At 38.8% G+C, this 144179-nt stretch overlaps 5 protein-coding genes and 1 long non-coding RNA gene across 8 annotated transcripts; 4 read left to right on the forward strand and 2 right to left on the reverse strand.

The window, feature by feature from the left end:
• The first annotated feature begins 11666 nt into the window (after positions 1-11666).
• Positions 11667-15828, forward strand: LOC121740990 (protein ESKIMO 1-like). Of its 2 annotated transcripts, XM_042133668.1 has the most exons (6): positions 11667-11898; positions 11977-12533; positions 13206-13377; positions 14308-14507; positions 14857-15015; positions 15213-15828. In XM_042133668.1, the coding sequence occupies exons 2-6, from the start codon at positions 12019-12021 to the stop codon at positions 15559-15561; spliced, it is 1395 nt and encodes a 464-aa protein (XP_041989602.1). In that variant the 5' UTR covers positions 11667-11898; positions 11977-12018; the 3' UTR covers positions 15562-15828. The 2 variants fall into 2 exon arrangements, with proteins under 2 accessions (XP_041989602.1, XP_041989601.1); XM_042133667.1 differs by lacking the exon at positions 11667-11898 and having other exon boundaries at positions 11905-12533.
• Positions 15829-18506: 2678 nt separating this feature from the next.
• Positions 18507-20982, forward strand: LOC121741817 (endoglucanase 13-like). The gene is made up of 5 exons (XM_042134742.1): positions 18507-18728; positions 18909-19322; positions 19871-19957; positions 20050-20199; positions 20280-20982. The coding sequence occupies exons 1-5, from the start codon at positions 18531-18533 to the stop codon at positions 20877-20879; spliced, it is 1449 nt and encodes a 482-aa protein (XP_041990676.1). The 5' UTR covers positions 18507-18530; the 3' UTR covers positions 20880-20982.
• Positions 20983-22613: 1631 nt separating this feature from the next.
• Positions 22614-33120, forward strand: LOC121810468 (endoglucanase 13-like). The gene is made up of 5 exons (XM_042211233.1): positions 22614-22811; positions 22952-23365; positions 23465-23551; positions 32322-32471; positions 32530-33120. Exons 1-5 carry the CDS (start codon positions 22614-22616, stop codon positions 33118-33120), a joined length of 1440 nt encoding a protein of 479 aa, XP_042067167.1.
• Positions 33121-36729: 3609 nt separating this feature from the next.
• Positions 36730-38404, forward strand: LOC121741818. Its single transcript, XR_006037938.1, has 2 exons — positions 36730-37801; positions 38190-38404. It is a non-coding gene; the product is annotated as an uncharacterized LOC121741818 (long non-coding RNA).
• Positions 38405-56319: 17915 nt separating this feature from the next.
• LOC121741074 (anaphase-promoting complex subunit 1-like) lies at positions 56320-79217 on the reverse strand. The gene is made up of 38 exons (XM_042133766.1): positions 79031-79217; positions 78428-78653; positions 78121-78184; positions 76571-76655; positions 76063-76328; positions 75851-75956; positions 75609-75766; positions 75292-75479; positions 75153-75222; positions 74097-74267; positions 73169-73644; positions 71683-72142; positions 70649-70984; positions 69772-69855; positions 68643-68735; positions 68431-68490; positions 68253-68351; positions 67879-68019; positions 67262-67342; positions 65831-65902; positions 65383-65454; positions 63190-63283; positions 63032-63114; positions 62869-62919; positions 62327-62404; positions 62085-62206; positions 61841-62001; positions 61232-61308; positions 61048-61161; positions 60873-60974; positions 60452-60592; positions 58771-58944; positions 58412-58475; positions 58199-58338; positions 57972-58111; positions 57624-57702; positions 57390-57488; positions 56320-57020 (listed from the first exon to the last, which is right to left on the reverse strand). Exons 2-38 carry the CDS (start codon positions 78643-78645, stop codon positions 56625-56627), a joined length of 5415 nt encoding a protein of 1804 aa, XP_041989700.1. The 5' UTR covers positions 78646-78653; positions 79031-79217; the 3' UTR covers positions 56320-56624.
• A 47616-nt stretch (positions 79218-126833) lies between these two features.
• On the reverse strand, positions 126834-129337 carry LOC121742191. 2 transcript variants are annotated; one of them, XM_042135259.1, is made up of 3 exons: positions 129168-129337; positions 127227-127891; positions 126834-127079 (listed from the first exon to the last, which is right to left on the reverse strand). In XM_042135259.1, exons 1-2 carry the CDS (start codon positions 129330-129332, stop codon positions 127241-127243), a joined length of 816 nt encoding a protein of 271 aa, XP_041991193.1. In that variant the 5' UTR covers positions 129333-129337; the 3' UTR covers positions 126834-127079; positions 127227-127240. The 2 variants fall into 2 exon arrangements, with proteins under 2 accessions (XP_041991193.1, XP_041991192.1); XM_042135258.1 differs by lacking the exon at positions 126834-127079 and having other exon boundaries at positions 127081-127891.
• Between the last annotated feature and the right edge of the window lie 14842 nt (positions 129338-144179).

A 144179-nucleotide genomic window follows, 5' to 3' on the forward strand; every position in this document is an offset into this window, starting at 1 on the left:
TTTTACTAACCCTTAGGACTAGATCCTAGTTTTTTTTTATTTCTTATTGTAGGTACCATTGTGAATGCCACCTCGTACTAGATCCACCACGATGGGGGATCCGCAACCGGGTGCGAGCACGAGTCTTAGTGTGGCGGGGGATGAGTTGAAAAACTTGATGGAAAAAATTATGACGGATTTGAGGGATCTAAAAGAAGGCCAAACCACAATGCATGTCACTCAAGATGCTATGTTCGGGGATTTGAAGGAACTCAAGGTGAACCAAGCATCCATCCATGAAAACCAAACTTTTCTCCACGACGAGCTCAACGCTTTGAAGGCCGTGCGACTATCAAGGTCAAACACCCCTAGGAGCAATCACACACATCATGATGCCTCCGAGGGGAGTAATGGAGAGGAAGAGCCATATGGTTGGTACGATCATGGGGGGCGCGGGGGACAAGGAGGAGGACGGAATGGGAATAGGAATGGTAGGTTCGGGAACATGATGGGCGGAAGAGGAAATGGAAACATGGGGCACCATGGGTGGAATGGTAGGCATGGAAGATATAGAAACTATGAGGAGGAGATGGAGCCGCGGTATGATGATCCCACCAAGTCTATCAAGCACACATTTCCCGAGTTCCACGGCAAGTTTGATCCCGAGGCCTACTTGGAATGGGAGTCACAAATGAGCAAAATTTTCTCACTCCATAACTTTTTGGAAGGTGATAAGGTGAAGGTGGCAATAGCCGAGTTTCGTGGCAATGCGGATACATGGTGGAATGATACGATGAGGAGGAGAAGGATGGTTAGGGGAGGGGAAGTGGGTTCGTGGGCGGAGTTGTGTGAGCTCATGAGGACTACCTTTGTACCAAAGTCCTATTTCCTCCGACTTCGAGGGGAGTTTCAAGATTTGAAGCAAGGGACGAAGAGCGTAATGGAGTACTACTATGAACTCCTATCATTGATGAGCAAGGTAGGGGTGGAGGAGCGAGAAGAGGCGACTCAAGATCGATTTATCCATGGCCTTAACATCAACTTGAAGCACAAGGTGCAAGTGGAGGCATTGAGGGGAATTTCCTTGGACGAGGTGATTGGGTTTGCCGACACTTTTGAGAGGCAAAGTAAGGAGTTGGTTTCTAGCCGGGCTAAATGGGCGTCTAGCCAAACCGGAGGGACGGGGACTAGCAAGTGGAGTGCTCCCGGCAAGAAGGTGGAAAGCATGGCCAATCCAAACACCCAAGGGAGGCCGATCGCGAAGGCTCTACCGGGTACTCAACCTATTAAAGCTATAGCCCCTATGGAAGACAAGAAGGTTCAATGTTTCAAGTGCAAGGGGTATGGCCATTATGCACGCGAGTGCCCAAACCAACGGGTAATGGTTATCGGGTAAGATGGTAGCGTGTATAGTGAGGAAGATGAAGAAGATGGGGAGGGTGTGGGCACTAAAGAAGTGAGCCCGGACACCGACATAGCTTTTTCTAGTGGCGAAGAAGAAGATACACCCTTAAGGGCTATGGTTGTACTCCGAATGCTCAATGTACAACCCAACCTTGAGGAGCATAAGGAGCAAAGGTGCAACATCTTTCATATGAAGTGTAAGGTGAAGTCCAAGACGTGCTTGGTCATCATAGATGGAGGGAGTTGTACAAATGTGGTGTGTGACCGGTTGGTGGCCAAGTTGGGATTGAAGGTACTTAAACACCCAAACCCCTACAAATTGCAATGGTTAGGGGACTCCGGAGAGTTGAGGGTGAAGGCTCAATGCAAAGTTCCATTGAAGATTGGAGAAGTTGAGGAAGACATCCTATGTGATATCATTCCTATGACGGCATGTCATGTTTTGCTAGGGAGGCCATGGGAGTTTGATAGAAGGGCCTACAAAAATGGCTTCACGAATGAGTATTTCTACATGCTCAACGGGTTGAAGGTTCGTTTGAAGCCATTGCTACCTAGTGCCGTGTTTGAGGCTAGCCAACATCTACAAAAGGAAAGAGAGAGAGATAGGGAAAAAAGGCTAGTAGAAGAATGTGAGCAAAAAAAGCCAAGTGAGAGTGGGGGTGGTGAGAGAAAAATAAAAGCGCCCAAAGGAGAGCACCCACAAACAAGAGGGGGAAAGGAATGTTTGATAGCTAGTAAAACCGACCTTGGGTGGGCACTAAACAATCACCCCTCCGTTCTCCTCGTGGTCCGTAAGGATTTGTGCTTAGCTACTAACCTTGACCCGTATCCTTTGATTGTCCAAAGTGTGTTGCAGGAATTTGAAGATGTATTCCCGGAAGAACTCCCGAGTGAACTCCCTCCCATGAGGGGGATCGAGCATCAAATTGACCTTTTGCCGGGATCATCACTCCCAAACCGGGCCGCATACAAGGCGAACCCCAAGGAGACACAAGAGCTACAAAGGCAAGTCGAGGAACTCCTTGCCAAAGGTCTAATTCGTGAATCTCTATCTCCTTGTGCCGTACCCGTCATTCTTGTACCTAAGAAGGACGGAAGTTGGAGGATGTGTGTAGATTGTAGGGCAATTAACAAAATCACCATCAAATATAGACACCCTATACCTAGGTTAGACGACATGTTAGAGGATCTTTGTGGCTCTATATGTTTTTCTAAAATTGATTTGGCTAGTGGATATCACCAAATTCGCATGAAAGAGGGAGATGAATGGAAAACCGCTTTCAAAACCAAATTTGGCTTATATGAAAGGCTTGTGATGCCTTTTGGTTTGACTAATGCCCCTTCTACATTCATGCGTTTGATGAATCATGTACTTCGTCCTTTTATTGGGAAATTTGTGGTGGTATATTTTGATGATATCTTGATTTATAGTCGTAGTGTTGAAGAGCATGCTAGTCATCTTAGGAATGTGCTTGAAGTGTTGAGAATGCATACTTTATATGCCAAGTTGCCTAAATGCACTTTTTGTGTTGAGGAAGTTGTGTTTCTTGGTTTTGTTGTGGGAAAGGAAGGAGTGCGGGTAGATGAGGAAAAGGTGAAAGCCATTAGGGAATGGCCAACACCTAGGAATGTGAGTGAGGTTAGGTCCTTTCATGGCCTTGCTAGCTTCTATAGGAGGTTTGTTAGGGATTTTTCCACAAAAGCTTCACCCTTGAACCACCTTGTCAAAAAAAATGTTGAGTTTAAGTGGGGGGAGGAGCAAGAGAGAGCGTTTAGTACTTTGAAAAATGACCTCACGCATGCTCCCTTACTAGCACTCCCCAATTTTGATAAAACTTTTGAACTTGAGTGTGATGCAAGTGGTGTGGGGATCGGGGGAGTTCTCATGCAAGAGGGTAAGCCCATAGCTTACTTCTCGGAAAAACTAAATCAAGCCCAATTGAACTACCCCACATACGACAAGGAGTTGTATGCTATAGTCCGTTGCCTTGAGAATTGGCAACACTACTTGATGCACAAGGAGTTTGTGATACACACGGATCATGAGTCTATTAAGTTCTTAGGAGGTCAACATAAACTTGATAAAAGGCATGCTAAATGGAGTGTTTTCCTAGAGACTTTTCCCTATGTCATTAGGTACAAGAAGGGAAAGGACAATGTGGTTGCCGATGCTCTTTCTAGGAAGCCTTTTGAGACCTTGCATGATGGCACTTTACTTGTGAGTGATACCGTGTGTTTGAGAAAGCGTGTGCTTACTATGTGTGCCTCCAAATATGTTGGATTTGAGTTTATTAAAGACCTTTATGAGCATGATCATGACTTTTCTTCTATTTACGGAGCTTGTGAAAAAGGTGCTTTTGATAAATACTATAAGTTGGATGGCTATCTTTTTAGAGAGAATAGGTTGTGCATACCTTCATGCTCTTTGAGAAACTTGTTGATTAAGGAGGCTCACCTAGGGGGCCTAATGGGTCATTTTGGGTTGCTTAAAACTTTTGACATACTAAGTGAGCATTTCTTTTGGCCTTGCATGAAGAAGCATGTTGAAAAGTTTTGTAGTAGTTGCTTAGAGTGTAGGCAAGCCAAGTCTAAATCTAACAATTATGGTCTTTACACCCCTTTGCCTACTCCTACACATCCTTGGGTAGACTTGTCCATGGACTTTGTTCTAGGTCTCCCAATGTCTCCTCGGAAAAATGATAGCATCTTTGTGGTGGTGGATAGGTTTTCCAAAATGGCTCACTTCATTCCATGTCGGAAGACAAGTGATGCCAAATTCATTGCTAGTTTATTTTTCAAGGAGGTTGTAAGAATCCATGGGGTCCCGAGAACTATTGTAAGTGATAGAGACGTCAAATTTTTGAGTTTCTTTTGGAAAACGCTTTGGGGTAGGATGGGTACCAAACTTCTTTTCTCTACCACCGCACATCCCCAAACGGATGGTCAAACGGAAGTCGTAAACCGCTCATTGGGAACTCTTCTCCGTGCCTTGGTTTTTGAAAATAAAACTTCTTGGGAAGAATGTTTGCCTATAGCCGAATTTGCTTATAATAGGACCATACATTCCACCACCCAACAATCTCCTTTTGAGGTTGTCTATGGTTTCAATCCACTCACCCCGTTGGACTTGTCCACGGCCGATTTGCCTTTGTCTTATATGGTTGATGTAGGTGGGATGAAGAAGGCCAAGTTTGTACAAGACTTGCACACTCGAGTGCAAGAACGAATCCGCAAGATGGGGGAACAAGTAGCTCAAAGGGTGAACAAAGGGCGAAAGAAAATGTTGTTCAACCCCGGAGATTGGGTTTGGGTACACTTTCGGAAAATACGTTTTCCCGACAAAGCAAAATCCAAGCTTGCCCCGCGAGGGGATGGCCCATTTATGGTCCTAGAGCGTGTGAACGACAATGCCTACATCATTGATCTTCCCGGTGAGTATAACGTGAGTTGTACTTTTAATGTGGCTGACTTGAGCCCGTTTGATTTTGTAGGGGACGACCCAGATTTGAGGACAAATCCTTCTCAAGAGGGAGAGGATGATATAAACGGGAAGTCCAAGGCCCGGGCTGACCCGACCACGACTCCCCTTAAGCTGCCCGGAAGGCCCGTCACGAGATCAATGAGACAAAGGCTTCGGGAAGGCGTTTCAAACTTCATTAGGAGGGGAATGGAGGAGGCAGATGGAATGCCCGGTCGGGCGAATCCACACCTCCAAAACGCCCGACCGGGCGTTTGTGCGCTGAGCATCGTCCACAGTCCAGAAAGTTCGCCCGACCGGGCGATTTCACCATCCCAGAACGCCCGACCGGGCGTTTGTGCGCTGAGCATCGTCCACAGTCCAGAAAGTTTGCCCGACCGGGCGATTTCACCATCCCAGAACGCCCGACCGGGCGTTTGAAGAAGCAGCGCCGAATCCAGAAAGTTCGCCCGACCGGGCGATTTCACTTTCCCAAAACGCCCGGCCGGGCGATTCAACTTTTACATCCGATTTTCCTTGTGTTTTTAGCCCTTTTCTTGGGTTTCCAACCCTAACTATAAATATCCTTTTTGTAAGACTTTAAGGGCAGACTTTGATGAATGTTATTATGAAGACTCCTTTGAGAGCATCTCCCATGTGAGATTTCTATCCAAATTCCTACATTGTAGGTTGCTTGTTTTATGTTCATTTGGCTAAATCAAGTATAGGTATGCATTTATGGTTGTGTAGTCATGAATGTGGAGCCAATGGAGTGTTTGCTTTGGGTGAAAGTAGCCTAGGGTTGCCCACATCTCTTTGTGGGAGGTCATAGGTCCTCAAAGAGGATTCCTCCTTCTTTACACTTTCTTCTCACCTTCTTTCTCTCCATCCAAAACCATTTTGAGTTTAGTTTTTGTGGCTAGCTCAACTTATCTTTACTTTATCTTTGAAAACACAAAAAAATTGAAATCAAACACCGCTTGGGGTATTTCTTGGGCACATGGAAGGTTTCCCTCACAAGGAACCTTTATCAGATGCCCTCTGGATACACAACAGATCTGTCTTCCATCTGTAGTGTGGCTGAGGTGGGCTTCAAAGTACCAATGTTCATTTGCTTGAACACCGATATTGGCATTAGATTAATGCTCGCGCCTAGATCGCAGAGAGCATTCTCCACCTTATAGCCCCCCAATGAGGCAGTCGACAGTGAAACTTCCAGGATCCTTCAGCTTGGCAGGCAGTTTCCTTTGCAGCAGAGCACTGCAATTTTCAGTTAGATTAATAGTGTCAACCTACCCCCAACTGGTCTTCTGGGCTATCACCTCCTTCAGAAACTTAGCGTACTTAGGCATCTGTTGCAGTGCCTCGATCAAAGGAATGTTCACATACACCTTTCTGAAGATGTCCAGAAATCGAGTGAACTACTCATCTTTCTTCTTCTTCTGATTCAGTACCTGCGGGAATGGCACCTTTACTCCAGAAGTGGTGCCGGTATTCTCCTTTTCAGCCTCCTTTTCCTTCTCTGCCACGGCAGCCTTGGGCTCTAGAACAGTATCAGATGTGGTCGCAGGCAGTGAGGGAGCTTCATAAACAGTGTCATTCCTTAGATGCACAGCTTTGCATTCTTTGGGATTTATGATGGTGTTCGAAGGGAATTTTCCCGATTGAGTAATAGTACTCACAGTCTGGGAAATCTGGCTGATCTGTGTGTCGATGTTCTTCAGATGAGTGGCCATACTTTGCACATCTGTCTCAACCTTCTCCATCCTTTGATTGTTCTGCTCCATGAGCTTGTTGGACTGTAGCATGAAAGACTTGAGTATGTCTTCCGTGGTCATCTTCTTCGGATCATTAACCACTCCATCAGTAACTGTGAACCCCGGGGGTGGTTGCAGAGCATTATTTGGGTTTCCATAAGAGAGATTGGGATGCCATTTGTTCCCAAACTGATTATATCCTCCACCTTGAAAGTTGGGGCGGTGATTATTGAAGTACTTGTTGTTGTCCCCTTGATTCACATAGTTCACGTCCCCCATTTTTCCTTGGGGTTCTTGAGACGGCTGTCCCATTGCAATGCAGTCAAATTTCATAGTCAGCGCATCCAACTTGTCAGATAGGGCACTCATAGGATCATGATCTGTAGTAGACGCTACCCTATGCACCTTACTCCTTTCGTTGCTCCATCCTTCGTCATTAGATGCAAGCTCCTCTATTACTTCCATGGCTTCATTCACTCCTTTCTTGAGAAAATTACCGCCTGAGCTCAAGTTCAATTCCCTTTGTGCTTCAGGCACACATCCCTTGAAAAATGTAATAACTTGGACTGTCGGGGTTAACCCATGGTTGGGACACCGTTTCATCAAAGATTTAAACCTCCCACATGCGTCTCTGATATTCTCTGTAGGAGTCATCTGAAAGGCAATGATGTCGTGTTGTCTCTTTATAGCTTCACTAGGGGGTAGAATTTCTCCAAAAATTTTTCCACCATAACATCCCATGTTCTAATTGATCCTGGCTCCAAACTCTCCAACCAATCATTTGCTGAATCCTCTAAAGAGAAAGGAAACAGCCTTAGTCGAACCTGCTCATCTGTCACTCCATTCATCTTTGTTATGTTGCAAATCTGAATGAACTTGGTGAATGCTTGTTAGGGTCATCTGTGGATTTGCCCCTAAAAGCAATGTTCTCCGCCATCTGAATCAGTCCTCTTTTCAGCTCAAAAGTATTGGCCGCGATGTTGCTATGGACGGTTGGATTCGTCTGGCCTTGGTATACATATTGATTCTGCACAGGCACAGGTGGTCCACGGTTGACCTGTTGACGCAACTCCTCCAGCTGTCGTAGAAGCTCAGCATAATTAGGAGGAGAAGGAGGTGGTGGACCGTTGTTACCCTCTTCGTTCTCTATCAGACTAGGAGAAACGGGATCAAACTGAATATGATCCTGAACTGGTGATCGGATGGGTGAAAGATCCCTCTGATCTGAAGATGCTCCTGCACGGGTAGGCGAAGAGGTGTGAATTTTCTGCGTGAGCCTCCTATATGCGTTCCTCTTCCGGTCTTCGATCTCAGAGTCGAAAGGTTCTAAAGGCAAGCCTTTAGAACGTGTGTGCATACACCTAAACAAGAAACACAAATGTGAGAACTAAAAAAAATAGAAATTAAACGAAAAATAAAGCAGTAAAATCTGAAGTAGTAATCTTGATTATTATCACGATATCAAGCTATATAACACAAAATTGTCCCCGGCAACGGCGCCAAAAACTTGACTCGACTTTATTTTACCCAATTAATACCCGCAAGTGTACGGGGTTATCGTAGCAAATAGAAAGCAAGAGTATATCGTATCCCACAGAGACAATTAAGTGTAAACCTAAGTACCACGAACAAATTTCAACTACTATCCAGACAATCAGGAAATTTGGTTTTGAAACCAACAACTACTAAAAGCATGTAAATTCAGAGAATAAAATAGAACAATTAACAAGAAAGCGATAAAGCAAGTTGTGTAAGGTGATGAAGCAATATGCAGAATTCAAGGATCCGATACACAACTCATAGCCTAACCCAATTAAAACCAATTTACCATTTAAAGTCTCTAGAATTGTTGAATCAATCACAAAGGTAGATTAACCCCCCCCCCCCCCCCCCCCCCCCCGATGTGAGATATCTGTAGATTAGGTGTAATAAGTGAAGTCCCCTTCTAAATCTTAGACCTAACTCCCAAAGGTTTGATTAGATTAAAGATCTCACTCATAATCTCAACTCTCCCGAGTTTTATTGAATTGAGGCGTGAATTATTCCTCTTTCAAGATTAATTATTTCATCTCCCGATTACTCTAAGAAACCCTACACTCCCAATTGGTGATCAAGCAATTGATAGGAAAAAGCACAAGAATAATTCAAACATTTACAAGAGCAAGATAAAAACGAAATTAATTGGATTAAAACTATGAATCAATGCATCTTCACCAAGAATTCTACATGAAAGGTGCTTAGCTACTCATGTTCATGGTAGAAAACAAATCAAAACTAAGAAAAACAATAGAATTCATGATACGAATTACAGTTGGCGGAGGAATTGAAGCTTGAATCTTCAATCTTCTTCCAAGAGTTCTTCAGAGAGAGGGAATGTGTGTTTGGCAGAAAGTTGAGAATCCCCCTTTCGTTGCCCTAGCTTTTCTCTTTTTATTTTCCTTCAAAAAAATCACGTCTGGGCTAAAAATCGTCAGTCAGACGGACTTGGCCGGGTGGAATTATTTCACATAAAATCCACCCGGTCGGGCAGAAGTCTCTGGACTCTTTATGAACAAAATTGGCCACCCGGCCGGGTGGAATTATTGCACATAAAATTCACCCGACCGGATAGCTCCCGGCAGTCCGCGCGGCTTTCGTATATCGGCCATATCTCTCTCATCCGAACTCCGATTTGGGGTGTGTGAAGTACCCACGCGAAGATCTTTCGATGATGAACACAATGATACTCTCAAAATAGGATTTGGACCCCATATTTATAGGCAGATTAACGTTTGAAGCAGACCCCAGTCACGGCTTGATTCATTTTGACCCTTTTTTACCTATTTTAACTTCAAACACTGGATAAACTCATCAAAGCACATTTATAGTGAAATATGGACGTAAACTCAAGTAATATGCATTTAAACACCAATTATTATCACGTTTAACGCCCAATAAAACAGTTAAAATACGAGTTTATCACTCCCTCAATCCATAAAAAATAGTCTTATATGTGGACGACACGAGTTTAATGAGAAAATGGTAAAGTAAGATAGATGATGAGAAAAAATGGGTAAAGTAAGAGAGATAGACAGAAAAAATTGGGTAAAATAAATGGGTAAAGTAAGAGAGATAGACATAAAAAAGTGGGTAAAATAAATGGGTAAAGTAAGGGAGATAGACAGAAAAAAGTGGGTAAAATATGAGAGAGATGAGAAAAGTATGAGAGAAAAACTTTCCATTTTTAGAAATGAGACTATTTTTTGTGGACGAAGTCTCATTTGCGGACGATAAAAGGTTTTAGTGAGAAATTAATAAAGTAGGAGAGAAAAAGTATGAGAGACAAGAAGAAAAAATGGATAAAGTATGAGAAAATATTTTCGTTTATGAGTGAAAATGAAACTATTTTTCGTGGACAAAAGGAGTATATAATTCTATAACTGGGACGAAGTCTTAAAGCAGGACACCCCAAAATGGTTAACCGGGACTCCTAAAGTGGGACGAAGGGAATATTTTTATAATAAAATATGAGTGAAAATGAGATAATGAAATGTGAGGTCCATTACTAAAAATGATAAGAATTGAAATGTGACAAATTTTGTGGGATGGAGATATGAGATTATCTGATAAATTTTGAAGGACAAGAAATAATTTTAAGTGAAAGACTAAAATAGAAATAGTTTATATTTTTAAGGGAACGAGGGAATATTATGCATACTAAGATTAAAAAATTTGAACAATAGTGATGTTTCACTTAATCTAACTTTTAATATTATTATTCCATAATCGAATGAACGTACCAGGCATACAGTTCAGGGTCAATGATCACTATTATGGAATTAATATTAAAATAATTTAAAATATATTATTGAACTATATTTTTTAAAACCAATTTCCTTTCCGTAATTTATAAAATTTAATTTTGATATTTTTTTATCATTTATATTTTGTTAATTTTCTTTTGATTGATTCAATATCCTCCGTCAATTTTCTAAAATATAAATTTAAGATGTGTATAAATAAGTGAATTATAATAATTTATGATTACAAAATATTTTTTATTCAGGAAAGATTGTGTATTTTTGAAATCGGAATTAGAACATTAAAGAAAATGTTTGTTTTACTTAAAATAAACTAATCCCTGATTTTAGAAACTCTGAAAACGACTAAATTGTCCCAATTATATGTACTCCACTTCTTATGTAAATTTATCGCCTACTCTTATTTATATTGGAGATCTGCTCAATTATATCACCCAATCAAAATAAATTAATGTTTCCCTACCTAATGTAAGTTTAATCTTTATACCAACTCTAAGTTAGAGTTATAAATATGGGTCAACTTCTATTTAGGTGCGTACATTGATATTGATGAGGAAGCAAAAGTTTTAGTTTCAAATGTTCACCAAACAAACTAGTGAACTTTCCTGCGAGTGATTTTCAATTTAGATCAAATGTACCGCATAAGCTTAATTCGAAGATTCCCCCCCCCCCCCCCCCCCCCCAATATTTGGTAGCTAGCTAGCTAACTTAAAATGATGAAATTACCCCTTCCTAAACATAGTTGTTACTCCATGAGTCCCGCAATATATATTAGTTTTATAAAAAAATGTGAGTGGAATAAGTTGGTGGAATGTGGGTCTACTTACCGTTTATGATAAAAGTGAAATATGACTCTTATTGTGGAACGGACTGAAATGACAAAACATGACTCTTTTTTTGGGATAGAGGGAGTATTTTCTCGGTTCCATCAAAATAGAAATATTTACCTTTTCCGTCTATCCCATAAAAATAGCTCATTTCCATTTATGGAAAGTTTTCACAACTCATTCAATTTATTTACAACTTATATTACTTGGGCTCACCATTAAACACTAATAATATTTTGGATTCATGTATCCACTCATACTATTTTAACTATGATTCTCCTCCTCTTTCTTATTTTATCATTTATGAATTAATTCGAGTGCAGGGTGCGGTCCTTAATTAATTTGGGTGTGATTCCAAATATCCTTATTTTTATGGGATGGATGAAATACTTAGATACCAATTTCTAAATGCGACTGAAAACGATCATCCTCAACAAAAACATTTCTTTCGCTTAACTCTTCATCTCTCTCTCTTTCTCTCTCACACATACATATACTGACACACAAATACAGAAAGCAAAGAGTAGTTAGAAGCTGATGATAAGAAGTAAGCAGCTGAGAAAGACCTCCCTCCCTCCCCGCCACCACCGACAGCACCATCTCACCAAATCCATCTCAAAATAGTCCTAAATTTCCACAACAAACGGATTCGCCTCCGTTTATTAAAAAGAAAAGTAAGATCAATCGATCATGTCACTCCCATCTCTCTTCTCCTTCTTCTCCTCTTCTCACATCCCTTCTCCACCATGCAGCCCTCTCTCCGCCGCAAGTTCTCCGCCGCCGCCTCCTTCTCCATGAAGCCCGCCGCCTCCGCCGCCCGCCGCAGCGGCAACCTCTCCGCCTTCGTCGTCATCCTCTCCATCTTCCTCTTCGGCTGCTTCATGTACAACGAGGACGTCAAGTCCCTCGCTGAGTTCCCCTTCTCCCGCCCGAGGGCAGGCGCCACCCTCGACACCCAGACCACCACTGTCTCCGTCGTCATGAACGCCAGGACGGTGGTGGAGACGGAAGTGGAGGGTGGCGTGGTTTCCGACGATGGAAAAAGGGAAGTGAAGGGAGAGAGCGAGATGATTCAGTTGCCGGTGGAGGAGGAGGAAGAGGAAGAAGAGGAAGAAGATGGGGTTGAAATCCCGCCGGAGGAGTGCGATTTGTTTGATGGGAATTGGGTTTTTGACAACACTTCGTACCCCATTTATAAAGAAGATCGGTGTGAGTTCTTGACGGCGCAGGTCACTTGTTTGAGGAATGGAAGAAGAGATTCTTTGTATCAGAATTGGAGATGGCAGCCTAGAGAATGTTCTTTGCCCATGTAACTTCATTTTATTTCCTTTCACTTTTTTCTTATTTAACCGAACTCCACATTTGCATAAATATAGTCCGCTTTGGGCTAAGTCCTCGAGGTTGACTGATATGACCTTCGTCGTATCGAGGGGCTCATCGGCGGCGGTCGTATCATCTGGTGATTTCATTATATACTTGGTATCTTGATAGTAATATGTGAGAGAGACGGAAGATAGGTCTCGTATCGTTGACGCTTCCCAAAAGACCTCTTGTTAATAGATTAAGGGTTGCACTTATATATTGCTAGTACATTTTCTAAGTTTGGGATGATTTGAACTTCTAACACATGTGTATGGTTCATTTGCTTTCATTTCTTGCAAGTAGTAATGTTGTTAGAGTGTCATTTATTTTCTTGGACATTTATTTCTAAAAGTGCTCATCATTTTTGTGGGTCTCGAGTCATTATAATGTTTTTTAATAATTGCTAGCGAAATAGGAAACATGATTGTAATTTATGTGACTTTTTCTTTGATTATGTGGAGGACTACTTGCTCAAAAGATTTGTGTTTTTGCTTTTCACATTTGAGTATGATCATGATCTACTTAGGTTGTTTTCTTTCACCTTATAATACGGCTTCAATTTGTTGTTCAATTAATGAGTTGATAAATTAATCTGCATAAATGTTGACAAATTTGCTAGATTTAAGGCAAGATTATTGCTTGAGAAGATGAGAAACAAGAGATTGATGTTTGTCGGGGACTCGTTGAATCGGAATCAATGGGAATCGATGATTTGCTTGGTTCAATCGGTAGTCCCACCGGGAAGGAAGAGCCTGAACAAGAATGGATCTTTATCAGTTTTCAGAATTGAGGTAATTATTTTTCTACCTCAAACCAATTATTGCTAATTACAACTCTCTATCTATGTCTCAATCAAATGATATGGTCGATTTCATTACATTATTCTGTGGTGTTAATCTGTGATTATTATTAGTAGTAGTATAATTTAATTATTGGATCAATACAGAAAACGAAAAAAGGTCCACCGAAGTAAACCTTGATATCTATAATATGTGTCAATGAATAGGACAACAACTAAGTGTTATTATTAGTCAAACGTATATGCAATAACTAAGGGTTATTATTAATTAGTCAAAAGTCTTATGTTATACAATACTTCACAATAATAAAGTTGGGGCGTAAATCTCTTTAGTCTTTACTTTGAATCTTTTTTTTCTTTAGGATTAAAAATAAGATTATGTATCTTTTATATTGGAACATATTCGAGGCTTTGTCAATCAATTTAGTTGGTGCGCATGTTGCTGAAATTACAAGTATCTAATACGTGCAGTATATTACACAATACACACACAAATATATTATGTCCAATATTCCTAACTAGCTAACCACCTACGATATTGTACAACGTGGTAGGTGGGGTTCCAAACTTGCAATACGTGATCACAAATAAAACATTCTTTATTACTACAACTTTAATTTTAATAGGGTAAATGAAAGAAAAAACTAGTTAAGACTATCTCATTATAAAATAATTTTTCAACTATCTCATTATAAAATAATTTTAAGACTACGTTTCTAAATTTTTTAACGTGGCATGTAAATATGTAAAAATTAAAGATATATTGGCTACTTATATTAGACGACATCATTTAAGTAGTCGAATCTTTTGTTCGCATAATACATAATTTCTCCCGGATCATAAACTATGGACAATGGAAAAAAATACTAAAATTATGATGTAATTAGCTATATTTTTAATACTTGAAAAATTTTATTGGCAGGATTACAATGCCACAGTGGAGTTCTATTGGGCACCATTCTTGGTGGAGTCAAATTCAGATGATCCAAACATGCACAGCATCTTGAACAGAATAATCATGCCTGGTTCAATCAAGAAACATGGCAAGAATTGGAAGAACGTGGATTACCTCATTTTCAACACATATATTTGGTGGATGAATACTTTCTCCATGAAAGTTCTGTAAGTCACACTAACCCCAAAAATATTTATCTCATGCCTTAAAGAAATTATAGATATTTGTACGTTAATTCCTAAACTTCGCTACCTAAAACATGACATTGTTTCTATTAACATTTGATAATGTCACGTAAGTAAGTCATCAAACTATGTTAGTGCCGAAATCTTAATTAGTTGCTCAATCGGAAGAAATCATTAGTTTGGTTGCAAAATCAGAAATGGATAGTTTTGTAATTTATAGGCGGATTTCAAAGATGATATGCAAAATCATAATTTTGCGAAAGCATAGGAATTTACATGCAAATAACCCAAAAAATTATGATAATTAACGTTGGTTGTGGGTCACAAACAGACGAGGATCGTTTGACAAAGGCGCAATGGAGTACGATGAAGTGGAAAGGCCTGTAGCTTATGGGAGAGTGTTGAGGACTTGGGCAAAGTGGGTTGACAAAAATATTAATCCCAATCGCACCAAAGTCTTTTTCATGAGCATGTCTCCTCTTCACATCAAGTAAGCTTCATGCCCCATTTATTCTTCCTTAGCTTCCACCCCAACATTTACTTTTTATTCTTTAAGTTTGTGCTACACCTAAAAAAATTAGTTTTAGTATATAGATGTAGTTGCATCAATCATTTTAGGTTGGGAAACCATCTTCATAAAAAAATGAATCTATCATTTGATATTGAATCTTGATCCTTCTTATGAAGGAGCTTGGATTGGAACAATCCAGATGGCATCAAATGTGCTAAGGAAACAAGTCCGATTCTAAACACAACGATGCCACTGAATGTGGGGACCGATCGCAGATTGCTAAGGATAGCAGCGAACGTGACAAAGTCAATGAAAGTGGGAGTTAATTTTGTAAACATAACGAAATTGTCAGAGTATAGGAAAGATGCACATACTTCGGTCCACACGATACGACAGGGGAAGATGCTAACGGAAGAGCAGCAGGCCGACCCGGCCACCTATGCCGATTGCATTCATTGGTGCCTACCGGGGCTGCCCGATACATGGAATGAGTTCATTTATGCTCGAATCATATCCTCCTCTTGATCTAACACGATAATCATCACCTAAGGTGTTACAACAGATTTTGGTCCCCTCCTTTTTTTTCTTTTTCTTATTCGGTTTTTTATATATATCAATCATCTAATTTTTTTTCTTCATGCTAATGCGATAGATCATGGGCCTTTTTCCCACCTATTTTTAGCTTATTCATTTTGCGTCGCCCACACTCAATTGTAAAAGCAGACCTATTCAAAATACTATAAACTGAAAGCGAATAACAATTTTATGGCTTTTGACATTTAATTAATTAAATTTTACTATTAACCTTCCGATTGAATTTATTTTCATACATTAGCATTAATATAAATACTCGTAAAGGTAACCCATTAAGCCCAAAGACAAAAAATTTAACATTCTTGTGGCCCAACTAAACTATTTTACCAATTTATTTAGCCCATAATCAAACATTGGAGTGTACACATATATTCTCTTTCTGAAAAAAAAGTACTAGCATTTCTTAAATTGCTGATTGAATTAGTCAACTTGAATTGGTTTTAAAAGATTATTATGAAACATATTGACGGACCTTTACTAAAAACATTGTTGATATCAAGAAAACTAAAAAAACTATCATAGGCTTTTGATATGAAATTATAAAATTATTAAGCATATCCAATTGTATTAATTCAACTAAACGCTGAAATAGAATATTTACAATTTCCTCAATATTTTCAAAATAGTGTATTTGTCATTGTAATTAATACTACTCCGGAGAATGTTGCGTGTAATACGCTTACGATTTATCAAACTTTATAGGATGAACCATAAATGGTAGCCAATATACATATTTTAATACACTAAACGTTTGAACTTTTTCAAAATTATACCTAAAATGTATAGAAAAATACAAATTAATACCCTACAATATGTACCGTGTTAGGATGAAAATGTTGAAGTAATAATTGTAGATGTATTAATTTTTAATTTTAATAGTATATACAATGGTAAGCAAATCAATAAAGTCGTTAAGCAATCAAATTTCTGCAAAGTCTTTGATCTTACATATGGTAAATTGAAATTAGGAATGTTGCTTTTCGTCGTAAGCAATCTGAATTATTTGAATTAGGCAGGACTTACTACACGTTTTTTGCACCAATATTTTTGTAATATTTTCCATTTGTCCCACTATAGTACAGGCGTTTTGTTTTTAGCACTCATATTGAAAAAATGATAATAAATAGATAAAGTCAAGAGAGGATAAAGTAACAGAGATAATAATGTACGTAAGAGTCTTCCCTATAATATTATCTGTCTTATTTACTTTTTCTCTACTTTAACTATTTATTATCAATTTTTTAAAACGAGTGCTTAAAACGAAATGCATCTATTACATTGGGACAAAGGGAGTACTCCATATATATTATACCATATCTTGTACTTGTAACTTTTAATTTGATTCGATACACTGTTTTGTTTAAGAAAGTCTCAAGTAATTGCGAATTAAATAAGGACGAGGCACGTGTGTGGAGAAAAATGTGATTTCTTCTTGCCTAATTTCCTAGTTGATTTTCATATTCGGTTTTCTGTTAAAACCTAACTAATTGATTTGTGATAAGCCTATGAAAAGGTACACTACAAAATAAAAATCGTTAAGGACATTTTTTAGTGCAATTAAGGTCGCTAATTTGAATTTCTAAATATACCACCAACGCTTCAAAAACTGTTCTTATTGTTAGTGTCCCGACTAAAATTAGATGACGCAAATGGAAGTGTCCTTAAAAAGCAAAAAAACTAAGTTAATTTGTCTCTAATTTAGCAACGGTTTGTATTGCGTCCTAAATTATTGTTATTTTTTAAAGTTTTCCAACGCTAATAGTTGTGCGTCTCAATTTTTGCGTCCTTAAAAAAATAAGTTTTTTATAGTGCTATGTAGAACTTCGATTAGATTCAGCGTCCAATAACGTTAATTATCTGATGCTGCAAACTAAGCTAATAATAGGATTACATATATATAATTTACATTTTAACTAAAAACTTCCTGTAAATTGATCTCCACTTTGTTTTTAGTCCAACAGAAATAACAAAAAATTTATCCTTCTTGCCCCATCCTCTAAATTTTCTTTTATAAGTATGTTTGATGCTTTTTCACTTCATGTTTCCTTTTTGTGGAGAATGAGGAGTGGAAATTTGTTCTATTCTTTGCGATCATTGTATGTAACTCATTCATACTAAACATATTTAGTTAACTTTACGTTAAAATGTTTCATTTTAGCCTAAATTCGAATGCTATATTTCTGGGTTTTTTTTTACGTACTTTTACACTACACATGCATGTTATCATGTGGCTCCTATCAAGGGTTTGCTTGTGTTAACCAAGGCTATTTGTTTTTAGCAGATATTCCTTCCCATTTTTTTTGTAATCGTCTCCATAATTAATAGGAGTAGCTAAGGTCTAAACAACATCAATCTCAGTACAACTAATACCAATATTATTGTTTAATAAATACTAGCTAGTAGTATATCAATGATTCATGACATGCATGTTAAAACATTAACTTACAGTGTAAAATGTACGTAAAAAATAGCTAATTGCTATCGAGTTGATACTAATCCATACATTTCCAGTTAATTATACATAAAAAAAATATTAATCATTTTTAGCTATTTTAGCCATTGATTATAGATATTTTTTCTTAGTTTAAACAATATAAGTTATTATTAAATGTTCTTGTCTATAAATGGTCAGGTCAATTCGCCAAACTATTCGGTGAAAAATATGTAGTGAATCACTTCATAATAAACTTAATATACGATTTCAACATGTTTTACCTAATTAAAAGTTCGATACCAGAAAATTAAGGGGAGATGCACCTACTTAATCTCTGGGAAATGACACTCAATCTCAATTATTAATTTCAGCCTTGCTAGCTACTAGTATAAAAAGGGGTAACATCCCCTCCAATCTTCCATACTTTGATTCGCCAATTTAATTAATCTAGTCTAAATTATCAACTATGTCTAAGTTGTGCTTATTTTTAGCCTTTGGGTTTTCGTTTGTAGTTCAAATTCAAAACTCGGTTTCATTGGATTATGGAGCTGCCCTAACTAAATCATTGCTCTTCTTTGAAGCACAAAGGTCAGGGAAGTTGCCTTTTAACCAGAGAGTCAAGTGGAGAGGAGATTCCGGCCTCAACGACGGCAAGGCCGATGGGGTAATCCATTCAATTTAATTAAATTATTTATACTCATATTCAAATTTACATGTAAATTTTGTTTTGTCTAAAATTTAAATTTGACCATGCAAATTAGATGGATATTTATGATGGACTATATATATTCCAAAATCATAAATAAAAAATATTATGGTATGAGTACATCTTTGTCTAGTGCAGGTGGATCTTGTGGGAGGATACTACGATGCTGGAGACAACGTGAAATTCGGGTTGCCGATGGCATACACCGTGACAATGTTGGCATGGAGCGTAGTGGAATTTGGGCCGCAATTTGAGGCCCGGCATGAGCTGTCGAATGCTCTGCAGGCTATCAAATGGGGCACCGATTATCTGATCAAGGCCCATCCGAAGCCCAATATTCTATATGGAGAGGTCGGAGATGGTGGCTCCGACCACTCCTGTTGGATGAGGCCCGAAGGCATGACCACGCCCAGAACTGTTTACAAGATTGATGACCAGCATCCCGGATCCGACCTGGCAGGCGAGACCGCCGCTGCATTGGCGGCTGCAGCTGTCGCTTTCCGCAGTTCCAATCCCAGTTATTCTTCTGAGCTCATCAACCATGCAAAACAAGTATGACTATTTTCTTATTTTTTCACTCCCCCTATCCTCAATTATGTGTCCCAGTTTTTCCACTTTGGGATATTCATTGTTTCATTTCACTTTTTACTACTTTTGATAATGTATCTCACATTCCAACAACTCAATTTACTCACATTTTATTACTCCATCCGTCTCATATTAGGACTCCCCGTTCAATCATTCCATAAATAGTAATATGCACCACATTCCACAAACCTCATTTTACTTACATTTTATTTTAAAGTAATATATAAAAATGTAATCCACATTCCATTATCATTTTCACCAACTTTTATTTATAATTTTTAAAACCCCTTTCAGACTCAATTTGGACTCCTCCCGTGGAACGAACAGAGGGAGTATAAAATTAACATATAATAGTAGGACTCACATTCCATTAACTTTTTTCATCCACTTTTCTCTGCATTTCTTAAAACTTGTGTCCAGTCAATGTGAGACACCTGATGAGGGACGTAGAGAGTAAATGTTTTTTGTTTGTTTATATGATGCATGTTGATTCATATATTTATGATGAACAGTTATTTGAGTTTGCGACGAAACGCACTGGCGTATACCAAAACAGCATTCCTGTAGCTGGACAATTTTATTCAAGCAGTGGCTACGAGGTATTTGTATATATATATAGTATAACAAAAAGTTGCTAGAAATGCGAATTAAACAAGAAGTTAGTTAATTGGCAAATGACATGTGATGACAGGACGAGCTTGTGTGGGCTGCTGCGTGGCTGAGACAAGCAACCAATGACAATAGATATCTTGAGTTCATCAAATCCGCAAATTCAGGTGGCACCAGAAGAATGTTTTCCTGGGACGACAAGTATGTCGGAGCTCAAGTCCTCATTGCAAAGGTACTACAAAATACAAATCTAACAACCACCACATTAAATGTGTTATGTAAATTACTTCATATTTGAATTTATCTTTCCAGGAGATATTACAAGGAAAACTGCCAAGAGGCGGAAATTTGGAACAATACAAGAAGGGAGCAGAAGAATTCATGTGCAACTGCATCCAGAAAGGGAATAGCAATGTGCAGAAGAGCAATGCAGGTCTTTTGTGGTTCCTACCATGGAGCAATCTACAGTATGTCACTAGCGCCACATTCCTAATGACAACCTACGCCGACGTCCTTGCCAAAACCAAGACCACCGTCCAATGCCCCGGGGGCAATGTCTGGCCTAACGATCTGTTGGGCTTTGCCAGGTCTCAAGTGGACTACATTTTAGGATCCAACCCGAAGAAAATGAGCTACATGGTCGGGTACGGGTCAAACTACCCGAGACGGGTCCACCATAGAGGAGCATCCATTGTGTCGATTCAGAAAAACCCACAAGTCGTCGGGTGCCAAGAAGGTTTCGAGTGGTTCCACAAGAATGGTGATAACCCTAATGTGCTTGAGGGGGCCATTGTCGGTGGGCCCGATCAGAGTGACCAGTATACCGATTCCAGAGACAATTATCAGCAAGCTGAGCCTGCAACCGCAAACAATGCCCCTCTTGTTGGTGTCTTGGCAAAGCTGGCGTCTTAGATTCTAGTCACCTACTCTAAAATAGCTCCAACCGCTTTTGGGTCTTACCTTATATGTCATCGTTTCTTACACAACTACCTATAATTTCACAAACTATTAATTAGTTCTACTTGTTTACTTCTATTATAAAGTTGGCCAACAAGGGTTTATATCATAAATGGATACATTTGTTTCAAAATGAGTTCCAAAGAGATTTAATTTGGATAACTATCCCAAAGCAAATTATTAAATCTAAGAAATAATTATTTCTCTCCAATAAATGGGGGTCAAAATTACTAAGGAAAATAGGCTAAAAGAATAATGCATGGACTAACTTATTTAAACACACTCATTTTTGGTTTTCAACAAAATTTAACTACCTCACATAATTGCACACTTTTAAGATAAATCACATAAAAGCAATTTCTCAATCAAATATTCACGTCACAAAAATCATAAAATCACGCAACTAAAGACATGGAAATTTGTTGCGCTACATTTGAGGTACTTGTTCATATTTTCTTTTTCATTTTACCCTTTTAAGCCTCAAGGACACTATTCTATCTATTTTGTCTCGATTTTTATATCTTTCTTATTTATTTAATTTAAATATATTAAGTTATTAGTTATACTTCACATATAATTAATATTTTAAAATACTAATAAAAAATAAGTGGAGTAATATACAACCGACCAAAAATTAATTTCAATTTGCATTATTACTTATATTCAAATTCAATTACTTGTATATGTTTTCTATCAAAATTCATGATTAATACATTATTATTTTTATTATCAATTAGATATTCTTAAAATTATATTTGGAAGACCTTTTTTTGCTGTTTTCATTTGCTTTTACTCAATAATGGTAATTTATTCAAATTATTATTTCTAGTTTAAAAAAATATGATATAATATTAAAATTAATTTTTCATTTATACTACTTTTCATTCAATGTTTTAAAATATTAAATATTTTAAAGTATAGTTAATACTCCATCTGTACAGGAAAAATAGTCTCACTTTACCATTTTTGGATGTCCACAAAAAATAGTCCTATTTCTAAAAATAGAAAGTTTCTTTCTCATACTTTTCTCACTTTATCTCCATATCTCTCTACTTTATCGACTATTTCTCCCCCTCTCTCTTGTTTTGCCAATTCTCATTAAAACATGTACGTACCGTCCACGAATGAGACTATTTTTTGTGGACGGTTAAAAGAGATTAATGAAATAAATGAGAAAGAAAAAAATAGAGAAAAGATAAAGAGGCTAATAGAAATCAGAAATAAATTGGAAAACTAAATTAGAAAAGGGAGAAAATAATTTAGATGTACTAAAATATCTGTTAATGTAAAAAGGTAAAGAAAATGCGAAATTAATATATTTGTACAAAGTACCATAAATATATATCCTATATTTTCTAGAAATATTTTTGCAGTTCACTCTTTATAAATGCCTTTAAATGTTCCGGTCTAAAAATGGTCAGCTAAAGCCGGCTAACTATTGGAAGAAAAATAAATTAATGTGAATCGCTTCATAAGTAACTTATCTCTCATGTTTTACCCAATTAAAATGGTACATACTAGACCAGAACATTAACGGGAGATGCACCTGCTTCATCACTAGGAAATAACATTCAATCTCAACTATTAATGTATGTCAATCTGGCTACTAGTATAAAAGGTGGTAACATCCCCTCCAATCTTACACATTTTGACTTGCATATTTAATTAATCTGGTCTAAAATTGCAACTATGTCTAAGTTGTACTTATTTTTAGCCTTTGGGTTTTCATTTGTAGTTCAAATTCAAAACTCGGTTTCATTGGATTATGGAGCTGCCCTAACTAAATCATTGCTCTTCTTTGAAGCACAAAGGTCAGGCAACCTGCCTTCTAACCAGAGAATCAAGTGGAGAGGAGATTCCGCCCTTAATGATGGCAACGACGCTGGTGTAATATGTCCAAATTAATTAAATTATTTATACTCATATTTAAACTTAAATTATTAATTAAAATTTTATGTATGGACTGTATATATTCCAAAATCATAAATAAAAAAGATTACTATGGAGTACATATTTGTCCAATGCAGATGAATCTTGTGGGAGGATACTACGACGCTGGAGACAACGTGAAATTCGGGTTGCCAATGGCATACACGGTGACAATGCTGGCATGGAGCGTAGTGGAATTTGGGCCGTATTTTGAGGCCCGCCAGGAGCTTTCGAATGCTCTGGAGGCTATCAAATGGGGCACTGATTATCTGCTCAAGGCCCATCCAAAGCCCAATATTCTATATGGAGAGGTCGGAGATGGCGACTCCGACCACTCCTGTTGGATGAGGCCCGAAGATATGACCACGCCCAGAACTGCTTACAAGATTGATGACCAGCACCCCGGATCCGACCTCGCTGGTGAGACCGCTGCCGCTTTCGCTGCTGCGGGTATCGCTTTCCGCAGTTCCGATAGACGTTATTCGTCTCGGCTCATCAACCATGCAAAGCAGGTATGATTAATTCATAATATCCTCATTTTTTTTTCCATTTTTTGTTTATTGATTGAATTAGCGATGCATGCTGATTTGTATACTATATATGATGAACAGTTATTTGATTTTGCGACGAAACGCACTAGCGTATACCAAAATAGCATTCCTGTAGCTGGACAATTTTATTCAAGCAGTGGCTACGAGGTATGTGGATACATATATATATATATATAGAGTTGTGATCATATGATAACCTCTAAATCACGTAATAACCCTATAACCAAATCTGAACCACGCATATTTTCTAATCTTGTGGTTGAGATTCAAACTTAGATTTACTTCATAAAAAAAAGCGCGGGGTAAATATGTCATTTCCCTAATTTAATTTCTAAATTTCGCCAAATATTAGGTTTACTGCATACAATGATAGTTTGCCGGATAGAATGATAATCTGAGTTGATAAAATGATACTTTTGGCTTATATATGTTAGGTTTACTGCATACAATGATAGTTTTGCCGGATAGAATGATACTCTGAGTTGATAAAATGATACTTTTGACTGATAAAATGATATATGTTAGGTTTATTGTATAGAACGATAGTTTTGTCAGATAGAATGATACTCTGAGTTGATAAAATGATAAAATGATATATGTTAGGTTTATTGCATAGAATGATAGTTTGTCGGATAGAATGATACTCTGAGTTGATAAAATGATACTTTTGACTAATAAAATGATAAAATGATATATGTTAGGTTTATTGCATAGAATGATAGTTTTGCCGGAATCTATCATTTTATTGCATAGAATGATATATGTTAGGTTTATTGCATAGAATGATACTCTGAGTTGATAAAATGATACTTTTGACTGATAAAATGATAAAATGATATACTTTTGACTGATAAAATGATAAAATGATATATGTTAGGTTTATTGCATAGAATGATAGTTTTGTCGGATAGAATGATACTCTGAGTTGATAAAATGATACTTTTGACTGATAAAATGATAAAATGATATATGTTAGGTTTATTGCATAGAATGATAGTTTTGCCGGAATCTATCATTTTATCGCATAGAATGATATATGTTAGGTTTATTGCATAGAATGATACTCTGAGTTGATAAAATGATACTTTTGACTGATAAAATGATATATGTTAGGTTTATTGCATAGAATGATAGTTTTGCCGGATAGAATGATACTCTGAGTTGATAAAATGATACTTTTGACTGATAAAATGATAAAATGATATATGTTAGGTTTATCGCATAGAATGATATATGTTAGGTTTATTGCATAGAATGATACTCTGAGTTGATAAAATGATACTTTTGACTGAGTTGCTAAAATGATACTTTTGACTGATAAAATGATAAAATGATATATGTTAGGTTTATTGCATAGAATGATAGTTTTGCATGATAGAATGATACTCTGAGTTGATTAAATGATACCTTTGACTGATAAAATGATAAAATGATAATGTTGACCTATAAAATGATAAAATGATAACTGACAAGAATTTATTATGCATCCACGCGATTATGCAGACTGTCAAAACACAATTCAATTTACTCTATCCATGTTGAATCGAGTCCACAACCAATCCGCATCAATATAAAAGACTCGGACGCCATATACATACATACATACATACGTGTAACTGAACCTCATACATATGTTTTCATGAATAATCATCAGAAATTAAAACACGAGTAGTCGCAGCTCAACACCTTACAAACCAGATACTAAAACATAAATCAATTAAATCCGAATCAAAGTAGGTGTTCATTTTATCATGTTATCATTTTATCATGAGCGAAATTCAGAAATTAAATGAGCGAAATGACATATTTACCCTCTGTGCCTTTTTTATGAAGGAAAGCTAAGTTTGAATCTGAACCACGTGATTAGAAAATGTGTGGTCCAGATTTAGTTATAGGGTTATCACACAAATTGGGGTTATCATTATAATGCACCCATATATATATATAGATGAGAGTTATTCTCCTATTCATCCCTTAGATCCTTTATTCTTCTTAATATGGTCCGTTAGATCTCATTCATCAACGGTCCAGATGATCTGCATTATTACACTATAATGGTGCATTATTAGTCGGTGTGCATTATTCAACTGAAAATCTGCATTATTACACTATAATGGTGCATTATTAGTTGGTGTGCATTATTCAACTGAAAATCTGCATTATTAAATGACATGTGGCACCAATCTCACCGTCGGATGACAAAATCGTGGGACTGAGATTAAAAAGAACAAAGAACACAAAATACAAAAAGGAAATGTATACATCCCTATATATATATATATATATATATATATGGATGTATTCATTTCCTTTTCCTATATTTCCTCCTTTTTCCTTCTTAATATCAGCCATTAGATTAGAGAAATGGACGGTCAAGATCAACATTGGGTAATTAATCCCGTGTTGCATTATTTGTCCTATTTTGTGCATTATGAGGGTACAATAGTAATCTAATAATGGCTGGAAACCGCTACGAATAATGCACCACATGGTCACGAGTAATGCATATAATTGCCTATATAATGCACAATATGTGAACTGCAATGCATACGAACAAGATGTGTTGTGTTATGATGTTTGACACACGTTTCTTGTTTCCCCTAAGGGTTTAATAAGATTAGGGGCTAGGGTATAGTACGTAGACATGTATGTAATCTTCACATGGTAACGAGTAATGGATATATTTGACTATATAATGCACAATTTGTGAACTGCAATGCATACGAACAAGATGTGCTGTGTTATGATGTTTGACACACGTTTCTTGTTTCCCCTAAGGGTTTAATAAGCTTACGGGCTAGGGTATAGTACGTACGCATTAATAACAAATTATAAAACGATACGAATAATTCACCAAATTGTCACGAGTAATGGATGTTATTAACTATATAATGCACAATATGTGAACTGCAATGCATACGAATAAGATGTACCATGTTATGATGTTTGACACACGTTTTTTGTTTCCCCTAAGGGTTTAATAAGCTTAGGGGCTAGGGTATAGTACGTAGACATTACTAAATGCACGTATGTAATCTTCAATCCGTTGATTAACCCATATACACAATACCTCTAATAATGCATAATATACTGAGATAATGACAATTAACAGCTACATAATGCACTACCTAAACCAAATAATGCACATACGTATATTCCAATAACAACAATTTGTTAGTAATGTCTACGTACTATACCCTAGCCCCTAAGCTTATTAAACCCTTAGGGGAAACAAGAAACGTGTGTCAAACATCATAACATGGTACATCTTATTCGTATGCATTGCAGTTCACATATTGTGCATTATATAGTTAATAACATCCATTACTCGTGACAATTTGGTGAATTATTCGTATCGTTTTATAATTTGTTATTAATGCGTACGTACTATACCCTAGCCCCTAAGCTTATTAAACCCTTAGGGGAAACAAGAAACGTGTGTCAAACATCATAACATGGTACATCTTATTCGTATGCATTGCAGTTCACATATTGTGCATTATATAGTTAATAACATCCATTACTCGTGACAATTTGGTGAATTATTCGTATCGTTTTATAATTTGTTATTAATGCGTACGTACTATACCCTAGCCCCTAAGCTTATTAAACCCTTAGGGGAAACAAGAAACGTGTGTCAAACATCATAACACAGCACATCTTGTTCGTATGCATTGCAGTTCACAAATTGTGCATTATATAGTCAATTATATCCATTACTCGTTACCATGTGAAGATTACATACCTGTCTACGTACTATACCCTAGCCCCTAAGCTTATTAAACCCTTAGGGGAAACAAGAAACGTGTGTCCAAACATCATAACATGGTACATCTTATTCGTATGCATTGCAGTTCACATATTGTGCATTATATAGTCAATTATATGCATTACTCGTGACCATGTGGTGCATTATTCGCAGATACCAAAATGTGGCAGTTACTTTTCCGTCAAATGTCAATAATAAATAGAGATGCCCACGGTTCGAAAACCGGCGGTTCCGGTTCGGAACCGCCGGTTCCGGTTTTGGCAGAAGCGGAACCGGAACCGGACCGTGAGGCTATTTCACGGTTCCGGTTCCGGTTCCGGTTCGAAAACCGGGCGGTTCCGGTTCCGGTTCGGAACCGCCGGTTTTCCGGCGGTTTTGGCGGTTCCGGTTTTTGAACCGGCGGTTTCGCCGGTTCAATTATTTTTTTTTTTTTTTTTAAACTTGAAATTTGGCTTTATACAACAAATCGGAACAAGACAATGCATAATTCAAGCACAAATAAGACGAATAAGGAGAAAATGAAATAAATTTTATTGATTTTGAGTTGTAACGGACAACGATACATTACAATTTACAATACATAAGTATACAATACAACAACATACAACAATGTAATATAATTTACAAGTGTCGTCGGGCGTCGGCTCGTCGCCTCGTCGGACTCGGAAGGTAAATTTAAAAAAAAATGAAATGGGGGGGGAAAAAGGAAAAATTGAAAAGGGCTTGAGATCAACTTAAACTTTCAAAGTTAAACTTTTCAAATTTAAGTTGAGTTGCCTACGTATCCACAATTTTATTGAGGAATCAAAGCCCACGTAGTTCTCTTACCTTGGGATCAACCCTTTTTTCTTGCAAAATGTTGCCCATTTTCTAAGCAAACACATATCAACACGCTATATACACATTGCTGCATTTCTAATAGGGGCAATTTGATCTTCCAAAGCAATCAATGCATCTCGAACACACATAGTCAGAATATTATTCAAGCATCTAGCATGGAAAAAATTAGTACTAATAGATAGTTTGTTCTGATTTTTTCCATGCTAGATGCTTGAATAATGTTCTGACTATGTGTGTTCGAGATGCATTGATTGCTTTGGAAGATCAAATTGCCCCTATTAGAAATGCAGCAATGTGTATATAGCGTGCTGATATGTGTTTGCTTAGAAAATGGGCAACATTTTGCAAGAAAAAAAGGTTGATTCCAAGGTAAGATTTCATAGATCATTCAGGATGCGGCTAAGTTGTACTTGAAGATCATTAAAATATATTCCGCATTTGATATTTATCAAATGGGGAATATATTTTAATGATCTTCAAGTACAACATAGCCGCATCCTGAATGATCTATGAAATAGGGGGGAAAAAAAAAATTGAAAAGGGCTTGAGCTCAACTTAAACTTTCGAAGTTAAACTTTTCAAATTTAAGTTGAGGTGCCTACGTATCCACAATTTTATTGAGGAATCAAAGCCCACGTAGTTCTCTTACCTTGCTTACCTTTTTGGTCGGCAGTGCTCGCCGTTCACCGCCCCCGTCGACTCATTGCTAATGTTGAGTGCTATCGCTTCTGACCTCGTCATCGCCATCGGAAGAAAATTCTTCACCATCACTCTCTACACGGAAGTCGAAATCCGGCTCTTGTGCTCTCATGTCCGCCTTTGCCCAATCGTCAAGTAACATAGTGGCTTCCATGTTCTTGGCGGAGAGATTGCTCCTTTTGTCGTCTAGGACACAACCGCCGACACTAAAAGCTTGTTCAACGGCGACGGTGGAAGCGGGAACGGCGAATATCTCCTTAGCCATGATGGAGAGTATCGGAAACTCTTTGTCATGTGTTCCCCACCAATTAAGGACGTCAATTTGTTGAGTAGGAGGACCTGCATCTTGAAAAATAGAGCGCGATTCCAAATATATATCTAATTCACTAGTCGCTCTAGTCCTATTGGTTGTAGTACCGTATAGATCTTGCAATTGTGATACTACGTCGGGATCGATCATGACATTGGAAAAATCCCCTCCACCAAAATCAAATGTAGAAGGACTAGGAGGAGCACGTACCTGGTGAGCGGTGTTATACCGCATTTCATATTCCGCGTAGAGAGAACGAAGTGCACTATCTAACCTATGTTTGATTTCATCAGCATCCGGAATACTTAGTTCGAAGCATTCTCCTCTTGTCAAGCCCATTTCGCGGAGTTGAGAAAAATCCAAAGCGTGCAAACAACCATAGTACATGTCTAAAATTTTATAAACACCATGCAACTTCCACTTTGGATCCAAGCATTTTGCAATCAAAAACACATTTGGAATACGTGAAAAATATTTTAACCATTTTTCAACCATGTAAAACAAAATAGCCTTCAACTCAACGAATTGAGTATTTTTCACACAAGTTTTAAAACCAATTGCCACATACATGCAATGCTCCAAAACGCGCACAGAAGTAGGATAATAAACACCGGATAACTCAACAGTGGCATTTTTGAAAGCGCGGAATAATCGAAATAAATCCATGCTGTGGTCCCAACAAGCGGGTGTCAAAATCAAATCAGAAGGAACATGAGGACAACTTCTAAAAAAATCACATAAATACTCAATGTGGTTCAAAGTCGACTCCAACATATCATATGTCGAGTTCCACCGAGTTGAAACATCCAAACGAAAGTTGGTGTACCTGCATTGCTTACCATGACAATATCTCTTCCAAGCTCTACCAATAGGAGCTTTGTTATGAATCAACTTCACAGCAGTTCTAATAGGATCAACATACTTTTGCACAAATCGATGGCATCTTGAACACACAAATTCAAAATATGGGCAATACATCGCACATGGAAATATTTACCATCAATAACAGGAGAACATGCACTGATTAAATCATCTATGCTAGCAGTGTTAGCGCTAGCATTGTCAAAACCAATAGAAAAAATTTTATTGATAAATTGAAATTCATTCAAAACTTGAATGATCAATTGAGCAATTGCTTGTGCAGTGTGTGGTGCGGGAAATTCCCGAAATGCAATCAAACGTTTGTTTAAAGTCCAACTGTGATCAACGAAATGCACCGTGATGCCCATATACGAATTTTTACAAAAACAATCAGTCCACACATCAGAACAAATAGAAACTTTATGCCCTAAGTTAATAATAAACGTACCTAATTGCGCCTTCTTTTCCATGCATTGTCGAACAACGGCTCGCGTCATTGAAGTTCGACTCAATTTTCTTGCAGCGGCATTATATACTTGCCGCATACTCGACTCAAAAGCATCGTTATCAAAAGCATTGAATGGAAAATGTTTCATAACGGCAAATCTAGACATCACATTAAGAGCATTTTTGTGATCATATTTCAAAAGAGTATTGCTACACATACCTGATGTTTGGGATGAACCCGTCGTCCCACTTCCGACTCCATGTTGAAAGTTGAGTTGAGTTTGGGTTGGAGCGATACCAAACTCGACCGGATGCGCTTTCTCCAGGTGACGGGTAAATGTACCGTACCCTCCACCCTTTCGGAATGTGTATACGTTTTCGCAATAGTTGCAATACACATTATAAGTGTTTGGATCGTTACTATCTTGTACCTTCTTGAAATGTTTCACGAAGATGTTTGAGGTTAAAGACCTTTCAGCTGGTCTAGGAGGTTGAGGAGGTTGTCCACGTCCACGACCACGACCACGCCGACTCCTTGGTGGTGGTGGGGGTGGCATTTCTTGAACCTCTTCTACCTCCTCCCCCTCCTCGTCGTCGTCATCATCATCATCGTCTTCATCAACATTCACGGGGGTTGGACTTTGTTGGGAATAGGCACCGCGACCGGGAGCACCACTACCGGTACCAACATAAGCATCGCCTTGGTATTGAGAGCGAGAGAGAGCAATAGCATGTGCCACATCTTGCTCTTCTCGAGCCTACAAAATAATATTTGTATTGTAAATACAAAATAAAATTATGAACAATAATGAAATGTAATTCAAAATTAATGAAATTAGTAGATAATAAATATTAACCTGCCACTCATCCATGTTCATTTGAGAAATTTCATCAATAACGGATCTCCGAGATGGCCTCTTGGCCTTTCCCTTTCCCTTATCAACACGACCTTCTCGGGATGAAGACATATTGGAATGGTATGTAGAAATGTAGAAATATGGAATAATATATTTTTTTTTGTTTTAGTAATTGAGAAAGAAAGACAACTTATAGAACTACGGGAACAAGTATAACTGTATAAGTGTATAACAATGCGTAATAAGAGTAGCAATTGCGTAATTAAATGGAAGCACAATAGCACAAATGAGAAATTGGAGACAAAGAGAGAGAATTGAGAGATTGAAGAGAGAAACTCTTATTAACACAAGAGTGGGGTAAATGTAAATGAGGATAGAGGGGGGTATTTATAGAAAAAAATGAGGGGGAAAATGGAAGAATTCGAATTTGAAATTTAAAAAAAAAAAAAAAAATTTGAATTTTCACAAAACCGGCGGTTTTGGCGGAAAACCGCCGGAACCGGCGGAACCGCCGGTTTCCGGGCCAAAACCGCCGGTTTCCGTAATACAACCGCCGGTTCGGTCAACGAACCGTCTGCAAAAGCTGCTCCATTGTCGCCTCGTGCTCCGCGCCGCCTCGAAAGCCACTAAACCGGCGGTTTCGACCGGTTTTGAAGATCACCACCGGCCCCCATCCCCCTGCCTCGATTTAAGCGCCGGAACCGGCGGTTCCACGGTTAACCGCCGGTTCCGAACCGTCCCGAACCGCCGGTTCGGTGACGGTTCCGGTTCGAAATATCTTGAACCTGAACCGGACCGCGAACCGAATTGCGACGGTTCCGGTTCGGGAATATTGCGCCGGTTCCGGTTCCGGTTCCGGAACCGCCGGTTCCGGTTCGGCGGTTAACCGCCGGAACCGGAACCGGTGGGCATGTCTAATAATAACCCTGTAATGCATACAACCACCTTCTATAATGCAACACGGAACCAGTTTTATAGAATCAATCTGATCCGTTGATACCTTAGATCTAATGCGTAATATTAAGAAGGAAAAAGGATCTAAGATGTGAAAAGGAGAATAACGCTCCTCTATATATATATATATGCAAGAATGTTGGTAGCAATTAATTACTGGAAAATGATATGTGATGACAGGACGAACTTTTGTGGGCTGCTGTGTGGTTGAGACAAGCGACCAATGACAACAAATACCTTGAGTTCATCAAATCCGCGAATTCAGGTGGCACCAGAGGAATGTTTTCATGGGACGACAAGTATGCTGGAGCTCAAGTGCTCGTTGCAAAGGTACTACAAATCCATCCATTGAATTAAATGTGTCCTAAAATTGAATTTATGTTTTCAGGAGATATTACTAGGAAAACTGTCAAAAAGCGAAAAATTGGAACAATACAAGAAGGGTGCAGAAGAATTCATGTGCAATTGCATCCAGAAAGGGAATAGCAATGTGAAGAGAAGCAATGGAGGGCTATTGTGGTTCCTACCATGGAGCAATCTACAGTATGTCAATAGTGCCGCATTCCTAATGTCAACCTACGCCGACGTCCTTGAAAAAACCAAGACCACCATCCAATGCCCTGGGGGCCGTGTCGGGTCTAACGATCTATTGGGCTTTGCTAGGTCTCAGGTGGACTACATATTGGGATCCAACCCCAAGAAAATGAGCTACATGGTCGGGTACGGGTCAAACTACCCGAGACGGGTCCACCACAGAGGAGCATCCATTGCACCAATCAAGCAAACCCCAGGGTGCCAAGAAGGTTTCGAGTGGATGCGCAAGAATAGTGATGACCCTAATGTGCTTGAGGGGGCCATTGTCGGCGGGCCCGATCAGGGTGACCAGTACACCGATTCTAGAGATAACTATCAGCAAGCTGAGCCTTCAACCGTCAACAATGCCCCTCTTGTTGGTGTCTTGGCAAGGCTTGCGTCTTAGATTCTAGCCGAATATGTCATCGTTTCTTACTCAACTGCCAATAATTTTACAAACTACATCTATTATAAAGTTGGTGAATAAGTCTTAATATATCAAACTTGTGTCAAATTAATTACTAAAGTTTGATTATTTTTTCTTAATTATTTGATTCAACATGACAATTAAAAACTAGTATTACACAAAAAACTTTTCTATGTAAGTTAATTTTATAAACTATTCATACATAATCCTTAACTAGTACTCCACTACCTAGACACCACATGTTCTTCCAAACGAGGAACTTTTTTTACATAATCTACTACTACTTCTACAAAGCCACCACATGTTATTCCAAATAAGGAACTTTTTAATGGCTTTGACCAAGAAATAATCACAATTTGTTCTTTCACAGGTTTAATAAAAAGATAAACAAACACAACTAACAAACACCCTTCTCATTCTCTATAGAAGAAGATTATCGGTATTTAAGTTACAAAAGAAATATATCAGATTTTTAGTACGATGAGAAGTAATCTTGTCAACAACAACTTACAACAATATCGTTGCAATTTCACTACAATGTGCAACCAATAAATTTTCAGAGGATGAGAAAATAGATCTGGTGGTGGCAACTGGCAAGCCATCTGTCAACTTTGTCGAAAGCCCGGACATGTTGCTGATAAGTGTTGGCATTTTGAACAAAACTGTGCCATAACTTCTCACCATACTCCCGTGCTGATACTTCGTCAACATCGTCCTGATATCTGATGCACTATTTTTTAGCACTTAAATTAACTGCAAATTCTACCTAAAGTCAGTCGTTTATTTTTTTGGCGAAATACAACACAATTACTCTTTTACTTTAATTTTTCACCTACTTTATTCTTTGTTCACTCATCTAATTTATTTTCTTTCATACATTATTATCTCTCCACTTAACTTTCTAAACATCATTTTCTTAAATCTCATGTAAAAAACAAACGTCTCGCTTATGGCTAGACGGGGAGATATAAATTTAGATAATGATAATTTAAGGAAATAAAGTCTTATCTTGTCTAACTTTTCCATTCTAAAATTATGGAATATAAGATATGGTAAATTGAATATTAGCCTTATATGGTGGATTTAGATTAATTTATTTTTATGTAGATAAAAATCTAAGTTAATTAAGGATAATGATAATCAATAGAAATAAAAACTTATCTTATCTAGGGTTTCTATATTTTAATTATTAAAAAGGAAATGATTATGGATTTAATTTTTTTTTTTGGATTTGTCACGACCGCATTTTCTAAGGATAGAACACACGGTTGATCGCAACTAGGGGAGGATTAAAGAAGCGGGGAAGAAAGGGGAAAAACAACACAACTCGACCATAGCTCCAAACAAATGGGAATAGCTTGAAATAAAATCAGAGTTTTGAACAAAATAGACTTGAGTCTTTTAAGATGCACAATGGAAGCAAATGAATGCGGTTCAATGTATGAAGACATGAACCTCCGACAGTCAACATCTGACTGAATTAAATGTCTTGTCTCAATAGCACTTCCTCCACCACTTCGCTGCTCAACCTGCACATTTAGAAATATATGCAGGGCTGAGTACAAAAAGTACTCAGTGAACACATTGCCGAAAATTACACATATACATTTGAAAATATTGTCAAGCCATCATCACAGTAACACTCGGGGGTGTTATTGAAAAGGCCCGAGCTTACTAAAAATATCACATTGGGTTGCAACCCCTTTTCCTGTACTTTAGCCATATCTGATCACATTGTGCCGCTGAGATGGTGTTCTCATACGGTCACCTTCCCTGCCCAACACGTCAGAGGTATCCTTGTGCCTGGAAGGTGGCCACCTTCCACGGTCACCTTCTCTGCCGTTCACTGCCAGAGGTTCCAAGTAGGGACACCACCCTACCCGGACTAAAAATCGAATCGATTCACATATTTCATCATTCATAATTCACTTGGCCGTAGCCAACAGATAGGCATCATAACAAAACATTTGTGGCAAGACAACATCATTAAAATCACGAACATGTGTTCGTGTTTTCATAAAATACGATTTGTATTTTAGTATAAGAAAGCTCACCTCGTTCGCTTAAAACTCCTTAACTTGAATTTTCCTGACTTCACCCTTAACTCACGGAGATAGCCTTTTTGAAAACAAACAACGTACTAATAAGACTCGAGAAATTCACATACGCCTATGCATGCCCCTACTTTATTTCTTTTATCATTTGTTCACCGATCGAAATTTTAGAAACTTGCATATTAATTAAATTGGGAAATTTAATTAATAGCACTTCTTTATTAAACTTAATTATTTATGTGACTTGAGAACGTCGTCTCCCTCTTTCTTTCCATTTCCTTAGCGGCCGCCCGAGGCGTTGCGGGGCGATGCCGGTCGGCCACTAACGCCCATATTTCCACCTTTGACTCCTCGTATTTTCCTCCACGATATCGAATTAAAATCCCAAAAATTATAAAAGTGCACAATTAAATTATCGCAACCATTTCCCCTCGAAAATATATTTATTTCGGACTTAGGATAAAATTATTCATCCTCCGAAATATTTCGGGATTAATTTTAATATTCCTCACCATAAAATTTATTCATCGGCCCAAGGATTTAAATTAATCTGGCCCAAGTGAATTTTATTCCCAGCCCAACTAATAATTTAGTAGTTGGCCCAACCTTTTTCCTCCTATTTAAATTTAGGGTCCAAAACCAAAATTAAATGGAACCCAAACTACCAGATCATCACTCTAATATAATAGGCCAAATTCAAAAAAATATAAGTGAGCCCAAATTATACTCCACCCTTCCACCACACGTATCATCTACTCTCTCTCACCTAATCACTATTCATCTTCTCACTCATTTCACAAAATGCACAGCCTCTTACTCTCCCCCCTCTCTCTCGTCGCCGATCCGCCGTCGCCATCCTTAGCACCACCGTCCGCCGACGTCTCCTCCCTCTTCTCTCTCTCTCCTTCTCTCTCCCTCTCTCTTCCTCTTCTCTCTTTCTCTCTTCTTCCCCCTCTCTCTCTCAGCTATGCTCACGCCGCTGCCGCCGCTGTTGTACACGCGGCGGCTCGCCGTCGCGGCCCTCCACCTCCTTCTCTCGATTTCCACCGCCATCACATCATCGCTGCTCCACCGCCTCAGCCGAGACCCCTCCCCCGCCGTGCGTAGCTTTCCGACAGGTAACGTGAGTTTTGCTTTCTTTATTTTCCTAAGTGTCAAATATCCTACCAGCTTTGTGTTTTAACTTTGTAGATTTGTCAAGATTTTGAATTTATTGAAAGGCATAAGCGTGGGGCTGCCCTCGTCGTCTCCGGGCTGCCGAAAGGCAGTCGCTGGAATCCGGCAGATTCGTACACATAAGATAAGTTTCTTTAACTATCTAGTTCTAGCTGTTGGGTATCGGTGGTGCACACCCGAACTCCACATTAGTATGATATTGTCCGCTTTGGGCAAAAGCCCTCACGGTTTTGCTCTTGGGGTACTCCCCAAAAGGTCTCATACTAATGGAGTTGGGGTTGCCCATTTATATGCTTGCAACTCTTGTTCATTCTCCGATGTGGGATATGGTTTGCTTCACCACAATCCTCCCCTCAAACCAAGACCACCAGACCAAGACCACATGTCTGTGCCCCCATGTTACAGGTCACCAGGTCACCACAAGTCTTGGTCGAGCTCACGCAGAGACATCGGAGAACTTGCAAGCGCAACCCACCGAACCTCGAGCCACACAGGCTCAGCCCCTGAACCAGGGCTCTGATACCACTGTAGGGATCAGACATAGATCGGATTCACTATTTACCAAGACCTCTTTGTTCTTCATTAGGGAGCTCAGTCAAACTCCAACAAAGCGACTGATATTACAAGCAAGTTTACAAGAAAGCTTGATTACAGAACAAGAGACGATCTAGCTATTACAGACTAGAGAGTTAATCACCTACCACTTGGAGTCTTCTATACCCTGCACACTCACAAACCTGATTAGTAAAAACTATAATAATCCTTTCGGATCTAAGTCAGAAACCACAGGTAAGAGAGAAACAACACATAAAGAACACTTCAAGAATGAGTCTACGGCTCAGACACCCGCCATAGGCTCAAGCCTATTCTCCAGAACTTAGATCCAATATTGTGGTGAAGCAAACCATATCCCACATCGGAGAATGAACAAGAGTTGCAAGCATATAAATGGGCTACCCCAACTCCATTAGTATGAGGCCTTTTGGGGAGTACCCCAAGAGCAAAACCGTGAGGGCTTTTGCCCAAAGCGGACAATATCATACTAATGTGGAGTTCGGATGTGCACCACCGATACCCAACACTAGCCATTGTAGGATTTTAGTCTCTCTATTCGATGGGTATGTGTTTGGTGAATTGCGAGTATTTTTCCTAGCTACTTAGAAGAAGACATGATGGTGAATCATGGTGTTACTTGCTGTGTATTGTTGATTACTGATTTGAGCAGATCCTACTTCCTCTTTAGATATGCATATGCGTGTTCTTATGTGCAAGAAAGGAAAGGTTTGTTGTTTACCTTGATGATGGTGAGGAAAGTAAAGTGTTGGGTTGTAGTGTTTGCGTCTACAATCGTGTGAAATCTCCCTCCTCGGACTGCTCTATCCACGTTGGGTTGGTGTGTGCAGAGAATTTAGGATTTGATGGTGATTTGGGTAAGTGGCAAAAATAATTTATATATATTTATGTATACTTAAGAGATACACTTAAGAGATGGCAAGTGGGGATGTATCTCCTGGGAGATATACTTTAAGAGATGGCAAGTGAAAGTGACGGTATAGTTATATGATTTGATTTGCCTTCGTCAGGAAGGAAGGAATATGATTTGTTATTCTCCTTAGTAAGGAAGGAATATAATTTGTCTGCACTAATTAAATGTCGTGTCTAAAAAAATCGATCCACTTGATCTGCTCTCTCTCTTTCTTTTATATTTTATTTGTTTTATTAAATTTTATTATTTGTATCTTTATTTACTTATTTATTTAAGTTGGTATAGGAAAAACCCAGTTTAATGTTTCTGAAAGTGGCGTGGCTTTGGTGTAGGAAAACAAATAACATCCATAGTCTTCCATGATGATGTACCGGACATTCTTGGAGTGCAAGCACGACCGTTGAGCGATTGCGTGAACTTTTCTCTAATTGTAATAGATAATGATTTGATAAATTTGTATAATAGTAATTTAGCGGACTTCGGAGATATGCCGGACATTATAAATTTTTATTTGGTGTTACTTTTTTTTTACTTGAAATATTCGTTCGAGAACGAAGAAATGATTTTTTTTTTAATAATTCCAAGATCAATTATTATACATGAAAATGGCAAATTTTGAATACTACAACGATCACTTATTATTTATCTTTAGGCTAATAATAATAATAAGGTACGAAAGTTCAGGTTGTTACAGGATTTGATTAAGATTTTTCTAAGTAAATACTCTGTTTGTTGAGTTCCTCTATTTTTTCAGTGTTTTTTCAGCGTTTCGCTGACTTCTTTGGTGCGAATCCTACAGTCTGCCTACAAGCCTACAGTACTAAAATGCTACTCCATTCGTCTACCATTAAATATTTTATTTTCTCTTTTTCGTTCCTCTGCTAATAAATATTCCTTTCACTTTTACTATTTTTGGCAAGTAGAACTCAAATTCAACTAACTTATTTTATTAATAGTGTACTCTCTTCGTCCCCAAAGAGTACGGACGTTGTTCGGCACATATTTTAATGTGTAATTAGAAAAGTAAGAGAGATAGAAAGAAAAAGTTTTTAGGTCATGTTTGGTTGTCAGGATTTTATCTGGGAAAGTAATATGATTCCTTAAATTTTAAATTCCTCTGTTTGTTTCAGTTTTTAATCAAACTGGGAAAGTAATCAGAATCCGAGAACAAGGAAAGTTAGTACAACTTTCCAGGATTTTGAATCCTAACTTTTCTTAGGTTTTCTTTTTACCAGTTTTTGGATTCTTACATGTTTAATGCAATATAGTATAGTTTTAATAATAATAATAATAATAATAATAATTAAAATGTTTAAAAAATAATTAAAATTATCATAATTATAAGTATATTTTATAATATTTCATAATAGTAATTAATAATTTATTAAATTTTAATATAACTATATAATATAAATCATATAATAAATAATAATTATATTTTATAAATTAACAATTAATCAATAAAGGTGCAGTGAAATTTTAAATTATAAAATTTATTCAATTATAATATCCGTAAATATTATAATAAAATAATAATAATAATAATTATTATTATTATATTTTCTGTTATAATAAATGAGTATAATACTCCATGTAACTATAATTACAATTATATTATTACGTATTATAATTGTTAATCTAAATTTAAAATATCCATTCGTAATAATAAATATAATAATATATTATTATTATTATTCCTAAGTAATAATTTATTAAAAATTTATAATATTATTCTTTTTTATAATGAATACTAATGTTTGGTCATGTTTGCTTGATGGGAAAGTAAAGTTGGTGAGGAAAATGATTCCTGGAAAAATAATAATAATTTTATTTATAGTTTGCTGTTTAAATTAAATATAAATTTAAAATCTTGATATTTACCAAACATAGGAAAGTAAAGTTACTAGGAATCATATTCCCGGGATTCATTTTCCCAGAAATAATTTTTCTTGCCAACTTTACTTTCCCGTCAACCAAAATGGGTCTCACTTCATTAGAGAAAAATGAGTTTCCAAAATTAAAAAGTTCATACTTTTTAGGGATGGAGTGAGTATTATAAAACTAATACAGTATATAAAAATATGATTCATATTCCATTAATTTTTTTTACTCACTTTCTTTAATAAAGTCAATTAATTTTTAAAAACTAGAGTAGATAAAAAATGAGACATTTATTGTTGAACGGGGGAGTTTCAACATAAGTCCAACCTTCTTTTACAAAATGCATATTATTATTATAAAATATGACTACAATTACATTTACGTCAATATAACTTTTTTTTATTGTAATACAGCTAAATTGCTACGTCTTTTACTTCTGTGAGTTGACTCTAATCAATAATGTAAAAACTATAATAAATTATGCTTTGTTATTTTTGCAATCGAATACCCTTTCTTCTTAATTCGATGAACTATTTTTTTCTTAGTTTAAGCAATATATGTTTTTATTAAATGTTTCTTGTCTAAAAATAGTCAGCTCGAGTCGCCTATTGTGTGAAAAATACAATTAACTCAATGGTAGATACCATAACATAAATGGGAAACGCACCTGCTTTGAATTTGGAAATAACATTTAATCTCAATTATTAATTTTAATCTTGCTAGAGGTATAAAAAGGGTTAACATCCCTCCAATCCTTCACACTGAGTCGTAAATATAATTAATCTGATGTAAATTTGCAACTATATGTTAAGTTGAAATGTTCGATGCTGTCATGTTTTTAGAATAGATGAGTTTTTCACCGGTAGTCGGTGTCCTTTGTTTTAGAAAGCTTAGAGTCATTTGTAGCATTCGAGTAATACACAAATATTGTAAAGAAAAAGGAAAAATTCAAACAATTGCTATGCCAAATATGCTATTGAGTGAATTATTTTTTATGTATTTTCATTTCCAAGTATAAAGGACTTTAGGATTTGTTTAAATCATATTGTAGTCTTACTGTGAGTTTCTCTTTTTGAATTGAGTTTATCTATGAAGTTCCATTTTTACGGTTGCTTGTGTAATTTTAAATAGTATTGGAGATCAATACAATAGCCTTCTAATGGTTAAATTAAATATCAACAATATATTAATGGTTCATGACATGCGTGTTAAAACATTAATAGGTTACGATTTAAGATGTAATCTAACATTTTTAAAAAAACAATTAGACCAATGGTGTCCACCATTGAACCCGTGATTATTTTTCATATTGATTTGTAGGTACATCAAAAAAGAGAACATCCGGTCCAAAGATATAAAGTTGTTTCATTCTCAAAGACAAGAATCGCATCCCTATCCATTTGGTTATAGATAGACAAGCCATATCACAATCGCATCCCTATCCATTTGGTTATAGATAGACAAGCCATATGTGATATGACACTCCTAACACCCCTTTATATTCTTTTTTTCTGTTTTAATTGTTAATTGCAACATTTTTTAGTTCTGCGAATTGATACTAATCAATATTTTTACCTCGTAAAAAATCATTAATCTTGTTTAGATATATTTGCAATTGAATACATTCTTTTTATATAGGAGTATATACTGTTAAATGTTCTTGTCTAAAAATGGTCAGTCCTAAATACTGGGTCAAAAATTTAAAAGAATGTGAATCACCTCATAAGTACTTAATGATCTGTAATGCTTTATAGAGATGTCCACGGTTCCGGAACCGGCGGTTACGGTTCGGAACCGCCGATTCCGGTTTTAGAAATTGTTGAACCGGAACCGAACCGCTAGGGTGTTTCGCGGTTGCGGTTACGGTTCCGGTTCCAAAACCTGCAGTTAAGGTTCGGAATCGCCGGTTTTCCGGCAGTTTTTTACGGTTTTTCATGGTTCCGAACCGCCGGTTTCCGACGGTTTTTGGCGGTTTCGGCACTGTTTCACCGTTTTCCGGCGGTTTTTCACGGTTCCGGTCTTCAACCGCCCGAAACCGGCGGTTCCGGCACGGTTTCGGTTCCGAAAGTTTGGAATCTGAACCGAACCACGGTTCCAAAAGTGACGGTTTTGGTTCGATTTAAATCTCACTGTTCCGATTCGGAACCGGAACCGCCGGTTACGGTTCCGCGGTTAACCACCCGAACCGAAAACCTTGGGCATCTCTAATGCTTTACCCAATTAAAATAGAATGTACCAGACCAGAACATTAAAGGGAAATGCACCTCCTTAATCCCTGGTAAATTACATTCAATCTCTATTTTTAATTTCTTTTTCAATCTTGCTAGCTACAAGTATAATAAGGTGTAACATTCCCTCCGATCTTCCACATTGCAACTATGTCTAAGTTGAGCTTATTTTTAGCCTTTGGGTTTTCGTTTGTAGTTCAAATTCAAAACTCGGTTTCATTGGATTATGGAGCTGCCCTAACAAATCATTGCTCTTCTTTGAAGCACAAAGGTCAGGCAACCTGCCTACTAACCAGAGAATCAAGTGGAGAGGAAATTCCGGCCTCAACGACGGCAAGGCCGATGGGGTAATCCATTCAATTTAATTTCCAAATTTCATTTGTTTCTATTAGTACTAAATAATAATATGTGCTTCGTCTTTCCCAAAAAAGTTAAGTAACTTCTTTTTTCAATTCGTTTTGAAAAAATCCTAATAAATACTCCCTCTGTCCCTATAAATATGAAATATTTGTTTTTCGGCACAGAATTTTATGTAATATTGTTTTGTGGGTTAAAGAAGAGAGAGTAAAGTAAAATAGAAGGAAAAGTAGAGATAAAGTTATTTCTATTTTAGGAAAAGTTTCATTTTTAATGGGACAACTAAAAAAGGAAAACATTTCATTTTTAATAGGACAGATGGAGTAGTTAAAATGAATATATAGTAAAGTAAAAGCGAGAATAAGTATAAATGTATTTGATGTAGTTGAATCTTGTGGGAGGATACTACGACGCCGGAGACAACGTAAAATTCGGGTTGCCGATGGCATACACGGTGACAATGTTGGCAGGGAGCGTAGTTGAATTTAGGCCGCATTTAAGGGCCTGTCATGAGCTGTCACCTTCTATGCATGCCATTAAATGGGGCACCGATTATTTAATCGAGACCCATCCACAAGCCCGATGTCCTATATGGAGAGGTCGGAGATGGTGGCTCCGACCACTCCTATTGGATGAGGCCCGAGGACATGGCCACGCCCAGAACTGCTTACAAGATTGATTACCCGCACCCCGGATCCGACCTCGCTGGCGAGACAGCGGCCAAGCGGCCGCGGCTTTCGTTTTCCGCCACTCCAATTCCGGTTATTCGTCTCAGCTCATCAAACATGCAAAACAAGTATGATTAATTTATAATTCTCTCCTTTTTTTCAAATTTTTCTTTACTAATGCCGTTAGCGATGCATGTTGATTCGTGTATATATATGATGAACAGTTATTTGAGTTTGCGAAGAACCACACTGGCGCATACCAAAATAGCATTCTTGTAGCTTTGAAGTTTTATACAAGCAGCGGCTACGAGGTATATGAATATATGGATGTAATCAAATGCAAACTGTATGTTTTGTACAAACTGAAGGGGTTGGCAGCGGAAGCGTGCAGGAATTGACCGATCACATAAATTTGATCTATTTAGCAGATTATTTAGACAAATTCTATTCGCGTAATTATCACATGTATCATGCTCATAACTTGAATTCAAACATGCTTTAGCATATAAAATTCCTAAAACATGCTTACTACGGAATTAGCCAATTTACCTTGTTGATTCAATTAAGAATCGATGATGGCTTGCGTCTTCTCCACGTGAAGATCTTCAGTACTCGACCTCGGACCTTCTGACTGGTGTCCCGGACTATACGCTGATATTTGTGTGGGAAAATCTCACCAACGTACTAGGACTTGAAAAACGAAGACAGAACTCAGCTCACAGAGGAGGCAAAATTTCGAACTCTCTCTTTCTCTGAGGGAGACGAAAATTCTCAACAATACTAATTGTGTTTTCTGTCTCCTTTATTCTCCTATTTATATTAAGTCACATATTGGGCTCAGTCAGGGATCTAAGGAAGAATTTGGAACAGACCTCACCCAATTAGTTTTTTACTAATTAAATTGAACCCATAATTTAATATAAGCTTATATTGAAATATTACAAGCAGTCACTACAGAAGTAATATTGCACTGCCTTCCAAATCCGAAATTACAAGTATTCCGGGTTTCCTTTAATTGCATTTAATTTATTTCTCGCGCTTAAGATAGAAACATCCATTAATTAATTATTGTCTGCTATGGACTTAATTAATTAACATATTTTAATCTCCAAGAGTGGACTTAGCAAGAAACTCTTATTTATTATTCATAGAGTAATTAAACTCCAACTAGCTAGGTTCCGAATAATAAAACCTTGTTTCGAGCTCCTCTTGTGGATGTTATCAAACGAGACTCTCCTCGCGCACGATTCAACGCAATAGCAATCCTAGCACCGCTAGATAATGATCGCCACTACCCAATATACCTGGATCGTTGGGTGACGAAAAACCAGCACATTTGGTAAGTCAAAGTAGTAGATACTCAATATCATATGCTCAATGCTAACGTACATTGATTAAAAAATCAATTATCAAGACATCGTCTTTCAGTAGATAGCATAAAGACTCGTCTTGCTGTTAGATTCATTCAGTGATATACCACACCAACGTCATCTTATTTCAATAAGGCTTAGAAATAATCGGACTGACATTGCAACCTTTCGCGATAGGTAGTCTATGCCTATCTAGGTTGTGAAATTCTTATTTTTCTTTGTTTAGAACTGACCGTGTTACCTTAAATTGGACGACGCCCACAACCGGTCTACTAAAATAAAGACTTAGACTTTGTTACGTTTGCTTATATATTTAAATATGCAATAAACAACCATTAAATGTAAACCATAACAACATTATGACAAAAAAAAATCTGTTGCATTTATTGGAAAATAACAATTAGAGTTTTACAGTATCCAATCACTCGAAAGGTGATTTCTAGTATACAAAACCCTAACACAAACTCCAAACTTTAATTTGAACTGTTAGATTTCAAGATTTGATGTCAACAGAAAATGTCAAACCAATATCAACCAACATCAACTAGTTGACAATGTGTTCATATTTTATATTGACGTTAAATCATATACATGCAAGAAAGTTGCTAGAAAGGAGAATTAAATAAGCAGTTAATTTACTGAGAAATGGAGTGTGATGACAGGACGAACTTTTGTGGGCTGCTGCGTGGCTGAGACAAGCGACCAAAGACAACAAATACCAGAAATTCATCAAATCCGCAAATTCAGGTGACAAGTATGCTGGAGCTCAAGTCCTTATTGCAAAGGTACTACAAATCCAGCCACCTACTTAAATGTGCCGTACAATTTATATATTATTTTAATTATCTTTTCAGGAAATATTGTTGAGTTTATTAAACTCAATTACTTCAAGATTAAGAAAAAGTGATGAAGTAGGTGCATCACCTAGTTATTATACGTGGATGATTTTTGTTTCCTCATGGCTACATGAAAGCCACGTACCATATTGATAATTAGGTGGTGTAGGTAGTGGATTACATTTGTTTTCTTCCTAATTAAGCTATGATGATGTGTATTGTAGCTAGCTAGTTTTGAATCTCTATAAATAGGGATAGTAGTAGTTTAATGTAATCAATAAAGAGAAAAGGAAGTGGTGAATTGAGAGAAAGAGCTGTAGCTCATAGATAAACAGTGAGAGTTTGTAGTGCTGAAGCACATCCTTTTGTTTTTGTATTTTGTAATCCTTTTGTGAGAAGCTTATTAATACTTATCCTCCATATTTCATCCTTGTTGAGTGCTCCTATATTTTGTGTGTCAAATATCCAACAAATCTGGTATCTAGAGCCACTCGATCCTACCTATGGCGGCAACGTTGAATATGGTTCAACCCCAGATTCCCAAATTAGAGAAACACAATTATGGGAATTGGAGTATTCAGATGCGAGTCTTGTTGCAATCACAAGAGTTGTGGGATATTGTTCAAGACGGCTACACCGAACCTGTCTCCCAAGAAGCCGAAGATGCCTTGACAAACAACCAGAAGAACGCCCTCAAAGATGCAAGGAAACGAGACAAGAAGGCATTGTTCAATATCTATCAAGGTATTGATGAAACCACGTTCGAGAAAGTAAGTGCAGCCACCACGTCAAAACAAGCCTGGGAGATTTTGAAGAATTCTTTCACTGGTATTGATAAGGCGATACGAGTTCGACTGCAGATCCTACGTGGCGAGTTCGAAAGTTTGACCATGTCTGAAACGGAGAGCATTTCAGACTATTTCGCAAGAACATTAGTTATTGTGAATCAAATGAAACTGCAAGGAGAGATAATTGAAGATGTTCGTGTCATTGAGAAAATTCTTCGTTCCTTGACGTCGAAATTTGAGCACGTCGTTGCGGCTATCGAAGAATCAAAAGATCTCAGCATTATGTCTATCGACCAGCTGCAGAGCAGTTTGGAAGTCCATGAGCAACGCATGAAGAAAAAGACAACTCCGTCACTTGAGCATATGCTACAAGCAAAGATGTCGATACAAGAAGACAAGAAGTTTGAGCCTGGGACATCACTCGGTGGATACAACCGAGGTCGAGGTCGAGGTCGAGGCCGAGGCTATCGTGGCCGAGGAAGACGCAGCCAGAATTACCATGAAGGAGGACGCAGCCAGAATTACCAAAATCAAGGAGGACGAGGCCAGAATTATCAAAACGATGGAGGACGTCAAAATTCCACCTATCGAGGCAGAGGTCGAAATTCTTATGGACAACGAGGACGAGGAAGGGGACAATACAGAGGCGGTTATTCTCAAACCTATAATCAACCAGGGTTTGATAAAGCAAATGTTGAGTGCTATACTTGTCACGAATTTGGGCATTACAGCTATGAATGTCCAACAGCCGGAAATACCAGGTCCAACCAACAAGTCCATTATGCCGATGGAGGAGACAATAATGAGCAGGTAATTTCAACCTCTCTTTTTTCTCGTAAAGGACTTGAGGGTGATCAGTGCAGCACGTGGTACTTGGATACTGGAGCTAGTAACCACATGTGTGGGAACAAGGAACTCTTCGTGGAGCTAAAGGAGATATCTTATGGGGAAGTTACTTTTGGAGATTCCTCCAAAGTAGCGGTGCAAGGAAAAGGTAATATCTTGATTAAGTTGAAGAATGGAAATCATGGTTTTATATATGACGTCTAATATGTGCCTGCTATGAAGAGTAATATTTTGAGCCTTGGTCAATTGCTGGAGAAAGGATTTGATGTTAATATCAAGAATTCTTATTTGTCTATCAATGATGCTCGAGGTAGTTTGGTTGCCTGTGTGAAGATGTCCAAAAATAGATTATTTGCATTGAACATGAAACATGATATGTTGAAGTGCATGAATACTATTGTTAAAGATGAATCGTGGTTATGGCATTTGCGTCTTGGACATCTGAATTTTGGTGGTTTGAAGCTTTTGTCTTCAAAGAATATGGTGAAAGGCTTGCCGCATATTGATCATCCTGAAGAAGTTTGTGAAGGATGCGTACTGGGAAAACATCACAGGCCAAGTTTCTCAAAAGAAATGAGATGGAGAGCATCACGCCCATTGGAGATAATTCATACAGATGTTTGTGGTCCTCTGAAGCCTATTTCTACTGGAGGTAATCAATACTTTCTAACTTTCATTGATGATTATTCCAGAAAGACTTGGGTGTATTTCTTGAAAAGGAAATCTGAGGTGTTTGATATTTTCAAAGAATTCAAAATTCTTGTTGAAAGGCAGAGTGGGAACTATATTAAAGTTCTTAGATCCGACCAAGGAGGCGAGTTCACATCCGATCTGTTCGAAAAGTTTTGCAAGGATCATGGAATCGTTCACCAACTTACACCTTCATATACTCCTCAATTGAATGGCGTTGCTGAAAGGAAGAACCGAACAATTCTTGATATGGCGAGGAGTATGATCAAAGGGAAGGACTTACCTCGAGAATTCTGGGCTGAAGCTGTCGCAACAGCAGTATATCTCCTGAACCGATGTCCCACCAAAAGTGTTCGCAACATGACGCCCGAAGAAGCATGGAGCTCGTTCAAGCCCAGTGTTGCGCACCTGAGAGTTTTTGGCTGCATTGCCTATGCCAAAATCCCCGAAGCTCGAAGAATCAAGCTTGATGATAAAGGCGAAAAGTGTATCTTCGTGGGATATGGAGATCGAGTAATGGGTTACAATTTGTATAACCCACTCACAAAGAAGGTGATCATAAGCCGCGATGTGGTGTTTGAAGAAGCTCAAACATGGAGCTGGGAGGATAAAAAAGTTGCAAGCTCGTCAGAAATTGTACCTGATCAGCAAGAAGATGCACGTGAAGTTGAAGAACCTGATTCACCAACATCATCTCAAGGTCCAGTCGGAAGGCCAAGAAGGATGCGCAATCTGAACGATATAAATGAAGCTACCGAAGAAGTTGATGAAGCCGTGGAGGAAAATGTGAATCTTATTTGTTTTTATATGGATGCTGATCCTGTTACTTATACAGATGCTGCACAAGAAATGAAATGGAAGATTGCAATGGATGAAGAAATCAATGCGATTGAGAAAAATGATACTTGGTCGTTGACAACTCTGCCAGAAGGCCGAAAAGCAATTGGTGTGAAATGGGTGTTCAAAACAAAGAAAAATGCCAATGGTGAAGTGCAAAGGTACAAAGCGAGGTTAGTGGCGAAAGGATACAAGCAGAAGGCTGGAATTGATTATAGTGAAGTCTTCGCTCCTGTTGCTCGTCTTGAGACGATCAGATTATTTATCTCGCTGGCAGCCCAACACAATTGGAAGATTTATCAGCTCGATGTGAAGTCGGCTTTTCTAAATGGTTTTCTTGAAGAAGAAATTTATGTGGAGCAACCTGAAGGTTATGTGAAACGAGGAGCTGAGAATAAAGTTTACAGATTGAAGAAAGCTTTGTACGGGCTCAAGCAAGCACCTCGTGCATGGAATTCCAGAATTAATGAGTATTTTCTGAAGAATGGTTTCGTGAAGTGTCCCTATGAACATGCTCTATACTTGAAGAAAGATGCTAAAGGTAACATGTTATTCGTTTGCCTATATGTCGATGATCTTATTTTTACTGGAAATTGTGAAACAATGTTTCATACCTTCAAGAAGAGCATGATCAAGGAGTTCGAGATGACGGACATTGGTTTGATGGCACATTTTCTGGGAATTGAGGTAGTACAAAATGAAGATGGGATATTTATCTCTCAAAGCTCTTTTGCAAAACAAATCTTGGAGAAATTCAAAATGGAGTCCTGCAATCCTGTTAACACTCCCGTGGCGATCAGTCAAGAATTAAGGAAGCATGATGGTGAAGCTGAGGTGGATCCAACTTACTTCAAAAGCCTCGTTGGAAGTTTACGATATCTAACGTGCACTAGGCCCGATATTCTCTATGGAGTTGGATTAATCAGCAGATACATGGAAACGCCGTCACAATCTCATTTGAATGCATCTAAGAGGATTTTGCGCTATATTAAAGGTACGCTGAATGAAGGTATATTTTATCCCTTTAATCAAGAAGTTAAGCTCATTGGTTATTCGGATAGCGATTGGGGAAGAGACTTGGATGAAAGAAAGAGCACTACCGGCTACTGTTTTTATATTGGAGATGCTGTCTTTACTTGGTCGTCAAAGAAGCAAGCTATAGTGACACTCTCAACTTGTGAAGCTGAGTATGTTGCAACAAGTTCAACGGTGTGCCATTGCATTTGGTTGAGAAATTTATTAACTTTTCTGGGATTCGTGCAACAAGGCCCGACAGAGATACGTGTTGATAATAAGTCTGCAATAGCACTTGCAAAAAATCCAGTGTTCCACGAAAGAAGTAAACATATTGATACTCGTTATCATTTTATTCGGGAACACGTGAACCAAAATGATGTGGAGCTAGTGTACTGCAAGTCACAAGATCAAATTGCTGACATTTTTACGAAGCCACTAAAACAGGATGTCTTTAGAAGATTGAAATTTATGCTTGGCATGAAAACTTTGAAGAATTGAGTTTAAGGGAGGATGTTGAGTTTATTAAACTCAATTACTTCAAGATTAAGAAAAAGTGATGAAGTAGGTGCATCACCTAGTTATTATACGTGGATGATTTTTGTTTCCTCATGGCTACATGAAAGCCACGTACCATATTGATAATTAGGTGGTGTAGGTAGTGGATTACATTTGTTTTCTTCCTAATTAAGCTATGATGATGTGTATTGTAGCTAGCTAGTTTTGAATCTCTATAAATAGGGATAGTAGTAGTTTAATGTAATCAATAAAGAGAAAAGGAAGTGGTGAATTGAGAGAAAGAGCTGTAGCTCATAGATAAACAGTGAGAGTTTGTAGTGCTGAAGCACATCCTTTTGTTTTTGTATTTTGTAATCCTTTTGTGAGAAGCTTATTAATACTTATCCTCCATATTTCATCCTTGTTGAGTGCTCCTATATTTTGTGTGTCAAATATCCAACAAATATTACGAGGAAAATTGAAAAAAAACGAAGATTTGGAAAAGTAGAAGAAGGGAGCAGAAGAATTCATGTGCAAGTGCATGCTGAAAGGCAATATCAACGTGCAGAGGAGCGATGAAGTGCAGGGCTTATGTGGTTCATCCCATGGAGCAATCTACAGTACGTTGACAATCTACGCCGACGCCCTCGCCAAAACCAACACCACCATCCAATGCCACGGAGGCAGTGTCGGGTCTAACGATCTGCTGGGCTTGGCCAGATATCAGGTGGACTACATATTGGGATCCAATCTGAATAATATGAGCTACATGGTCGGGTAAGCGGGTCATCCACAGAGGAGCATCTATAGTGTCGATCAAGCAAGACCCACAGGCCATCGGGTGTAAAGAAGGTTTCAGTGAGTGGTTCGTCAAGGATGCAGATAACCCTAACGTGATTGACAAGTACACTGATTCCAGAGACAATTATCCACAAGCGGAGCCTTCCACCTCCCCTAATGCCCCTATTGTTGGTGTCTTGGCAAGGCTTGCATCTTAGATTCTATCCATCTACTTTTATGCCCTTCTTCGTATAATGGAATATGGGGTGGTATTCCTTATTTTCATTCAATTCCTTTGTTCGGATTTTTTTTCTTTTTTCAAATTATCACTTTATTCCCTATGAGAACATTTTACCCAAAGAATGACCATTCCATTATATTTCATTCTCATTTCTTCTTATTTTAGATTTTAACCAAGTTATAATCTGTCCACCATTTAAATAACCATTTTGACATTCATGGGTGTCCATGATTTAAAGAACCATTTACTTTTGTCAACTTTAGGTTTACATGTCATTAATTTTTTTACACTCACAATTATAAAACTAATATCAAAAATGCGTTTCACATTCCACTTACATTTTCCCTTCACTTTTCTTCACAAAGTCAAACAATTTCTTAAAACTCATGACGAGTCAAAATGACTCTTTAAATGGTGGACGAAGGGTATTATTGTATTATATTACTCCATTTGTTTCCTAAAAATAGAAATTCTTTCCTTTTTGATCCGTTTCATAAAAATAGAAACTTTTCATTTTAGGAAATAGGCTCCACAATCCACTAACACTAATTCCATTACTATTTCTCCTATTTCTTACTTTGCCCATTTTTTCTCTGCATCTCTCTTACTTTACCAATTTTGTATTGAACTCGTGCCGTTTCCAAAGTTCCTATTTTTAGAAAACGGAGGGTGTATATTGAAATTTTAATAAACTTTATGAGATTTTGTTGCTTTTGTCTCAATTTCGACCCTAACTTTGACACTTTGCATTTTATACCTAAACCCTAAACATAAATAAAGCTTAATTCAACTTATATGTAGTCAAAATCAAGCAAGCCTAACCCCTAAATATGCATAAAATATGTGCAGATCACATAGCCACATCAATCACCAAGGCAGTATCCACAACTTCCTCCAACTTAGCTCACTTAGAGCATCTGCAACGATGGACGGACGTCGTCCGTCCGTCCGTGCCAGCGGCACGGAGGAGGTCGTCCGCTGCTGTGCTCTCGCCGCTGGCACGGCGCTGCTCGATGCATCGAGCACGTTCGTGCCAGCGAGCAGGTGACGTGGCGGCACGCGATTGGGCAACGGTTGCCGTTGCCTTTGAATATTTTTATTTTTTTTAAAAAAATCGGTATTTAATTTTAAAAATCAATAAAATAATAAAAAAATTCCAAATCCCAAAAATATGGCCGTTTTTTTACCCGTTTTTCTGAAATTTTTTTATTTTTTTTTATTTTTTTTCCCCAAAATCATCTATAAATACACACATTCATTATCCATTTATCACATCAAATCATCTTTCATTCATAATTCTCATACATACTATCTACACCTTCATCTCTCACTCAAAACCTCAAATGGATTTCACCCATCTTATGGCGGAAGCGGAGCGCGAAGAACAAGAATACTACGAACAACATCGTGCCGCTTACGAAGCATATGTCGCAGCGAATACCCCCGCTCCTCCTCCTCAACGAACTAGATCAACTCGCCGCTACATCTATCGTGACCGGGAGGGAGCCCACGAAAGGCTCGTTGCCAACTACTTTGCCGACCAGCCGCGGTTTCCGGCAGATTACTTCAGGCGCCGTTTTCGCATGTCAAAGCGCTTGTTTACACGTGCATTATCTTACACAACATGATCGTAGCCGACGAAGGACCAAGGGCGGCTAGCTTCTACGACGAGGATGAAGCCGGAAGCTCAACCGCGAGGTCTCCCCCACGCCGAGGTGTGCATACGACGGTGGGCCAGAGGATCGAGACAAGGCACACAATGCGCGATACCTGAACCCACATTGAGCTACAAGAAGACCTAATCAAACACATGTGGGCGAAATTCGGTAACGAGTCGTGGTTTTTTTTTAGTATTTTAATTATGTAATTTTTAATTTTTAGGATTTTAATTATGTCGTTTTTATTTTATTTGTCATTTGTAATATTATTTAGGTTTTTTTGATGAATTTTAATATTATGGAAATGTTTTTATTTAATTGAATTTTAAATTGAATTGTGTTCGTCCTTGCGGAAGAGCACAACTGTGGGTGTTGTGCTCTTGCGAGAGAGCAGGCAGAAAAAGTGGGGTCGGGCCCACAACTGTACTCGCTGGCAAGAGCACGGTTATGGGTGCTCTTAACTCAATCAGAGTATAGCTATGATATCAATCTGTTTCTTACCAACCATGTATCCCATGATGTCTCAAATCTACACGAATTTATGGTCGTAAGAAGCTCCAAATTGGTAATTGTTCCAAAGTCGATATTGTTCAAATTGGTTACAAAGTCGATATTTTTAATTCTTGTTCTCTTTTTATATGATCCTTAAGAATTTTCTATTGTGTTCCATCTATTAACAAAATATCTCTTCAGCGTGTTTCTAAGGATAATGGACTTTTCTTTGAAGTTCACCCTTTGTATTATTTTGTGAGCGTCCCCTCTCGGCGGGACTCACGCGAAGAAGGGAAGGAGGGCACCTCCCTGTTGAGCGGTGACACCCACTAGTCCCCTTGCGAGTTGGTGTGGAATTATAGCCGTTAATTTTTTTTTTTATTCAAAAATTAATAATCCCTCCGTTCCGCGGTAATGGAGACGTTTCTTTTAGGCACGCTATTTAAGAAAAATTGTGTTAAGCAAGGGTGGAGCCATGAATTCAATTTAGCAGGGGCAAAAAAAATACATGAAGAAATTTAGAAGTTTGAGGTGGGGCTTTTATAAAGAAATTAAAAAAAAATTAAGAATTAATCAACAAATTAGTATAAGTGAAATATATTGAGGTGGGATAATTGCCCCTTATTACCACCAAGTGGATCCGCCTCTTGTGTTAAGTGAGTTAAATAAAAGAAGAATAAAGTTGGATATGAAAAAGTTAGAGAGATAAGAGAGAGTAAACTAAGTTTGAGGAAATGTGTTGACTTTTATTAAAAAGGGAAATGACTTCACTACTATGGAACGTACCAAAATGGCAAAATAACTCTGCTACTATAGAACGGAGGGAGTACTATATAATTATAAAAATATCCTACTTCTCCAAATATAACTACTACCTCCATCCACAAAAAATAGACAGTTGTAAATGACACCGGTTTTAATGAGCAATTGTTAAGGTGAGAGAGAGAGAAAAGGTAGTTGGAGTAGTGTTAGTGGATTGTGGGGTTCACATTTAAAATGATGTGTATGGTTAGTATTTTTTTTAAAACTTTCTATATTTAGGATTGATCTAATATTTGGTAGACGGACCAAAATGATAAAATTAGTCTATTTTTTGTGGACGGAAGTAGTATTATATCTTTTTCTCCATTTTCTTTTCCTCCATTCATTACAATACCATCAATATATACCTCATACATCATGTAGTGTTTTTTTTTACTGAAAAAACTCTTGTCACTCAAATTTTCTCTAGTGGGTTGTCACTTTAGAGAATCTGGTTGTGGAAACCCGACAAACCCGTAGATTTTTTGGGATAAGGTTTGTGCGAGATAGAACGCGCATCCCTGACGTACAACCAGAGGCGGAGCCACGGTGGGGCTGGGGGACCTTGGGCCCCTCAGCCATTTTATTAATTCATATATACTTATGTGTATGCAATCTTTAATATATCAATAACCTAGTGCAGCAGTTCTCATATTATCTCATATTTAATAATATGCTCCTTCCATTTTTGAATCATTTAGCTTTATAATATTAGTAAGATTCTATGCGCTTTATGATATTAGTAAGATTCTATGCTTGTAGTTCATTTGCTTTTTATTTTTCTTCTCAAATTAGTCATTTTTGTTTATTTTCTCATTCATTTATATTTATAGTAGATTTTCTTATATTAAAAACTTTTATTAATTTTATTCACTTGTAATGTTGTGTAAATCATTTTAAATTGTAATCGTAAAAAATGGTTTTTGTAATTTAAGAGTAGAAAATAATTCTTTGACTCTATAAATATTTTAAAATATTACATGATACTATTAATAAAATCAATTTTAATGTTATTTCCTTTATTATAAAAAATCTGGAATAATAACTCTTTGATCTAATAAATAGGTAAATATATCATATATTATTAGTAAAATCGGTGTTATATTCTAAAAAATTCATCATCCATTTCTCAATCGTGGCTTTTTATATTGCTAATGTCCGAGTTGTTTCCGTGTCATTAGCACATAACACAAATTTTAATGGTCGTTTACCGTAAAATTTCTGGCTCTGCCACTGCGTACAACCAAGATGGTTCGGGCTCATTTCGCCCAAATGAGACTGAAAACTCACGTCGGCATCTTAAAATGAAGAAAGGGTGTGCGGCAGCGGAATGAGTAAGTGCGACATTTTGAAGTCGGCGATGAGAATCTACCACCCGGACAACAGGAGGCCATTCAAGTATGTCACAACTTGGGCGAAGAAGGTCCGTTCAGTCGACCTCAAAACGTACGAATCACACATGGGGTGGCAATTACTCGTCAAGTGGCGGCGGCCAATTCGAGCCTGGTGAGGAGGTTTCAGACCCGAGGTCCCGAGCTCCGGTGTGGGGGTCTGAGCTAGTTTGTAACGTCGTTTATTTTTTGCTATTGGCTGAGAGACATACATGCCGACACTACTCACTTCACACCAAAACAATTGTTGTCGCAACATCTCCTTATTCAGACTCTCGAGCGTGATATGGCCCTTCATAGGTCACCGCAGCCGCAATAATTTTTATTGAGTAATTTTTAGAATTTTTATTACGTAGTTTTCAATTTTTTATTGAATTATGTAATTTTAATTTTTAAATTAGTATTTTCAATCAAACGTTTTTTAATTAATTGCAGTTCTATATTGAAGATATAAAATAGTAGTAGGATCTATGAGTAGTTAAGGAATGGAGAAGAAAGAAATGCTATTATTGCAGAGTGTTGCAGTCACATCTCAATCACATAGTTAATTGATAGAAATGCCTTTCAAAGGCTTGAGAATATTTTCAAATAAAAAAAAGTAATTCAAAAGAGATATTAAATCAAAGTTGAATGAGTGATATTTTTAAAGTTTTAGTATCTAATTTGATATCAATTGATAGTTTTTTTTTTCAAGTTCGAGATATATTGGCAAGCGAACTAGCCTCCTCCAGCCCCTCGTGGCCGCACGAACTAGCCCCCCCCCCCAGCCCCTTGTGGCCGCACGAACTAGCCTCCCCTAGATGGGTCCAGGCTTGTAAGTTGTCCACCCTCAGACGGGTCCAGGCTCGTAAGCTTGCAAAGCCCCAAGGCAACAAGCCCTGTTTAAGCCTTGATATCAATTGATAGTTGAATAACCGAATATGATGTTCACTTTTTTATAATGAAATAAACTTAAAAGGAAAGTGTGGCATTTTTAAATGGAATTAGCACCATACACAATTTTGATAAAAGGCATCATATAAGATGGGACAGAGAGTACATTCCTATTATCATCGAAAATGAAAATTAATGATTAATCAGGGGTCATATATTCAACTATAGTTAATCTATGATTTCGTTGTATGAATCATAATTATCTTTTGTATAAAGACAAAATGAATACCCGGATTATCCAAAATCCTTAAAGGCGCAAGTTATACACTCAACTACCAAAATTACATTTCCATTTCTTCACTTCAACTGCAAAAATCAACTGGTAATGAAGTGAAACTATGCTAAGTATACATGATAGAAAAACAATGATTATATAACCAGTTTCACCATCATCTTTTAGAGCCCAGTTTTGTGGTAACCATTTGCGAGATAACGATGACGATGAGATTCAGTTGGCTTCAACCTTTCACCGGTGAAGATGTCAAGAATCTATTGATGGCATCAAGTGCCACAACATGAGTTGTAGGGAACACCACCCGCAACAAGGGAATGGATGGGCTTGTCTTAGCACATTTTATACTCTCCTCGGCTCTTTTAATATCTAGCGGCGAAGGCACATTGTACCACTGCAGGTACCATGATAGGGTTATACTGGACTTCGCCACAGGGTAATTACCCGTTGGCCATTTCCCAGAAAGAGCGTACTCACAAATATCTGCGTTCAAGTCTGTGGAAAAATTTAGAATGTCTTCAACCCGCTTCTTGAGTGAGCCCAGAAAAGTTGATTGCATAATTTCTCCTCTCGAAGTAGTTAATCTTCCTTTTGAGAGAGCTTCATAATAGGCTAGAGCAATCTGTTTCCCGGAAGCACGATAAGTCAACATATTTGATTAACTTAACAAACAAATTTAATTAGTTTTTCAAAAATAGTTGATATGAAACATTTGTTTTTAGACAAGAAAAATACAAATTAAATTAGGTTGAATCCATATCAAATTGTTGGCTATCCCATTCGATTTTGGTACTCGAAATTTTAATTAGATGATATTCGAGTCCTCCTTAAGCACAACAAGTGGTTAGAGTTTCAAATTTATTTCATATGTTTAGGAACAAAAATAGACTTCCAGTCTTATATAAATTACAATCACTGCAATCTTTCCACACAAACTTAGAAGGTGATAGAAAATAAATATTAACTCAGAAGTAAAGGATGAGACTGTTACCTTCAAACTAGAAAGAGAGAGTGAATCCCCTATAATGTATGTACCACTAACGACCGAATCCACAATGTGTCCAATTGTAGCATACAATGACAGATAAACCTGAATATCAAAACCACTGTGTTGAATAATTCTTGACGAGATAGATCAAACACTAAATTGCTTTTGTAGATGGATAGAAAGGGAAATCCATAATCTGGGAAAAGAGCAAATAGAGCTGTAACTTTGATTGAATACCTGCAACAATGCAGGTCTGTCCTTGCTAACACACTCAAATAACACTTGCTGGCAGAAGTCCTGGAAATCGAGCTCAAATCTGTAGAAAACGATTTTGCATTGAATAACTATTTCCTGGGAGTATTTCTCAACTAGAACTTTAAAGACTGTCAATTAGAAACCATTCCAATGTATTTATTCCATTGAATGCTGTAATGTACACACAGACACACGTATACTGATTACATAGGACTTGATATTACTACCACTTGATTTCCATTCAAATAGTAGTATTGGCATTAATTGGTATATGTAGAAAATACATAAAACATAAGCATCTGATGCGTGAAAAACTTGATGCAAACTTGCCTGTTACTCCAAGATGAATCACAAAATAAATGGGCGAAAGCAATCAAGCTTGGATCTGATGAGAAAGTGCTAACCAACTGATCTACTGGGATTGCATCAGTGGTTGGAAGACAGGATTTTGGTTGAGACAAGGCACTCATCTGCAGTGAAAGGGATTCCCTTCTGCTAAACAACATGATATGTGTAGAAGGTAAACAAAATTATTAAGACCGATGTAAAGTGTAAACCTTGTGCATTGCTCGTGATAACAAAGATTGACTTCCAATTGGATCGTCCACATATGAACATGCTCCGACCTTTCTCTTCACGTACAGAACACCTGAATTAAAAGGGTGATGGTTCTCTCCAGAATTCCACCATGGTTTTTCTGTACAATCACCATTATCCATATAGTCAAAGTGCAATCAAACAAGTTGATTGTGTAATGGAATCATTCATACCTTTGGGACAAAGCTCAATGAGTTGAGGCCAGTATCGAGGACCGCAGACACGGACAGACTTCAACTGTAAACAAGAACAGAAAGGTCGTCATAATTTCATGCTTCAAACGTGACCAAGCCAGCAATAGTAATCAAACCAATAGTTTCCATAGAGTTTAACGCCCATGGTAATGGTCATCTTTGTGAATGCCAAGAATGAGATGCTAATCATGCTATGGTAAGTGATTAAATTCAACTATCAAATCTTTATTGAGCGATCAACCATCAGGGTCTGGAAGTTAATGTTAGTCACCCCAAAGACAAGTAATGAGTTTACAGGAGAGAGACTATGTGCATGGGTATTGGATAATAAGACTTACAATAGCACGTTCTGGAAGGCTGCAAGGAGTGACCTCACAGAAACTTGTTTCAGAGTAGAGATCAGTTTCCTTATTGGTTATTTCAAGAGGCACATAAACTGGTAAGCCAGTATCAACATCGACAGTTTGAATCCAGCGTGCTTCAGTAGCTAGAACATATAAATGCCTGAATGCCTGAAATTAGAGGAGGCACGCATCAAGAGGATGGAACTTTAGAATAAAAAAACTAACTCAGTAATCATGACTTTAACAAGATAGCAATTTTCAGTGGTCCACTAGTCGTAAGCTCAAGGCATAAGCCCGTGGTGGAAATCATAATACATGAAAATCCTAGAAGTATAATAGAACACAGACATAGAGAATATAATAAAACACATGAAGTTTCATGCTGATGTGTACACTCATTCGGTAAATACTGTGGCTTGTCAGTGGGTGTTCACTATAAAATTTCTTGTTGAAGTGTACACTCACACTTGTGGTTTTGACTACGTTGCGACGTTCTCTCCCACTCCTCGTCAGATTTCGATCCGTATCATTGTTCTCATCATCTTTCAAACTCTGTTGAGTCTTGGTAATGTACTCCCTCCGTCCCATGTTACTCACACTTTCCATTTTATGTCGTAAATTTGGATTGATTTTTTAGTGTAATTAAATTAGTATTTTAAGTGTAATGAGAGATCACTTAATAAGGGAACACTTAATTAACTCTAATATATTAATTAAATACCCTAATTCTTACTTAAAATAGAAATAATACAAGTAGTTTGCGATGAGCCGAAATAGAAAAGTGTGAGTAACATGAGTCAGAGAGAGTATTGGCACAATGAAAAGAATGTCGTTATCTGTGGTAGTCTGACTCCAATTGCCTTTATGGAGCAACCTCAGGATATGTTTCTCTAGGGGAGGATGCTTTTAAGGTTGACTTCTTAAAGAAGACAATTTATTATCATAAAGGTTGGTTGACATTTCCTGTCATTGGTGTGATCAGTCATTTCTTGGATAAGCTTAAGCAAGTCAATTAGGATGCTGCTATTCGAATTCTTCAATATATACAGAAATTTTAAGGAAAATGATTGTTGCTTAAGAAGAACGGTCTTCAAAAGATTAAAGGATATTCTGATATTAATTATGAAGCCTTGATAAGATGCCTGCTTCTGGGTAATGCACTTACATATGGGAGGGTGTTAAATCAGACTATTTGACTGGGACAAACTGCCCATATCCTTACAAAACTGCTGAGTAGGAAAAGTTTCTCAGGGCTTTGCACCAAGATGGACATGATCAATATACATGCTCCAACTTGGGGAAGAGTTGTAGAATATTATTGTATTTAAATTTCTTTATGTACTTTACCCTAGTTTTCCCTACATGTATGTGTAGGACTCTTGTATAATACACTAATAAGAAATATGGAGTACTTTTCTTCTCCTCTCTACATACTCTGTAGTCTGTACTTACTATTCTCTAAAGCCAAATAAATTCTTCAAGTGAAAGGAAGTTTATAGTCCCAAAGCATTATCAAAATGAGTTATGAAGGCTAACAAGAACTCTAATTAATTCAGTCAAGCAAAATACTATGTCATATAGGAACAATTTTGAAAAACAAGAAGATAACTACTTATACAAATTATGCACAAGATATCACAATAATAATGCATATCACGTGTACAAATTACTTTACCTGAAGATGGCATCTGTTGTCATTTGGTCCGGTAGGCAAATGCGGATAAAGTGTTATTAGTAAAGCTGCAATGGAACAGTTGCCAGTTGAAAAGGTCCACATTCCACCTCCAATGAACAAGAAACCACTTGCTAAGCTTACCTACAAAAATGTACCATCTTATTTGTTTGAACCAAAATCCAGGATGACTATTCTCCACACATTCCTTTGAACAATCTTCTCGATATGGCTGGAAGCATTAATGAATATAACTAGTTTTGTCTATTCTAGTAACTGAATGTAGACTTCTACCAATCTTAAGTTTGGAAGACATTATGTGGAATAACTAGCCAAAGGTACCATATAAACTTAGATTCTTCTAAAGTTAACCCATTTTTGCAAATAAGTACATAGAGAGAGTATTTTTGTTTAGAAAACTTACGGCCATTTGAGTACCAAAACCAGCATGACCATCAGCAGAGTTGCGACTGCGGAGAAATTTTAAGAATCTGAACGTTTGTAGATGACCAGATCCAGCCATTACCTGCAACCACAGCTACCAGTCAGAGGTAGCTTTGTTTTAAAATCATGGATAAACTGACAACCAAAATACTAACCACACATAGGGAAAGAACAATAAGATGAAGATATGTCTCCAATGTCCCCCGATCAACATAAACGGATAGGCCTTTGGGTAAATCATTTGAATTGGAAGTACAAACAGGCTTTATCTGCAGGTCAAATGGTGAATATCCTAAAACACGTCAAAATAATACCCAACAATAATATTTCAAGACAAACCTCATTTAAGAAGTAGACAGCATATTTGTAAAGCAACTCTTGTGCATTTCCATCTCTTGTACCTGCAAATCGTAACCCTGCAGCATGTTTTGATGTTTTCAGCAAGTAACAAAGCAATGAACAGAGTAGAATCATGCAAAACAAATAATTCAGGAGGTTTCAATTATTCGTGTCAATTTGATATTGGTTCTTTATTTCTTCCATGGATAAATAAAAACTAAGTTGAGCAAATGAAAGTTTATCCTACTGTACAATCAACCAAAGAAGAAGCCATAATGTCAATACCAGGAAAATGTCACAAAAATAGAGTTTCTTTTAAAGGTAATTCCATGTAAAATGACTATCTATTATGACTACACACTGAAGCATAAATATAATGGAAAATGCATTTATTCAAGCTCAGAAAATATGGTCAAGGACTGTCCAATTTCAGATAAACATAACATAAAGTAAATACTAGTTTGCTCATTTCATTTAAAGTAAGTTACCTATGCGGAAAGTTCATATATAAAAGTTTATGTATAGTTTGGTTGGACAATATTGTTTATCCTAATTGAAACAGAAAATATGAAAAGATACAAAGGAACTTGTCAGCATAATAAAATTTACCTAGAGAGATACATGCTCCAACTATTATATTGACATATGCCTGAACAAAAGCTTCGGCATCCATTTCATATACATCATCCGTTTTGTTTCCAAGGCCTGACACCCCATTTTTTACAACTTCAGGTATCTGTGACTGAATCCAGTTCTCTGATGGTTGGATTCTTTGCAACATAAACTTGGATTAATCAAATTGCAGATAAAAAATTATAAGCATCTTCATCTCATTACCAACAGAAGATTATACCTGGTCCATAGTATCAAATTCCGAGAAATGACACGGAGCAATATGAAATCTGGCCTTATGTATTGCAACTCAAACTTAGTTTGGGGGATCGACAGCCTAGACACTATAAGTTCAGACTCTGTCTGTTGAAGTCAAGGATAAATGAAACAACTTATTAAAGTAAAAATTATGTAACATTACAAAATTGTGGTAAGTTAGTGGCAAGTAAAAATGACCAACGAAATCTAACACGATAAAGTTACCTTCAAATACATCAACGCCAGAGCGATTATAGCACCCGGTGCAGTGACATCAATATTAACCACATTCCCATCTGCAATCTAGAAAACGGAGAATTTGGATATATATATATATATATATATATATATATATATATAAGAGAATGAGAGTGGATGCAAAATAATTTATCCCTTGGAAAGAATTTAAAACTATATCAGATAGAAGCCAAAACTAAAAATAATACTTCCTCCGTCCCATAAAAATATGTGCATTTGAAATGGAACGGGAATTAATGCACAATTGATAAAGTAAGAGAGAGGAGAAGGGTAGTTAAAGTAGTGTTAGTGGATAGTGGGACCCATATTATTTTTAGTGTTTAATGAGTTGTAATGGTGGACCATAGTGGTATAAGTTGTAAATAAATTGATGTATATGAGTAATGAGTTGGGGATAATTTTCCATAAATGGAAATGCCCATATTTTTATGGGACCGACGGAAATGGAAAATGCATATATTTTTATGGGACGGAGGGAGTATAATATTGCTCATAGGTAACTAGACAACCTGTCCCGCACTTCTGTTGTACTCATCAGCTGATGATGAAAAGAGGCCATCCTGATAACAGTACATATGAAACAAGAATTACTTCATAATGTTGATCACTGGGAAGCTCAACCAAAGGACTGAAGCATTATTCTAATTCAGATACAGATATGGCAGAACATACATTATGAAGTTCTTTGCCACCAATGTAATGGAATAACCGATCCACCAAGGTGTTTATGGAACCAATAGCATCTTGACCACGACCTTCATTTACACAAGAGGCAAGGGGTGTCAGCAGAAACATCAAGTCATCTAAATCAGAAGAATTTTAATCCGTACCCAAAGCTACCAATCCTAACGCAAATCCAGCTGAAACTGCATAACCCTCCCTTTCGTGCACATTATCTCCTCCACTTCTGCGACCTATTTCACTCTAAAACAGAAGTTATGCACATTACAAAAACAAGGTTTGCATCTGGAGAAATAAACAGGGACAGACATCGTTCTTAAATAGACGATAAAAACGCAAGAAGATATGAATAAATAACAGAGAGGTAATAACCCTTTGATTGGGAAATCAATCAACATAAATAGAAGACTCTAAGTTTCTTCTACTAAGATGCCCCTGACCCAACAATTATCTCCAGCATTTTGTATAACTTTAACAAAACGAAAGACAAGGTCAAACTCATGATGGGCCTCGAATACATAGTATCTGGAATGGGAAAGTCATGAGAGGAACAGGCTGCAGCTCAATGATCATACCCAATCAAAGATGTTACATAGCAAATCACATATTGCACCGTTAAAAATTAAATATAAGATGAATTTTAAATTCTATGTTTTAATATCCTTTGTCGCTTTGAAATGAATGGCTATCTTTTCTTGTTTGGTCACTGAAACTAGTATTTATTTGCAAAACTCCACATTTTTCTCTTTCTTCATACGACAGGACTTGAAACTACTTACCCATTTATATCGACACTACAACCATATAGATCCGCATAAAGAAGTAGGATGGCTTAAACATGTGGCAATCAGTAAAAATAATGTTCAAAGGGCAACAATCAGAGTAAAATTATCTTCACATTCAAATATCACATTTATATATATGTTCGCAGGCATTTCTCGCTGAAACAACGAAAACATTGCAAACTTTAATAGGAACAGCTTGGCTAATAATTTTAAGAATTATCGGTAACAGCTAAGTGGTAGAATAAATTGCTATTTGATTTTCATGTTTGCTCTTGCCTTAGTTAATTGCAAATGTTTACGGTCATTAGTAATTGATTTTCATCAATAATTTTATGATACTGATAGCGATCGTCCATGGCGCGTATACAAGTGAAGAAGAAAAGGTGTGGTCAATTCTGGTGTCAGAGGGGATCAGCATGAGCAGCAACAAATAACAATCAAAGAAAATCAGTTTGAATGGCAGCAAGAGGAATAGTCGTTGGGAAGTCTACTGATGCATGGTTATCTTTTCCTTGTTTTCATATTTATGCCAGAATAAGTAGACTAAAGACCCCGACTTCTTAATTAATTATAGTATTCATGAGCGAGACGCAATCATTGATAAAACCAACGTAGGAATTCCAAGTTTTCAATAGAGTGCAGGCAAACGTCTTTTGTTTAGTGGATAGGTTTAGATTCGATTTCCATTGTGGAATAGGATTAGGAGTCTTGCGTAATTCTCTATAAATAATCCTAACACAAATGATGAGAGGTACCCAAGGAATCAAATAGTTTGTGTCTGGCATGTGCTGTGACGTTAGGACATTGTCCTTTCTTGGTTAGGATTCGTCCCTTTCTTTTATCAATTCCAGTTGCTATCTTTTCATGTCATATTTCATCGTGTTCGTCTTGTGCAATTCATTAAAAGGTTTGTCATTTCTTACATTCACTTGTAAACAATTTTTGTATTCAACCATTTTACTATGCTGATTGTGCGATATTTGCATTCAGATATCCTATTAAGTGCATTTAATGATTCCACCTTTCACTCCATATCAGATACAGATACAGTTCTGATATATGACATACACCAGTGTACCACCGATGAACTCATATTGATACTCTAAACAAGTCCGGGTGGCTTAAGGAGACACCTAATTGTAATTATGCAACGATGGGTTATACTTGTGATTTTTGAAACGGCCTAAGTTTTGGGATATAGGGCAGTAGTTGGCTTAATAGAAAAGTAGTATATTCAAGTTTTATAATGATGCCCAAATGCCTAAATCTAAGCCATGCCCATGATTATCTATACATTCCCCCTAATAGGTAGACATTGAGAACTTACAGCTTTCGCTGTTATATATTCCCCTGAGAATCAGTAGACTATTCTACAGACTGGAGTAAGACTAAAAAAACAACAAACAAACTGGCGCCATAGGCTTGCCACCGTTTTGGCCTTGGTGTTCCTCAATGTTTTTTCATTACTTTTTATTTGAGTAGGGTATGTTAAGGGGCTCCTCAAATATAGCATACAACAAACTGGGACTCATAGATTGAATTAAGTTGTAGAATTACCAGAAGAATTTGCATTGTTTGTGGGTGTGCTGATCCCTCGTAAAGAAGCCCAACAGAAATTAGTGCTGCAGACTGCAGAATTTAAAATATAGAGTTAAAACTTAAAATATATAAAGAACAAAAATCGAAGCCAATCCATTAGGTATTTCAAAATCAGATAACAGATAACGATCTACTGGATTAAGATGATTGACCACATTAAATGCTATCATGGGATGATACTGATATCTTTAGAGGAATAAGAGTACAAACATGCAAGATTTCTATAAAGCATCTGATAAGAAGGTGGTCTTACTGATAGTACTAAAGAAGATTTTATCAGTACAAGCTCAAATAAAAAGCTAAAGTGTATCTTATGTTAACAACAAGCTACCCAAAAGTATAAGGGAAAATGGCAGATCAAGTGATCAAAATGCAAACTCCATCACCCCATAATAAAGCAGCTTACCTGTATAAGGGTTGGGAGTTCTAATTCTGGAAAGGAAGATGGATGGCGGGCAGGTAAGTGCACGTACAGAGACTGCCAATATTAATAAAGTACATCAATGAGAGTCAATAATTAGATTGAATCAATGTGACTGGGTCCGCAGGCTGAAGATCTACAACAAAAGTAAACTCACTAGTGCAGAAAATGATTAACTTTACAGAATTTGATCAGTTCTTATCAATTACTCAAATTCAAGCCAAAGAGTGATATAATGAGTCCATGCTACAGTTATACAGCAACTGATTGCTCTATACTCCAGTTACAGTTCTGAGCATACGATCAGCAACATAATAGCTGACAACAGTTCCAAATAAGAATAAATATATACTATTTCAATCAGACTGATTTATTTGCAGCATGATACCAAGGCCATTACATCCATAAAGGAAGAGGTAGTTAAATCAAAATTCAAATATTTCAACATAGTATGCTCTATTAATTAACTATATTTTGGATCTGACAGCAATATCATATAGCTTGATTGTACTCCATAAGATAATTTTTTTAAGACTAATTCCTTACATTTGCCCTAAAAAACTCTTTGGTCTTATACATTTAAGTGTTACCTTTTGGTCTCAAACAATATGCTTTGGTCCAGAATTAATATTTCTGTTCACTTTAACGGTCAAATGTATTTTGACCAAATTAATTAATTAATTAATTATTAATTATGAATCTAATTGACCAAATTAACCTTATTAATTTAATATTAAAATTTATAAAGGTCAATTAGATTCATAATTAAGTAATTAATTTGGCCAAAATACATTTGACCATTAAAGTTAGTAGAAATGTTAATTCTGGACCAAAACATAGTGTTTGGGACCAAAAGGTAGCACACTTAATGTATAGAACCAAGAAAAATTTTAGGGCAAATATAGGGGACCAAATTTGGACTTTAGTCTTTTTTTAATAATTGTAGTGACTATTCAACAGAATGTTTGTCCAGAGCCTGCAGGCATGTTGCATATATCCAAAAACTAAATGCTTGCAAAGAAATTAAATTCAATTTGGACCTTACTATTGAACCTTGCAGTTATTCCTACATATTGATATACCATATATAGATGCACACATGTATGTTTGTGTGTGCTCACATGTTATTGGATTTTGATGAACATACATACTTTTTCATTGATAGACGCCATGACATAGCGCCATGGCAGATATTTGACAACATTGTCAAAACTAGTCAACTACTAATTGGTGGGAGTATATGCTGGTGAAAAGAACTGGTGCTAGAAATGCAAGTTGAGCTCTTAGTCTTACAAATTTAATGTTAATGTTACAATTACAAAAAACAACACAAAATAATGCAAGTTGCATACACTTGCAATAGGAAAAAATGACCACATAAGAGGAGAGGCTGGGAGAGACGTATCTGCATTATACCTTTGAAATAGATGGTTGCATGGTTCCTCTATATGAAGCCGCAAGGCCAATCATCAATCCTACTGTGGTACTTTCATGCTCCTTCAAGAGAAGGATCAGTGCAATAAAAAGTTTAGGAGGAGTTGTTATACACAGTTACAAAGTTGAATGGAACTAAAAAATGCAGCAACACAATGGATGTGAAGTTAGCAGGGATACAATAGATTATAAACTACATTTATTCTTGGGCAGGAAAAAGAAAACGAAAAACATATTCTTTTTATGCAGAAAAAATGCAAAATTATCCTTCTCCAATTTACATGTGAAAAGGCTTCATTATAGCAACTAATCCAAAAATGCACGAGAGTGAAGATTTAATAGGCCAAAAACCAATAATTAGCAGGGGTAAATGGTGATGGCATGTTTGCTCCAATCACAAACAAAAAACAACGAATAACTATTTGAAACCACATAGATTTTAAATCACATAAACCAAATGGATACAGCAGAAATCCTGCTTTCCCAAATAGCCACATGCATTCTTTTTGAAAGAGAAACAAATGTGTGTATAATAAACAAAACAAAAATGTAGAATAAACAAGCCTGATACAGTAGGGTCTCCAAAAACAATTAGTCACCTGTGAATAATACTGGAAAATATCCGTTATTGTTAGGACACGAAGATGTCCATGTAAACCCAGAGCAAGGAGGAGTCCTGCATGAGTAACATTAGGCTCGTCTGGCTTGTTATAAAGTATCCATGTTCTAGACATTTTCCCCTGCTTATAGAAATAACCCTAGAGTTAGAAAAGTATCAGAACAAAACTCATTCAATATGATTGTATACAATCAAGGAAACTGACAAGCAAAGTGAACGGCTGTTGAGGCCAACTATAAGGCAGAAACAATGAATTCTTAAGACATATATGTTGTTAACTAAACAAGAAAGGGAAAAAACATAGCCCGTGCACATGACTGGCTAATGGATTAAGCATGTGAGGTCTAAATAGACCTGAAGTGGAGACAGTCTCAAGCCAGCAGCAACAGCATTGTGAAACTCTGGCCAAGATTTCAGTTCTTGAATATTTCTAACATTGGGATCTAAGTTAACCTGTGACATTCATATTCATGCACAATTACAAATTGTATAAATAAGTAAAAAACACCAAAACAGTGTCAACAATGCATACTGTTGCGTTTTGTTGTGCAGGTAACCGACCGGCCAATACAAGCTTTGGAACAGCAAGTGCCTGGAAAAAAATAATACAGATACCAGAAATAACTTCATGCACATTTATATAGTAATAAAGTAAAATAAAGGTGAAATGAATATGTTCTAGTCGTCATTAGAGAACAACAATACAATATGGAAGAGTCAAGAGAAGTACTAGAGGCTGAGCACCTCTGTCAAAAGAGTACATATGGTACCCAGTGTAAATGCCCCACGGCCAAATGGCAGAGCTGTAGTTCTTTGGGCAAGATGCCAGAGCTGAGTCTGCAAATGTCATATTAAGAGTCAAAAAAGGAAAACCTATGAAAATCTAGCATGGTAAACTGAAAATGTACTAAGAAGTTGGCATGGTTAACCGCCCCAACTGCCACAAATATTGTTTATTGCATTTTGTTTTGGCAGTTAGAAAAGGGAATGCATAAATGACTCAAATTTAACTTCAAATCAAAATCTTGAGTAAATTAAAGGGTTATATGATGAAGCTATCAAGAGTAAACTATATAACTCTGGTGGTTAAATAGATACCATATATTTAATTTTCACAAAACAATGTTATTTATGGCTATGAGGATACAAATTTAAAAAAGTAATGATATGGGATTTCACATCTAGACACCAAACCATGAATTTTACAAAAAGGTGATGATGATGCTGATTGGGGAGAGATGCATATGGCTCAGAAACAGCAACCTTCAGACGTACTGACGTACAGTATGTTCTCAAATGCAGCATACATTTAAATCATGATCTTCAGGAGAGTTAAGAGTATAGCTTATACTGCTAAGTGCTAACTGAACCACAACGATAAGCAAGTGAATTATTTCTATTGATCCATGAGGTCGGACCTATAGAGATCAGAGTGCACAACTATATCCTGGTCATGTTTAGGGAAAGCTACATCATATTCAGTCATTCTTTTGTCAGTTCCAAGTTTTCCATGCTTTTAACCAGTCTAACTTATTTTGGTAAAATCAGAAAGCGTGGTTTGATAGTCATATATTCATAGCAATCACTCATGATACATTACAACTCAGAGTTATACATTGGTGGATTTGGTCATTTATCTTTTTTGAATTATCTGTGGCATTTCAACTGAGTTATGTTTGTATGGAATATGCAGTGGGACATAACATAACATTTAGAAAAATTAATGATAAATACAACAAGACACCAAATACGAACATAGACAATGCAACTGAGCAGATAGTGACAAACTGGTCTAAGATAATAAGCATTACGGTACAAGTCTTTGAATTACTTAGTAAAAATAAGAGAATCTGCAGAGTAATGAAATCGATACCTGTTGGAAGTCCTGATCAGAAGCTGTAGGGTTAACAGGTGTTTGAATAACTACAGGCCTAGCAGAGCATAGAAGGCGCCTAACCTATCAGAACACAGTTGAACTGTAAGTATATAATATCAACTACATCAGCATTCAATTACAGTGGATTTAAATTTATCACCCAGAAAACAAGACAAGTTTCTCAATCACTGCCAGAGTATATCCTAAATCACAGAAAAGCATATCTCTATAGATTATTGTAAGTTGATGCAGAGCAAAATTCCAAGCTCAAGGGAATAGCATGGCAGCTTTATGAGATCATGTTACAAACACTAAGATAAGATCTAAGTAATATCCATATAACTTGAGTAAAACAAAAAAATGCACCATTCCACAAAGGACCACAACATTAAGCTCCAATCTCTAAAGATCTCATTCACAAGAAAACCATAAGTAAGTTATTCTACAAGCATAATATTTGATGGAAGATACATATGAAGACAAGGTGAACTAAACTAAATTTCCTGGGGATGTATTAAACGTTTTAAGTTTATCCCTTGCATAATCAAGTAATCCAGTAATATGGATGTGAGGTACCGGAAGAAGGTAAAGCAAAGGTAATGTGCACACATTCCATGTGAAATATATTAAATTTATTCATTGTCATTATGGAGTAAAATCAGTATCAACCATTAAAAACAACTGAAAAACGAAAAGGATCTAAATGAGTAACTAAAACAAAAAACCGTTGTGAGCAAGGAAAATCTTAACTATCTTAAATGGATCTGCGACAGAAGTACTATTGACAAAAGATAATATTGTAAATACAAATAAACCCAAAAGTAGGTATTCCAGGAGGCTCCAACTAAGATAAAAGTATTCATTTCAAGTGCACCTCATTTAGCCGAAGATCACGACCATAGCGTAACTGTGTACTAGAGTTGAAAATATGCTCCATTCCATCAATGACTGGTCCCTCAAAATTGTCTATGTCCTCTAGCTTCAAATTATCCATTTCAAGTGTATCAGAAACTGAGGAGGGTATAGTCACTGGATGTAGTGGTAACATGTAAGGCGTAGACCCCAAGATTAAATTTGATCTTGTACAATCAAGTTCAGAATACTTTGTGGTATCTCTCAAATGGAGCAATGCTAAATCTTCACGACCGAGTAGCACATATGCTGCAACTGGCCAATTTGCAGGAGGAGATTCACGGCACTTATCTATTGCCTGTCATGACGGATAGTTAGATAAATGATACTCCCTCCGTCCGCCATTAGGAGTCCCATTTCTTGGCGGCACGGGTTTTAAGAAATGTTAAGAAAAGTGGGTGGAAAAAAGTTAATGGAATAAGGGTCCCACTTGTATATATTAGTTTTAAATGAAATGTGAGTGGAATGAGTTAGTGGAAGGTGGGACCCTATTACCATTTATGGTAAAAGTGAACCGGGACTCCTATTCCCGGACAGACTAAAATGGAAAAACGGGACTCCTATTCGCGGACTGAGGGAGTAATAGCTAAGTGATTACAGAAATAGTAACTCCAAAGGCCAGATAAGAGAGCAGGAAAAAAAAGGATGTGGGAAGTCATTATTCATAATAGCTACAGAGAATCGTCATGGTCACAGTCAGTCTTAAAGATAGAATAGTAATACTATGCAAATTTAAGCCTCTAGCAAGACAATTATGGTATTTAATTCAGGCCAAAAAATAGAATTTGGCTTCAACTGTCACCAACATTCTATTGCAGGAAACATTAACACTTATGCGGGCTTAATAAAAATGCAGCTAAGCTTAGTAAGTAGATACCCTATTGTGACTATTCACACCAAGTCATGATGTGTCATCTATAATGTGAACATAAAATAGAACTGGTCTCCATAGAACTTAGAAAAAATAAACATCCTAACTATGAGGTATTGACTTACATGCCTAAGAGGAAGAGATACACCAGCCGGAAGCAAGTCAAGATGATGCAACCCAAATTTTTCACCAACCATTCCCAAAACTGTTAGCTCTTCTCGAGTATGATATAATCCAGGCGCAATATTACAGGTAACACCAGTTGAAAGACTCTTTCCAGCTTGCTCTGCTCCGCACAACAGACTATAAAATGAAATTATCTTCCTAGCCCAGTTCACTACAGAAGTTCCAGTTCTACATACCAGAAGTGGAATATCACAAATACTAGCAGAAGCACATCCATGCTGCAAGCAGTTCTCAAGCCATCTAAATAAACTTGGAGGAGTTTTTGAGGCAGGCAAGAACTGTGACGTTACAAAGTCTTTCAGAAGCATGGGAAAATCACGTTTATAGTGATCCATGTAGCTCGGTTCATGTAAAAAGCTAGCAATGTCATATAGAAGAACAACCAATAGGCCTAAGTCCCTGGAGAAAGATAAACATTTATGTGAGAAAGGTACTCCAGACAGTATTTTTGCATAAGGTGGCAGGTAAATCACCAAACTACCAATCAAAAATCAAAAATATCAAAAAAAAAAGAAAGAAGCAGGGGGCTAAATGAGCTGGCCAGTATGCACTCTCATATTTGTTATTCTTTCAATTTCTTTTTGGAAAGAAAAATTCAATGCCCTCAGATGCTTCTTTGGAACCAGTTCTTGCAAAGAAACACGGAGGTTGAATTTATGGTGTAGCCACTTGTCAGTCTGCCAACAAGTGGCAGGGATAGGTACTATCAAGGGTTGAGTTGATATCTTGCACACAACTGCTAGGCCTAGCCTACTTTGACAGGCTTATTCATGATAATGGGAATAAGTTTAATGAATATTAAGTACACATATTCATAGTTGTGTAACTTATTTCTTTGTTCTCTTGAAAAGTTTATCCAGGTGGATTATGTAGATAAGCATATCATGTTAAACATTATATATATAGTACATTCTGGTGCACATAGAGTCACCTCTCTTGCTTAATACTCCTTGTGTCCCATAGAAATAGGCTGAATTTCTTTTTCGTCCGTTACATAGAAATAGTCCATATCCATTTAGGGAAACCTTTTCTCTTTCTCTTTTACTTTATCATTTATGGTCCACCATCCACTACATTATTTCAACTACTTTTTCTCCTTCTCTCTTACTTTACCAATTACACATTAAAATCTGTGTCATCCCCAAATAGCCTATTTCTATCTATGGGACAAAAGGAGTACTATTGTGCTTAAAATGCACACCATGCTTTTTGATGAATTCCAAGATCCTGAATAGGGGGAGCTATAGTTGCAAGTCGCCATCCATAGCAAGATATGAACAGCCTAGATATTACAGAGTTATCAACTATTTACATAGCTTACATGAATAGTTGAATTACAAGTACAACCAATTATTTTAAATGATGAAATGTAAAGCTTTGCATACATACAGAACATAAAATAGATTAAATCAGAAGGAATCACACCTTTTACGGAGATTGTCAAGTTTAAGTGTTTCATATACTGCATGCAATGAATACAATGTTTCTGTCAGCAATTTCATGCAAAAGGCTTCCTCCGCGTTCTCGGTGTGATTTGCAATGACGGCAGATGAATCAGATTCCTTCGAGTTAGATAATAATCCAGGGAAAGCACCAGCAATATAATTACTCCTTAAATATTGTTGATTATATTTGCTCTTAACTAAGAACTCCCAGGATGAATGTGATAACTGAGAGTTTCTAATGGGATTTTGACATAGTTTTGTTATCACATTACAGAAGGACTCCCATTCTGAATCCGCACACAAATCCGCCTTAGCTAAATAAGTTGAATCATCACCACCCCATAGAAGACCAAGAAAGTATTTATATAAGCTAGGATTAAGCCCTTCTGCCATTGCCGCAATACACTCACTAGTTAAAGACGATGATGGACTGCGTCGCAATGTGCATCTGTAATTCTGAAGTTGAAAAAAGTATAGCAAAATGTAAGCATCATTGTCAGGTAGATACCACAAGGGGTGAAAATTTGTTTTCTTTTAGTGCAATCAATATCATGGCAAGCACATTGACTTGTACGTCAATGCAGTATTCTCACAAAAAAATGTAGTCCTCAGGATGACCAATCCCTGCATATTAAGGGTTTAGGGTATGGGATGGGAGCTGGGAGAACCTTTTTATTGTGAATGTTAGAGCATTGCACTTGACGTGTAGAGTATATGCATTGAACATATGAAGTATACTGTGAGAACACTACAAGAACATAATGATTTAATATTATGACGGTGAATATTTGAACTTTCAATATTGATAAAAATGCACATACTCCATATGCTCGGCTCAGTGCAATTGATTCTCGCATTCTCACTTTAAGAAGGTTCTTAAAAAGGCTGATACATGATAAAAAGCTTACTTTTCCATTGTTGAAAACTATGTTGATGCGTCCTTCAACAGCCTCAGCTAATTCTACAATTTTCAAATCATCTAAAGTGTTGTTGACTCCTGAAAGGTCCCCTCCACCCAAAAGTTGTGCAATGACCAACGGAGAAGGCATAACATACTTGCACAAGCATTGCTTCCCACACTGCAGTTATAAAGGGCCAAAGTCACCAAACAAAATACTGACACATAACTTCAATTAGAAATTAATATAGCAAACCGTAACGTAACACATGGATTCTTTGAAAAGATAAGGTGCTGTGTAACTTATTCACATTCACACAATAAATGCATTTAACAGGTATATGTGGTACAATGTTAGCACATATAATAAAAGGCTTCTTTGTTATAAACTAGTAGAGCGAATCAACATTACTTAACAAAATAAAGAAAACCATTTTGCATGGAGAATCATAGTCGGACCTTAAGAGGGCACATCAACTTTTTCCTATACCAACCAACAACTAGCCTAGGTCTAGAAGTTTGAATCAGTTTAATCTGTTTTAACAATATAATTACATCGCAACTATGTGAAGACTGATCTACGCTGCAAGATAAATAGCTGGGGCCAATAATTTCCACCGACCAAGACAACCAAAATTTAAGTCCGCAATCAACTGAGTCTAGAAATATAAAGAGGTAAGAGTAAGAGAATGTTCAGAGGAACATAATCTGTTGTGTACTAATGAATAATTAACTGGACATTAGATATACACATTATGTGTGTAGTCTTCCAAAGCAAGAGAATAGAATGAAAGATCAGTCTCAATTTGTCAACACCTAGCTAGGGTGAAAGCCGGACTCCTACAAAGCAATGGACATGCATAATTTTATATTTCAAGAAACATAATAGGCCAATGTAATAAACTACATTTGAAATTTTTTAAAATAGCAGCGATCAGCGAAGGTAAAATTAAGGTGAGATTGAAGGAAGCCAATATTAGCCTGCAAAAGCAAACATGGATCATCTCTTTGCTTTTATCGTGTATACATCTACAGACAGCTTATGGAGAAAGTTTCAGCATCTTACATAGAGAAGTAGTGTGTTTGCAGGGGTCAAAGTTATTACATCCCTGTGTGGAAGTTGTCCCACTTTTACTCTGCATAAGTCAAATTCAAGTCAATTACCAATAAAGACAAACTAAGCAGAAGAAAGATGTTAATATTACTTGGGTCGAGTGACAGCAACAGCAGCGGCAGCAATTGCTGATATGCACCAGCTCATATCAGGCTTAATATCATAGACTGTCTCATTATTTACTTCCAGACTCTGGAGTTGTAAAGACAACAACTTCTTCTGTTCTAGGAGAAGGAAACATATAATAGGTGTACAATCATCATCCACTGCCAGGAATACCTGTTAAGAGTAGGGACAGACCAAAATGAAAAAAAAAATCAAAAAGGAAACAACAATATAGCAATAAAAAGTTATCATAGTGCATAGGCCTTCATCAAGAAGGCAACAAGAAAATATAAAAACTCTCACCTTACTGGCAGGAGTATGTGAACCCTTGCCCTGCCATATCCTTCTGAAGTAATGCTTTGTTGACTTCAAAGGAGAAATTAAATCAGATGATTTAGGATTCACCACTTGAAGGTTGGATCCATTGACCTCTACGACCCAGAGGGAGTGTTGCATCTTTCCTGTGGAGAAATATAATACCTACTCTTAGCCAATATATCCAGAGAAATAGCAGTACCAAATCTTGAAAAAATAACTCCATTTACCCTTATTGTATGACACCATTAAGGGCAAACAGTCACTTGTCCAAATTGTTCTTTCATCAAATTCCCACATTAAATTCAATTTGCCTCTTTCTTCAATATAAGTTATCTAAGGAACATCACATAACAAATTCTCATAAGTAATGAACTTATATTGATATTAAGAGACGCAGAAAATTGAATCAATGTATTATGGGGGATCATTAAATTGATACCTGAGGATCCTCTAGGGGATCCTTCAATATTATATGGGAGGACATTGATGTCCCATCGCTTCTTGTACAATAATCAAACATATGAGTTGGAGTATAAATATCCCTTTTCTGGCGGAAGGCATCACGAGCACTTAAGAACGGATTAGAAGATGATAATGATATATTTGATAGCAAGCTCCCTTCAGATGCCCGCTGGAGAAGTAAACCAAAAGGAAGAGACCATATTGATGTGATGGCATAAGGAAGTGGGACAGAAACTTCTTCACCTATACAAGAAAAGCCTCAAGCTTACATGTCCAAAATCAAATAAGCACCAAGGTAGAGGCTAAGGGTCATTCTTCAAAGATTCAAAAGGAGATATATAAGAACAAATCCCTTCAAATGCAGAAGCCCCAAGAAAGAAACTTAGATTTCATTTACTAATACAATATTGGTCAGTGACAACCTTCCCAAACCTAGATGATTGTATGAAACTTATAGAGAAAAAAAAAGATGATTATTAACTCACCTGCTATACCATAGATGGTTAATCTATCAACTTGAAGAACACAAAGCAAGGCTTCATACATATCACTCATCCGGGACCAGCATACCTGATATATTTTGATTATCAACCCAACAAGCCACTCAATAAAATAAAGAAATCAGACAAACTAAGTTTAAGCCTCACACAAACAGAATGATGACTTTCTTTTCTTTAGATTCACTTGCATGAGAATATAGTACTATAGAAGAAACTAGGATCAAGAATCTCCAACTAAGCAATAAGATTTTACATACTTAAGTATTGTTGGATTTTCCAAATTATGAAAAGGTTTGGTCTGAGTTTTTCAGATCATTTTTTATTATTTTCTTAAAATTTCAAGTTGTCTGCTAATTAAATCCATGTGTAATATAAAGTTAGTACAACCAAATAAATGCTCACAATCACTTTATAATTATAGAAATGTGTGTTCATGCTTTTTTTATTTTTCGAGAGAAATGATCCCGTAGCCATCTGCCATCAGCACATCAGAATCATAGTAAGGCTAAGAATAAGAAAACTTTTGGAAATTAGTCACAATACATTATATGCCCCAGTAACCATGCTGCTCATCCAACCCATTATAGACATGTATTTTTCTCTTTTTTCCCTTTATTCTGCTGTGAGGGATGAGCATATCTTCGTCTGAGACAACTTTTAATGGAGAAAATTCATTAGAATAAATTAGAGAGATAAACTTGAGAGGATTGATATACTATGAGGAAAATCTCTTTAGGATTTTAACAATTGAGGGTAGGGTTTCTTAGACAATACTACTATATTAGTTATTGGCAGATAGTTAGATACAGAATAAATCTCCTACTTCCATGATGTAGCCCTGGTTTAGCCGAACATGTAACTTATGACATACTCCCTATGTCCCAAAAAAATAGTCCATTTTTGCCATTTTGGTCCGTCCATCAAAATTAGTCCACTTCTATTTGTGGAAAAAAATTTGCCACACATTACACTACTTATGATGTGGGTCCAACTATCCACTAACAATACTTCCACAACTTTTTCTCTTTCTTTCTTCTACTATACCAATTTCACATAAAAAACTGTGACATTCTTAAAGTCTCTATTTTTAGGGGCCAAGCTATTAGTTATTACAGTGTATTTGTTGTGTAATCAATTAATGCATAATTTGATCCAAGTGACTCAACTAACAATGCTTAATGAATTCCAAAACTAAATGACTCTTTCTTCATTGTCCTTGGAGAGAGGAACTTCCAAATAAAAGCTTCAACATTCTTTTAAAATGGACCAATGGTCTAAATGCAATCACATCCTTTTTAATTAGAAGGTACATAAGAAAACGATGAAGACAAACTTTAAAGAAATACAAAAAATAACGTTCGAAGAGAATGTTTTCCCTATCAATTTTAATGTATGCTAAGTAACATAAAGTTGTATACCAAATCTTACATACAACAATAGAACTCAGCGACACATAAAGGAGGGAGACACGAAACCATGATAAATTAGCTTCCAATTCAAATAATTGTACATAGTTTGCTTGAAACCTCAATCACCTTGATGACTTTGGAGGGCAAAGTAAACCTTTTATACACTCTAGAGCCAGCACTCCATATGATTCTGTCACAATTAGAAATTATCCAAAGTTACAAATTACTACAATTTTTCATTCCATAAATCTTAATGCAATAATTTATTCAATAAAATTAAAAGTATTTAAATTTACTTCCTACATATGCAATAAAAAAAAAGATATGCCAATTCATTCCAACAAAAGGTTCCTTAAGTGATTTTTACTCACATAGTCACATCTATTGGCATTATATCCAAAGACCTGCATTTCCACAAAAATTCAGATGGTACCTATTTCCCCTGACAAATAGCTCGTGATCGCTGCTCGAAGCATCTTCAACCTCGACGGCCTCATCTCGTTGCTTGGCAACCTGTGGGTCGAAAAGAAAGAAATGGTAATCACCATCGTCATCACCGGAGGGACTGCCGCCATCCAAAGCCTCAGCAGTCAATCCAAACGGCCTAAACTCTGAAAGTACGGTGAGCTCCCGTACACCATCGCGAGGCATCGTGGCAACTGAAATAATACAAAGCAGCAGCTTAAAGCTACAGGCGAAACCCAACATTTAAAAATTGAAACTACCACTCTGTCTACTGACTGTCGCAATTTCCATTAGGTGAGGAATAATAAAGCAGCGTCTACAACATATTGTAGACTAGGAAATTCTTCCCCTTTGAGATTTCTTCACTTGAAAGTTGAATCTCAAGTTCCAAACTTTCTCTTAAGAAATCATAACTCCTATTTGAAGGTCTTTGCATAACCGAATAGCATTTTAAACTTAAACTTCACATAGATTTCTACAGAAGTAGTCGACTACACGATAATTCGTAGATTCACGATAAAATTTCGACAATCGAAGCCAAAAAAAATCCCTAGAAATGCATATGTTTTACCTGAACTTTGCAATTTGCGTCAGCGTCTTTCTTCTGCGGGCGAGCGGCTGAGAGGGTGAGGGATACTGGCGACCAGGCGGCGGCGGTCTGGAGTCCGGAGTGGCTGAGAACGTGAGAGAGTAGAGACACGACGAGAGTGAGAATGGGACAGCCTCTGTTTAACTGAACAGAGCATTTGCAGCTGTGCTCAAAAAATGAATGTAAATCAATACAACAAAATATACTCCATTCTCTTTTTACTTTAATTATAAATTAAAGGTCAAAATAGGCACGTCCATTTTACGATTCTGGTCATATATTTTATCTTTTGAATTTTTGCATCATGAACATTTCAACTCGGGTCACAATTGGTCCTACACTAACATTTTCGTCAATTTTTAAACGGTTTTAACCCCATTTAGACCGCTTTTTAAATTGTTTTAACCTCATTTAGATCGATTTTTAAAATTTAAAAATCGGTCAAAATTTTAAAAATCGGTCAAAATGGGGTTAAAACCGTTTAAAAATTAACGAAAATATTAGTGTATGACCAATTGTGATCCGAGTTGAAATGTTCAGGATGCAAAAATTCAAAATATAAGACCAAAATGTTCAGAACCAGTTTTGGCTTTTACTCTTAATTATTTTATTTTACTTTATATTTTTTCTTATTCTGATTATTTTATTATTTTATACTTCATTTGACCTATAAGAGTTACATTTTGTCATTTCGGTCTATCCCATAATAAGAGTCACATTTCACTTTTACCATAAATGGTAAGTAGGTCTCTCACATTCCATTAACTCAATTCACTCACATTTTATTATAAAACCAATATAAAAATCTGGACTCCATCTTCCACTAACTTTTCTAAATCACTATTTTTTACATTTCTTAAATTTTGTGCCCACTTCAAGTGTGAATTCAAATTTGGAACGGAATTAGTACTTTTTTCTTATTCATATTATTTTATTTCATTATCGTTTTATTCTCTTCGTCCATCCGGAGTATCATTTCATTACGCACGAATTTTAAAAAAGAGTGAACTAAATAAATCATAAATAGTACTACTGAACTTCGAGGTTTGCACATGAATAGTCCATGAAATTTAAAACTATCATATATAGTCTCTAGACTTAAGGGGTAAATCTCACTCATGGTATTTTTTCACTATTTGGCCTATTTTACTACCGAAAATGCTTCCCAAGGCATAAGGAGCATTTTTAGACATTCATAAAATTGGGTACCTAGTTACGGGCTATGGAATTTTCTCTATGTATCTAATATTGGAGTACTATTTTATTTTGCTTTTTCAATCACCTTATATCAAGTCATACTTCTCTCTTTATTTCCTTAACTTTTAAACATGTAGAAAGTAAAAAATTAAAATACAAAATATTATGAAAATTTTAAAAGTGTTTCATCTGTCCCATTAGAAATTAAATATTTTCTTTTTTTTATTATCTCTTTAAAAATGAAACGTTTCCTAAAATGAAATCTACATCATATCTAATTTTTTCTTTTCTCTTACTTTATTCTATTTTCATTCACTCAAAAAACAATCCTGCATAAAATCTCATGCTGAAAAGCAAATATTTCATATTTAATAGGACATGGTGAAGATTAATTATAACAATATAGATTATAAATTCAATTAGCTAAATTAAATTTTGATTATGGTTCTATTATTTTTTTAATATTAAAACTTATAAACTTAACTATTTATGACTTGTAGTCAAACGACATATATTTAAAAATTAAATAATTAAATAATTAACAACCCTAAAAATGAGGCCTAAATTTTCAATTAGGCGTAGAGACGAAAATGGGAGTAAAGATGAAGAAAAGGCGGGAAAAAGGTTCAACTTGAAAAAACCATTTTTTTTAATTTTGTAGGTCATATTTTTTTAGGTTCACCTTGAAAAAACCCTTTTTTAAATTTTATAGGTCATATTTTTTTCTTATTTACTCTTACTTAATCAATTATGTATTAAAACGCATATCAATCTTATCGGACCTATTTATATGGAATGGATGAAGTAATATATTTTTTTAAAGAGTCTGGTGTTGACTGATATTTTAAAAATATAATATTATAAGCGTGTCCAAATAAGAATTATTTTTGAAATTAGAACTATCAATCATTCTACTCCATTATATATTGAATCCAATAATTTATGCACATTTCACATGTCATTTTTTTATTAGTTTAATTTTCAGTTAATTATTCTTCTTGATAGTAATTTTAGTAGTTAGAAAAAATATCAATTCGAGATAAAACTGAAAAATATATTAGGAAGTTAATAATCATTTTCTTGCTCTTAAAAACGTATTTTAAAACTTTAAATTTAACATAGATTTCTCGATTTATACTCTCTCAGTCTAAAAAAAATAAATAAGTTTTCTCATTTTTGGCCGTCCACCAAAATTAGACTAAGTCTGAGAATGGAAAGTTTCAAATCAATACTAACCTACACGTCATTCTAAATGTGGACCCCACAATCCAGTAACATTACTTACACCACATCTTCCCTCTCACTCTCTTATTTTACCAATTATGCATTAAAACTCATGTCATTTACAACTTTGCCTATTTTTTTGTGGATGGAAGAAGTATTATTTTTTCCCAAAAAAATATACCAAATTCAAAGTATTTTTATGATAAATTTAACAAACCTCAAATTACGTATTTTAAATAAAAAATTAAAATTTGTTTGTATTATGTTAATTTGTACTATTTGGAAAGAAGTTAAATGATTTACATATCATTTTTCAGTGCAACATATCAATTCTTAGTAACATTAATATGCATTTGATTGTTTTTCGAAAAAATATGAACATGATACAAATATTAATAAAATACTTTAATTTGATATATTTTTTTGTCCTCGAATAGGAGTACATTATTGACTCGGTTAATTTTAAGAAATGTGAAAAAAAATAGAAGAAACAATTAATGAAATGTGAGTTTCACTTTTATAATGTTTTACAATAAAATGTGAATGAAATGAATAAGTGGAATGTATGACATACTTTCATTTATGAAAAAAGTGAAGGGTATTTTTATTGAAGGTCTTATAAAAATGGCAAAAGAAAGTGCAGTATATTTTTGACTAAATGCTCATTTTGGTCCTTAACATATGACAATTTTTTTTATTTTGGTTCAAAACATAATCTTTTGAATTATTCGGTCCGTCATAAATAAAAACGGGTCACATTTGGTCCATTTTGGACGGTTCCATCAAAAATTTGACGGTCAACGAATTTTAAACCTATTTTGACTGGATTAAGTTAATAAATATATTTTATTATGCATGATTTGACTGGATTAATTAAAATGAATTAATTTACCAAAAATTTAAATATATTATTTACCAAAAAATTCTCATTCCCATCAATGCTCTCTCCCTCAAATTGAAAATAGGGTATTCCAAAAATTGATCCTCCCTCAAGTCAGCACGCAAGTTTGGGGATCCCCCGTCGCTAAGAACGAACCTTTAATCGAAGTTTGGGGGCTGTCGGACCAGGATGCGAGCCGGCTGTTCGAATAGCAGCGGCTATGGCGAGAGAACCAGCGAGGAGTTAAGGACTGACGGTAGGCAGCACCCCACGGTTGAAGCACGAAGGACACGACGGCTTTGGCTGAACTGCCACAGTCGAGCTTCATCTCCGATTCGCGAAGGAATGAGACCAACACTGCGTGCCGCCACTCACCGAAAACGGGGGTGGTTTCGACTAGGCTGTCCGAGAGGCGTTGCGGTTGAATAAGTTAGTGTTTAGTGAGTACTTCCTCCGTCCCACATTACTTGAGGCGTTTCTTTTCAGCACGAGATTTAAGAAAGTTGTGTTTAGTAAGTTAAATAAAATAAAATAAAGGGTTTTTGGCTTTAAAAACCATAAACTTTTCCCCAATTCCGAGTTTTCCCACCAACTTTAAGATTTGTTTTTAAAACCACGAACTTTCGATTCGTGTGCTTCTTTCCACGGCGGGTCAAAGGTGAAACCCAACTAGTCTATGTGTTATTTTTAATCCTATTTGGCAGTAAATCATAAGAGCATCAGCAATGGCGGACTTCCCACCGGACGTCGGATCGGCGTGCCGGGTGTCTGCGCGGGACGTCCGCCATTGGGTCGGGAGAGGCGGACGCGGACGTCCCCGGCGGACGTGAGGTATCCGCGGCCGTCGCGCCGACGTCTGTCGTGCCATTCGCCATTGCGGTGCCAGGACGGAGTTCCGATTTTCGATTTTTTTAATTTTATATATACGGCTCGTTGAACTTCATTTCATTCACACCACTTGTATCAACGAGTTTCTCTTCTCTCTCTCTACGTTTCTATCGGTATATCCATAATGGCTAGTGGTGATGGTAGTGGTAGTGGTGTGGGTGATAGTGGTGCTGGTGGTAGTGGTGTGGATGCTGATAACGTACGCCGGCGAATTAACGAAGAGGTGCGGGCCTATACGTCCCGGGAGATAAATCGCATGATACAAGCGGTCTTGCAACAGCAGTAGCAGGCAGTACCTCTCCCATCCATCGTCGAGCTGTAGTACCCCGGGACCACCTCGCTGCACACCGTCGGTTGTACGAGGACTACTTCGCTCCGGAGCAGCGGTTTAGGGATAACTTATTCCGGAGACGTTTTAGGATGCATCGTCCGCTATTTATGAGTATCGTGAGCCTCGATACGAGTATTTCAGGTTCAGGGAGGATGCGGTTGGTAAACCCGGTCACACGCCCATACAGAAGTACACTGCCACAATCAGACAGCTGGCATACCGAGGCGCGACCGACATGTTCGACGAGTACCTCCACATCGGCGAGACGACTGCCCGCGATTGTCTGAACTATTTTTGTGAGGGCGTTAGGGAGATATTCAGGGATAAGTATCTTCGGAAGCCTACCCCCGAAGACTGCCAGGCTCTGATGGATATGCATGGGAATCAGCACGGGTTTCCGAGAATGTTGGACATCATAGATTGTATGCATTGGGAGTGGAGGAACTGCCCCGCGCCTGAAAATGGGTGTACACTACCGGCTTCAAAGGCAAGAATCCCACGGTGATCCTCAAAGCCATAGCTTACTACTGGCTATGAATTTGGCATACGTACTTTGGAGTAGTTGGGTCGAACAACGACATCAACGTCCTCCAGTCGTCGCCCCTTTTCAACGAGCAGCGCATGGGCGTTGGTCCGGCCGTCAGTTTCGTCGCCAACGGCAACCAGCACGATATGGGTTACTATTTGGCGGATGAGATATACCCTATGTGGCCCGTCTATGTGAAGACGATCAGATGCCTAGTAGAAGGAAAAAATATCTACTTTGCGCAACGCCAGGAGGCATCCCGCACGGATGTGGAGCGGGCATTTGGTGTGCTACAGGCTCGATGGGCGGCAGTGAAGGGTCCAACATGGCTTTGGTATATTGACTGCATCGTTGATGTCATGTACGCATGTATTATCATGCATAACATGATTGTCGAAAATGAAGGTCCAACACTGACTGATTGGGCCAAAGATGATGTTAATGCTGTCGGTCCAAGCCACGGCGTGGCCACCGCCAATGTACGTATGGGGATACCTCATGGAGAGGCCGATCAGGTCCGTGCATTTTCCAACATGCGCCAACAAGAAGCCCATATTCGACTCCAGAACGATGTCACAATTGTATTTTGCTAAGGATGGCGAAAGCGGGTAAACCACGACTAATGAGAAGGATTAAAGAAACGGGGAAAGAAAGGGGGTAGAACTTGAGAAATTTGCACAAAGGCCAAGTCGATTGATATAATAAAATAGAAGTCAAGTACTCCCTCCGTCCCAAGGAAGATGACCCCTTCCTTAGGCGGCACGAGAATTTATGCAACTTTATTGTATGTGTAAAGTGGAGAGAGTCAAGTAAGAAAGAGGGAATAAAGTAGAGATAAATGGGTTTCCATTTTTAGTAATGGGTCATCTTGGTTGGGACAAACTTAAAAGGAAAGTGAGTCATTTTCAATGGGACAGAGGGAGTATTCAATTACATGGTCTTGGAAATAGGATAAACAACTTATCAATAAATCAGAGTTTGATGGTGAGATTCTACAATTATCACTTCACAAAAGCATAGCGGAATAAGTCCTTACTAAACGACTTCGTGTATGAAGACACGAATCGTTGGAAGATCAACTTGATTATTTAATAACATCGACTCCGATCATCACTCCATCCTCTTGACGTTCAACCTGCACATTTATAAATACATGCAGGGCTGAGTACATGAGTACTCAGTGGAAACGTGCCGAAAAGCAAAACATACATTATATAGTTGTCAAGCCATCACAGTAACACACAGGGTTTTCTTAAAAGGTCCGAGCTTACTAAATTCTTTTGTGAGCTAAAAGTTCGACTGCAGACTAAGTTCTTTCATCATTCCTAACTCATCATTCATCATTCCTTATCTAAACATTCAAGTGCCGGAGAGGTGGTCACCTCCCACGGTCACTCATCATTCCATTCCATTCAAGTATCGGGGAGGTGGTCACCTCCCACGGTCACCCATCATTCCATTCCATTCCATTCCATTCCATTCAAGTGCAGGGGATGTGGTCACCTCCCACGGTCACCCATCATTCCATTCCATTCCATTCCATTCCATTCCATTCATCAAAACAAACATTTATGGCATGACAACAACTTGAAAAGAATCATAGCTCCATTTTGAGAAAAAATGATATTTCATAATTTCACAAGTATTTGATTTATATCCACACTAATGTGATGGATATTACAAAAAAGCCCACGTATAATACTTCTCGTAAAAATTGTAAACATACTTTAAACTGAAAGCTCACTAAAATACTTTAGTTCGAAAGCCCACCTGATATGCTTATTCCTCAATTCAATTACTCGTGTTGGTCTCACTCTGCCCTCGAGCAATTTATCCTTTGAAAATAAATAGCGTATCACGCTAATTAGTACTTGAACTATTTCTCCTTAGAAATAGTGCATGCATCCTATTGGATATCACCTATATCTTATTCTCGGCTTATAGGATTTTTCTTTATCCTACCTCGGGCTTCACTATTCTACAGAATTTAATTATTCACTTTACTAAGTCCGGAGAAATTCTATTTTCTCGAAACAAATACTTGGGCACTTATTTAATAAAATATGGATTCTTGGAAAACCCCTTCTAATTCCTTTTGATTCTTAATTTAATTCCTTCCCAACGTAATTTATTTCCCAGCTCCACAAATAATATCAGCCCAACTAGTTAATTCAAAGTGCCCCAAAACTCTATTTAATTACTAGCTCCTAACACTCCAAATAATTAGTCCATGTATCAACTAATTATGGAGACATGGTCCATCTGCCATTTACAACGGCCCATCTCATTTTCCTTTTTTTCTTAAGTTAATATGGCCCATTCCTTTTACTTTTAATACCTTGGCCAAAAGTAATTAAAATTGGAAACAACCCAATTATATACTCCACGGGGTAATTATTTTGTTGTTCTAGAGTATAATTAACATTCTATAAGTGTACTGGACTTTTTTTTAATTCCGGCTTTGGGAGAGACGCATGAGGGTCATGCATCTCCTTTTAATGAAACGCATGACGGAGATGTGTCTTTTAGAAAGACGCATCACACTCATGCGTCTTTCAATTTTTTCGGTTTTTTTAAAGACGCATAAACGTCATGCGTCTTAGAGAGAGACGCATGAGCGTCTTGCGTCACTAGTGAAAGTCAATGTTTTCTTTTTGAACATTTTGTCTTTAACTTGTTTTACTTGGTATAGGTAGTCTTCTCTGCATAATCGTTAGCTTCTATTTTGCTTTTACAGTAAGACTTTTAAGGAACCCATTCTCATTAAATCCAGAGGAGGAATCTATAATTATCTCTACCAATTAAAATTCTCATCACCTGACAATGCACAATTTAAAGCTGAGAGCAGCAAGATTCTTGGCAAGCTTCAGATAACATGGGGTACAAATTTGGGTGACGAATGACGCCCTAAATTGAAATCCCTAAATTAGAAATTAAGGAGCTGCGCGCCTCCTTCTCCTCTCTCGCGGTCTCTCCGGCGAATCGCCGTCGATGGCTCGTCTCCACCGGCCTTCGCTACCGGCGTCTTTCCTCTCCCTCCGTCGAGCCCTCTCGCTCGACGAAGTCTCCGACAGAGAAGGCGTCGCCTTCCTTTTTCGGCGTTGTTCCTTGGTGGGCAACCGTTCCCGGCGGCTGCATGCTCCTCCTTCGCCGCCACTGTCGACAGCTCTTTTCGTGAGCCCACAACCTAAGCTGCCTCCCCCAGCAAATTTTGGTAGCTCGCCTAGGACTCCATCCGGTTCGTCGACACGCGGCGCTTCCATCTCTCTCTCTTGCTTCGCACACCGCTCTCTCTTCGACCGGTGCCGTCACTGCTTCACGGAGTCCGCACGGTGGGCCTTCGAGGCTCCATTCGTTGCCGGCAGGTTCTCGTTTAAGCTAAGTCTAATTTCTCATTTTTCTTTGGTTATTAGTGTTAAGCTTCTCATCTTGGCAGTAGCTATGTTTTGAGTTTCCAAGATGAAGTCTTAGTATGCTGTGAAAGTTATACCAGCAGCATTGCTGCGTTTGAATATGAATATAAGAGAAGAAGATATTTTGGAGACTTTGAATCTATTTCTTTTTTTATTGAATTGAGAAATACAAGCGAAACACCACCTTATATACTATCATGGTGGTGGTGTAGATACAACAAGATACACACGATAACATCTCAAGTAACTAACTAACTAACTTGACAACTAACTCCAGTTGTACAACGGTAACTACCAACGGCTCTTTCCACGTGTGATGAGCTGAGCTAAGATGACTTCACGTCGTTGCATGATACAAGCGTCGTCGCATTGCATGGCTCTTCTCTACTACTCCCCCCTTCAAGATGGACTATAGACTGATTTGAAGTCCATCTTGAACAACAAATTATGGAAGGGTCCTGTTGCCAAAGGCTTGGTAAAAATGTTTGCAAGTTGAAGATCATTACGCACATGAAGTGGTTTGATTATTCCGTCGGTAAGCTTTTCTCTAACAGTGTGGCAGTCGATTTCGATATGTTTGGTGCGCTCATGGAACACTGGATTTGAGCTTATGTAAACTGCAGCCTGATTATCGCAATAAAGGGGAACCGGTTGCTTCACTTCTATCCCAAAATCTTTGAGCACGGCAATGATCCATACCACCTCACAACATGCGAGAGCCATGGCTCTATACTCAGCCTCTGCGGAGGATCTGGACACTGTGTGTTGCTTCTTCGAGCGCCATGATATAAGCGAAGTCCCTAGAAACAAACAAAATCCAGAAATGCTTCGCCTAGTATCTGGGCAAGTTGCCCAATCGGCATCAGAAAAAATGCTCAATGATAGATCAGATTTGGCTGAATAATAGAGTCCATGACCAATGGTTCCCTTCAAATACCGTAGGATTCGTTCACCAGCAATCATGTGAGTAGTGTGCGGTTTTGCTAGGAACTGACTAAGCTTGTTGACTGCAATGGTTATGTCAGGCCGAGTGATGCATAGATACTCAAGTCGCCCTATTAGTCTTCTATAAGATGTAGGATCAGCAATAGGTTCACCTTCATCTTGTTGTAGCTGCTTGCTTGAATCCATTGGTGTAGCAGCAGGTTTACAACCTAGTAGTCCAACATCTGTAACAAGATCTAGAGCATACTTATGTTGTGAGATGAATATGCCACTCTTGTTTCTTGCAATTTCAATACCCAAAAAATATTTGGGATTCCCGAGATCCTTGAACTTGAAATGTGCGGCAAGAAACTCCTTAAATTCAGTAATAAATGTGGTGTTACTGCTAGCAACAAGGATATCATCCACATAGATCACTATCCCAAAGAAACCACCATCTGTAGACTTTTTGAAGAAATATGAATGATCTGATGCTGACTGAGATAGGCCAAATCCAGATAACACTTGAGAAAACTTCAAATACCACTGCCTAGAGGCTTGCTTTAATCCATAAAGTGACTTCTTCAATCGGCAAACAAGTTTCCCAGATTCTGGATTTGGATGCTGAACTTCCAATCCAGGAGGCAGCTCCTTGTAGATTTCCTCATCAAGCTCACCGTATAAAAAGGCATTGTTGATGTCTAGATGAGCAAGGTGCCAGCCATTTACAGCAGCCAAGGCTAGCAACATCTTGACTGTAGTCAGCTTAGCAACGGGTGAGAAAGTGTCATGAAAATCCACCCCAGCCTGCTGTGTGAATCCTTTGGCAACCAATCGTACCTTATACCTTTCCACCGTAGCATCTGCTTTGAATTTGATCTTGTAAACCCATTTACAAGATATAGGAATCTTGCCCGATGGCAAAGTAGTGATCAGCCATGTATCAGTTCTCATCAAAGCATGGAGTTCCTCTTGCATGGCCAAAACCCACTCAGGGTGTTGTGAGGCTTGTTTATATGAGGAAGGCTCAGTGAGAATGGAAAGGAGTATGATGAATCTTTGATAAGGTTCAGAGAGTTTATCCAAGGAAAAATATGAAAAGATAGGATATTTAGAGGATGAGACTACAGAATTACAGATGTAGTCTCCAAGATGATGAGGTGTTTTAATGTTTCTTCCAGATTTGGATTGAAGAGGGGCTTGGGAGGTATTATGCTGCGGCTGAGTATTATGCTGCGGCTGAGTATTATGCTGCGGCTGAATGGTGTTTTGAGAGATATCATACTGAGGCTGAACATAAGTGTGTAGGGAATCAGTGTGAGATGAAGTAGCAGAATTGTGTTCAGGGAAAAAAGATGGTGACTGATGTGATAAGGGAAAATCAGATTCATGAAACACCACATTTCTGCTAATGAAAATGTGATTAGTCTCCAAATCCATAACTTTGTATCCCTTATATCCAGAGGGATATCCAATAAATATACACTTGATAGCTCTTGGAGAAAATTTATTTTTGCTTTTGTCTAGTGTTGAAGCAAAACAAAGACAGCCAAAAACTCTAAGATTGGAGTAGATGACTGGTTTGTTGAATAAGGTCTGGGAATGAGTTTTATTATGTGGAAGAACAGAAGAAGGCAGCCTATTTATAAGAAAAGAGGCTGTGAGAACACACTCCCCCCAGAATCCCAAAGAAAGATGTCATTGGAATAACAAACTCCTTGCAACATTTAAAAGGTGTTGGTGTTTTCTCTCAACCCTCGCATTTTGCTGAGGTGTTTCCACACATGAGTGCTGAGTGATAGTCCCATACTTTGAGAGTAAAGAAGTGAGGTTAAACTCGGGTGCATTGTCACTCCTTAGGATTTTGATTCTTTTAGAAAACTGAGTAAGCACAGTGGAGAAGAATTGTGCCATTATGGATGGGACTTCTGATTTTTGAGAGAAAAGAAAAGTCCATACAAATCTAGAATAGTCATCCACTACAGTAAGAAAGTATTTGTGTCCAGAGTGTGTGGGGGTGGAAAAAGGTCCCCAAACATCACAATGAATCATATCAAATATAGCAGCTGAACTGTGGTTTGATATGGGAAAAGGTAGTCGTTTTTGTTTTGCTAAAGGACATATTTGACAAGTGGATATGTGTGAGTTTGATGGAGACAAAGAATCTGATATCAACTTGAGTTTATTCATAGAGGGATGGCCCAAACGTTGGTGCCATATATCAAGATTTACAACAGCATTCACAGAAGCTAAATCATTCACAGAAGCTGAATCAGTAGCAGAGTTTTCAAGAGCATCACTTGGATTATGTTTCTGGTTGGGAAGAACAGCAGAAGATGAAGCTGGAAATTCAAGAATGTATAGGTTTCCAACACGGTTACCCCTCCTAATCAGAATCCCCTGTAAAGCTTCCTGGATTTGGAATTGATTGTGAGTGAAAGACACAGTGCAGGCAGAGAATTTTGTGAGAGCACTCGCTGAGATTAAATTGAAAGAGAATGAAGGAACATAAAGAGCAGAGGATAAGGTAATGAGAGGAGTCAATATGATGGTACCTATGTGTGTGACAGGTGCTGATTGTCCATTTGGAAGATTCACAGAAGCATTAGAGATAGGAGTTATAGATGAGAAAAGAGATTGGTCATAGCAAACATGATGCGTAGCACCTGTGTCTAAAATCCAAGTAGATGATTTTGCACATGACGATTTAATAGAATTGATAGTAGATGAGAAAGAAATTGTACCAGAAAAAGTATTAGGAGGCTGTGATGCAGGTTCAGATGTGGAAGAAGCATTTTGAGTGTGCAATTGGCTTTGCAAGAGGCTCACAAGCTGTTGATACTGATCCATGCTAGGTAAGTTCATAGCATTCAGAGGATATGCCTTCAAATCTGAACTAGATGAGCTATCTTCAACAAAGTTCACTGCTCTGTGTTGCTGTGGTTTTGAAAAACTAGATCCACCACCAGAAAAACCAGATCCAGATGATCCAGATCCATATCCAGCTGATCCAAATCCATTTGCATTTGATGTTTTATTCTTTCCTCTGCCAAAGCCAGGAGGAAAACCGTGCAAGTAGAAGCATCTATCCACACTATGATTAGTTCTTCCACAGTGAGTGCATAAGAACTTGCTCAAACCCCTGCCATAGTTTGAAGTTGCATTTGCAAACGGCTGTTCACTAGGAACTGGAGGTGTAGATGTGGATTGATTTCCTTCAATATGTCGTTGCCTCTCATCTTGAATCACCAAGGCAAACACCTTTGAAAGTGAAGGCAAAGGAGTTAAGGATAAAATGTGAGATCTAATTTGTGAAAATGAACGATTCAAACCGATTAAAAACTGCATGGTGCAGTCATTTTCCTGATGTTGATGCCAACGAGTAGCACTGTGACAAGAATAACTCCAGGATTATCACTCGGATGTAGAAAATATGGACTAAAAGTGTCTTCAGGTGGAGGTTGAGCTCCGCGACCGCCGCGAGCATTCATCTTCGATCAATTACAGAAGGATAAGATTGATAAGAAGTAGATCAGAGAGATATAGCGGAAGATATATGCTCTGATACCATGTGAAAGTTATACCAGCAGCATTGCTGCGTTTGAACATGAATATAAGATAAGAAGATATTTTGGAGACTTTGAATCTATTTCTTTTTTGATTGAATTGAGAAATACAAACGAAACACCACCTTATATACTATCATGGTGGTGGTGTAGATACAACAAGATACACACGATAACATCTCAAGTAACAAACTAACTAACTTGACAACTAACTCCAGCTGTACAACGGTAACTACCAACGGCTCTTTCCACGTGTGATGAGCTGAGCTAAGATGACTTCACGTCGTTGCATGATACAAGCGTCGTCGCATTACATGGCTCTTCTCTAATATATGCATAGCTCACTGGATTGAGCAAAATCTTTGGTATTTTGTAAATTATGATGAGGTTATACTTGGTTGATTGTTACCGCCGTTGTTGATACTCATCCTATGTGCTACTTACTTAGGCCATTGTTGTGAAGATCCTAACGAGCTTCTATGTTCTTGGCTATCTACTTGGTCTATATGATGCGATGGTGTGGTGTTGTGGGGATTACCTTAGCTTGGTGAATCCTCTCGGTTTGTGGTTGCCCTCCTTGCTTCCTGCCACTGCCTCTCCCTTGATACTCCTTGGTATTACTCGAACTTTGGGATGCTTGAGAGGTAGGCATGCAAACGGTTCAAAAAACCACCAGTTCCGGTTCGGAACCGGCGGTTCACAGTTCAACATTTTCATGAACCTGAACCGGCCCGCCAAGAGTTCCGGCGGTTCCAGTTCAAAAAACCGCCGGTTCCGGGCCTGTTCGGCGGTTCGTAATTTTTTTTGCATTTTCTTATTTATTTATATATGAAATGTGCGTAAATAAAATTCGAAAAATCACGATGAAAATTGTAATTTTATTGAGATTACAAGTTACAACAATTACAAATCACAAAAAACTTGAAGTCTTGAAGTCTCAAACAAAAAATTTTAATACAACGAGACTACTAGTCTACAAGACTACAATGAAGCTAATTACAAATTACAAAAAAGACTAGAAGTTCTGAACAATAAATTTATAAGTATATATACTCTTAGTCGGCGAAGGGGATGTTTCTACATAACTAAATTGAGGACACCTTTAGCAATTCAATCTTAAAGTTGAGTTTAGTCTAACAATCAATAATTATAGTAGAATTGTCAAAAATTTTCCGGATTTAGCCTTATAGAGAAATCTACTTCACCAACTAGAGTATATACAAATACAATTATTTAATTGTATTTGCTTATTTTTAAAGTAGAAACAAATGAAAAAAAAGAAATTTAAAATTTAAGTTGAGGTGCCTACATATCCCAATGCTCATTTGCATTAGAGAATCAAAACCCACGTAGTTCTCTTACCTTAGTTACCTATTTGGTTTGACCGACGGTTGACGGTTGGCCTACGATTCATTCCTGGTGAATCTTCTTGTGATTCCTCCTAACGATCATCCCAATCATTTTCTTGCTCTCTGACGTCAGCTTTTGCCCAATCATCAAGTAACATTACTGCTTCCATATTTTTCGCGGAGAGCTTACTTTTTGATTCATCCAACACACGTGATCCAACACTGAAAGCGGACTCGACGGCGATAGTGGAAGCCGGAACCAAAAAAATTTCCTTGGCCATTGACGCAAGTATGGGAAAATCTTTCTCTTGTGTTCCCCACCAATCGAGGACGTCGATTTGGGCGGGAGGAGTAGGACCTTCATCACCAAAGGAAAAGAGTGAATCGAAATATAAATCTAACTCACTTGCCATACCTGAGGTCGACCTTCCGCCGGTGCTGTAGCTGTATAGGTTGGCTAATTGGGATTGCGCGTCGGGGTTATTATAATCAGTTTGAAATGCGAAGCTAAAATTATGTTGTTGAGGAGGGGTAGGTCTTCTGACTTGGTGGGTACTGTTATACTTGGTTTCATATTCGGTGTAGAGAGCACGCAAGTTAAACTCGAAGGTTTGTTGGATAATTGACCGGTCCAGGAGGTTTATTTGAAATGTTTCGATTAGGTTTACTCCCCATTGGTCATTAGTATCCACTTGCAATGCTTGAAGTGGACCAAGATCAATAGAACTCAAATTGTTATAATAAAAATCTAAAAACCTGGAGGTACCGGCTAATTTCCATTTTGGATCCAAGACCTTTGCAATCAAAAACACCGTTGGAATCTCACTGAAATACTTAAGTCATTTGTCAATCATAATATAAAACACATATCAATTCAGGAGAAGAGTATGCATTTTTCATCGCAGTTTTAAAACCAAGTGATATATACATGCAATGCTCTAAAACACGAACAACAGTGCAATAATAAACACCCGATAATTCAACAGTCGCATTTTTGAAATATTTGAACAATTTAACTAAACTCACGCTATGATCCCAACAACTATGCGACAGATATAAATCAGAAACGGAATAGGTTCTAAAAAAATCACACAAAGAATCTTTATGCTCTAAAGTAGAATTCAAACAATCATATGTCGAATTCCATCTATGAGAGACATCCATGGTAAAATTCGTATATCTTACCTTATTTTGATGGCAATACTTCTTCCAAGCTCTGCCAATAAGCGGCTTTTGATGATTAATCTAATTGCAGTTCTAATAGGACTAACATGCTTTTGTCATAATTCAAGCGCATCGTGTACACATAAATTCAAAATATGACATATGCATCTTTGATGAAAATACTTACCACCTATAACCGGAGCACAAGCTGCAATCAAGTCATTAATACTTGCAGTGTTAGCAGTTGCATTATCAAAACCAACAGAAAAGATCTTATTGCATAATTGAAATTCATTCAAAACTTGAATAATTAAAGAAGCAATTTCGAGTGCAGTATGTGGTGTCTCAAATTCTCTAAAACCAATCAAACGTTTGTTCAAAGTCCAAGTATTGTCCACAAAGTGAACCGTAATGCCCATGTATGAATGTCTATTAAAGAATAAGTCCATACATCTGAGCAAATGTTCACTTTGTGTCCCAAGTTGAGTATATAACGTGATGATTCAACTTTTTTCTCCAAACATTGTCGAACGATAGATCGTTGAACGGTCATTCGACCTACTCTTTTGACAGCTACGTTCAAACCACTTTGCATAGTAATTTCTCACTCTTTATTCTCCAAGATTAAGTACTTATAAATTCGAAAGAAGAGATTGAAATTCCGGGGCATCACAGATATAATTGAAGAGCTATGGATGCGGAGGGGTGCACGTTGATATTTATAATGTAATTTGTTTAATTTTTTTTGTTAAATTGTAGTACTTTTTTTATTTTTTTTATTTAATGAAATTATTATTGCACTTTCTCCGTCTGTATTAGTGTCGAAATTTTAATTCCATAAATTGCATATTTGTGAATTTATGAATTTTTATTATTGTGGATTCTATTGCTATTTATTCCTACTTTGTCTCTCTAAAATTTATGGATTCTATTGCTATTAAAAAATGGATGATTTGTGGAATGACGCGTGAGATTCTCTTATTCAAGAGGTGCAGAGGGAAGCCGACAAGGAGGATGCGGCGGCGGCGCTCCCTCGTGTGATTCATCATTGTCGGACAATCCCACAAGACCATACCGGAGCGCACTAGCGGCTGATGGTAGACTACTTTGGCGATAACCCCCGTTACCCACCAGAGATTTTCCGTCAGCGTTTCAGAATGTCGCAACAGCTCTTCACCCATATAGCGACGACATTAGCGGCGCGGTACAGGTGCTTCACCCTCCGGAGTGATTGCACTGGCCGGATCGGGCTGTCTACTTTTCAGAAATGCACCGCTACAATTAGGCAGCTTGCCTATGCCGGACCGGCTGATATGTTCGACGAATACCTAAAGATGGGTGAGACGACTAGCCTATAGGTACTCAGGCAGTTTTGTAAGGGCATCCGGGAAATCTTTGGTCTGGAGTTCCTACGAAAGCCAACATCTGATGAGTGCTAGAGAATGCTAGATATGCACAGTTCGGTGCACGGTTTCCCAGGGATGATAGGCAGCATCGATTGAATGCATTGGGAGTGGAAAAAGTGTCTGGTGGCGTGGAAAGGCCAGTTCACTACTGGTTTCAAAGGCAAACATCCCTCGATGATTCTCGAAGCCGTTGCTGACTACCGTTTGCGGATCTGGCAGGCGTATGTTGGTGATGCAGGTTCGAACAACGACATCAACCCGTTCTGCAGATTGTTAGGTTTAGTATACTGAAAAGCATCTTTCGAGCAAGTTCACGCGAATATAATCTTGCTTGTATACGGAAAACTCTGCAATCCACTTTTAACCCGATTCAATATTATTCGAGCAGTTTGCACGAATAGAATCACTATATTATTACATTGTGTTTGCTTGTTCGTTTATAAGATGTTTAACAAACATTTAAATGTATAAGAAGTAAACAAAGCCTAAGTCTTTTGCTTAGTAGACTGGTTATGGGCGTCGTCCACTTTAATGTAACTACTGTCGGTTCTATGCAATGCTTTGCAAAAGAAAAAGAAGAATTTCACAACCTTGATAGGCTTTGGTTACCTATCGCGAAAGCTTGCAATGTCAGTTCGATTATTTCTAAGCCTTATTGAAATAAGATGACGTTGGTGTGGTATAGCACTAAATGGATCTAACAGCAAGACGTGTCTTTATGCTATCTACTGAAAGACTAGGTCTTGATAAAATACTATTTCTTAATCTACATAAATTAGCATTGAGCATACGGTACTGATTATGCACTACTTTGACTTATCAAAAGGTGCGGGTTTTTCACAACTCAATAATCCTGATATATTGGGTAGTGGTGATTAATATCTAGCGGTGCTAGGATTGCTATTATGTTGAATCATGCGCGAGGTGAGTCTCGTTTTGATAATGTCCTCAAGAGTAGCTTGAACAAGGTTTTATTATTCATAAACTGGACAGTTGGAATTTAATTATTCCATGAATAATAAATGAGTGTTTCTTGCTAAGTCCACTCTTGGAATTGATAAGATGTTAATTAATTAAGTCCAAAGCAGACTTTAATTAATTAATGGACATTTATATCTTAAGCGCGAGAAATAAATAATAAATAAAATGGAAACCCAGATTACTTGTAATTTCGAATTTGGATGGGGATGTCAATATTACTTCTGTAGTGGCTGCTCGTAATATTCTAATATAAACTTATATTAAATTGTGGGTTCAATTTAATTAGTGAAAAGCTAATTGGGGGAGCCCATATCCAAAACCTTCCATAGATCCGTGACTGGGCCCAGTATGAACTTAATATAAATAGGAGAATAAATGAGACAGAAAACACAATTTTTTAAATATGAAAATTTCGTCCCTTCTCTTTTTGAAGGAGGATGAAATTTTCTAATTTTCTCCTCCGTTAGTTTTTCAGCTTCTCCTCCGTGAGAAAGTTCTGTCTCTTTATTCGAGTCCTAGTATTTTGATAAGATCAGTCCACCCTGATATCAAGATACAGTTCGGGAACCAGTCAGAAGATCCGTGGTCTAGTATTGAAGATCACGTGGAGAAGGCGCGAGCAATCGGCGATTCTTTGGAGAATCAAATTGGTAACTCTAAACCGTAGAATTCATGTTTTAGGATTTACATTCTTTAAGCATGAATTATTTGCGTTCTAACATTCAATTCTATGTTAACATGTGAATAGCTTAATCTCATAATATGTCAAATAGATCCTACGTCTGATTTATTTGTTTTGTACAAGTCTTCCGCTGTGCAATGAGCTCCAAACCTCAACAATTGGTATCAGAGCCAATTTTTTGCTCTGATTATGTGGATTAATTTCATGTTATGTGAATTGCTTGAATGCATATTTTTTCTTCGTTGCGTAGTTGTTAATTTTCAAAATAAATCAACATATCGTAAGTACAAAGAAGTTGAATGCTGCGTAAACTTGTGACATGCCCAAATTCAATGAATTGGGAGGCTTAATTCTCCGGAATCAATTCATAGCATCCATGCTGTGTTTAGTTATACAAATCTCATATATTGTCGTGAATTTGGTCGCGTGGAGTAGCACCGCGACAGTGCTGGGTTTTTGTGTTCCGGCAGACCAGGTGCGGCAAAGGGCGAAAACTCCAGCAGCTCCGACGCCTTTGTGCAACGGAGACGACAGTCAAATCGAGTGGGAGCCCTTCGTGGGCAGTTTCCCGGACTCGAGATGGACAACAGGTTGCTGGCGGTGACAGCTTTTCGAGTGGGAGCCCTTCTTGGGCAGTCTCTGGGCTCGGAGGAAGCTGTTGTCGTAGCCGCTGGGAAGCGCAACAAGGGCGCTGATCGGAGCAGTGGACGTCGAGTTCTGCTGATGAAACAACGACGCTGCAGCAGCGCAAGGGATGAGGCAGTGACGTAAGGAGTTACGCACATCAGCAACGACCTGATTCGGTGTCACGCAGTGGTATTGTGTGGTCTAGAACGACGTTTACTCGTGGGCAACACCGGTGGCTCCGGAGACGGAGCGAGGAGCCGAGGAACATCAGCCGAGATGGCTGCATCGTGCAGGCAGCGGTGGCCATGGATTCAGTGGGAGTCCAGCCGCTCCTTGCAAGGAGCGATCAAGATTATTTCCAAATTTAGTTTAGGGTTTCTTAGCCCTTGGAATTATTTTTGGAAAGTATTCAAAATTAATATGGAAATAAGATTTGAATATATCTTTTGTGTGGATTTTATATATTATATGAGATTTAATTATGAATTAAATTATGGATTAACTAGATTTTTTCCTTATTTTATGGATTTGTAGGGATTTTAATTCCTAGATGAATCCTAGTTAAATTTGGATAATGACAATCTAATTTTTTTATCTATATCCTATGGATTAATGTGGATTTATCCCTAGACAAATCGTAGTATGATTTAGATAGTGATAATATTATTTTATTCGTATCCTATGAGTTTATATGAATTTATTCATAGATAAATTCTTGATGGATTTGGATAGTAATAATATAATATTTTATTCTTATCCTATATTCATATATGAGTTTATATGAATTTATTCATATATGTGTTCTAGATGGATTTGAAAAATGATAATATAATATTATCTAATTCTTTGGATTTATATGGATTTACTCCAAGAATAAATCCTAGATGGATTAGGATTAATATTAATATTAATTTATTTTTATCCTATGAATTTGAATAGATTTAATTCTATTAAGACAAATCCTAGATGGATTAGAATAAACATTAATCCAAGTTATCCTTATCTTTTGGATTAATATTCTAAATAGATTAGGATAAAGATAATATATAAGAATATCCTTATTTAATTGGATTTAGGTAAATTAATTTATCAAAGAAATCCTAAGTAGTGTTTGATATATTCTGGATGTCTATTCTAAATAGAATTAAGATTTGTATAAATCTTGGTTGATAGGATTTTATTTTGTCTTATGGATTATGATGGAATTGTTTCTATCTAATAATATCCTAATACGATTTAAATAATGATAATCCTAGAGCAACGTTATCTTGAATCGAAGGATTTGATTTTATCAAAATAAAATCTAGAATAATCCTAAATGGATTTAGATAGTTAACACTATCTTGATAAATCCTAAATGAATTTGGATAATCATCATCCATGATAAAACTTAATTATTTAATTGATTCTTCATTGACTAGATTAAATAATTATCGTTAATTATCTAGTGTGTTTAAATGCTATGCATTAAGTGGATTTATCTGTTTATTTGGTATTTATCTTTTTAAGTTGATTATCTGTCTTATCTGCTTATGTGATAATTATGCAAAAACCATATAAAATATCTAAGCGATAATTACAACTAGTGCGTTGTATATGGTCTCCATCGATTGGTTTGCAAATTCTATGAAGCCAGTTACTAATATTATCGTCACCCATTATGTGGGGACAATAATCCTACGAAATAGCAAGTTCATATGAGAAGACTTCTCATATGCAAATAGTGTGAACTAGAAATTAGTTTCTAATATTATCGCCACCCATTATGTGGGGACAATAATCCTAAGAAATTACAAGTTTCAGAAGTTCATACAGAATTCATGAGATAGTTTGATTTTGTTATCAGCACATGAGCATTGTTATGAGAATGTGTTGTACAAATAAAATTCTATAATGCTAAATCTGATGGTCGTGCTTAGGCAACATTAGGCGGCCATGCCATTATGTGGTCTCTGGACTATTCGTCGGTGTTGTGACCAGTAAAAATGTTAAAGTTGTAACTGAGTATTGACCTCTAATGGAGGGTACCTGTTTTCGATTTTACAGTTGCAAGATACATAATTGTTTTGTGGTTATTTGCGATTATGTATTGAGCATAAGTATGTGATAATAAGTTAATTTGCCAAATCTTCATTATATCATTCAATATTTTGTCTACGATCCTTAAAGAAAAACTCGAATGCCAAAATTATGTAGACGGGTAACGTGAATGGATAAGATTCTCATAGCTAAAACTTGGAGTTTATACTCAATGATTCATGTCCTCCATATCCTCAACATAATTCCATGAAGAATGTTCGAGAATGCTTTTTGCATGTACTTGACAAGTTCTTTGAGGAATAAGGTCAAACTATTTTCTTTTAAGTAGCATGACAAGTCTTGGTTAGTGACGATGAAAGATGGATATCAATAGAATCTGTCAAGATGATTCGATTAGAATATCCTAGAGGGACAGAATGTCTTGAGGAATCTGTTGATCATTCAGATAGTTTCTGGCTCAAGTCATCGCCTGAAGTAATAAGAAATGACTAAAAGAAGGTTTAACCGAAAAGTAGAAAACCTTCAGAATATTAGTCGTTATATTACTATTAGAGGAATGTAACGTGATAGATGACGAATTCATAAAGGCTGCATTTTTCCTAAGTCCTAGTTCATTTGAACAAAAGACTAGATATGGAAATGGGAGAGCCTGAATTGTCATCAAAGTTTGTTTAAAGCGAGTGAAGATGCTTTGTAAGTTGGATTGACCTCTTTTAAAGAAGGACAATGACTTACATGACAATACAACTTCTAAGTAAGAGATCTTGATCCAGTTAGGCTTTTGTTGCAGTGGGAGCTATTAATGCTCAATTATTATTTTATGGTTGATGTTTAAGGCATCATAGTATTGAAACAATATAAATGCAACAAGATTGAGTATCAAACAACACATCAACTTCTTAAATAATGAATGATAAAGTATTTACGGCTCTTAATATTAAGGCCAAGAAAATACTTAGCAATTGTTCAAACTAATCTAAACTATCGAGATTTTAACAATTTGTTTGTTAAATAGCTTGAGAGTCGAGAATGTCTATTTGATGCACTGTAAGTTAGAATCAATTGATTCAAATCGCTTACAGAAGTGCAACATAGAAAGACTAGCAAGTTGTCACGACCGCCCATACAAGGGGTACCGACATGCATGGACAACAATTTAAAAGAACAACTTAATCAAAAGATTTCAAGGTTATATTTTTTTTTGAAAAAGACCTAAGGTAGTATACCTTTAAAAAGGAATAACGGAAAAAAAATTAGACTTTAAGAAAACACAACAATTAAAACTAAGTTAAAGCAAACATTAGCTGAAATCTAGAAGAAACCATTTTCAAAAGACAACGTACTACTCGTTTAAATCCTAACACCACCATACATGTTCCAAACACCAAACGGAAAGATTAAGGTCTTAAGACACAATTTAAAACATAGCAGCGGATAAATAAGGTTTCAAGAGAGTCAAGGATCACGCCTATGTATGACGACACAACGTATCCTAGGGTCTTTAGCCAGCTCAACATCTACCGCAACATCCCGCTCAACCTGCAAAATTTTTAAAAGAAATTGCAGGGCTGAGTACTTGTTGTACTCAATGGGCTCATGCCGAAAACATTTATCAAGTTATGTCATCCATACCAGTGATCTCGAGTTTTATACGCATAAAGAAATTATCACGAGAACACAAAAATGTTTCATAGACTGGCCAGTCAAAATAATCTCCCCACTTTTCACATCAATCCATCAATCACAATCACAGTGCAATGAAAGTGTGGCCACACTATTCGCCCACGAGACCGGCCGACTTGCAAGGACGGCTCACGATCCCACCAGTGTACACAGCCCGATAGGGTTTACGGCCCTACTCGGACCCGAATTCGTTTCACAACACAGCCATATAGCCTAACAGAGTAAACTCATACGAACTAGGCATCAGGCACACAATCTCATAACAAAAACAACATGGCATGACATAACAGTTAAACCACCCTTATATCTCCACATAATATTTTTCGGAAAAGTAAAGAAGTTTGAAAAGAAAGCCCACCTCGTTCTCTTAGCAAAATCACAACCCAACTTAGCCACTCTCGATCCTCGAGTTCACGACTACACAAAACCCTTGTCAAAGACAACACAATTAGTTTCCCTCAACAACATGTTACTATGCATGTCCTATCGATTCTCTCGTCTTTTTTCTCATATTCCCGACCCAACATACGTCACAAGGGTGGGAGAACACATCGTAACACCTTTCGATTTATCACACTTGATCACATCATTTAAACCCGTTCTTTGAACATACATGTATCATAAAATACTTTTAAACGTGAAAATAATTGTTATTTTAACAAGGCAGAAAACTGGCAGAACTGCGCGACCGTTTTTTAAAAATCACTATAAATTCACCCGACCTCAAAAGATACTAAATTTTGGTCACAACACAGAGGACACATTCAAGTTCATCCATGAAAATTTTCATATCGAAATCACTCCATTTAGTCAGTCATATCACATATTGAACTCTCTGGTCGGAACATACTATTTCTGACAGTATTACGCACTTCATTTGAAAAAAATCACCATAAATTCATACGATGCCCAAAGAGGCTGAAAATTTAACACAACACAGAAGGCACTTCAAATTTTCATATAGTTCAAGAATCACATCGATCGGAGGTCATCTGGTCAGTCAAACAGAAAACGAAACATTCATGGCGAGAACTCACGTTTCTGGCAGATTTGCGTAGTCAACTTCAAAAATTTATTAAAAATTCATTTTTCGATAAAACAGGCTGAAATTTATACGAGACACAGAAAACATCTTGAAGTTTACTCAGTAAAAATATCGTAGCAAAATTCGTTCGTTTGATGGGTCGAATACAGATCATAAGTCACTGGTCGAGCATCACAGAATTCTGGTTCAAATTCGGAAATAGGGTTTTTAAATTTCCACAACGAAAACACCGATTCTTCATGCTCGAAAACACATAATCATGCTTACACGTTACTCATACACATATTTGCATACAAATTCATATCATTCACCACCTATTTCGATCCAACACACATGATTTCAACCAACAAATGCAAAAATCAAACAAGTTCTTACGAACACACGATTTCCCCCCGTTAAAACTTGCGATCTATCAAACCTACACTCTCTACATGCATGTAGACTCAAAACATGGTTCAAAAGAGAAGGAGGAGGAAAAGTGTGCGAATATACCTTCCTTTGACAAAACGAATCGGTAGAAACGTGGAATGGAGCGATTCGTCGGAGGTTCTCGAAGATAACTTCAACGGGTTGCAAGAACAAGGGTTGGATGGAGGATTTTTGGAGATGGGAGAGTGGGAGAAGATGAAGTGGAAGAAAATTTTGGGGAATGGGGGCTAGGGTTTGATAACTTTGTATTTATTTGCTAGGTTTAAGTCCATGAGTGAATTAATTAAATAAATTATGGAGAATTAAAATAATTCCACAATTAAAAGAATAAAATAAGCATGTGGGGGAGTGAAATTTTCGAAAATTCCATGTAGTGTACAACAAAGAATTTATTTGGTATTTACTTGGAGAATATATTCATAACTTAGGAAATAAAAATAATGAATATAAGGGAACAAATAAATTAAATCTCCAAGTATGAAATAATATGGTGGGGGCCGAAAATTTCAAGAAGAAATTGTACAAGGAATTATTTAAATCCCCAATTAAATAGAATAGGATTTAAATTAGGTAATTTCTTTATAGGAAAAAGGCTCCCATAAAATAAGCATCAATTAATTAAATTCCCACAAGGAAAATAATAGTATAGGGCGTGTGACATGGAAGGGAAGTAGTAGAAAAATATTCACATCCCCAATTAAATAGAATAGGAATTTATTTGAATAAAGAGGGATTCCACAAATTAGGAAACAAATAAAATACTCTCCAAAATTTATTGGAGAGGGCCGAAAATTGCTAGGCTAAATAGCCAAGGAAATATCCCAACTCTCTATTTATTCTGGGTGAAGAAATAAATTATCACATGATTTAATTGGATTAAATTCAAAGGATGGAAGTCAATAAAGCACCAATTAAATCAAAGGAAAATAATCCAATCTCCTATTGGAGATTTTCGAAACTCCCAAGGAAAAATAAAATGGAGTTCGAATTTATGTAGTACAATTTAGGGGTCATTAGTTTGGATTTAATTTGGAATAATGTCCCAAAACAATTAATTAAATCCACAAAAAGAAGTACTATTTCAATAATTTGGGAGGGCCGAATTTTTCAATGAATTGACTAGAGAAAGAATAAATGCATGATCCTATTAATTATTTCCGCACATTGGAATAACATAAATCTCAAGCTCGTCATTCCATAATAACCACGTCAATTTTTTTTCACACAAAGCACTTAATCACATAGAAACAAACGTTTCAGAATTCCCCAAAATTCCAATTACATGAAAAGAAGTCACAAAAGTTTGGGATGTTACATCATTCCCCTCTAAACAGAAATTTCGTCCCGAAATTTAAACGTCTCACACAAACAGATCGGGAAACTTTTTATTCATCTTATCTTCTAACTCCCACGTAGCTTCCTCGGGACCATGGTGCTTCCACAACACCTTCACGGATGCTATCGACTTGTTTCGAAGCTCTTGTACCTTCCGATCTAGTATTGCTTCGGGCCTTTTCTTGTAGCTCATGTCAGGGGTTAGGATCACTTCCTCTTGATGAATCACATGCTTGGGGTCGAACACGTACTTGCGCAACTGCGACACGTGGAACACGTTGTGCACGTTCCCAAAGCTGGGAGGTAACGCCAATCGATACGCTACAGGACCTACTTCGTCGATGATCTCGTACGGTCCCACAAAACGCGGTTTCAGCTTGCCTTTCACTCCAAATCTCACAACTCCTCTCGTCGGGGATACCTTCAAGAACACTTTGTCACCAACGTCGAATTTGATTTCTGTTCGACGCACATCAGCATACGACTTCTGTCTATCTTGAGCTTCCTTGATCCTTGCGCGGATTTGGTGCACAATTTCGGTCATCTCCTTTATGGCGTCGGGTCCTAACATCTTTCTCTCGCCAACTTCATCCCAAAAAAAGTGGCGATTGACACTTCCTGCCGTACAAAGCTTCATACGGAGCTATATCGATCGTCGCTTGATAGCTATTGTTGTAGGCAAATTCAACCAATGGTAGAACCGTTTCCCAACTTTCCCCTCGATCTAAGACAACTGCTCGCAACATATCTTCAAGTGTCTGAATCGTCCTCTCGGACTGCCCATCCGATTGCGGGTGATATGCAGTGCTGAAGTTCAGTTGTATGCCCAATTCGCGTTGCATACTCATCCAAAACTTTGATGTGAACTTCGTATCGCGGTCGGATACAATGGTCTTTGGTACTCCGTGCAATCGCACAATCTCGTTCACGTAGAGCTTTTCTAGTTTGTCCGCGCCATAAGTAATCTTAATCGGTAAGAAGTGCGCGCTTTTAGTAAGTCGATCAATGATCACCCAGATCGCAGTGTTGCCCTTTTGTGACTTTGGCAAACCCGTCACGAAATCCATAGCTAGATGCTCTCACTTCCATTCGGGAATTTCGAGCGGTTGTAACTTCCCATATGGCCGTTGGTGTAAGGCCTTCACTTGTTGGCATGCTAGACATCGTTCCACAAATGACGCTATGTCTCATTTCATTCCATTCCACCAAAACCGTTGTTTCAAATCCCGATACATCTTCGTGCTTCCGGGGTGTGCGGTGTAAGGCGTGTCGTGCGCTTCACTCAAAATCTCCTCTTTTAGCACCTCATCGCTTGGCACACACAATCGTCCATCATACGTCAAAGCATTATCCGCCTCCTCACGGTAATGATCAAGCTTCTCGGCTCTCACCTTCGCACGTAATTCCTCCAACCTTCCATCACGTCGCTGGGCTTCTATGAGCTTGGTCCTCAAATCTGGCTCAATCACTAGCGTCGCCAATCTTGCACCCACTGTCTCGGGCGCTTTCACTATCTCCAAACTAATCTTGTCGAACTCGTGAATCAACGCTTCCTCTTGCGTTAGGAAAAAGGCCAGTTGAGGTTGGTTCTTCCTACTCAAAGCATCGGCGACCACGTTCGCCTTGCCCGGATGGTAATTAATACCGCAGTCATAGTCTTTCACGACCTCTAACCAACGTCGTTGTGGCATGTTTAGCTCCTTCTGCTCGAAGAAGTACTTGAGACTCTTGTGATCAGTGTAGATTTCGCATCTCACTCCATAGAGATGGTGTCTCCAAATTTTCAGTGCATGCACCACTGCTGCTAATTCCAAATCATGCGTCGGAAAATTCAACTCATTCGGTCTCAACTGTCGGGAAGCATATGCTATCACCTTCCCATCTTGCATTAACACCCATCATAGTCCTACTTTCGACGCGTCCGTATAGACGGCGAAGTCTTTGTCGGGTTCTGGTACCGCTAGGACTGGTGTTGTAGTCAATTTCTCCTTCAATAGTTGGAAACTCGCCTCGCACTCTGGCGTCCAAACCACCTTGATTCCTTTCTTTAGTAGTTGCGTCATCGGTCTCGCAATCTTGGAGAATCCTTCAATGAAGCGTCGATAATATCCTGCCAATCCCAAGAAACTGCGGATTTCACTTGGCGTTTTCGGCGACTTCCAATTCTGTACGGCCTCGACCTTTGCTGGGTCTACTTGAATTCCGTTTGCCGTCACAATATGACCAAGAAAGTTCACTCGAGTCAACCAAAACTCACACTTACTAAACTTGGCATAAAGTTTCTCCCTTCGCAACGTTTCCAACACTGTTCGTAGGTGCTGTCCATGCTCCTCCTCGTTCTTCGAGTATACCAACACGTCGTCGATGAAGACTAACACAAACTTGTCAAGATACTCGTGGAAAACTCGGTTCATCAAGTCCATGAAAACGGCTGGGGCGTTGGTCAGCCCAAATGGCATCACGACGAATTCATAATGGCCATAACGAGTGCGAAAAGCAGTCTTAGGAACATCCTCTCGTCGGACCTTTAGTTGATGATACCCTGATCTCAAATCCATTTTCGAGAATACGCCCGCTCCTCGAAGTTGGTCAAACAAGTCGTCAATTCTTGGCAGTGGGTACTTATTCTTCAAGGTCATCTTGTTAAGCTCACGATAGTCGATGCACATCCTCATGGTGACACACTGGGTCGAATGAAACCCAAGTCTAACAGTTCTTGTAACTGTACCTTCAACTCGGCCAACTCCTTAGGGGCCATTCGATATGGCGCCTTTGATACTGGCGCCGACCCTGGTTCCAAATCAAAAGTGAACTCCACTTGTCTGTCGGGTGGCGGTCCTGGCAAAGCTTCTGGAAACCCATCGGGAAAATCTCGCACTACTGCCACGTCTTCCACTTTCAACTCCTTCTTTTCCTCCCCATTCAAGTACACCAGATATGCCGGGCGCCCTTTTCTTATCATCGTAGTTGCTTGTAAAGCAGAGATTATGGAGGTTCATCTGTTCATGGAGATCCCATACAGGATAGCTGGCTCTTCACCCGGGGCTTGAAAAGAAATCTGTCTCTCTTTACAGTGAATCGTTGCGTGGTTCTCGGTAAGCCAATCCATTCCCAAGATTATGTCTACATTCTCCAAAGGTATAACGTGCAAAAGCTGAGCTACTACTCCTAACTCTCCTTACACAAACTTTAGTCAAACAGTCTTAACTTGGATATGAACCGATTTTGAATTGTAACAATTAGTTATGATCATCCCCTCGGAGCTTGAAAGAACATAAGATAGGTCATGAATATGGGATGGAATCAAATTAATGTCAACTCTCATAGTAGGCTACCAAAAGATAATTCAGTTGTTCGACCAAATTTGAAAGGTCCACATATCAATGAATAATGACTTAAAGGGTTGAGGAAAAGAAATGATCAGTTGCATGAGGATTGAGAAATGTAGGCAGTTGTCACAAAGCGGTACTGATCATGGTTCAAGGAAAATCATAATATGGACTGACAGAATCACATCAATGAGTTCATAAGTTTGTGAAAGGCAATCGAAGTCAAAGGGGCTATTGAAAACAACAATCAAGTGGATTAAGTTTGTTAAGGCAAGGAACAAAATGTAGGCCTTAACTTCATTTTGTAGAAAGAAAGGTTCTATTATGGAAAGGATACATGAACTGAACCAAAAAGAATTTCACTCTGAAAGAAAGAACTTGACACAGACATGGTGACCAAATGAATAGTTGAACAAAAGTTTCAAGAGAAATATCCCACAGAAAACATGTCTGCGAAACGTGATCGTATTGAAGGACATAACTGCAAGCAGTCTTAGGAATGAAGCTCAATAGTAAAGGCTCACGGAGTCAAAGTATGGTCCGTATAAATAATAGGTCAAAGAAGACTACAATCAAACCAAGTGTCCAAAGTTATGAAGGCAATACCACTTTCCAAGAACTGAAAGTGAGTTATGACTCAATGGATGAAAAGGAATAATATGCGTTACTTGCAAAGAGTGAGTGGAACAAGACGTTAAATAGACAAGGGCTCACGATTATTTGAAAGGTCCTGAAAGACAACTTCTTAGAATCCAAGTAAGAACTGTTGATTAAAATGTTCGTTCTAGCTGTTAAAATCGCACCTCCTCATTCATCTTTCGCGAGCCAAAACTGGTAACATCGCTATAGGAACTGTGGATTCCACGCTGAGATTCTTCGTATCGTTGCCACTAATAATTATAGTCGGAAACCATATCTTCATAATATTCTTCGCACCTCAAAAAAACCATTCTCTTACAACATCGTAATTATACTCGCGCTCCCAACGTGCTATAACAGTCGTTTTTGTCGCATCGCCACTTTTGACATAAGAAAGAGTTTACCTATTAGATCACAAGTATGATCTCTCCCCGTTGTAGGATTAAGTCATATAGCATCTTCTCTTGAAGTCATCATTGTACGTAATGTCTCTTCGTATTCTCTTTATTCTTATCGTTCAGGAAAACGATAGTGGATTTGTAATTATCCAATGGAGTTCGCATTCGCACCACATATTTCCATTTATCTTATCACTCAGAAAAAGTGACATTGCAGTTGTAACAACTAAGTTCGGTATCGTTCGGTCAAACAAACATTTTGGGCATTCTATGTTTGCATACAGAGTTCATAGCATCGTACTTTCTTCTATCAACACTTTCATAAAATACCTCACACTTTAACATCCATAAATCATTACTTACACATGATTCACGTACCAAATAATTCAACATGCATAAATGTATATCGCCATACATAACTACGTCTTATTCCTCATTCACTTCCAGATCCAAATTTTCCCCAAAAGAAAAGAACTAACATGCTCTTGTTTAAGGTTCAAAGAAAAAAAAAATTTCTTCAAAAAGTTCCAACAACTTTCCACAACATAAATATTTTTCCCACTAGAACAACTAATCATTAATATTGCACAACCCATATCACATTTGCATTCCAAACAAAACACTCATGCACTTCACATATATGTTTGAGACAACATTTTTAGATTACTCATTTTTTTTCAAAAAAGTTTCAACAATCTCAAAACAACTCGTCAATTTCCACCTTTCTTGTAAAACACGCCATCTTCCTATGTTCACATGCTTACGACATAACAATTTCACACACACAGCACATATTAAGGTCATCATGCCAATCATGCTCATGTCTCACATAATCATACCATAACAATATTACATTCACACATACAACACGTGCTTAGATCATCTTGCCAACCATGCTCATACTCCACATAATCATACTATCACAATATCGTATTCTCATATACATAACACGTGGTTTAATTATCATGTCATTCATACTCGTATTCCACGTAATCATACTATCACAGCGTCATATTCACACACATAATACATGCTTAGATTATCGTACCGATCATGTTCATATAATCATTTCATTACAACTCATCCTTATGCATATCATTCATTAACATGCATAACTTGTCAACGTCATATCATATCATCATACATTTTCATGCATCAATCTTCCATACTTTCAACAATTTAAACATACCTCACTTTCATCGGTTGAGCGTGATGCTTTGGATGTTGAGCCTTCGTGACACTTCTAGTCAAATAAGGGTTCACTAACTCAGACTTAAAGTGAAAGAAGACTCTCGGACCAAAGCGAAAGAACAAAGCTCTGATACCACTCTGTCACGACCGCCCATACAAGGGGTACCACAAACGCGGCGATCGTGACCGACATGCATGGACAACAATTTAAAAGAACAACTTAATCAAAAGATTTCAAGGTTATATTTTTTTTTGAAAAAGACCTAAGGTAGTATACCTTTAAAAAGGAATAACGGAAAAAAAATTAGACTTTAAGAAAACACAACAATTAAAACTAAGTTAAAGCAAACATTAGCTGAAATATAGAAGAAACCATTTTCAAAAGACAACGTACTACTCGTTTAAATCCTAACACCACCATACATGTTCCAAACACCAAACGGAAAGATTATGGTCTTAAGACACAATTTAAAACATAGCAGCGGATAAATAAGGTTTCAAGAGAGTCAAGGATCACACCTATGTATGACGACACAACGTATCCTAGGGTCTTTAGCCAGCTCAACATCTACCGCAACATCCCGCTCAACCTGCAAAATTTTTAAAAGAAATTGCAGGGCTGAGTACTTGTTGTACTCAATGGGCTCATGCCGAAAACATTTATCAAGTTATGTCATCCATACCAGTGATCTCGAGTTTTATACGCATAAAGAAATTATCACGAGAACACAAAAATGTTTCATAGACTGGCCAGTCAAAATAATCTCCCCACTTTTCACATCAATCCATCAATCACAATCACAGTGCAATGAAAGTGTGGCCACACTATTCGCCCACGAGACCGGCCGACTTGCAAGGACGGCTCACGATCCCACCAGTGTACACAGCCCGATAGGGTTTACGGCCCTACTCGGACCCGAATTCGTTTCACAACACAGCCATATAGCCTAACGGAGTAAACTCATACGAACTAGGCATCAGGCACACAATCTCATAACAAAAACAACATGGCATGACATAACAGTTAAACCACCCTTATATCTCCACATAATATTTTTCAGAAAAGTAAAGAAGTTTGAAAAGAAAGCCCACCTCGTTCTCTTAGCAAAATCACAACCCAACTTAGCCACTCTCGATCCTCGAGTTCACGACTACACAAAACCCTTGTCAAAGACAACACAATTAGTTTCCCTCAACAACATGTTACTATGCATGTCCTATCGATTCTCTCGTCGTTTTTCTCATATTCCCGACCCAACATACGTCACAAGGGTGGGAGAACACATCGTAACACCTTTCGATTTATCACACTTGATCACATCATTTAAACCCGTTCTTTGAACATACATGTATCATAAAATACTTTTAAACGTGAAAATAATTGTTATTTTAACAAGGCAGAAAACTGGCAGAACTGCGCGACCGTTTTTTAAAAATCACTATAAATTCACCCGACCTCAAAAGATACTAAATTTTGGTCACAACACAGAGGACACATTCAAGTTCATCCATGAAAATTTTCATATCGAAATCACTCCATTTAGTCAGTCATATCATATATTGAACTCTCTGGTCGGAACATACTATTTCTGACAGTATTACGCACTTCATTTGAAAAAAATCACCATAAATTCATACGATGCCCAAAGAGGCTGAAAATTTAACACAACACAGAAGGCACTTCAAATTTTCATATAGTTCAAGAATCACATCGATCGGAGGTCATCTGGTCAGTCAAACAGAAAACGAAACATTCATGGCGAGAACTCACGTTTCTGGCAGATTTGCGTAGTCAACTTCAAAAATTTATTAAAAATTCATTTTTCGATAAACAGGCTGAAATTTACACGAGACACAGAAAACATCTTGATGTTTACTCAGTAAAAATTTCGTAGCAAAATTCGTTCGTTTGATGGGTCGAATACAGATCATAAGTCACTGGTCGAGCATCACAGAATTCTGGTTCAAATTCGGAAATAGAGTTTTTAAATTTCCACAACGAAAACACCGATTCTTCATGCTCGAAAACACATAATCATGCTTACACGTTACTCATACACATATTTGCATACAAACTCATATCATTCACCACATATTTCGATCCAACACACATGATTTCAACCAACAAATGCAAAAATCAAACAAGTTCTTACGAACACACGATTTCCCCCCGTTAAAACTTGCGATCTATCAAACCTACACTCTCTACATGCATGTAGACTCAAAACATGGTTCAAAAGAGAAGGAGGAGGAAAAGTGTGCGAATATACCTTCCTTTGACAAAACGAATCGGTAGAAACGTGGAATGGAGCGATTCGTCGGAGGTTCTCGAAGATAACTTCAACGGGTTGCAAGAACAAGGGTTGGATGGAGGATTTTTGGAGATGGGAGAGTGGGAGAAGATGAAGTGGACGAAAATTTTGGGGAATGGGGGCTAGGGTTTGATAACTTTGTATTTATTTGTTAGGTTTAAGTCCATGAGTGAATTAATTAAATAAATTGTGGAGAATTAAAATAATTCCACAATTAAAAGAATAAAATAAGCATGTGGGGGAGTGGAATTTTCGAAAATTCCATGTAGTGTACAACAAAGAATTTATTTGGTATTTACTTGGAGAATATATTCATAACTTAGGAAATAAAAATAATGAATATAAGGGAACAAATAAATTAAATCTCCAAGTAGGAAATAATATGGTGGGGGCCGAAAATTTCAAGAAGAAATTGTACAAGGAAATTATTTAAATCCCCAATTAAATAGAATAGGATTTAAATTAGGTAATTTCTTTATAGGAAAAAGGCTCCCATAAAATAGGCATCAATTAATTAAATTTCCACAAGGAAAATAATAGTATAGGGCGTGTGACATGGAAGGGAAGTAGTAGAAAAATATTCACATCCCCAATTAAATAGAATAGGAATTTATTTGAATAAAGAGGGATTCCACAAATTAGGAAACAAATAAAATACTCTCTAAAATTTATTGGAGAGGGCCGAAAATTGCTAGGCTAAATAGCCAAGGAAATATCCCAACTCTCTATTTATTCTGGGTGAAGAAATAAATTATCACATGATTTAATTGGATTAAATTCAAAGGATGGAAGTCAATAAAGCACCAATTAAATCAAAGGAAAATAATCCAATCTCCTATTGGAGATTTTCGAAACTCCCAAGGAAAAATAAAATGGAGTTCGAATTTATGTAGTACAATTTAGGGGTCATTAGTTTGGATTTAATTTGGAATAATGTCCCAAAACAATTAATTAAATCCACAAAAAGAAGTACTATTTCAATAATTTGGGAGGGCCGAATTTTTCAATGAATTGACTTGAGAAAGAATAAATGCATGATCCTATTAATTATTTCCCCACATTGGAATAACATAAATCTCAAGCTCGTCATTCCATAATAACCACGTCAATTTTTTTCACACAAAGCACTTAATCACATAGAAACAAACGTTTAAGAATTCCCCAAAATTCCAATTACATGAAAAGAAGTCACAAAAGTTTGGGATGTTACACAAGTTTCAATGGTTTACACCATAAGGAGACGAGCATTGAGTTATGATCAGTAGTGGGAGTCTAATCTCCCTTAACGAATCCAAGCATTCTTCTAAAGAATGGGATAGTTATGTAAGAAGGAATCGAAGTCTTTCTAAGACAAGTTTGATTAAGTGATGAGTTGTACTCATGAAAATCTTATCATTTATGGGATAAGCGTTAGATACAACGAGATACACCTTAAAGAAACTACCAACATCAGTACCTTCTACAAAACGCGAGTTGTGGACTAGAGCGACTCTAGTCTAGCACATCTCAAGGTGTAATGTTGTTCCAATGCATGTTGGAAAGGTATCCAAGTAATTGGAGTTGAGTACTGAGGTATGTTTTAAGGTTGTCCCAAATGATGTAAGGTTATAAGTTATGTAATCTTCAAAGATGGATTTCTTGAATGAAGACCAAGAGATGAAATACAAGCCTAACAACGTGATAACTCTCAAGATAATGAGAGAGATATCGGTTGGAGCGAAGATACAATATTTTGCGCGAAAATAAGAGGCTGCTAGGAAGGATGTTGAGCGAATTTTTGGTGTGCTCCAAGCGCGATGGGCCATTATACAGTGCACAGTATGAGTTTGGCACGAAAATGATGTCGCGAATATTATGTTAGCATGTATCATATTGCACAATATGATAATAGAAGATGAAGGATTTGCTGCAGAGCGCTGGGCACCGGAAGATGGTGCAAGTACAAGTCACGGTGTTGCCTCACTGATATGCGCAGGAGCACATTATATACCCAACTCCAGGCCGATTTGATTGAAGAGGTCTGGGCACGTAGGGGAGGGGGCGCAGCGTGAAGAACATGTGTGATTTTCCATAGATGAAATTTTCGTTGTATAATTTTCCCCTTACTTTAATATGACGAAAATTTAGTTTTCAATTTTAATTTATTTAATTAGCCATTTTTGTCTAAGTATGTATAGTCCGATATTTTTAATCTTCATTGAATTAAAATATAAAAAAAAAATAAAGTGAAATGTGGCCAAAAAAGTGTCCACTATTGCTGTGAAACTTTTTTTGTGGCTGTGGACAAATCAGAAGTGGTTGAGGACAAAAAAAAGTGGCTTGTCTAGGGAAGTGTCCACACTATTGTGGATACTCTAAGAGCATCAGCAGTGACGGATGTCACGGTGGAATTCCCACCGGCGTGCGGGAATTCCTTGGCGGACGTCCGCCATTGTGCGTGGCATGCACGGATACGGAATTCCGTCGAGGAATTTGCAGTTCTGCGGAATTCCGCGGGGAATTCCGTGTGGACATCCGCCATTGCGTTGACTCCCAAGGACGTCCGCGCGGAATTCCTGTTTATTGAATTAAATGTTTTTTTAAAAATTTCTATAAATACATCCCGTTGAACTTCATTTCATTCGCACCACTTGTATTAACGAGTTTCTCTCTCTAAATTTCTTTTATATATCCGTAATGGCCGGTAGTGGTAGTGGTAGTGGTAGTGGTGGTGGTGGTGGTGATGGGCATTATGAACACATGATGCGATTGATTCACGCACGTGCGCGGGAGGCCGCGGAGAGGAGGAACAAGCGGCCTCGGCGCTGGTGGTGCCTCAACCCATCCATCGTCGCACTATAGTACCCCGAGACCACCTCGCTGCCTACCATAGGTTGTACGCGGATTACTTTGCACCGGAGTCACGGTTTGGGGAGAACCTATTCCGGCGATGGTTTAGGATGCATCGTCCGCTCTTTCTGCGTATCGTGGGCGCTTTGGAGGGTCGATACTGGTATTTCACGGTGCGGGAGGATGCGGTTGGTAAACCCAGTCACACGCCGATTCAGAAGTGCACTGCCGCAATCAGGCAGCTGGCATACGGAGGCGCGACTGATAAGGCTAATTTCATGCATTGGTTAAAGGGTAAAATTCATGAGTTTGCGGGGTCTAACGCATATTTTAAGCCAGGTGTGTAGAAGGTTTTCGCCAGATCCAGGAAAGAAGAGGACAATTACATGGTCCAAGGAACTGACGAATAAGTGAGCAATTTGGAGGGAAAACGACTAGACGTTGGAGATAACGAAGCCGAAGGGTAGAATGAGGATTTCTACGAAGGCTTCTAGAAGATCAACTCCGCACCTATATAAGGAGGAGAGCATGCAAAAAAAAAAATTTCGGAGGGTGGATGACTTGTGACCAGATTGTGGCTCGTAGCTCACTCACTTTTACAAACTTGGGGAGAAATGTTCGGGAGATCGTAGGATAGTTTTCGGGTTACTTTGTGCTATTTCGTAGTTGGGCAACACTGTCCTCACAGAGGGCGAAGAAACAATTTAATCGCTTTCATTTTAATTTCCGTCGTGAATTTCACCGAGCTTCGCTGTTCGAAGCTCGACTTTATTTTCCGTTGAATTTCTATTGGTTTATGAAGCTTCTGTTTCCGTATTTGAGTTACTGTTAATTTCGAGCATGGATGCAATCGGTTTTAAGTTTGTCGAGGTACTTTGATTTTCGCGTTGTTCTACCGAGTTTGCGCAGAATTGTTGAAGGCTTGTGTTGATTGGGATAGATCGGTTGAATCAGGAGTTATGGAGTTGAATTTGTTGATTGATGGGTTCGGAATGCTTGGATCCGGAGTGGATTAAGCATCCGACGTTTGGATCTGAAACAGGGTGATCGGAGTTGATGCCGGATTTTCGTGTTTTCATTTCATTCCGTCTAGCGTATGTAGATCTGTTTTATTTCCGGCTAATTGCAAGTTTCCGACGTCCACACTTTTACATTCTGTTTGAATCTGGGTTTGTGCTCTGTTTTCTACATGTTCGCATTTGATACAGGTAATGAGATGTGCGACAGTGTTGGTTAATCCTTTAGTTGTTATTTGCAGCTTTAATACCATACTTTCTGTTTGCGGAAAATAGTCTCCACCGTTTTCCTGCTTTCTGTCTAGTCAAATTAGGAAGTTGATTGCTCAGTCTAAGAAGTTAGTTTAATGTCTCGTAGTTATGAGAAAGTTTAATGTCGGCATTATGTTTTCAGTTTCATAGGTCCGGTGTTTACTTCGTTCCAAGGTCTAGTAGTAGTTACACCTCAACCCAAATTTACGTGGCAGCAGCCGCTTTCTAATCCAGAATCTTCTAAATGCTTTCTTACGCATCCATCTTCGTGGGATCGACCCCTTGCTTTTCTATACTAGTCTATAGTATAACGGGTTGAGGGATCTTTGAAACGCGAGAGTTGTGTATCCAACGACCGAGTCTTCTATATTCCCCTGAGTTCCTAGACCGAGTGATCTAGTGGGTACATTGGACTTAGTAGCTCGACCGAGAACAGTAGAACGCCCACACACTCTACTCCCGCACACTTCAACGGCCAATATGTTCGACGAGTACCTCCACATCGGTGAGACGACTGCCCCGAGAGTGCCTGAAGTATTTTTGTCAGGGCGTTAGGGAGATATTCGGGGATAGGTATCTTCGGAAGCCTACCCCCGAAGATTGTCAGGCTTTGCTGGATATGCACGGGAATCAACACGGGTTTCTGGGGATGTTAGGCAGCATAGATTGTATGCACTGGGAATGGAAGAACTGCCCCGCTGCCTAAAAAGGGATGTACACTACTGGTTTCAAGGCCAAGAATCCTACGATGATCCTTGAGGCGGTAGCTAACTACCGGTTGTGGATTTGGCATGCCTATTTTGGAGTAGCCGGGCCGAACAATGACACCAACGTCCTCCAGTCGTCGCCCCTTTTCAACGACCAGTGCATGGGCGTCGTTCGGCCGTCAACTTCGTCGCCAACGGCAACCAGCACAACATGGGCTATTATTTGGCGGATGGGATATACCCTATGTGGTCCGTCTTTGTGAAGACGATCAGATGCCGAGCAGATGAAAAGAAGATATATTTTGCGGGTCGCCAGGAGGCAGCGCGCAAGGATGTTGAGCGGGCATTTGGTGTGCTCCAGGTTCGATGGGCGGCAGTGGAGGGTCCAACACGGCTGTGGTACGTTGACAGCATCGCCGACATCATGTATGCATATATTATCATGCACAACATGATTATCGAAGATGATGGTCCAGCACTAACTGATTGGGCTAATGATGATGCTGATGCTGCTGGTCCAAGCTACGACGTGTCCACTAGCAATGTACGCATGGGGATACCCCATGACGAAGTCGATCAAGTCCGTGCATTTGCCGACATGCACCAAAAACAAGCCCATGTTCGACTCCAGAACGATATTATTGAAGAAGTATGGCAGCAGATGGGTCGTCGTTGATGTAGTTTTAAATTATTGAAATGTATTTTTTTTTATTTTGTGAAATGTACTTTTCTTTTTTTAATGGAATTTTTTTTCACTATTTGTATCGAAATTTTAATTCCGTTAATTGTTTAATTCCGGAAATTGTTTAATTTGTGAATTTGTGAATTTTTTTTATTGTGGGAAGTCCGTCGGGAATTCCGCGGGGAATTCCGCCACTGTGCAGTAGAAAGTCCGTATGACGTGGCAGTGCAGTGGGAAGTCCGTATGACGTGGCAGAAAGTGTTTTAGGGAATTCCGCGGGGAATTCCGCCGGGAGCTCCACGCCATTGCGGATGCTCGAAGTGAAGTCCTATTTGGCAATGCCAACTATTTGTCATATTCCCATTTCCCACCCTTCATCTTTCTATTATTCCCATTTCACACCACTCATGAGGAATTCTGACGCTGCGCTCCCTCCTTCCTCAATCCTCACCCTCAACTACTTCGACCTCGAACGCATCAGCCGCATGGTCAGCGGCGCCATCTACAAAACTAGCAACCAGATGCGCCGCGAATTCAGGAACCGAAAGAGAAACAAAGAGATAGAGGTAAGACGGCGCCGACGAAAGACGCTGAGTTGCTGTTACAGACTCAATTCCCACATTGGTTGTGAGAACAACTGATGTGGGGTATATAGACTAAATGGACTCTCTCTCCTAACAGGCTAGTCTTTTGGGATGAGTTCTCCCGTTTGGTCTGTATCATTTGGTGCCTTCATTGTCGATCTCATGTCTACAAATCCTAATACCATACCAGTAGTTCCCAATCGGGAACAATTGGGCATGCCTCAAGTTGACGATGTTCGCCGTGAGCATGAAATTCCGACCGTCGCCGTTCCTGCCCCAGGTGTTCTTCCCAACGGACAATTGGATTGGATTATATCTATGATTGCCAATTTGGAATCTCGCTTGACTGCCACTGATCGCCGGCTAGATGATCATCGGAACCTACCACGTTTGGATCATGACCCGCCTTATGCTTTGCCTATTCCGGCGATTCGCGGCACTCCACCGCCTCCACAACCGTTCCAGACGGCAGTTTACACACATATTCCACAACATCAACCGTTTCAGAACTCCCTCAACCAACCAAATTCCCACTTTCAAGAGGTTATTTCTAATAACCGCCAACCGCAACCGCCTATACCTCAACAACCGTCATCTTCTTCCATGATTCCACCTTGGTTTGCAACTGATCCAGGAGATCCCTCTCGATCTAATATGGGGAATTTTCAGCAATCTCAGTATTTACCTCAGCAACACAGTATGCACCTGCCCATGGATTGTCAGATTTATTCTCCTTCACCCGGTCCTCGACCGACATCTTGTTGGTACCCATCGAACGAGCGCCAATTTCACGGTCATCTTCCTCATGATCAACATCGAGGTGTTCGTTTGGATCCACCTCGTTTTGATGGGTCAGATGCGGCTAATTGGATTTTCAAAATCCAATACTACTTTGATCGCATGATGATGCCCGATTCTAATCGCCTACACTATGTGGTGCCTTTATTTGACCCACCAGCGTCGGAATGGATTAAGCATTACTGTTCAAACAACGATTATGTAACTTGGCAGGATTTCTTAAATGAGGTTCGGTATAGATTTGATCCAGACTGTTACGAGAGTTATATCGGGATGATTGCAAAGTTATGCCAGACGGCCTCTGTCTCGGATTATCAGTTGGAGTTCGAACGACTGCAAAATAAACTCTTCGGGGTTCCAGATCATATACTCTTACCGATTTATATAGCCGGTCTCAAGCAGCCACTCCAACGTGAGGTCAAATTGCATCGCCCTAACTCTTTAGCGGCGGCTTTTGCCTTAGCCAAGGAATTATCGGCTTGTCGATCTGAACAGCTGCCGACTGCTTCTTCAACTAGACACCCCTGGTTACCTCGTGACACCAGAAATCCGTATAACCGCTCCTCCGTCACTTCGAATTCAATGCCATCCTCAAATCAGTCGGTTCGTCCATCAGGTGGACGTTTTCGTGGGAGTGAGCTAGGCAAATTGCCGGTTGTACGTTTATCTTCTTTTGAGAAATCCGAACGATCACGGCGAGGCTTATGTTGGTATTGTCATGAAAAATGGGCCCCCGGTCATGTTTGCAAACAAAATATTTTGGCATACATGGGAGACGATCCGGACGACACAGAGGAGACCGGACCAGACAGTGATTTGCCTGAGCTCAATGTTATTACTGCTGATTTGTCCCACTTAAATACGGTGGCGGGGCGTGCATCATCCAAATCGATTCATATGCGGGGTACAATTTACAATACAGAGGTCACTATCCTTGTTGACACTGGTAGTTCACATGACTTCCTACACCCACGTGTTGCCGAGAAGCTAAGTCTTTCTCTGACTAATATTTCACCATTTCGTGTTTATGTTGGTAATGGTGAATCTCTAACTTGCTCTCATGTCTGCAAGCAGACGAAGATCGATCTACAAGGCAATAGCTTTCACATTGATTTGCATATTTTGCCTTTCCATGGACTGGACATTATTTTGGGCATGGAGTGGTTGGAATCTTTGGGTCGTGTTACTCATGATTATTTGGCACGAACAATGGAATTTTTCAGAGATGATACATTGGTGGTGCTGCAGGGTCTTTCTACACCGCCTCGGTCTATTTCACTGAATGCTTTGACTACTCTGATGACTACAGGAGAGGAGCTGGACTTATTTGAAATTGTTGAGTATCCAGTAGAGTCAGCTACACATTCTTCACAGCCACAACAGGAATTTCCATCAGATTTGCCTCCTACAATTCGTCAGATTTTCTCATCATTCAGCGCTGTTTTTCAGCTTCCGGTTGGTATGCCTCCTCCTCGGCATTTTGATCATCGAATTCAAATATTTCCTGATTCTAAACCCATCAATGTTAGACCATACCGGTATCCATATTTTCAAAAACATGAGATTGAGAAACAAGTTTCAGCAATGCTTGAACAAGGAATTATTCAACCAAGTCAAAGTCCATTCTCATCGCCGGTCTTATTGGTTCGCAAAAAGGATGGCTCTTTTCGATTTTGCATCGATTATCGAGCATTGAATCGAGCAACAGTCCCGGACCACTTTCCTATTCCCACGGCAGATGAATTATTTGATGAATTGGGCGCAGCAAAGTTTTTTACAAAACTAGACTTGCGATTATGATACCATCAGATTCGAATGCACAGTGAAGATATTTTCAAGACTGCTTTTCAAACTCATGATGGTCATTTCGAGTTTCTTGTTATGCCCTTCGGCTTGACGAATGCTCCCTCGACTTTTCAGGCGACTATGAATTCAACTTTTAGGCCATTTCTGCGTAAATCAGTTATTGTATTTTTCGATGATATTCTGGTTTACAGTCCTACTTTGGAAACTCATTGTACCCACTTGGAGCAAGTTCTATCAACTTTGGCGGCTAATCTTTTCTTTGTGAAGCTATCTAAGTGCACTTTCTACAGTTCCACAGTGGATTACTTAGGTCACCTGATCACAGATGGACGTCTTAATGCTGATCCTGCGAAGATTGAAGCATTGGTGGCATGGCCGACACCTACCACAGTTAAACAGTTACGTGGGTTCTTGGGTTTGGCGGGCTACTACCGACGTTTCGTTGCTCATTATGCCATAATTGCAGCCCCTCTCACTGACTTGCTCAAGAAGGATTCGTTGGTTTGGTCTCCGCAGGCAAATGACAATTTTGAAGCTCTTAAGTCTGCGATGACATCAGCCCCAGTCCTTCATCTGCCGAATTTTGATCGCACATTTTATATAGAAGCTGACGCTTCAGATTTTGGTATTGGTGCGGTCTTGTTGCAAGATGGCCATCCTTTGTCTTATTTCAGCAAGAAGTTGGGTCCACGGCGTCGTATTGCATCCACTTATCACAAAGAACTCTATGCAATTGTCGAAGCGGTTCAAAAGTGTAGACAATATTTATTGGGTCGTGAGTTTGTTATTCGCAGTGATCAAAAAAGTCTTAAGGATCTGCTTCAACAAGTTATCCAAACGCCGGATCAACATCTTTATGTGCGGAAGTTAATGGGCTACAAATTTCGGATAGAGTATAAGACTGGTACTTCGAATCGGGTTGCTGATGCCCTCTCGCGTCGGGATCCAGACGCTGAACAGACCACGACCTTGCTGACTCTAGCAGCACAACCTGTGCCTGATCTGCTTTCTACCTTGCGAACATAAACTGCATCTTCGGTTTACCTCACAGATATTCGAACTGCTGTTGAGAATGGTACTGCTCCTTCTCACCTATCCTACTCTGATGGCTTACTATATTATAAACATAGAGTTTACGTTGATCCTGTTTCACCTAGTCGCACTCGGTTGCTGTTTGAACATCACAGTACCCCAGCCGCTGGCCATCCCGAGGTAGACCCTACATTTCGCCGCCTTTCGATGGGCTTCTTTTGGTCTAAAATGCGCAAGGAAGTTCGAAAGTTTGTTGATTCGTGTGTTGACTGTCAAACGACAAAGTATTCTACTCAACGTCCTGTAGGTTTGCTCCAACCTTTGCCTATTCCATCACAGGTTTGGGATGACGTTTCCATGGACTTTATCACGGGTCTGCCGCCATCCAGAGGGTACACAGTTATAATGGTTGTTGTCGACCGACTATCCAAGTATGCACACTTCGCTGCATTACCGATGAAATTTGCTGCCTTGAGGGTAGCCCGACTGTTTATTGAAACAGTGGTTAAACATCACAGTTTCCCTAAAACTCTTGTCTCGGATAGGGATCCCATTTTTCTAAGTACGACGTGGGAACATATGCTCCGTTTAAGTGGTACTAAGTTGCATTTTCGACCGCGTATCATCCCCAATCTGACGGTCAGACGGAGGTCCGCAATAGAGGTCTTGAGCAATATTTGCGTGCTTTCGTTGCGGATAAGCCTTCAAGATGGACGAATTTCCTGCCTTGGGCGGAACTTGCACTCAATTGCTTTCATCTTTCGGGCCTTGGCACTTCTCCGTTCCATGCTCTATATGGCAGAGAGCCACCTTTATTGGTCGCCACACCTCCTTCTCATACTACTCCCCCGGCAGTAGCAGATCTTATCCGCCAAAGAGGGGCATTACTGGTTAAATTGAGATCGAATTTACAGAGGGCTCAACAACAGATGCGAGACACAGCAAACAAGCACCGTCGGGATGTTCAATTTTCAATTGGCGACTTGGTTCTTCTCAAACTTCAACAATATCGTCAACACTCCGTAGCCCGACCACAGTCGGCAAAATTGGCTCGCCGTTTCTACGGCCCTTTTAAGATCACTGAGCGTATAGGACCCGTCGCCTATCGCTTAGCATTACCGATGGAATGTCGTGTGCACGATGTCTTTCATGTTAGTCTTCTGCGACCTTTTATTGCAGGCTCTGTCATGCCCCCTGAAGTTCCACTCCCAGAGGAATTCTTCATGTCTCGACCGGTTGCTAAGCCGCTTCTCTTACTGGAACGTCGTGTGGTAATGCAAGACGGCAAGCCGGTGGAACAGGGTCTGTTCCAGTGGTCTGATTCAAGTGATAGCTCTCCAACTTGGGAACCTCTCAACTCCTTCGCCCGTCGTTTTCCTTCTATTGTCCTTGGGGACAAGGACACTTCTATCGGGGGGGAGATGATACGAACCCCTCTACTTCAGTCCAGCAGACACAGGCAGGGGATATAGATGATGAAGACTACAGAGATGATGTTTCCTCTCGACACATAAGAAGACCCCCAGCCCATTTCAAAGAATATGTTGATTGTTAGTTTCTTAGTTATTTTGGTTATTTCATATAATGTAATAGTGTAAGGAGTCGAGCGTAATTATAAGCTCTATCTCGGGTTTTCTTTGTGGTTCTTTCCCGAGAGATAGGAGGTCGAACCGCCTTAGGGTCTTAGATATAAAAAGGGGAACTTTTCAACTATCAATAATATATGAGAAGTTTACTCCAAAATTTCCGTTTTCTTTCTTCCTTTTTATCAAACTCAAGTTTACTGCTTGACGGAGGAACTCTCTGCACGCAGTCTGCTCTTGTCGTCGAGCTCTCTTGCCGTCGACAAAGCTTCCGATACGATCAACATCGTATCATTTGGTGCTTTCATTGAGAGCCCAAACGGCTCGGAGTGGTGGCCGAGCAACGAACTCGCCGTGACCAACGAGTGCGTTTGGGACCGCTCGGAGTGGTGGCCGGACAAAAAATCCGCCGTGACCAACGTGGTCGTGACCAACGAGAAGTCGGAGTGGTGGCCCACAGAGTGGTGGCCTGGCAAAGAACCAGCCGTGACCAACGTGGCCGTGACCAACGAGGACGTTGACCCTTAAAGGAGGGTCGAATGTTACGGACTCAATTCTCACATCGGTTGTGAGAACAACTGATGTGGGGTATATAGACTAAATGAGCTCTCTCTCCTAACAGGCTAGTCTTTTGGGATGAGTTCTCCCGGTTGGTCTGTATCAGTTGCCGTGATAAGGAAGAAGAGACGGTGCGTTTTTAGAAATAAAAGAAGGTTTTCCAAGAAGGAGAAGTGCGATGTAGTGGGGCAGCAGCAGCAGTGACGTCGACGGCGGATCGGCGAGAGATGGGAACGGAGGCGGCTGCATCTATTCGCTCAAGCTGCTTTGAATTCGGCGGAGGCGGCAGCACTGCGCGACTGTGAGAGAGAATTGTGGCAGAGATGGGAAAGAGATTTGGCCGGTAGAAGCGTGAATGCGTTTGGTCGAAAATTGCAGATTGAGAAGCTCTCAGTGAAGAAGGAGCTCGAGGATTGCGGATTGAGAAGCTCGAGAGTGCAGATTGCATCTCCAGAAACCTCCCGAAATTGGTTGAAGATTATTTTCAAATTTTTGCGGATTGAGGATCTCGAAAATTGCAAATTGCATCTCCAGAAATTCTTTTGAAGATTATTTATTTAATTTTAAGTTTTAATTTAGAAAATAGTGTTATTTCACAGTCATATATGTACGGTTGTCCACGTTGGACAATTTTGCGCCGGAGATTCGATATTCGGGTCGGGTTGGTAAATAGCAAATGAATCGAAAGTTCGTGGTTTTAAAAACAAATATTAAAGTTGGTGGGAAAAACTGGAATTCAGGAAAAGTTTATGATTTTTAAGGCAAAAAACCCTAAAATAAAATAAATGAGAGAATAAAGTAAGAGAGAAGAAAGAGTAAAGTAAAAAAAAAAGAATAAAGTAAGTATGATTAGACGTTTTGTTTTTAGCCAAAAAGAAAAATGACTAAAGTAACTTAGGACAACTCAAAATGAAATCCAACTCAAGTAATTTGGGACAGAGGGATTATAACATTACTATAAGTTAACATGCGTTTGACTCATTTTTGAAATATACGAACATGATATCAAATATTATCAAATTTATTGGTTTGAATGTATGCGGTTAGAATGTAGTTAGATTTCTCATAAAATTACATTTAATGTGATACTTTCACTATCCTATAAAAATATGACCTTTTAATATAAAATTAGTAAAATATAAGAATATATATAAAAAATTATTGGAATATTGTTAGTACATAATAGAGCCACCTCATAAAAGAGAAAAACCTACCTAATACAGGAATGAGCTAATCTGGTGAGACTGATCAAAATGGAAAAATGAAACTATATTTATGGGATAAAATGCGTATATTTTTGTGAAAAACTAATTTAAATCAAGAGAGTTGCGTGAATTAAAAATATTGACGGAGAGAGAAAGTGGTTAACTTTAGCTAATTATCACCTATATTTTCCATCTTTGAAGTAGAGTGACAATTTTCGACATGACACTAAAACCTGACATAGACATGCACGAAATTGATGGATTTTGGTCAAGTCCTGTTGGGTCTGTGTTCTTATTGGATTGACCCATCAGGAACCGATAATTTCGGGTTGGGTTCATATTGGATTGGGGTTGGGTTCGTGTAACCCGTCAAAAAGTTATTATTATTATTATTAGTGTAACGCATGTACTATGAACGGGTTATTAATTTATTTTTATAATTGCATGATTATTGAAGATATAAATTTTCATTTAATCAATAAAATGTTGGAAAAAGACTATTTAATACTGTGATAGGAATTTTGTGAAATCGTTATTTGAAAGTATTCGATATCTCAAAACTACAAAGAAATTTGGAGTAAATTTTTAGGAAATTTCTTGCATTATAACAAAATCACCATGCTCGCACATATATGAGTTGTCGGTGCTCACTTATTAATGCTCGCAAGGCTTTTTGGAGTAGTAATAATACATTTTATTAATTTTGAATTTTACAATTTAAAAATAAATATAGATACTTTCAATTAATGTTATTATCATGCTTCCTGTTTTTTAAGGCCCAATTAAATAAACAAATAGTACTAATAATTAAAACCATAATGTAAAGTGCAACTTTTTCCCCTTTCCACTCTTCATCTATATTTCCACCTATTTAGATTTGATACGAAAACCAATCTCTCTCAATCAACTCTCTTTTCCTGCTAGGTTTGCGGTCGAAATAAATAAGTACATTAATCAAGCATGATTCAGCTTTTAATTAAATGAGTACATTAATTAGGAGCAATGCCTCAAGTTCTCAATTTTTCGTGGTGATAATCTTGAATCCAATTTTTCTTGTGGCGATGACCCAATCCGCGAAACCAAATTTCATAACCAAATCAAATTACTTTCATTTATGCAAGAGAGATTTTTTTTATTTTATTTTAAAATACTTTATCTTAGAGAGAAACGTTCATGGTAAAGAGAGAAAATTAAGAAACGCTTATGTAAATGGCACACAACAGATCAGATCTCTCTATGTATATTTATATTTTCTACAGTACTTCGATTGAACAGTGAACTAATAACTTTACCGATTCACTCACTGATCCGGTTCTAAAACATTCGAAATAGTAGTAAAAGGAGAGCAGTGGAGACTGAACCGAGACGAGACCTTCCTCCATTTTATACACGAAAAATGTCAAAGAGTGCACAATCCATACTGATGCAAAAACAAATTTCAGATCATTAAAGCATGTAATGGTGATAAATACTTGGATATTCAATTTACAAGGAAGACCGTAACTAATAATATGATCGAATTAAGTGCTACAGATATAGAAAGAGCAAGTTGCAGAGATTGACTAACCAACTCCAACTCCCTTAATATTCGTTGAAATGGATGGCTCCCACTTTCCACACAACGAAAGTAGTAGCAAACATCACCGTACTAATCAACACGAAAGATAATATGATGAAAAAGACATCCATACCGCCAGGGAGTTCTATCGTCCAGCCCTCCTTGGGCATCCCTCGTTTGCTGTCGTCTAACATGTTAGTCGGTGCTTCTGGGAGCCCTGGCCGCTTCTTCCCTTTATCAGATTGTTGCAGAGCATCCAGTAGCCTGCTGCCGAGCATGGGCTTTGATGGCTTTGAGTCTGTGTAGCGGCTCAGTACCCTTGCTGCCCTAAGCCTCTCCCTTGCTGTCAACGAAGCTCTTTTCACATTCGAGTTTGGGTTGCCCTCCTCTGCAGGACTGATTGCCCTGCTTTGTTCTTCACTTTTGCCACTTTCTGTTGAAGGGCTTACACCAGAGGCATTGTCTGAAGGCTCGCCACTGGAATCTGATGCATCAAAGGATTTAGTGTCTTTGTTGCTAGTCTTTGTGGCCACATTATCACCACCAACAGCTACGAGGAAGGACCTTGATCTTTTCCCTCGAGTAGATTTCCTTAATCCGACTGGTCCTGAGAGAGGCGGGAGCTTCAGTAACAGAACCCCAGCATTATCTCTCCGCCCCTGCTGGTAATTTGTCTGCAACAAGCAAAGAGCCAAAGATACAAAAAAAATCATCAGTTGGTACAACGGTTCATAGTCACTGCCACAGAACTAAAAAAATCATATCAAGGCTAAAGATATTTTATGGAATAATCAACTGATAAGGGTAATAAATCTGTCACAATGTGCTTTAGGAAGAGGCACTAATGAGGAAATTTAATAAGTTAACTTATCTTTTTGATTGCCTATCAACAAGTTGTACATTATTATTGAAATTTAAACATGAAAGATAAAGCTTTTTCTCTTCTTGTTTCGTTAATCAACTTTTCCCAGAATTACCCTAGGCTATAATGATTTATAATGCCAGTGCATTATAGCTCAGGTCTAATCTCATCTACAGAAATTCTGAGGCATATCTTAGAGGAAATATTCTAGTAGATGGGTTGAATAAAATGTAGCGTTTCGAATGGTAGATATGTCGTCATTTCAAGGACCATACCTTCATAAGCGCAAAGACACTTTTCTTACTCCAAAGAAGGAAAATACACAAACAAAAACGAAAATAAAAACTGTGTTTAATTTTCTTGAAGCAGGAAAGATTGAATCTAATATTTGCTAGAGGCCTAAAAGTAACACCAAAATTTGGTGTCTCAATCAGTACAGCCTAGCTTGAATAAAGATAAACCAAAGGATCTAGCTAAATAAAAGAGAGCTCTGTTTAGGAGGTTCAAAAATTATGTAAATTCCAGTGTGTCAAGTCCTAGCTGCCTGCATGTGTAAATAATCGAGTCATTGGAATTTAACGTGTTCTGCTTGCTGAACTGGTAAAACCAATTAATAGTAGTCGAGTCAAGCATTCACAAAATGTTTAAGGGGGAAATTGAATTGTTAAAAGTGGATGATTACTTATAAGCTATTGTGAGTTCAACAAGAGAAATGAATTCACCTAGACTAGTAAGTATTCCTCTTAATGGAACTGGTTAATAATCCAATTCTTTTTCACAGAGAACTGATACAAAATGTTCTAGTCTATGGGAGCACAAATTTCAGAATCAAAGAGCCAAAGAATATGGACTTCATTTACAATGAAGAATCTAAGATCAGAAATACAATAATTTCAACGGTAGCCTAGATTTTATCACAATTTCAAAAAATGCCTAGAAATGAATACTTCCAACACATATACCTGGAATCAAAATTACAATTAGGTAAAATATTAACAAGTCATGAGAAATACAGTAGCAGATTCTAAATTTTATGAAAAACCAAATTGATTCCCAAAATTTATGAAAAACATCGCACAAAGACGTACGGTGGGGTTGAAGCAGAGGAACGAATTCAGTGAAACAGCCATGGATGAAGGGTTTATCAAGGGCCAACCATGAAGCTTTCTCAGGAGAAAGGAAAGGTGTAGTGAGAGAGGTGAGATGGAAAGGGGGAGTTGGAAAAGGCTTGCAAACGGATGGTGCACAATCATGCCATGTATGTATGTATGTATGTATTCTGCTAAGATTTTTTCGATCTAATTAATTCACAAACTATTGCTGAGTACGTATTAAATTTTGATTTTTCCATGATGATATACATTGGCTTGGTATGTAAATTATTTTTAGAAGTAAATATGACGCACCAAGTTCAAATAATTTTTCTAAAGAATATTTGTTCACGGAAAACAAATTTTGCTAAAGTTTATGACTTTAAGGAAAAATATTTTTTTACAAATAATAAAATTTAAATATCTTTTTAAAAAATTTTTAGAGCATCCGCAGTGGTGAGTGGGCACGCGTCCATCCGTCCGTGCCAGCGGAGCGGCACCGCCTGCTCGCCGCTGCGCTCTTGCCGCTGGCGCGGCGCTGCTCGGTGCGTCGAGCACGTCCGTGCCAGCGAGCAGCTGACGTGACGCGTTCTGATTGACCAACGACATTTCCGTTGGAAATTCATTTTTTTTAAAATCGAAAATAATACAAAAAATTAAAAAATATATTTTCAGATTCCCAAAAATATGGCCGTTTTTACCGTTTTTCTGGAATTTTTTTGATTTTTTTATATTTTTTTATTCCTAAAATCATCTATAAATACACACATTTATCATACATTTTTCACATCAAATCATCTCTCATTCATATTTTTTCATACAATTTATCTACATCTTCCTCTCTCACTCAAACCCTCTCAAATGGATTTCACCAATCTCATTGCGGAAGCGGAGCGCGAAGAACATGAATACTATGAACAATATCGTGTCGCCTATGAAGCCTATGTCACCACGAATACCCCCGCCCCTCCTCCCAGACCAACTAGATCAACTCGCCGCTACATCCATCGTGACCGGGAGGGAGCAAACGAAAGGCTCGTTGCCGACTATTTTTCCGACCAGCCGCGGTTTCCGAAAGATTACTTTCGGTGCCGCTTTCGCATGTCAAAACGCTTGTTTATGAGTATTGTCAACACATTATCCGCCCGTGTTGAATACTTTCAAACAAGTACAGACGCAACTGGTCGGCAAAGTCTCTCGGCGTTGCAGAAGTGTACGTGTGCCATCCGACAACTTGCTACTGGGCAAACGGCTGACCTCTTCGACGAGTATTTGCATGTCGATGAGTCAACTGGAATCCTTTGCCTTAAAAATTTTTGTGACGGCGTTCGTTCAGCTTTCGGTGAGGAATTCCTTCGGGCACCCACTATCGATGATTGCCAACGGTTGCTTCGTCTTCACGAAACAGTCCATGGTTTTCCCGGTATGCTTGGCAGCATTGACTGCATGCATTAGAGGTGGAAGAATTGCCCGACTGCTTGGAGGGGGCAACACTTAAGCGGCCACAAAGGCGGCTGCCCAACACTTATCCTTGAAGCGGTCGCCGACTACCGCCTATGGATTTGGCATGTATATTTTGGTATTGCTGGATCCAACAACGACTTCAACGTGCTCTATTCTTCACCACTCTTCAATGATGTTTTGAATGGTATAGCACCGGCGATCGACTTCACCGTCAACGAAAATGCATACCACATGGGTTACTATCTCGCCGATGGTATCTACCCAAGGTGGTTGACTTTCGTGAAGACGCTCAGCAACCCGCAAGACCCGAGGCGGGTTCTTTTTGTGCAGCGTCAAGAGTCCGCTCGGAAAGACGTCGAAAGAGCTTTTAGGGTGGGTCCTTCAAGCCCGATTCAACATTGTGAAGGCCCCGTCTCGGCTGTGGTACGTGAAAAATATCGCCGACATCATGTACACGTGTATTATCTTGCACAACATGATTATAGTTGACGAAGGACCGATGACGGCTAGCTTTTACGACAAGGATGAAGCCGGAAGCTCAACCGCGAGGTCTCCCCCACGCCAAGGTGTGCATACGACGGTGGGCGAGAGGATCGAAACAAGGAACACAATGCGCGATACCCGAGCCCACATTGAGCTACAAGAAGACCTAATCAAACACATTTGGGCGAAATTCGGCCACGAGTAGTGGGTTTTTTTAATTTTATGAATTTAATTATGTAATTTTTAATTTGTAGGATTTTAATTATGTACTTTTTAATTTTTAGGATTTTAATTATATAATTTTTAATTTTTTTGTAATTTGCAACAGTATTCCGGATATTTTTAATGTATTTTAATTTTGTGGAAATGTTTTTATTTAAATTGAATAATAGAATGGTGGGACCCTTGAGCTTGTCATTGCGGAAGAACACGGATGTGGGTGTTGTGCTCTTGTCTAAGAGCATGGAGTAAAAGTGGGTCCGGGCCCATATCCATGTCCGTTGGCAAGAACACGGATGAGGATGCACTTGATAATTAAACAGTATCCCTTAAACCCTTTTATATTTTCTGACACCTAATCAATTTCGATTTGGTATAAATTTGAAATACTTGGAAATTCTAAATTACATGAAATTTTATCATGCACCAATTTTATAGATTGTGAAAATTTGTGAGTTTACAACTAATCAATACTCTTTTGATATAAAGTTACATTAAAATTTAAAGATCACAATATAATGAATACGAACCTTTTAGAATATTGGCTCCCAACTATTAATTAATTACTCAAATTTCTTTTAATATCGAAAGCGGTATGGGTATGATCCACTTTCACTATCACTATGACTAGAGCGAATGGTTATTTTTAAATTCCATCTTGAATGATTTAGCTCTTCTAACCTCTTCGGATGATGCAATGAAATAATAGAATGAAATGTGATTTCAAATTCAATTTTATTTATTTGCTTGATACTCCTATTACGGAATGAAGGATACAATGGAATAAAAATGTAAAAAATTATAATTTCATTTTCATCTTCACTCGATTTCACTTTCATTCCATCATATTAAAAAGGGTCTTGGCCTAACGGTAGAACGGTTGATATTCAGATAAAAGATTATGATGTTCAAGTAATGCGACTTTTAAAATTTATGTTTATATGCCAATAAAAAAAGCCTTAATGATTTAGTTTTAAAATATTTGCATTGTTATTTAATGTTCTTAAAATATACTCTCTCCTCTGTTCCATAATAAATATACCTGGACAACTAAATAGCAAAAGAAATTTTTTCCGGAGAATTAATCAGAATTCAGAAATCACCAAGAAATAGTGGGTGTTGTGTTCTACATAAGGATGAATGACTATTAAAATGTGTTCCTCGATCGTGGGTTTAATGCCTCATACGCCAAATTTGGGATTGAGGACATGTTCACGAAAAGTGGGATCGAAGCCATTTTTCCTAAACACGTTGTTTACAGTTTTTGCAATTAAAAAAAAGGTTCCTAAACACTTATGATAAGTAGTTTTTTTATGGATAAACATGCAGAAATTTTTAAAAATCGCATCACGGTGGACTCAGATCCAAGATTTTTGGTATCAGGTATCAACTACTCTAACATTTGGTGATGGATCCGCGAATTTCTGATGTTAGTAAATGCTGGTAGAGAATGAAAACTACGACACAAAGAATTTACGTGGTTCGATTTACTGAAGTAAATCTACGTCCACGGGAAGAAGGGAGGGCAAGATTGTATTGCTTGATCTGGGATTACAGCTTACAACACAGACTTGCTATATGGTATTTTATCTCTAGAGAGCTTAACCCTTTTCTATCTGATCTAAGTTCTATTTATACATTGAACTAGGATCGTGGTTTGCAGCCCCACTAACAAGATCGTGGGTGAGCAATAACTGCTCAATAACTGCTCAATAACTGCTTCGTACCACTAAACAGATCGTGGGTATAGTGGAGGTCGTGGAGGCCTTTCATGAGTCCACTAACTCCTAGTTCGGTCGAATGCTGAGACCGAACTGCTGGACTTTACCGATCAGCTCTTGCCGATCTGAGAGGAGAGCTTGACTGGTCGGCTTTTACCGAGCTGTAGGCTGAGTCCGAACTCTTTGGTCGTGCCGAACTCTTTGGTGCCGAACAGATACTCTTTCTTGGGCTCTGGGCTGATGGGCCGTCACTGTTATTGGGCTTGCCATTAGGGTTTAGTTCGTACCCCATCACTACCCCCCCCGAAGGGCGAAGTGAATCACTTCGGCGAAGTGAGTCACTTCGGCATTCTGGATAAAGGCAAGGGGGAGGCTGATGTCAGGGGACGTGCCTTGCATTAAATGCGACAGTAAAATCAGGCCGTTGAATCCTGAAAAGGTGGGATTCGAAACGGCGCAACGATCTCGAAATCTTTCCCGAATCTGATAAATATGCTCTTTCTTCCTCATTTGCACACTTTTGCTGTTGCGTCTTCTATACTCTCTCTTTCTCGAGAAATTTTCTTCCGCTTTCAAGAGCTTTTTCAGACTTTCTTCACCTTCAAAAAGTAAGAAAAATGGCTTCTATTTCTTCTTCGGAGTCGGGTAGCGGTAGGAGAGGCGGTAAGGGGTCTTCTGGCCGGAAAGAGTCCGGGGAGAAGACCGTAGAGTATTTCCATAGTATTTTGAGTAAGGATACTGTGGTATCCCTACCCGAAAAATACTTTTTTCCTGGGGGGAGGGCGGTGGTACCTGACGGTGATCATAGGGCTGACTCCCCGCCGGAGGGTTACGCCACCGTGTACGAGGCCTGCTTAGAATGCGGGCTTCGTTTATTTCATCAGACCAAAGACGAGTCCGGTCAAAGATGTTTATTTCATCAGACCAAAGACGAGTCCGGTCAAAGATGTTTATTTCATCAGACCAAAGACGAGTCCGGTCAAAGATGTTTATTTCATCGGACCAAAGACGAGTCCGGTCAAAGATGTTTATTTCATCAGACCAAAGACGAGTCCGGTCAAAGATGTTTATTTCATCAGACTAAAGACGAGTCCGGTCAAAGATGTTTATTTCATCAGACCAAAGACGAGTCCGGTCAAAGATGTTTATTTCATCAGACCAAGGACCAAGTCCGGTCAAAGAAGTTTACTTCATAAGACCAAGGACCAAGTCCGGTCAAAGAAGTTTACTTCATAAGACCGAGGACAAGTACGATGAAATTTTTTCGCTAAGCTGTAAATACAGTGTTAGAAGCGAAAACAAAATTTCATTTTTCAAATCTTGTTCGGCATACAACTCCGCTACCCCACAAAATGGCGTTACGCTATTACAAAGGACTATTCTACTGTCCAGGGTTGCTGAAGTTAAGCCACCTATCTGCAAAATCCTCTGGAAGCCGAGTTCGGTTGTTCCGAGCAGATGAAGAATAAGCAGGTCGACGAGATGCTATCCTCGACCCAACGCCTCTTCCCCGAGCCCGAGAAGTCCTAACACCTCGGCGATGAAGAGTCTCTGCAATAAGCATCTGCTGATCTTGCTAGCTCATAGTCACAACTCCTCGGCGAATTTCAGTCCGTCCCTGTCTTGACGATTCCGGTTGCTCCTGAGCCCGTTCTCGTCTTGACGTTTCCGGCTGTTCCGGAGTTCGTTGTTGACTTGGAGTAGGATTTTGAACAAGGGAACCAAAGGCTTGATCTGGAGTGCGAGCATCTGTTGGCGGGAAATGCCTAAGGAATCTCTCGATTGCGGGACGCCGGGAAAGAATGATGTCGTACCGAGAAGCCCAGCGCCGCAATGATTTCACAACTTGTTGGCAAGCCGAGCTCTCCAGCGCATTGTTCCTCCGGAGTACATGATATTCCTCCCACAGTTCGTCAACTCGACTCTGAACATCTGATATGGTCACTCCCCCGCGCACACGGATGTAATCCTCGTACGCAGTCCTCTCAGCAATGGTCGTATTCAGCTCGGCCTCCAGATCCTTCTTATCGGACTCTAAGTCCTTATTATCGGCCTCCAGCTTCACTAAACGAGCCAGAAGCTCGTCATTCTTCGTCTGATCGGCTATAGCTCTTTTCTCAGCTTCGTCTAAAGCCGAAGAGTACAGCCGTTTCCAGTGAAGTATCTCCATCTCCTTGAGTACAAAGCAGCTATATTAGTTCGGCAGCTGTACCGAGCAGATAGTAAAATACAACAGGAATAAAGGCGAGTACGAAAAGCTATACGAAGACAAGTGTGGAGAATTTTTCATTCACAAGGAAAATTTTTTACACTAGGAGGGCTTCAAGGCCATTTTACAAGGAAGAAACTAGACTAAGAGAAGGGAGACGAAATCATACTCCACCAGCTTCGTCTCCGGCTCCTTGGTCTGGTTCAGCTTCTTTCTCCTGAGCTACCTCAGCCTCGGCCTCGCCTCCTGCCGGCCTCGCCTCCGCCTCCTGATCGGCTTCCTTCTCCGGATGCCCGGCCCGCTCGACTTCGGCCTCCAGCTCCAGCGGCTCGGCCTCACCCTCTCCGTTGTAAGTCGAAGCGGGTGAAACGGGTCCCACGGAGGCAAAGATAGCCTCCAGGTTCTCGTCCCGATCAGCTCGACAACTCCGGACTCGGTCTGCAGAAAGCAGGACCGAGGATGAAGCGAGCTCCTCAAGGAGCGGCAGATTCTGAAGCCGAGCAGCTATCTCTCGGCTGTACAGAGGCAGCACGACGTCGGCCCCCTGCTCGCCCTTATCGGTAATTAGCCTTACCAGACTACCGACAAAGGCCGAGAACTGGCTGCTCAAAAAGAGTTTCTCCGTGTAAACACGGAGAGCCTCCCCCTGGGCAGCCACGGCGGCAGCCTCCTTCTGAGCCTCCCGGTGCTTCGTCTGCTCTTGCAGGATGATGAGCTGGTTTTTGGCTGACCGAGCTTCATCCTGAGCCGAGATCCTAGCAGCTCGGGCCCTCTCAAATTTGGCCTCAGCCTGTTCGGCCAGACTACGAGCAAGATGCAACTCCTTCTGCATCTCCTCGTAGTCGTGGGATGCTTTGGAGAGCTCCACGGAGACGAGCTTTGCTCTCTGAAGATGAACAAGGAAAAAACTCAACACAATGGCCATCAAAAAATGTGGAAAAGAAGCCAAGTCAGAAAGCTTACCTCCACAAAATTCGTCGGCCATTGAAAAGGCTCAGGGACGTGTTCCGGGATGTCTGCAACCACCTCGGAGATGACCAGGTCTTTCCCCGGATCCGAAGAAGAGGTCTTTTGCCTCTTCGGATTCTTCTCGGCTTCAGACGCCGAGCGAGGGGCTCTCTGCCTCTCCGGCTCCACAAGCTCGGAGGACTTTCGGATAGCCTTATTCAACATGTACACTGCCAAAAAGCAAGAAAGCAAGGTTAGTTTTCTTCGTTAAAGCAGTAGAGCATAAAGATAAAGAGAAATCCTCACCCTCGGCCTCTTCGTCCGAAGACGAGATGTCGAACACGACGTCGCCCTTGACGAGCTCAGACTCCGTGTATTGTTTCCTAACTATGGGAATCTTGTTGAGCTCGCCATCGAGCTCGTCCAACGGTTCAGGCCGAGGATGACGGATAACGGACTTCGGCCCTCTCCAGGGAAAACTAGGAGCCGCGGTCCTATCATAGTAGAAGAAGCGGTTTTGCCACTTCGGCCACTTCGTTTTACAAAAGGCCCTAAAGGGCTGTACAGGAATCAAGTAGTACCAAGACCCCTTCCTCTTAAATTGAAAGAATTTAAGGATCGCCTTCAAAGACAAATCCCTTCCTAACCTACGGAGTTCGGCAGCGAAGGCCGACAAGTGCCTCCAAGAGTTCGGAGTCACCTGGCCTAAAGGAAGCTGAAAAAAATCTAGTAAATCTATAAAGGCAGAAGGGAGGGGGAAACGAAGCCCGCATTCTAAGCAGGCCTCGTACACGGTGGCGTACCCCTCCGGCGGGGAGTCAGCCCTATGATCACCGTCGGGTACCACCACCTTCCCCCCAGGAAAAAAGTATTTTTCGGGTAGGGATATCACAGTATCCTTACTCAAAATACTATGGAAATACTCTACGGTCTTCTCCCCGGACTCTTTCCGGCCAGAAGACCCCTTACCGCCTCTCCTACTGCTACCCGACTCCGAAGAAGAAGAAGAAGACATTTTTCTTACTTTTTGAAGGTGAAGAAAGTCTGAAGAAGCTCTTGAAAGCGGAAGAAAATTTCTCGAGAAAGAGAGAGTATAGAAGACGCAACAGCAAAAGTGTGCAAATGAGGAAGAAAGAGCATATTTATCAGATTCGGGAAAGATTTCGAGATCGTTGCGCCGTTTCGAATCCCACCTTTTCAGGATTCAACGGCCGGATTTTACTGTCGCATTTAATGCAGGCACGCGCAAGGCACGTCCCCTGACGTCAGCCTCCCCCTTACCATTATCCAGAATGCCGAAGTGACTCACCTCGCCGAAGTGATTCACTTCGCTTTTCGGGGGGGGTAGTGATGGGGTACGAACTAAACCCTAATGGCAAGCCCAATAACAGTGACGGCCCATCAGCCCAGAGCCCAAGAAAGAGTATCTGTTCGGCACCAAAGAGTTCGGCACGACCAAAGAGTTCGGACTCAGCCTACAGCTCGGTAAAAGCCGACCAGTCAAGCTCTCCTCTCAGATCGGCAAGAGCTGATCGGTAAAGTCCAGCAGTTCGGTCTCAGCATTCGACCGAACTAGGAGTTAGTGGACTCATGAAAGGCCTCCACGACCTCCGCTATACCCACGATCTATTTAGTGGTACGAAGCAGTTATTGAGCAGTTATTGCTCACCCACGATCTTGTTAGTGGGGCTGCAAACCACGACCTTAGTTCAATGTATAAATAGAACTTAGATCAGATAGAAAAGGGTTAAGCTCTCTAGAGATAAAATACCTTATAGCAAGTCTGTGTTGTAAGCTGTAATCCCAGATCAAGCAATACAATCTTGCCCTCCCTTCTTCCCGTGGACGTAGATTTACTTCAGTAAATCGAACCACGTAAATTCTTTGTGTCGTAGTCTTTATTCTCTACCGGCATTTATTAACATCAGAAATTCGCGGATCCATCACTCCCAGTGATGGATCCGCGAATTTCTGATGTTAGTAAATGCTGGTAGAGAATGAAAACTACGACACAAAGAATTTACGTGGTTCGATTTACTGAAGTAAATCTACGTCCACGGGAAGAAGGGAGGGCAAGATTGTATTGCTTGATCTGGGATTACAGCTTACAACACAGACTTGCTATATGGTATTTTATCTCTAGAGAGCTTAACCCTTTTCTATCTGATCTAAGTTCTATTTATACATTGAACTAGGATCGTGGTTTGCAGCCCCACTAACAAGATCGTGGGTGAGCAATAACTGCTCAATAACTGCTCAATAACTGCTTCGTACCACTAAACAGATCGTGGGTATAGTGGAGGTCGTGGAGGCCTTTCATGAGTCCACTAACTCCTAGTTCGGTCGAATGCTGAGACCGAACTGCTGGACTTTACCGATCAGCTCTTGCCGATCTGAGAGGAGAGCTTGACTGGTCGGCTTTTACCGAGCTGTAGGCTGAGTCCGAACTCTTTGGTCGTGCCGAACTCTTTGGTGCCGAACAGATACTCTTTCTTGGGCTCTGGGCTGATGGGCCGTCACTGTTATTGGGCTTGCCATTAGGGTTTAGTTCGTACCCCATCACTACCCCCCCCGAAAAGCGAAGTGAATCACTTCGGCGAGGTGAGTCACTTCGGCATTCTGGATAACGGTAAGGGGGAGGCTGACGTCAGGGGACGTGCCTTGCATTAAATGCGACAGTAAAATCAGGCCGTTGAATCCTGAAAAGGTGGGATTCGAAACGGCGCAACGATCTCGAAATCTTTCCCGAATCTGATAAATATGCTCTTTCTTCCTCATTTGCACACTTTTGCTGTTGCGTCTTCTATACTCTCTCTTTCTCGAGAAATTTTCTTCCGCTTTCAAGAGCTTTTTCAGACTTTCTTCACCTTCAAAAAGTAAGAAAAATGGCTTCTATTTCTTCTTCGGAGTCGGGTAGCGGTAGGAGAGGCGGTAAGGGGTCTTCTGGCCGGAAAGAGTCCGGGGAGAAGACCGTAGAGTATTTCCATAGTATTTTGAGTAAGGATACTGTGGTATCCCTACCCGAAAAATACTTTTTTCCTGGGGGGAGGGCGGTGGTACCTGACGGTGATCATAGGGCTGACTCCCCGCCGGAGGGTTACGCCACCGTGTACGAGGCCTGCTTAGAATGCGGGCTTCGTTTCCCCCTCCCTTCTGCCTTTATAGATTTACTAGATTTTTTTCAGCTTCCTTTAGGCCAGGTGACTCCGAACTCTTGGAGGCACTTGTCGGCCTTCGCTGCCGAACTCCGTAGGTTAGGAAGGGATTTGTCTTTGAAGGCGATCCTTAAATTCTTTCAATTTAAGAGGAAGGGGTCTTGGTTTTACTTGATCCCTGTACAGCCCTTTAGGGCCTTTTGTAAAACGAAGTGGCCGAAGTGGCAAAATCGCTTCTTCTACTATGATAGGACCGCGGCTCCTAGTTTTCCCTGGAGAGGGCCGGAGTCCGTTATCCGTCATCCTCGGCCTGAACCGTTGGACGCGCTCGATGGCGAGCTCAACAAGATTCCCATAGTTAGGAAACAATACACGGAGTCTGAGCTCGTCAAGGGCGACGTCGTGTTCGACATCTCGTCTTCGGACGAAGAGGCCGAGGGTGAGGATTTCTCTTTATCTTTATGCTCTACTGCTTTAACGAAGAAAATCTGACCTTGTTTCCTTGCTTTTTGGCAGTGTACATGCTGAATAAGGCTAGCCGCAAATCTTCGGAGTCCAAGGAGCCGGAGAGGCCTAGAACCACCAGCTCGGCGCCTGATGCCGAGAGGACTCCGAAAAGGCAAAAAACCTCTTCGGATCCGAAGAAGCCGGAGTCGACTTCGGCAAAGGGGAAGGGGAAGGCCCAGAAGCCCCCGAGAGCGCCAGAGAAAGACGTGGTCTTGGCGCCTCCTTCGGAACATATCTGTGAGCCGTTTTTATGGCCCACGGACTTCGCCGAGGTGAATTCTCTTCTTGATTTTCTGGCCTTGCTTTTTTTCTGTATTTTTTGTGGCCCCTTTGTTGACTTTTTTCTTTATTCATTTTCAGAGGAACGATATGCTCTCCAAGCTCGTCGCCGTCGAACTCTCCAAAGCGTCCAATGACTATGCTGAGATGCAGAGGAAGTTGGCGGCTGCTTGTCATCGGGCCGAACAGGCTGAGGCTAACTTTGAGAAGGCCAGAGCTGCTAGGATTTCGGCCCAGGATGAAGCTCAGTTTGCCAAAAACCAGCTCGTCATCCAGCGGGAGCAGACGAAACGGAGAGATGCTGCTGCCGTGGTTGCCCAAGGGGAGGCTCTCCGTGTTTACACGGAGAAACTCTTTTTGAGCAGCCAGTTCTCGGCCTTTGTCGGTAGTCTGGTAAGGCTAATTGCCGATAAGGGCGAGCAGGGGGCCGACGTCGTGCTGCCTCTGTACAGCCGAGAGATAGCAGCTCGGCTTCAGAATCTGCCGCTCCTTGAGGAGCTCGCTTCATCCTCGGTCCTGCTTTCTGCAGACCGAGTCCGGAGTTGTCGAGCTGATCGGGACGAGAACCTGGAGGCTATCTTTGCCTCCGTGGGACCCGTTTCACCCGCTTCGACTTACAACGGAGAGGGTGAGGCCGAGCCGCTGGAGCTGGAGGCCGAAGTCGAGCGGGCCGGGCATCCGGAGAAGGAAGCCGATCAGGAGGCGGAGGCGAGGCCGGCAGGATGCGAGGCCGAGGCTGAGGTAGCTCAGGAGAAAGAAGCTGAACCAGACCAAGGAGCCGGAGACGAAGCTGGTGGAGTATGATTTCGTCTCCCTTCTCTTAGTCTAGTTTCTTCCTTGTAAAATGGCCTTGAAGCCCTCCTAGTGTAAAAAATTTTCCTTGTGAATGAAAAATTCTCTACACTTGTCTTCGTATAGCTTTTCGTACTCGCCTTTATTCCTGTTGTATTTTACTATCTGCTCGGTACAGCTGCCGAACTAATATAGCTGCTTTGTACTCAAGGAGATGGAGATACTTCACTGGAAACGGCTGTACTCTTCGGCTTTAGACGAAGCTGAGAAAAGAGCTATAGCCGATCAGACGAGGAATGACGAGCTTCTGGCTCGTTTAGTGAAGCTGGAGGCCGATAATAAGGACTTAGAGTCCGATAAGAAGGATCTGGAGGCCGAGCTGAATACGACCATTGCTGAGAGGACTGCGTACGAGGATTACATCCGTGTGCGCGGGGGGAGTGACCATATCAGATGTTCAGAGTCGAGTTGACGAACTGTGGGAGGAATATCATGTACTCCGGAGGAACAATGCGCTGGAGAGCTCGGTTTGCCAACAAGTTGTGAAATCATTGCGGCGCTGGGCTTCTCGGTACGACATCATTCTTTCCCGGCGTCCCGCAATCGAGAGATTCCTTAGGCATTTCCCGCCAACAGATGCTCGCACTCCAGATCAAGCCTTTGGTTCCCTTGTTCAAAATCCTACTCCAAGTCAACAACGAACTCCGGAACAGCCGGAAACGTCAAGACGAGAACGGGCTCAGGAGCAACCGGAATCGTCAAGACAGGGACGGACTGAAATTCGCCGAAGAGTTGTGACTATGAGCGAGCAAGATCAGCAGATGCTTATTGCAGAGACTCTTCATCGCCGAGGTGTTAGGACTTCTCGGGCTCGGGGAAGAGGCGTTGGGTCGAGGATAGCATCTCGTCGACCTGCTTATTCTTCATCTGCTCGGAACAACCGAACTCGGCTTCCAGAGGATTTTGCAGATAGGTGGCTTAACTTCAGCAACCCTGGACAGTAGAATAGTCCTTTGTAATAGCGTAACGCCATTTTGTAGGGTAGCGGAGTTGTATGCCGAACAAGATTTGAAAAATGAAATTTTGTTTTCGCTTCTAACACTGTATTTACAGCTTAGCGAAAAAATTTCATTGTACTTGTCCTCGGTCTTATGAAGTAAACTTCTTTGACCGGACTTGGTCCTTGGTCTTATGAAGTAAACTTCTTTGACCGGACTTGGTCCTTGGTCTGATGAAATAAACATCTTTGACCGGACTCGTCTTTGGTCTGATGAAATAAACATCTTTGACCGGACTCGTCTTTAGTCTGATGAAATAAACATCTTTGACCGGACTCGTCTTTGGTCTGATGAAATAAACATCTTTGACCGGACTCGTCTTTGGTCCGATGAAATAAACATCTTTGACCGGACTCGTCTTTGGTCTGATGAAATAAACATCTTTGACCGGACTCGTCTTTGGTCTGATGAAATAAACATCTTTGACCGGACTCGTCTTTGTGTTCTAATTTGGCGATTTTTGTCGCCGGGATCGAACTTTCCCTTGTCCTAATTCGGCGAGTTTTATCGCGTGGATCGGACTTTCCCAGTTAACCGAAGTGGTCTTATGCAGTAAACCTCTTTGACTAGACGTGGTCGTCCCCGGTCTTATGAGGTAAACTTCTTTGACCGAACTTGGTCGTCCTAATTCGGCGAGGTTTATCGCGTGGATCGGACTTTCCCTTATTGCAGTTCGTTTCAGACGAAGTGCTTATTTCTTAAGCCGAATTGTGGTCTTGTATCTTCCTGAGAAGCTTGGACTCACAATCGTTGGCTTATTGCAGTTCGTTTCAGACGGACTGCTTGTTAAGCTGAATTGTGGTCTTATATCCTCCTTAGAAGCTTGGACTCACAATAGTCTTTAATAATCGATCTAAAAAGGGGATCAGTCTTTAAAAAACGATATACCTTGGTACCATTTGTAAGAGACGACAAGCACATAGAGACAAAACACATAGAGAAAAAATGAAAAAGATGAAAGAAAAAAAGACTTTAAACTTTTTATAAAACGACAAGTAAAAGGTACAAGTAAAAAACAAACAAATAAAAACATGTACCCCTATGACCGAACTAGACACAAGACAGACTGACCGGACTTTGTCTCTTACAAGTGGAACTTCTTGAGGTTGGAGACGTGCCATGTTCGGGGTACTTGTTCTCCTGACATGTGAGTCAATTTATAAGACCCTTTGCCGAGGACTTCTGACACCCGATATGGACCCTCCCATGTGGGTTCGAGTTTGCCCAGCTTTTCTGCTCGGCTTACTTCGTTGTTTCTCAAGACGAGATCTCCCACTTGAAATTGAAGCTTTTTCACCCTTTGGTTATAATACCGGGCTACTTGCTCCTTATACTTGGCTGCTTTTATGCACGCCAATTCTCTTCTTTCTTCGGCGAGATCTAGTTCTGCTCTCAGTCCGTCGTCATTCATTTCTGAGGAGAAATTTAGAGTTCGGGGACTGGGTACGCCGATCTCCACCGGAATTACGGCTTCAGTGCCGTACACCAGACTATACGGAGTTTCACCGTTGGAGGTTTTGGGCGTAGTTCGGTAGGACCATAGGACTTGAGGGAGATTTTCTACCCATTGTCCTTTGGCTTGTTCTAACCGAGCTTTTAACCCTTTCACCAGAATCCGGTTCGTTACTTCCGTTTGTCCGTTTGCTTGGGGATGGGAGACCGAAGTGAACCGCTGTTGAATGTTCAGCTCTTGGCACCAATTCTTGAACGTCTTGTCGGTGAACTGAGTCCCATTATCCGAGATGAGGATGTGGGGTATGCCAAATCGGCACACTATGTTCTTCCAGACGAAGTCCAATGCCTTTGAGCTCGTTATCGTAGCTAATGGTTCAGCCTCCACCCACTTCGTGAAGTAGTCCACGGCAACGATAAGGAATTTCATTTGCCGAGGAGCTTGAGGAAGTGGTCCCACTATGTCTATGCCCCATTGCATGAAAGGCCAAGGGCTTTGCATAGTGTATAGATCGGTCTGCGGCATCCTTGGGACATTTGCATGAATTTGGCACTTCGTACACTTCTTGACGAGCTGCACTGCCTCTTGTACCATGGTTGGCCAATAATATCCCCATCTCAGAACTTTTTTAGCTAAAGCTCTGGCTCCGATGTGGCTACCGCACGATCCTTCATGGACTTCTCTGAGGATGTAGTCCGTCTCTTCTGGTCCTACACACCGC

This window comes from Salvia splendens, chromosome 7, assembly GCF_004379255.2.
Source record: "Salvia splendens isolate huo1 chromosome 7, SspV2, whole genome shotgun sequence".
Classification (NCBI taxonomy): Eukaryota; Viridiplantae; Streptophyta; class Magnoliopsida; order Lamiales; family Lamiaceae; genus Salvia; species Salvia splendens.

Coding starts and splice junctions, on each gene's coding strand:
- LOC121742191 (XM_042135259.1), bottom strand. CDS start 129,332: ATGATTGTGCACCATCCGTTTGCAAGCCTTTTCCAACTCCCCCTTTCC. Junction 127,892..129,167: donor TCCTCTGCTTCAACCCCACC/GTACGTCTTTGT, acceptor TGCTTGTTGCAG/ACAAATTACCAGCAGGGGCG.
- LOC121740990 (XM_042133667.1), top strand. CDS start 11,971: ATGCAGCCCTCTCTCCGCCGCAAGTTCTCCGCCGCCGCCTCCTTCTCC. Junction 12,534..13,205: donor AGAGAATGTTCTTTGCCCAT/GTAACTTCATTT, acceptor CAAATTTGCTAG/ATTTAAGGCAAGATTATTGC. Junction 15,016..15,212: donor ATGTCTCCTCTTCACATCAA/GTAAGCTTCATG, acceptor CTTCTTATGAAG/GAGCTTGGATTGGAACAATC.
- LOC121810468 (XM_042211233.1), top strand. CDS start 22,614: ATGTCTAAGTTGTACTTATTTTTAGCCTTTGGGTTTTCATTTGTAGTT. Junction 23,366..23,464: donor TCATCAACCATGCAAAGCAG/GTATGATTAATT, acceptor TATGATGAACAG/TTATTTGATTTTGCGACGAA. Junction 32,472..32,529: donor CTCAAGTGCTCGTTGCAAAG/GTACTACAAATC, acceptor TTATGTTTTCAG/GAGATATTACTAGGAAAACT.
- LOC121741074 (XM_042133766.1), bottom strand. CDS start 78,645: ATGCCTCGCGATGGTGTACGGGAGCTCACCGTACTTTCAGAGTTTAGG. Junction 68,491..68,642: donor TATGTACTCTTTTGACAGAG/GTGCTCAGCCTC, acceptor ATTTTTTTCCAG/GCACTTGCTGTTCCAAAGCT. Junction 57,489..57,623: donor ACAGACCTGCATTGTTGCAG/GTATTCAATCAA, acceptor TTTGATATTCAG/GTTTATCTGTCATTGTATGC.
- LOC121741817 (XM_042134742.1), top strand. CDS start 18,531: ATGTCTAAGTTGTGCTTATTTTTAGCCTTTGGGTTTTCGTTTGTAGTT. Junction 18,729..18,908: donor ACGACGGCAAGGCCGATGGG/GTAATCCATTCA, acceptor TGTCTAGTGCAG/GTGGATCTTGTGGGAGGATA. Junction 19,958..20,049: donor ATTCAAGCAGTGGCTACGAG/GTATTTGTATAT, acceptor ATGTGATGACAG/GACGAGCTTGTGTGGGCTGC.